We start from the raw sequence: 112,598 nt of genomic DNA on the forward strand, positions 1-112,598 counted from the left end.
AGCATACAATGATCCACACAAGTTTGCCTCGAAATTGCGTGGTTTTCCTTCTACTGTGCGAACTATCACCGTCGGCCATTTATGGGAGTCAAAATTTTGACCCCCATAAATGGCCGACGTGTTAGTCGACGAGGTAAAAGGAAAACCACGCAATTTCGAGGCATGTTTGTGTGGATCATTGTATTCTACTTTTACAAAATCTTTCTACCCATATGCATTTTATAAAAAACGGTTACAAACGTTTTTCAAAGACCAACTCGACCGATCCAAGGCAACGTGTTCCTTTAACTGACGACACAGTACAGAACGTCTCTAAAAAATGTAGTTGCGATAACGTAACCCTCCTCCCGACCTCTTCCCGCGTCGGGGGGAGGAGCTTTGATCGTGGCTTTTTAGTCGTAGCCGCTACAAACAGCGCCCTCTTGTGATTAACCTTTGCAATTTAGCCGAGTATAATGTGGGGGCGTTTTTCGTGGCTGAGTTGCAGAAGAATAACCGCGATCTAAGACTTGATTCAAGTCTATAATAAATAAAAAGAAAATGGTGTAGTTATGCGAACGAAACGAAATGACATTTGACACATCAGGCCTACAACAGTCTGTGACAAGTACACACACTTTATTTGTAGATGAAAAAACAAAACAACAACGACCTTAGTATTAACTAATATTCTAGATGTGAATTTTGACATCTGCTTACTGCACGTCGTACATAAAACTCCTGTTTTGAAACAGCCCCTCTATTGTTCAGATTAAGCAAGTTAGGGGTGGGCGGGGCGGGGCGGTTACTACTGTCTGTAGAGGGGGGCTCCCTTTGGGGCCTTTTTGGTGTTTGGGGTGTGTATGTTAGAGCACCCCAAATTTAGGGGACCAGAGGGGATATCTCATAATTATCAACCCTTCACCAACCACCAGGCATGTAACTTCATTAAGAGAGGACAGGGACATTTTCATTTTGCAACAAAGGGCAATTATGGTAGATATTAGTGTACTCTAAAGGAAATTTTAAACGGGCCCCTAAGCCAAGACATGTGCAACAAATGCCCTGGCCTCTGTGCCCATTTGACTGGGGCTGTGTACAAATTAAGCGGCTTTGGCTGCAAAAATTATTATCTCAAACCATGGAGCAATGCTCCAAGCTCACACAAGCAATTTTTTATTTTTAGGCGCATGAAGGCGCTTTCAACTGTTAATCTTCTTGCATAACAGCTACAGTTATAATTAGCAACTTTGACTAGCCGTATGGTGTGGTTTTTTTTTATCAACGGCCAATATATAATAATGACCAAGTCCCCCCCCCCCCCCCCCAATATAAAAATCCTGGATCCACCTCAAGATTGAGCTAAATAACATTTGCCTAAAATATTGACATGAAAACAGTGTAGCCAGTTCTTCTGCCCCTAACTGCCCCCAGAAGAAAACAGGACTTTTACAAAACAAAATCCAAGCAACATTCTTCTTCTTCTGAGGTCTCAGTTTTAATTGTCTTTCCATGTTCTTATGAAAAGACAATCTTTTGACAAAATTAGTTAATCTTTTCTAAACATTATTGTTGTTTATTGGTTTATTTAAGAAAAGAAAGCTTCGCAGCCTTAAGGAGTCTGAATTGAGTTTTATTTTAACATCAAAAAATGAAACAAAACAAGGGGGAAAGTACATACATTTGATAATCACTTTTAAAATAAATGACAATACAAACTTGTTGGTTTGAAGCCTATATCAACTCCAGTGTAAACTAGACTTGTGTACAAGTCGTTAAAGGTCTGCCGCGGTGAGATAATTTAGTTGTGGCAGTGCTCTTGCGAGATCACTGCTCTCGTGGGAACAGCTGATTGTCGACTTCTACTCCCCATTTAATGGGACAGTAGTCGTGAGAGCAGTTGTCTCGCGGGGCAAGCAGTCTCCCGAGACAACTGAGGAATCGCGAGGAGATTCTGAACAGAGTCGGAACGATATCACCGCGACAGACATTTAATGACTTGTCCACAAGTCTAGTGTGAACTGGCTGGTGGATAGTCAGTTAAAGTGGTCAAGTGACACAAACACATGCTTTCTCCTCCTCGCAGTGGACTGTTTGGCGCCCTCTAAATCTCTTTTTATGGACTCTCTGATGTATATTTATAAATACCTTTTTGAGAAAATGATTTGCCACAAATGTCACGATTTAAAGCTCTTTCCCTTTGATGAGTTTCTAAAGATTTGCAAGGATGTATACGAAAAACTGTTTTACATGCCAACAATGGTTTGTGCCCAGAGTGCACAAGTAAATCAATTCTTTGTTCTTAAAGGTGGACACACTCTGGTCATTTAACGGACAGCTTTTTCAAGAGTTTGCTTTACTGAAATCAACGCAAACTACAGTAGTTTGTGTTCAGTGTGGATGAGTTAATACTGCTGGTGCTGGCACAGTGTTTGCATCAGAGTGATGTCACGAGAACATGTTCTCTCAAGTGAAAACAAGCTGATTTTAAAGGAACACGTTGCCTTGGATCGGACGAGTTGGTCTATAAAAAGCGTTTATAACCGTTTGTTTTAAAATGCATATTAGTTAAAAAGATATAGTTTTTAAAAGTAGAATATAATGATCCACCCAAGTATCGCTCAAAATTGCACGGTTTTCTTTTTACTTTGCGATCCAACACAGTTGGCCATTTATAAATTTGACTCCCATAAATGACTGACCGTGTTAGTCGACGAAGTAAGGAAAACCGTGCAATTTCCAGGCATGTTTGTAAGGATCATTGTATTCTACTTTGATAACATCTTTCTACCCATATGCATTTTTTTTAAACGATACAAACGCTTTTCAAAGACCAACTCGACAGATCCAAGGCAACGTGTTCCTTTAATACTGCTGGCACAGTGTTTGCAATGCATCAGAGTGAAGTTTACTCTAGAAATGTCACGAGAACAAGTTTTCTCAAGTGAAAACAAGCTGATTTTAAAAGTCAGGAGGAAGATTCCTACATCACAACAGAATGTTTTTCTGCAGTGTGTACTGCTGGATGCAGTGTGTTATGATGATGGATCAGTTGGCTTTTGTAGATGAAGACTTTTCCACAAATGTCACAAATCATTGGATTCTTGTCAATGTAAATGTGGACACACCGATGGCGTTTCAGTGTCAGCTTATGCGAGAAAGCTTTCCCACAGATATCACAAACGAACGGTTTCTCTCCAGTGTGGACACGCTGATGGCGAGTCAGGGAAGCTTTATTTCTGTAAGAACTTCCACAAATGTCACAAACAAATGGTGTCTCTCCAGTGTGGACTCTCTGATGGTCAGTTAAACTGTTTTTATGAGAAAACGCTTTTCCACAAACGTCGCAAACAAATGGTTTCTGCCCAGTGTGATTACGCTGATGGATGGTCAAGGAATGTTTTTGTGAGAAGGCTTTCCCACAAATGTCACAAACAAATGGCTTCTCTTTGGTGTGGACACGCTGATGGCGTGTCAGTGAACTGTTTAATGAGAAGGTCAGTCCACAAAGGTCACAAGTAAATGGTTTCTCTCCAGAGTGAATTCTCTGGTGGCGGACAAGGTTGTTTTTTGTTGGAAATGCCTGTCCACAAATGTCACAAACAAATGGTTTCTCTCCACTGTGAACTCTTAAGTGAGCTATTAAGTTGCCTTTATGAGAAAATGCTTGTCCACAAACGCAACAAGCAAATTGTTTCCTCCCAGTGTGGACACGCTGATGGGTGGTCAGGTGAGGAGCTCCCGAGAAGGATGCTCCACAGGTATCCATGGTAACACAGACAAATGGTTTCTCTCCTTGATGCTTTCTCAGTTTGTGTATCTTTTCTTTATTGTGGGAAGGCTTTTTCACAGACGGCAAAAATGCTTTTTCCCCAAAGGTACTTGGTGAAGAAAAGGTCAATTACCAAAAACGTAACAAATGAATGTGTCCTGCTTTTCTTCCAAAAGTTTTTTTCCATCACTCTCCAGTGTGTAGCTTCTTATGGGCTTTTAGAGTACCAGTACGAGCAAATCGTCTCCCACATACGTCACAAACACTTGGCTTCTCTCCTGTGTGAGTACGCTGATGTTGCGTAAGAGTGTGTTTTTTAATGAAGGTTTTTCCACAGGTATAACAAGCAAAACGTCTCTCTCCACTGTGAACTCTTTTATGATTTTTGAGGGAATCAGCACGGGAAAAGCCTTTCTCACAAACGTCACATTGAAATGGTTTCTCTCCGGTGTGAACTCGTTGGTGGTCTGTCAGGGTGGTTCTATGTGAGAAGGCTTTTCCACAAAGGTCACAAACGTATGGTCTCTCTCCAGTGTGGACCCGCAGATGGGAGGTCAGGCTACTTTTAAAAGAGAAAAGTTGCCCACATACATTACACTTGAATGGTGTTTCTCCAGTGTGGACTTTCTGATGACTTATAAGAGTGCTTTTCAGCGGGAAGGCTTTTCCACAAATGTCACAAACGAATGGTTTCTCTCCCGTGTGTGTTCTCTTATGTTGCTTCAAATTGAATTTATCACTGAATGCCTTTCCGCAAGAGTCACACGCAAAAGGTTTTTCGTGTGTGTGAACTCTTTGATGCCGCGATAAATTGCTATTGTTTGTAAAACCTCGACCACAAGTTTCACAGGCGAATGGTTTCTTTCCAGCGTGGATGAGTCGATGGTAGGTCAAGGTGTCCTTGGAAGTAAAGACTTGACCACAAACGCTACAAATAAATTGTTTCTCTACAGTTAGAGTCTGCTGATGTTCTTCCAATGTGACTGTGTCCGCACAGGTTTTTCCACAAGTGTCAGATATTAATGGCTTGCCACTAGGATGAAAACAACTTGAACTCAAACTATTGCTTTCACTAACTTTGTTTTCACTAATTATAATTTCACTAATTTTGTTTTCACTAACTTTGTTTTCACTAATTACGATTTCACTTATTTTGTTTTCACTAATTTTGTTTTCACAAACTTTGTTTTCAATAATTTTGTTTTCACTAACTTTGTTTTCACTAACTTCACTTGAATCAAGTTCTTTTTTATTGTCAGTGACGTGGTGCATCGTACAAAATTGTATTTCACTAAGCAGTAGTTGCTTACTTTAGAAAGTCTCCACTCACAGACCAGCTCAGTGTTCTCAATGTTTGCGGTTATTACATGTAGATAAAATCTCAAATGTGTCAAAGTTACTGGTGGTTGCGGAGGTCAAAGGTCACAGTGTTACACTGGTCTATCTGCAGATAAAGAAGAAAAGAGAAAGTAAGCATCTTCAATAATACTGATAGCCAAAGCATTAACTATTTAAGTACTCAAGACGCTTGAACAACAAGAAACATTTTAGGACAAGTTTTCAACATTTTGAACTATTTTAAGTCTACGACACCAATCTTTGCTTTGCCTCTTAAAATTGAGGTAAGGAGATTAATATGAGTTGACTAGACAAGAACGATGTTGATGTTAACTTAGACTAACCATGGAGGTAGACTAACACTAAGACTAAGTAAGAGACTGAAAGCCAAGGCTAAGAAGAGAGCCAAGGTGGGCCAGCTCAACAGAAATTAAACACGGTCCTGTGAGACAGTATGGTATGGTTACTATGAGGTTCGTTCTGCTACTGATAGTGGAACAAACCTCATCATACACATATAGGTAGACATGGTAGGATGATCACTAGTATCAGTGCGTCTTTGGACTTTGTTGACATCATCATCAGATTTTTACTTTTAGCTGAACATTTCTCCTTTTTATGAACATATCTGAGGATAACTTTCCGTATGGCGCCACCACTTTTTCACTCATTTTTACAAAAAGGGATATCTCATTGAGGTAAATTAGATACTATATTATTTCATATCGAATGAAAAAGTGGTGGCGCCATACGGAAACTTTTGGTTGGTAGATCGTGCCATTTAATATGCTCAGACTAAAAAAGTAAGAGTAAATTAACCTTAAATTTGAGGCTTATCGTTTGAATATGATGTTGGTTCCATGATAAGGATGACTACTTACCGTTTGGTTCCCGGACTTAACTGTGAAGAAAGGATAACGGGGTTTGAAAATTCAGGTTTTTGGCACAGGAACTGTAGCACTACTACTAGTGGTGTATAAGCAGCAGTAAAGCGCCCTCTATATTTTGCTGCACAAAGCGCCCTCTTTGTCCTACTAAACGCCGGATCCTTTTCCCTTTTCGTTGAGAATGCCAGGGGATTTCTTTTCAGTTGCTAATATTATTCAGAAACAGTCTACACAACAGGCGTGTTAAGTCATATTTTACGAGAAAAAAAGATAAAAGAAGAAGAAAAAGAACAGCTCAGAAAGAGGGGATGAACAGCGCACACCCGATCGTCCAATAGAGATGAAATCTTCAAAAACCCTGCATGATCAGCGAGAGTATAAATAAGCACAACAAATAATTGTTATGCTTACCAGATTACCAGCCAAACTACCAAGTCACATGCCAACATTTTGGCACTGGTATCCTGCTCATTTCTGCTTAGCAGAGAATGTGTCGACCAACAAATTTCTGCTTACGCAGCAGCTTTATGAACTTGTCTCTGCTGCTGGCTGGAGATCCTCCCCGAAATGACCATATTTGGTGTGGACCAACTGGCCCGGGAGAGATAGATGTTGTTTCACTAAAATAGTAATGATTTATTGTAAAAGAAGCTGAATTATTATAACCTACAAAAGATCTTCTAACTAAAACTAATTATGGATTACAGCAGAAGCAGAATCATCTTTCAATTAAAAAAAATCACCTATTTTCAGTTACATAGTTTTATCCTCTTTCTTTATGTTCTGTCGTAAATAAATAAATCAATCAAAATATATGAACAGTAGCAGCTAGTGAATTATAGTTAATTAATTATTCACTTATAACGAAGTTGGCTTTAAAACTGAATTATTCATTATCAGAAGACGATTAATTTATTCATAGCGCAGTGAGCTACCGCTGGTAATTAATTATTTATACACAGGCAGGCCTGCAGATGAATATTCATGACAAATGCTCAAGTAATAAGTAAACCAATGAAAATGAAACCGGAATATTTTGTCACGTTGATTAATAACTGCCAAAGTTTAAAACATGTAGACCTATTTTTATTGCCACTGCTAGAACATGCACATGTGTACACCCATACCATTCAGTTTATGTATTATAAGTCATGTATTACGGACATAATACATGTGAGTTTTATACACAAAGTAATGATTTGTACATGCATAGGAGCGTACATGTGCACATCATGTACATTTGCATTAAAGTGCATGTGCATTAAAGTGTGTGTGCATTCGCTGTAGTCATTCATTGTCACATAACGACACCGTATAAACTATCCCACACACACGAACAATAAAAAACCGACGGTAGACAGTTCTTTGATGCCCCATTCATAGGGGTCTTTGTACACCAATAAAGAACCTTTCGCTTGACTGTACAAGCCACGCATATAGCTGTGATTTAAACACCCTGACATCAACAACACAGCGGTGATTTTAACTCTCGACGATCGACACCGTGGAACGAACCTACCGTGCACGTCAAGGAAATTCTACGGGAGAGATCGAAGCGATTTCCCCCCTACCCAGGCTTCATACATCCGCTCTTTTCGGAACCAAGATGTGTTGTTCTTGCGATGCCGGCACTGCAGTGTTTTGCTGTAAATATATACTAGTTGTAACAACGTGCATATGCAATTTGGTAAGTATATTTTATGTGTGAAATATCCAATCCACATCAGTTTTAAGAAATAATGTCATCTGTCCGGAAATAAGATGTGTTTATTTATAAAATTCTGTCTTTTCCTCCTGCATGCGTGACCTCTGTCTGTGTGGGTGATGGATGACGTTTGCCAAAACATTGAATGAGGATGCAAAATATTAAATTTATTTCTCTGTTTAATCACACTGATTCAGCTGTCATATTGTCTTTTAACATGTTTAGAAAGAAACAACAAACATAATTAAAAGCCATTGTCCTGCAACAATTTAACAAATCAATACTTTCCTGTATGATGGAAATTAATTAATACATAATGCAAGGTTCAAGGATAGATTATGCAAAAAGAGTAAAGTGTGGAACGCGTGGGACGGTCGATTTACCGTTGATTTCAAAACAAGAAAAATTAATACCAGAAGGGAATTAAACATTAGGTTTTATTTTGGCATCATCTATGTTCAAATTGTCCATTTTAGTTTAAATTAAACTAGAATTTCTCGATAAATGTTAAAAACGCAACCCAGTCTTGTGAACACATACCCTGTGACCTGTGTCTTGTGTAAACTAAATATATATATATATATTTATTTATTTTTTATTTATTTATTTTTATTTTTTTTATTTTTTTTTTTTTTTGGGGGGGGGGGTAATATCTTTAAAAAGTTTCCCCCGAATCATGCTTCCTGATTGTGTGCATTAACTTTTTTCTACATCGGCTACAAGTTTTATAAAACTTTAAAATAATGTGATTTGGGGTGAAAATTTGAAATAATATTTTTATAAACTCGCCCACACGTGGAATGCATGTTGTTGAAAGAGACTGTGTACATTGGCTTCAACAACTGTGACCTAGACATTATTTACACATCTTGCACCCGCATTATAACAGACTTTATCTGTACAAAGTAAATACACAGAGACGCGTGCATGTGTGTAGACTGCGACAGTTTGGGTAAAAATAAAATATAAATAGTTAACGACCTAACACAGGACTCATTGGAAATGCGTGTGCAGAGTCTAGCCTATAATATTAGCATAAATCGTCGCAGATGACGCTTGAGAGACAATTACACATTCATACAATACAACGTGTGGTTATTATTATTACCCCCCCCCCCCCCAAAAAAAAAAAAGTGACTTTATAACCCCCCCCCCCCCATGTATACACCCAAAACCAATTGATATTGTGTCCACAATCACAACATGGGTTATTTGTATACAAAACGAATGGTAATTCGTGGTGAAAATGAATAATTAATTTAGTGCAAGTATAGTCTGAACCTAAATGTGCCATATACATAGTTGCTATTATTACAAGCTGGCTGAATGCACTCGAGCTTCAAGACTCTATGGGATGAGGTCGTAACACTTGTCGTTGAGTGATTAGTGGTCTTTTGATAATGGAGGTATTTGGCTACAAATAATCTGACATCTCGAACCCGACCATGGTTAAATTTTGTATTTGTTGTTTTTTGTTGTTGTTTTTTTTTTTTTTTTGGGGGGGGGGGGTCGGCACTGTATCGTCTGTGCCCTTTCTCTATGGTTGCATACAAGCCCTGAATGTCGTTCTTGAAGAGGCGTAGCAATTTTCCTCCGGTATAAATGGGCATAATTGAGTATAATTTAAGTTTGCAGAGGGCATCATCACAGCAAAAACATTTAAGGCACCATTGCTGTGGGTGGCGCGGGTATGTGTAAGGCCTGTGTATATATACTATGCAACTGGAGTATGTATACAGTGATGGAACATATGTTGACCAAACATGACATTACGAACAACTGTAGCTCAGTGAATTATGCATAACACTGTAAATGGATTCTTTTTTACGTGGATTATGCCTGTCACGGAATGAATAAGACACCGGGGCCCTCGGCGCTCTGTGACCCATGGCGTCCTGCCGTGCCATTTGTCCCGGACAAGGCCGTTAGTCCGCGCTCTGGCGGCCAATGGGGTTCAGAAGTGTAAATCCACGTCTGAGATTTGATATTGAGATTTTCTATTTTTGTTGTTGCGGTGTGTGAATGTTTATTTTTGTAAGAGTAAATGCCAAAATTGAATGTGGTTTTTCTTAAAGAGCAAATTCCAATCAAATATTGTGTAAGTTTTTATGACTAAGTATTTATGATTGAAATGTTTTTGTTTGCCACATCGAATGTAATAATTCTAAATTTTAAAACAACAATGAATAATGAATAATATTTTCCCCCATTCGAAAAAAATTACGAATCATTTGTTCATAATAAGTTGTTCACCGCAGTTCTTTTCAGAACCAACACTGCTCAAAAAAGATGCACACAATATGATGATACCACAAACCTCACCTAACTAAAAAAAGTAACTAAGTATACTCCCACCCCATGCAAAGTTTCAAATATTACTGATAAGTTTTTACAAACAAGATGATTGTCTAAACTCTTTTCCAACGCGTCCCTTTAAAGATGGCCAAACCGTGGGATAGAACCACTCGGGAAGAAACCCTGTGAACCTGTCCCATGTAATTGTATCAACTACTCCAGTCTTATGACAGGTTTCTTTCTGTGGTGCTGCAATGTTAGCACTAGTTCTTGCAGTTCAATGAAACGTCGTTGGCAGGCTTTGTTTGTGCTGTGATGGGTTTATGGGTCGGCGGTAACAGGTGCGAAAGTTTATGTCGGCCTGTATCTACATGTTGAGTTACAGTACCTCAAAAGGTTCGTTCGTTGTTTGTTTGCTGTTTAGATGATCTTCCCGTCAAGGGAACTCGGCAAACTCCCACACAAGGGAATATTATATGCACCATGCACCAAGCTGGCATCATGCACTCTCTTACATTCTTATTATATGGTTTATTTATGTCCTTACTCTATGGTTTAACGTCTTGCAAATCAAGAAACCGTTAATAAAAAAACTAGACGAGAATATTCATTGTGGTATCAGCGTTTTAACATGGTAGGATTCGAACCTCAAAACTTGTGATTGCAAGTATTGCAGTTAACCACTGGCCCACGGTGACCAATGTAATAATATTGTATATTGACCCATAACGCGCAGTGCACTTTACACGTGCCTATCCTGTTCGCCATTTTTGGAGCCACTCATTTTTGAATGACACAAATGGCGCAAATGACAGACGCGAATCCCAAAACAAATGCGATCAGCAGAATAAGGTAACCAGCCAATATTTCACATGCACCATTTGTGACTGGTATCCTGCTTATGTTTGCTAAGCAGGAAATTGTTTAGCAATATTTCTGCTCAAGCAGCTCAATGAAATAGTGCTTTGCTTAGCAGGAAAATGTTAAGCAATATTTTCTGCTAAGCAAAACAAATTTGCCCTACAGATTGAAGAAAGACGGGATGGCTACGCTGTGAATAAACCTTGCATGCCATGGGTTGTTGGTTACATTCCAATCAACCATAATATAACACTCGAGCTTGAAATCATGAGATGTATTTCAGTGTAGTCTCACTCTCTGCTCGTGTAAATCAATGTCTCGCTTCATTACGATTTTGATGAGCTGTCTGCCTCTTGCATAATCATGCAAAACTTAATGGTCTCACTAGTCTTGACTCAACTCGTTGCTCAATTTAACAATGATTCAGGCTGGGTTGACTAAAGCGTCTTGTGGATGGACGAGAAGACTAGATTGTCACGCGTTTTATCTACGGCAGTTTCCTCCTAACACGCGCGCATCATGGGGGTCAAAATGTGCACAAAGGATCGACTCCAAAAAGGCATAAATGGTATAAGACCTCTGTCTGCTAAGCAGAAATGAGCAGGATACCAGTCACAAATTGTACTTGTGACATGGTATAGTTTAGCGGGTAACCTTATTATGGTAAGCATTGCTTTGTTATGCTGAGCTATACTTGTTATGTTTAAGCAGCTCTTTATATAAATAATTGGGGCTTGTTGCTTTAGAATGTTTTTTAATTCTTAAATTATAGTTCCTTTCGTCGAGACGGCCATGTTGAATTAAAATGTACAAGATTTTGCATCTGCGCGAGATTACTAAAAACAAGTGTGATGATGAAGGACCCCGTGGCCCATTTCCCGTACCCTCCAAGGCATCTTTGAGTTAGAGTAGCGGCTGAGCAGCGTCGTCTTGCAAAGGGTATCATTGTGTTGCAACACGCGGTGTGAAATCTCATCTCATGAAATCAAGAAATTGCAATCACCCAAACATCATTGCCTCCTCCTCCTCCTCCTTTGGCCTGATGGAAAATAAATCAAGACGGTCAATCAACGATGCAATATTTAGCAGTCGTAATATGCGGCAGCATCTTCAAGTAATACTACAAGAGAACGGTCGTTGATCAATCATCTTAACGGGGCTGTGCTGTCAGGATCAAAGCTGCAGGCCTTCAGCTTCACATGGAATTATGAACTGTCGTGCAGTTACTGCACAAACGCGTTAGCGAACGTGCTCTTTGAATAAAGTTAATGTATACGGTATCGGAAATGTTGTAAAATATTATTGCATGCATCGTGAAAAGTTGTGTAGGGCCTTTTTGAAATTTTTGCCATCCTCTTATCTAGTACAAATTTTCTCAGTCCTCTTCTTTAGTCCAAATTTGGAAACTCTATTTAGTATTTTTCAAGTTCAGAAAACACATTTTTGGTTTACGCGGTTTTTTTTTAAACAATTATAAATTCATTGATAAATCCTTGACAAAATAGTTTAAATATCTTTTCCCTTTAATGTTTACTGGTGTAAAATTAAAATTCAGCGTGTGTTTTGTGTCATGGTATAGTGGTATGCTTTGCACACGCTGTATCAATAAACTCGAAACACCATCTGCGTTAAATGTCATCGGCAGTATCGACTCCGTAAACCTGAAGTATAATTAAGCCTAAGAAAGTTCAGATGTTCCGGAGATAAACTCTGGGCATTGTCATGCGGGGTCAAAGGTCAAAGTTGAGAATTCTCTATAGTGGAGAGCTTTTGACATGATGATTCTCATGGAATGGTTAAGCTCTTTGAAGGTATACAACATTTTGTAGCATTTTTAAATCTCCTTGGGTCGATTTCACCAAGAGTAAGGACTAGTCTTAACTCCAAGGACTTCATAGTGAATACTGAGTGAAGAATTATGGAGCCATGGTTTTAATGCTATTGATTCTGACAATGTCTGCTGCAAAAAGATCGGGGATCTTGATTCCTTTGGCCAAAGCTGTACTAACTTCACACTTAATATCAGTTTCTCATTTTTGTTTTACCGTAACAAAACATCAGGTGAGGTTTGTGGTAAGCACCATGTGTAAATCTCTTTTGAGTTGTGATGGTTCTGAATGAGAACCTGTGGTTGACATTAAAAAAAATCAAGCAACACTTTCAAAAGCAACTTTCCCCACAGGCGGGTCTATTGAGTATGGTGTGCCCAACGGGACTAAATCAATTACAACCTTTGATACGAATACTAGCGATATGATCTTGAGACACTCGCCACAACCGAGTGGTAATTTTCAGCTCAGCATGAGAAGTAATTTATTCACGACCTAGGGCTAAGTCTGCGCTGTTGGTTGCCGCAACATTCACCAGACTTTGTTTTGAAAGATCTGTTTAAAGGGAACAGTATTGGAAACATTTTCGCATTATTGGAAACGGTTAGATTTAATTTTTTTCCTCTTAAATAATAAAACAAGTTATACGAATTGTTTTGTTCATGTATAAAATCTAAATCTAGCTCTTTGTATTAGTTCCTATCTCAAGATGCAATTTTTTGTCAGAAAAGTGGTGATTCCTATTTATTTTTGAATAGATGATGAACTTCTTTGAGTAAAACACAAAATAAACAAATCTCAACAATTGTTCTTAAATTTAATCAGTAAATATCTTTATTTAACAAAATGAGACAAAGTCATTACATGACTCAATTTTTTATTGAACACCTATGTATATACAAGCTTACTCAGAACAGGTTGAACTAAACATCAGTATAGTCAAGGCATACATGGCAAAGAAGACAAAATAGCCTCCCCTTCATACTCAACCGACCTGTATGAATACACTCTACCCTAACATCTGAAAGCAACGGTAGGGGACATAAATTGGCGTCCCTTACTCAACCAACCCCAATGTTACACTATACATCAGAAGGCAATGGTAGGGGACATAAATTGGCGTCCCTTACTCAACCAACCCATGTGTTACACTATTCATCAGAAGGCAATGGTAGGGGACATAAATTGGCGTCCCTTACTCAACCAACCCCTATGTTACACTCTACATCAGAAGGCAATGGTAGGGGACATAAATTGGCGTCCCTTACTCAACCAACCTCTATGTTACACTATACATCAGAAGGCAATGGTAGGGGACATAAATTGGCGTCCCTTACTCAACCAACCCCAAAGTTACACTATACATCAGATGGCAATGGTAGGGGACATAAATTGGCGTCCCTTACTCAACAAACCCCAATGTTACACTATACATCAGAAACCAATGGTAGGGGACATAAATTGGCGTCCCTTACTCAACCAACCCGTGTGTTACACTATTCATCAGAAGGCAATGGTAGGGGACATAAATTGGCGTCCCTTACTCAACCAACCCCTATGTTACACTCTACATCAGAAGGCAATGGTAGGGGACATAAATTGGCGTCCCTTACTCAACCAACCCCAATGTTACACTATACATCAGAAACCAATGGTAGGGGACATAAATTGGCGTCCCTTACTCAACCAACCCGTGTGTTACACTATTCATCAGAAGGCAATGGTAGGGGACATAAATTGGCGTCCCTTACTCAACCAACCCCTATGTTACACTCTACATCAGAAGGCAATGGTAGGGGACATAAATTGGCGTCCCTTACTCAACCAACCTCTATGTTACACTATACATCAGAAGGCAATGGTAGGGGACATAAATTGGCGTCCCTTACTCAACCAACCCCAATGTTACACTATACATCAGATGGCAATGGTAGGGGACATAAATTGGCGTCCCTTACTCAACCAACCCCTATGTTACACTATACATCAGATGGCAATGGTAGGGGACATAAATTGGCGTCCCTTACTCAACCAACCCCTATGTTACACTATTCATCAGAAGGCAATGGTAGGGGACATAAATTGGCGTCCCTTACTCAACCAACCCCTATGTTACACTATACATCAGATGGCAATGGTAGGGGACATAAATTGGCGTCCCTTATTCAACCAACCCCTATGTTACACTATACATCAGATGGCAATGGTAGGGGACATAAATTGGCGTCCCTTACTCAACCAACCTCTATGTTACACTATACATCAGAAGGCAATGGTAGGGGACATAAATTGGCGTCCCTTACTCAACCAACCCCTATGTTACACTATACATCAGAAACCAATGGTAGGGGACATAAATTGGCGTCCCTTACTCAACCAACCCGTGTGTTACACTATTCATCAGAAGGCAATGGTAGGGGACATAAATTGGCGTCCCTTACTCAACCAACCCCTATGTTACACTATACATCAGAAGGCAATGGTAGGGGACATAAATTGGCGTCCCTTACTCAACCAACCCCAATGTTACACTATACATCAGAAGGCAATGGTAGGGGACATAAATTGGCGTCCCTTACTCAACCAACCCGTGTTACACTATACATCAGAAGGCAATGGTAGGGGACATAAATTGGCGTCCCTTACTCAACCAACCCCTCTGTTACACTATACATCAGAAGGCAATGGTAGGGGACATAAATTGGCGTCCCTTACTCAACCAACCCCTCTGTTACACTATACATCAGAAGGCAATGGTAGGGGACATAAATTGGCGTCCCTTACTCAACCAACCCCAATGTTACACTATACATCAGAAGGCAATGGTAGGGGACATAAATTGGCGTCCCTTACTCAACCAACCCCTATGTTACACTATACATCAGAAGGCAATGGTAGGGGACATAAATTGGCGTCCATTACTCAACCAACCCCAATGTTACACTATACATCAGAAGGCAATGGTAGGGGACATAAATTGGCGTCCCTTACTCAACCAACCCCTATGTTACACTATACATCAGAAGGCAATGGTAGGGGACATAAATTGGCGTCCCTTACTCAACCAACCCCAATGTTACACTTTACATCAGAGAGGAAAGGTAGGGGACATAAATTGGCGTCCCTTACTCAACCAACCCGTGTGTTACACTATTCATCAGAAGGCAATGGTAGGGGACATAAATTGGCGTCCCTTACTCAACCAACCCCAATGTTACACTATACATCAGAAGGCAATGGTAGGGGACATAAATTGGCGTCCCTTACTCAACCAACCCCAATGTTACACTATACATCAGAAGGCAATGGTAGGGGACATAAATTGGCGTCCCTTACTCAACCAACTCGTGTGCTACACTATACATCAGAGAGGAAAGGTAGGGGACATAATTGGCGTCCCTTACTCAACCAACCCATATTACACTATACATCAGAGAGGAAAGGTAGGGGACATAAATTGGCGTCCCTTACTCAACCAACCCCAATGTTACACTATACATCAGAGAGGAAAGGTAGGGGACATAAATTGGCGTCCCTTACTTAACCAACCCCAATGTTACACTATACATCAGAGAGGAAAGGTAGGGGACATAAATTGGCGTCCCTTACTTAACCAACCCCAATGTTACACTATACATCAGAGAGGAAAGGTAGGGGACATAAATTGGCGTCCCTTACCCAACCAACCCCATGATACACTATACATCAGAAAGCAAAGGTAGGGGACATAAATTGGCATCCCCTAAGGGGCTTGTCTATGCTGCAATTTTCCAAGGTCATCATAAAGGCAAACTGGCATCCCTTACTCAACCTACCTGTATGCTAAACTTTACTTTAAAGCAAAGGTCAACAAAGGTCACAAATTGTATCTCTGTCTGAAAAGGAACTGGAAAAATTACTTGTCTAAAAGTGGTTATTTATATCAAATTTATCTGCGTTTCAGCTCTTAAAGTGCCTGTCCTACTTTTAAAACATAAATCCATTCTATAATTTATCTATATTTTTGGAGTTGAACAGTGAACTGACTACAGTGGGATTCAAACCAACAACCTTCGGATTTATGTGCCAGTGCTCTACCAACTGAGCTATCTTGGCGTTCTCCCAATTTTTTAAGTAGGTTTGTACGGGGTGCCAGTCAAAAGCCATACAACTGTTAACTGCCGTGTAGCTAGGGATCACACAGCCAGGGGATCACCTTATTAAGATGCGACTTTTTGTTTCAGATATCAATAAAAAGCAATCAATATATTTTTCTGTATATGATTTAGCATTCCTGCCAGTACCGGTGTTCCTTGTTCTCCATTCGTAAAGCGATGATCTTTCCTCCAATGCACCTGAACAGTTGATTCATTCTTCTCCATTATAGTGGCAATGTCCGCTCTGCCCTTGCTTTCTTCCAGATGAACTGCAACAAGGTCAATACTGCAATCTTAAGCCTGCTGGTTGCTACTGAGACCTCTTGCTTCCCATGGTCACCAATACATACCTAAATTTAGAAACGCATTAGGAAATAATGTTGAGTTAAAGATTGTGATGCTTTTCAAGTAAATAATTGAGGGAAGCTTTTTGGGTAATAGCAGTGGTTTTTAGGTTAGTGTTTTTCTGTACTTTGTAACTGACTTCATAGTTTCAGATTATGGACGATGATAACCTGGTGTTAATAATTTTTTCCTTTTCTTTTACTTTATTTAATAATTGATTCAGTTTGACTGTTGCTGGCCTTTTTCTGCCATTGTAGATTAGGTATAACAGTTTTACAATTCTTTCACCAAACTTCTCTATAAAAACAATTATACAATACTCACAGGTAGACAATTCACAGCAAAAGCAACTTTATCCTTGATCATTTTGCATTTGGTTGTCTCCTTGGACAAGCTCCACTGCTGTTTCTCTGGAACATGCCAATCCTTTCAGCTGCTGAAGTGGCCAAGAACTAACCTCTTGTGAAACCTTGGTTTTATACAATGAATAAGAAGTAACAATTATCAGACAGTATAGTTAAAAGAAACTTACTCAAGTACACACTTTATATCAAAACTCTATAAGAATTAAAAACTTTTGCCACTGTATGTACTTTGCATCAATACTGTACTTGAGGTAATAGTGAGAAAGCAACTCCATCAGAGACGGTTGTACTCGATGTAACAGTGAATATTTGTAAGCCAATTAGAGACCCTCCCTCCCCCCACTCCGTTGTGATGCTGTTTCATATCTGCTTAGCATGGATGGTCCAAGCATTCAACACTCAGCTCTGCCCTGTGCTGCTGTTGTATAACAGGGCAAACCCATGTCTATAGTCTAAGGACAGCAACCTACACACACATCATCTTAACTGCTAAAAAAACAATTATTGTATGATAGTTTATCAGTTTGAAAAAAAACAGGAAAGGAGATAACTTTGTGCAATTGTACTTGTTTCTTCTTTAGTTTGTGCGAACTTTGACATGGGTATAAGACAGCAAGCTTCAAACCTTTAAGTAGCGCAGTCCCTTGGAGTAGTCTTTAACTGAGTTGGTGACTTTGTGCTTTAGCTGTGGCTCCTGGTAAGGTCACCCACATCCACCTTAGACAACTTAAACCACTGAGGTGGCTGTGGCTTCAAAACTCCCCACAAGTCACTGTGAATAAAAGAAAACCAATTTTGTACTTGAAATGAAGTAAATTTTCCACAGCTTTTGTTTGATTGAATAGGGACTCAGTACAGATTGAATCAGACAGCATGCCATTAATTTATTGTTACTCAAGTGCGCATGCGAGTATTCATGCACATGGTTAGTACGCATGTGACAGTCTACTTGTCATGTGCATTACGATTGCGGAACTAGAGAATATCGTTGGCAGTAAAGATGTCTTCTCCACACAAAAAATTTATATATGTATGAGGTATAGTAAAAAATATATATAACACGGTTTGGGGGTGACCAGTCTTTATTAGCTCCCCTTGGTACTGAAAGTTGACAAAGAGGAATCTGACTGGCATAATACGAAACTTCTGTAAACTTTTAGCAATTAAACTTTAAGCAAACTAGGACTCAAACCAAGCACCTCTGGACTAAACATGGGTAACCAGCATTAACAAGGGGTGAATGACTTTTTAAAAAGTGCATTTTTAGAAGCTCTTTCAGAGTGTATCTTTTTGGTGCTGCTGCATAATACTGTACTCCAAATTAAGTATAAAGTGTCAGGATTGACTGTCGACCCGGTTAGCAGCATTAGTAATATTTAAAGCACAGTCGGTTTAACAGTAACAGCATGATCTAAAAATGGATCTAAACATTATTGTTTACCGCCTCATCCCATCTCACAAGGAATAATTTATTTGAATAAGGAAAACGTTACATTTAAAACCTCTATCTGTGTAACCATGGAGGTAGAAATTAAAAACTAACCTCCTAAGTTGTAACCTCCTCAAAGGTGTCAATCCCGATGAGGAGAGCAAACAAAAGCTAGCAGATGTGTTTTTGTTCTCACAAAAACAATGTAAAGATGGCAGGAGTAGGAAACGCCTTCAAGCTTATCATTGCAGCTGCTGAGGGTGATCAGCAGACAAGTCAATGTTATGTTATGTGTCCAATACATGAAGTCCAATTTCCCTCCTGGCACTGCTGTGCGTCTACTACTAGAACACCTTTATGTATGAAAAGTGAAGATTGAAAAATATTACTTACAGGCTTGTAAATTTAAGTTATGTTTGTAAATAAAACCAAAGACATACCATCACAAATATAACATAAATTGCATTTTTTAATCTACTTGGCATACAGCAGCTTGCCATGCTTAGGCCACATAAAAAAAATTGTTGATCATCCCGCCCGAGCGATCAAAACTCCCCGACCCCAATTTTGTTTTTTTTCACCATAAAAAAACCCAGCCTTTTTTCAAAATGTACAGGTTTCAAAAGATGTTTTACGAAAGTTTTTATTCATGTTGGCAAAGTAAGAACAATTCTTCAAATATTTACTTGGGCTACACAGTGTTTAGTTGTTTGAAAAATATTACAAAAAATGTCATCTAGGAGTTAAATTTGTTTGACAAAACTATTGAAAACATCAAAAACACACAAACCCTGTTTTATAGTGATTGTGATGATTTCTTTATTCTTGATTTCATATTTGGCATGTTAACAAAACTTAATTAGAATTTTTTTCTTCAACCTCCCTTCCTCCCCCTCCCCCATCCTCAAGAAAATAGTGACTACATGTATCAACAATTTTTTTTTTATGTGGCCTTAGGTGAAAAAAAGGAGTGGACACACTCAGCTGGGATGGGATTTAAACCAAAAACCCTGAACCTTTTTCTTCAAGTAGCACTTGGCAAACTGACTAAGGCATGTGGCTGTTTCTAATTTCTAAGTTGTAACACCTGTATTGAGAAGTGTAAATACATGGTACACTTTGATAATTCTTACAGCCACATAACAAAACATGGTGTGCATGTAAAAAGACCCCATAATTATATAATTAGTGAACTCCCTTACCTGTCATCAGGTGGACATGCAATTTTGACAAAATTGCACGAAGCTTTATCACTCTTAGTGAATTAATGTGGGACATCCATTTTTGCCTGATCCATACCATCAAATATGATGACAGACAGGTCCTACTGCTGTCTCCTTGCTCCTGTATGGTACTCCCCCTACGCTCCTTCCTAAAAAAAAATATATATAACATATACCTTTGACTTGCCCAATTTTGCATGTAAAAACCATTCACTTTGTGAAGGAATATTAATGACACTGGACACTAATTAGTATTAATCAAAGACCAGTCTTCTCACTTGGTGTATGTTTTTGAACAGATGCCTAATAAAATAACAAACCTGTGTAAATTTGAGCTCAATTGGTCGCTGAAGTTGCGAGACAATGAAAGAAAAAACACCCTTGTTACACGAAGTTGTGTGTATTCAGAAACTTGATTTCGAGACGTCAAATAATATAAATCTGAGGTCTTGAAATCAAATTCATGGAAGACTACTTCTTTCTCTAAAATTACGTTACTTCAGAGGGAGCCGTTTCTCACAATGTTTTATACTATCAACCTCTCCCCATTACTCGTCACCAAGTGAGGTTTTTCTGCTAATAATTATTTTGAGTAATTACCAACAGAGTCTACTGCCTTTAAATGGGGTCAAAAAACCTATATCATTATCATATTGAGGTTTGTGTTGACTATTAAAGTAAAACATAGTGTCTCTGATAATTTCATCATGGCAGAAGAATTAAAAACAATGTTCTAACTCCACTGCAAGATTGTGATTTCCCATCTCATTAGTTTGTTTGACCTCAACCTCTGTACTTAATTAGTAGTATTGTAGGGTCATTTTTTATCGTCCCTCATCATGTTTTCGAACCCCAGCTTCGATTCTCCTTACATGCCTTAATACCATGTGAGACTGTGAAAGCTCCACTGGTGACAGAAACTTTGCAGTTTACTCACGGGAGTCACCGTCTGTATTTTTTTCAGGCTTAATCATCCTAAGAATAATGTTTCTTGTCATAGGTTTAATTATGCTCAAATAATAAAATGATGAATTTTTGGTATAAATTACTAGTGCATTATTATGCCAACAATCAAATACTAGGTCCTGAATATTCAATATTAAAATAAACTAACTAACTCTCTCAACGTAAAACCAAAACTTTTAAGAATCAACACACAATTAATAGTTGATTTCAAAAAAGATCATTCAGTTTTAGATTGTGAACAATTTTTCTGTTTATCTACTACACTACAGTAGGCCGTCAGGCCATAGTATACAAATATTGACTGCGTTGAGTGGCATAGTAAAACTAGTCACTCGAGGTGATCCCCGGAGCAGCCGATGAGGGAAGATAGGCTGCTCCGGGGATCACCGAGAGCAGTCAAAGCAGACAAAGCAGTAAATAATTGTTTGTTTTATAACACCCCTTGCTTTGATTCTATCTGTATATCTTAATAAAAATTAATTCACACAACACCTTTATTCATGTGATCCACTATCGCCAACGTTGTGTTGCGTACAGAACAGTACTGTTGAACAATTCTTTCTTTGAATCTGCTGAGTCTATAAAATCTCGTAATTCATCTTCAGTAAGTAAAACAAATCACGGACGGGCCTCATTGTCCTCCATTTTCCTGGTAGAATCGTCAAAAAAACTTTACATGCCTCGCGCACAATCAATCGTCAAACAAGAACTGTAAAATCTTACGTTGAAACACCAAGTTTTGACAAAATAAGAGAGTACCAGACTAGTGCTGTTACGTTCGTTCTCTAAATCGTATTTAAAATGCACATTATGTTGTACATTAGGTTGTCAAGCAGCTCGTTTAAATCAATGGTAGTCAAACGTAGTCTGGGTACCAGGGTATCCATGCACTAGTACATCGGTTGCTAGGCTGTCGTTGAATAGTCCATTGAGTAGTTACTTTGGTCGGTGAACATGTACAAGAGTACGTAAAAATACACAACATGATGTGACACGCTCTCGGCCAATCAACAGATAGAATCAAAGGAAGGGGTGTTATAATAATTAATATTACAATTATTATAATTAATTATTAATAAGTAAATAAAGTACGCCTATCTTATAGTTCTACCAAACGAAAAAGTGAAATGCAAGGAACACTGACTCTGCTCTGTCCAACCATGGAGGAATTCCTCCATCCTTGGTCCCACACTAAACACTATTATTAGTATTACAGGCATGACAGGCGGCCTGTACGCTACTACTAGTACTAGTGTACCTACCTCCCACCAGCCACACTGGTCATGCTGGGTCAGGCTGCGCCATGGCGCTGTCGCCGTCAATGTCAGCCTCGAGAGATATCTGCATGCATCGCACTCGCATGTTAATATACAAGATGAGATCCAACTCCTTTGCTAATTAGTCCACCACCGGCACGTGGCGTAGGGCTCGATCACAAACACAAAACCAGCAGGATAGCCCGGGGCAACCAGCAATAAGCTGGTGATTTTTGCGCCGATGATTTCTTCCTCCACCGATTTTAAACTATAACTTTATAAGTATGTCGCATGCATCGCATATAAACGCACAACCGTTAACCACGCACAGCCGTTAACCACGCACTGAACATACATGTACATGATGTACATACTTATACACAGTACATGTTTATTGTACATTATTATGGACCGACTCGAGAAACGCCATCACGTGGTCAAGTGATTTTCATCACGTGGTCAAGTGATTTTCAACTATTGAACCTATAAGTATATAACAATTAACTATAAGCTGCTCCAAACAAAATTAATGTGGCCATTGACATGGTGTTCGATCAATTCTTCTTCAATTTGCCTGTAAATAAACAATTTTTAATAAAATAATAACTATTATGAAAGTTGAATATCATGATAATACCAAAATATAATTATATTAATACACTATAATAATACTATTTAAAATGGTATTCATTACAACTAGTACTAGACTTGTTTCCCTAGCCTATCTTATTTAATTTTTAACTAGTAAATGACAGAGTAGCAGTTGAAACTCGTATGTTTTTTTTCTATTTTCGTTGATACAACAAGGAAATCTGATTTGGATGACTGCGCAGGCAGCTTAAAAAAAACCAAAAAAAACCATAATAAGTACTACATGTACATAACAAATCAACAGTGGTGCTTTTCTATGCATTCTAAAGGAGTCTTGATTCCATGTGAAAAAAAAAAACTGTCCAGAAATCTCATGTTTGAATCTGCCGGCCGCACTCGCGTGCTCATCAACGTTTACCTGTCCCTTAAAACTCAGAAAATAATCGGAAGCATGCAAAACTCATTTCCATTGTTCTGTTATAATTAAATTAAAAACATGTAGGGCCTATTGTTATCGATTGAGGCCTAGGCTACCGTTTTTGTAGTTCCCAATTTTCTCACCGTTTGAGTGGTCATACCTTTTAATATTATTATCAACAGAATTCGGGTAAGATTTCAAAAATTGACGAACAGAACTCGCTAAAGTGCTTATTACAGGAACAATTATCAGTCGGTATGGTCGGACACACCCAATTAAAAATCAGGAAGGTCAGCGCCCCAATTGGAATCTACCTCAATGGTTCGATCATGGAGGTAGAATTCGATGTACTCTACTAGAGCTCTACGTTTCAGGCACAATAAGTTGAGTGCCAACCACACTGTTGCGTCGCTATCGAAGGTAAGCTATCATCCCATTTTCACATCCCAGATGCTCTTTGTTGATAGGTTGCTGGATCATAATTTTGTAAGCACCATAATAGGTTTTGAATTGTATTTATATATACAAAAAATATTGGATTAATAAAGTTTGAATTGGGGGGGGGGGGTCAGTTTTGGGCATTGAAAGTGGTATCTATCTGCGCGTGTGGACTGTCACTTACTACATTTATAATTATAGTAACACTGGTCATTCTTCAGATGTGGATGGCTGGATGTCAGCACCAACCATGGAGCTAAATCTGTAAAACTTCATTGTGAACTGTGTATGTATTAATGGACAAAATTGCCGCGCGTATTTTGTCTAAGAATGTTGTATAACAAGCTGTGTGATAAGCAAAGATCGTAGACGCTGATAAGAGATTTCCAGCATGTGCGCGATGCGTGGCATCATAACGCATGGCAAAATGGCCAATGTGTGTGGGTGTGTGTGTGTGCTACATATAATACATGTCTTGGTGTTTTAATACCCGTGGTTGTTGTTGCATGGAGCTCCTACAGAGCTGGTTGCCCAGCCCGGAGGAGTGGAGAACGCCGGCGTGTGTTTTTGTAGTTGAATACGAAAGTATTGTGGAATGATTTTTAAGTTATCTGAACGCGTGGGCGTTTGGTTAAGCCATTAGCTAATGCAGGTAAACCTTATAATTATTTGTCACTGTTTTATTTAGTGTTGCTGTTTTCGTTCAGGGAGGGATCCTCCGGGAATCAGCAGCGGAAGCCTACAGTAAATCATGTTTATTGTAATGTATGCTTAAATTGCGAAGCTGTCAATATTTTACATTAATTGTACAATGGAGGTAGAAATAGCCTCCATGATTGTATAATTTCTACCTCCATGGTTTAGTCCATCGTGCTGCATGGGCTATTTTACATCATATACGTAGTTATTAGCCGGCCACACTGTCTGCTCATGTGGGCCAGGACTGGAGGCACTTGTAGTTGAACATGTACCCGTCCCATGTACCTGATTATTCTACCTCCATGATTATCCATGCAATTACCAGTGCATAATGTACATACATATTTAAAAAATAATCTTCTTATTCTGAAATAAAACCGAAATCCCAGCATAGTAGCCTTCCGGCATCAGACTTAGTTTTGACATGCATGGTTGAGAAGAACCACTATTTTGTTTGACTATTTTTGAATTACTACTATTTTGTTTACTCTAAAGATTAAAAATTGAAAAGGCCTTTTTTGGTTGGGGGGGGGGATCCACATGAATTTCTGTGTGCATGCAGAAGTTCACTCTCGCGGCTCAGAATATTTACTGGATCAGAATTTTACAAAGCCAGGATAAAAACAAGACAAATAATCCTAACCCAGTTTACGTGCATCTGTTTGTATTTTATTAGAACAAGCACATCAATCTTCTCTTACACAATTTTGTGTAAGAGAAGATTGATTTCAATTATAACCACTTGCCTCGGGCCTGGGTTCCAGTGTAAAATTTTAAGCCTGTTTTAAAACAATCTAAACAAATTAAAAACTATTTTATTTATGTACATTTTTATGTAGGTTACCATCATAAACCTCGGTGAAAAGCCACGGCACGCCTACTATCAACCCGTCAGTTTTTGTGGAACATGAACATCTTTTGCAAGCTGTTCTGACCACAAACTAAGATCACATTCTCCCATTCATGACTTTGAGGAGATATGTACAAGGTTTTCATACAGGTGGTGTTGGTAACAGTTGCATGTATTGTCCACACCAAAGGATGACTTTGACAGTAATGATGCTGATATCAATGATGAGTCACAGACACAATTACCCAGTCAAAGGTAAACTTACATTTTGTTCTCTACATCAAAATGAAATTTCAGAATCTTTGTTTTTTACCCATAATGAAACCTTTGACTGTAATGATCCATTAGGTTTAACAATCATTCGAGAACCCCTCCCCCCAACAACAACAAAGATGTATAATTTAATATAAATAAATAAAAAAGCATAAAACAAAGGTTATTTCAATGTTTGTGAACTTCATTTAAAGGAACACATTGCCTTGGATTGGACGAGTTGGTCGTTGAAAAACATTTGAAACCGTTTGTTATTAATTACACATATGGTTAGATAGATAATTCAAAAGTAGAATATAATGATCCACACAAATTTGCATCGAAATTGCATGTTTCCTTTTTACTTTGCGAAAAAACACGGTCAGCCATTTATGGGAGTCCAAAATTTGACTCCCATAAATGGCCAACCGTGTTTGTCAATAAGGTAAAAGGAAAACCACGCAATTTCGAGGCATGTTTGTGTAGATCATTGTATTATACTTTTACAACATCTTTCTAATCATACATTATATATCGAACGGTTACAAACGCTTTTTATATACCAACTCTTCCGACACAAGGCAACGTGTCCAATGTGTTGGCTGGCTCATGGAAAAAACACTAACAATTAACAAATGAACAAAAACAAACAAGAATTTTTGTTTTTCCCACTAAGGTGTACAAACCCATTTTTCTCAGAGTGATGTCATTGGATGTTTTGGATGTTGAAAAAGGTTATCAAATACAATGGCTATTTACACCATTTTAACGTGAGGTTAAAAAAAAAATTCACAGTCACATGAAGACTCTATGTCTATTGGAAAATGAGGATGAATTTGACATTTTCCTTGGCCTTTAATAAAATCTGCATTCATGAAAAATTTAACATTTTTCATTTAAACATTGAAATTGTTCATTCTTTATGTTTAATTTTCCAGTATCTTGACTGGCCATCCCAAGAAGCATAGGAGAGGAGATATCACACACCCCCCTTGCACTCATAAAAAAGAGACGGACCCCATTACCATAAGCAAAACAGCTCTCAGGCCGAACAGTTCAAGAAAGAGGCACAGAATGCATGAGACTTGAGCAGTTACAGTACAGGTGTTAAAGCTTCTTCCATGTTAAAAACAAAACAAAAAATCTGGTAAGTAACTTTTTGCAATGACAGCAGCATCAAAATTAGCTTAGCTAATCTACACAATCCCTTTAAAAAATTGAAATTGACATTGTTTTTGTTGTAAAGCATTGATTATTACTGATTCTTATAATGAAGTTTGGTATGTATTTAACATCTATTATATCGTTGCGGTACCCACTGCCAAAACATAGGATTCGAACTGCCTCTAGCTACCGGGCAACCTCGGTAGTCTAGTTGGTAAGACACTGCTCTAGAATTGCAAGGGTCGTGGGTTCGAATCCCACCCGAGTAACATGCCTATGATAGTTTTTCACAGGACTCAGGGAAAGTACTGAGTATACAGTGCAAACACACATCGGTGTATGGGTAAAAAAATAATAATAATATTCTTTATCCTCGATGCAAATTTAAAGGAACACGTTGCCTTGGATCGGTCGAGTTGGTCTTTGAAAAGCGTTTGTAACCGTTTTTTATAAAATGCATATGGGTAGAAAGATGTTGTAAAAGTAGAATACAATGATCCACACAAACATGCCTCGAAATTGCGTGGTTTTCCTTTTACCTCGTCGACTAACACGTCGGCCATTTATGGGGGTCAAAATTTTGACTCCCATAAATGGCCGACCATGTTAGTTCGCACAGTAGAAGGAAAACCACGCAATTTCGAGGCAAACTTGTGTGGATCATTGTATTCTACTTTTATAACATCTTTCCAACCATATGCATTTTATAAAAAACGGTTACAAACGCTTTTGTTTTGACCAACTCGTCCGATCCAAGGCAACGTGTTCCTTTAACATCTATTGTATGTATGGTAGTTTCTGTGCATGCATCTAAAGACACTGGACACTATTGGTAATTGTCAAAGACCAGTCTTCTCATTTAGTGTATCTTAACATATGCACCAAATAAAAAACCTGTGAAAATTTAAACTCAATTGGTCGTCAAAATTGCGAGATAATAATGGATGAAAAAACACCCTTGTCGCACAAAGTTGTGTAAAGTGCTTGATTTCGGGACCTCAAAATCTAATTCTGAGGTCTTGATATGAAATTAAAATATTTTAGTGGAAAATTACTTCTTTCTCGAAAACTACATTACTTCAGAGGGAGCCATTTCTTACAATGTGCTATACTACCAACCTCTCAATTGCTTGTTACCAAGTAAGTTTTTATGCTAACAATTATTTTGAGTAATTACCAGTAATTGTGAGAATAAAAGACAAACCAGAACAGAAAATGAATATTTTGATTGTCATACTCAGTTTAGGCCTACTTTTTTTAATCTGCTTGGTAATGCCAATAGTTTGTTCATGTATCGGCTTTAAAACCACCAAGCTTGTAGCTAGGGGGGGGGGGGGCAGGGCGTCAGATCCCCTCTCCAACCAAAAAAAGCAACCAAAATATATTTTTTTAAATCAGCTCAACAATTGACCACATGGCTTGAATATGTGGTCATGGCGGTTTGTACAAACCATGTTAATGTTTCACTAGGAAGAAATTGGATCTCGGCGATCATCACAGCTGGAGAGTGAAATAAGGTTAATTACTCAATATGTTTGTTTACTTGTTTTTCTGCAGAGGAGCCTCTACTCCTTCAGTTTATGTCTGGTGTTGGCCGTGACAAGGACTCAAGGAGGCAAAAGAAAGTCACCTGGGCTCTGAGTGTGACACACGACAACTTCAGCAAAAGGTTTCAGGCTGATGGGGAAGTTGTGGAACAAATGCCCCTTCATATCTACAGGGACTTAAGACATATGCTGAGGCACAGGTACTTTTGTTTGAACAAATCTATGAACTTCAGTTTATGTAATGCCAAGGCGAATTGTTATTGGTAGAATAACAATCACATGATGCTTTACCAAGGTGAATACATGGTTCAGATGAACAAAAGTGCATGCTGTAACCCAAGCACAATTTTTTATTTTATTTTTTTTTTGACTGTAATCTGTTAGACTGTTATCATGGCATAACAAAATGCTGTGATAGTGTCCATGGGTTTTTCACACACTCTGGGACAAATAGCACCATCTGTTTTACCTCAGATTCCTCTCGCTCATTGCGTGTACAAAACCCATGGACACCATCACAGCGAGCAACTAATGAATGGGTCCAAGCCTGGGTTTTTATTTTTTACCAATGTCTTTTCTTCCATCACTATTGTTTAAAGAAAGTGACAAAATAATACTTTGTTTCTTTATTGTAGGAATTAGGCTCATTGCAAGGAGGCACGGAATACTTGTTTTGCCATGGACAGCAATATAGTGATGCTGCAGCACCTGAAGGCAAGATGCCACACTGAGCTGGAAGGGAAGACAGGAGGGATAAGTCACCAAGATGCAAGCTCGATTGACTATTAAGTCACTGACGGTGAGATTGAAGCTTTGTGATTTGAGTCACAGGATCAATCTTTGTGAATTAGATAATTACTTGTGGCCCTTTTTATCCTAGCTAAACCCATTTTCTCAATTTTCTAGTATGTTCTTTAAAAAAGCTTTCAAACAGTATAATATAGTATATTGCAGCATAGACAAGCCCCTGAGGCCCCCCCCCCCCCTGAGGGTACCCCAATTTATGTTCCCTATCTTTGCTCTCTGATGTAAAGTGTAACATGGGGGTTGGTCGAGTAAGGGATGCCAAAATATGTCACCTACCTTTGCTCTCTGATGTAAAGTGTAACATGGGGTTGGTTGGGTAAGGGACGCCAATTCATGTCCCCTACCATTGCCTTCTGATGTATAGTGTAACATGGGGTTGGTTGAGTAAGGGACGCCAATTTATGTCCCCTACCTTTCCTCTCTGATGTATAGTGTAACATAGGGGTTGGTTGAGTAAGGGACGCCAATTTATGTCCCCTACCATTGCTTTCTGATGTATAGTGTAACAGAGGGGTTGGTTGAGTAAGGGACGCCAATTTATGTCCCCTACCATTGCCTTCTGATGTATAGTGTAACATTGGGGTTGGTTGAGTAAGGGACGCCAATTTATGTCCCCTACCATTGCCTTCTGATGTATAGTGTAACATTGGGGTTGGTTGAGTAAGGGACGCCAATTTATGTCCCCTACCATTGCCTTCTGATGTATAGTGTAATATGGGGTTGGTTGAGTAAGGGACGCCAATTTATGTCCCCTACCATTGCCTTCTGATGTATAGTGTAACATAGAGGTTGGTTGAGTAAGGGACGCCAATTTATGTCCCCTACCATTGCCTTCTGATGTAGAGTGTAACATAGGGGTTGGTTGAGTAAGGGACGCCAATTTATGTCCCCTACCATTGCCATCTGATGTATAGTGTAACATAGGGGTTGGTTGAGTAAGGGACGCCAATTTATGTCCCCTACCATTGGTTTCTGATGTATAGTGTAACATTGGGGTTGGTTGAGTAAGGGACGCCAATTTATGTCCCCTACCATTGCCATCTGATGTATAGTGTAACATAGAGGTTGGTTGAGTAAGGGACGCCAATTTATGTCCCCTACCATTGCCTTCTGATGTAGAGTGTAACATAGGGGTTGGTTGAGTAAGGGACGCCAATTTATGTCCCCTACCATTGCCTTCTGATGTATAGTGTAACATAGGGGTTGGTTGAGTAAGGGACGCCAATTTATGTCCCCTACCATTGCCATCTGATGTATAGTGTAACATAGAGGTTGGTTGAGTAAGGGACGCCAATTTATGTCCCCTACCATTGCCTTCTGATGTAGAGTGTAACATAGGGGTTGGTTGAGTAAGGGACGCCAATTTATGTCCCCTACCATTGCCTTCTGATGTATAGTGTAACATAGGGGTTGGTTGAGTAAGGGACGCCAATTTATGTCCCCTACCATTGCCATCTGATGTATAGTGTAACATAGAGGTTGGTTGAGTAAGGGACGCCAATTTATGTCCCCTACCATTGCCTTCTGATGTAGAGTGTAACATAGGGGTTGGTTGAGTAAGGGACGCCAATTTATGTCCCCTACCATTGCCTTCTGATGTATAGTGTAACATAGGGGTTGGTTGAGTAAGGGACGCCAATTTATGTCCCCTACCATTGCCATCTGATGTATAGTGTAACATAGGGGTTGGTTGAGTAAGGGACGCCAATTTATGTCCCCTACCATTGGTTTCTGATGTATAGTGTAACATTGGGGTTGGTTGAGTAAGGGACGCCAATTTATGTCCCCTACCATTGCCATCTGATGTATAGTGTAACATAGAGGTTGGTTGAGTAAGGGACGCCAATTTATGTCCCCTACCATTGCCTTCTGATGTAGAGTGTAACATAGGGGTTGGTTGAGTAAGGGACGCCAATTTATGTCCCCTACCATTGCCTTCTGATGTATAGTGTAACATAGGGGTTGGTTGAGTAAGGGACGCCAATTTATGTCCCCTACCATTGCCATCTGATGTATAGTGTAACATAGAGGTTGGTTGAGTAAGGGACGCCAATTTATGTCCCCTACCATTGCCTTCTGATGTAGAGTGTAACATAGGGGTTGGTTGAGTAAGGGACGCCAATTTATGTCCCCTACCATTGCCTTCTGATGTATAGTGTAACATAGGGGTTGGTTGAGTAAGGGACGCCAATTTATGTCCCCTACCATTGCCATCTGATGTATAGTGTAACATAGAGGTTGGTTGAGTAAGGGACGCCAATTTATGTCCCCTACCATTGCCTTCTGATGTAGAGTGTAACATAGGGGTTGGTTGAGTAAGGGACGCCAATTTATGTCCCCTACCATTGCCTTCTGATGTATAGTGTAACATAGGGGTTGGTTGAGTAAGGGACGCCAATTTATGTCCCCTACCATTGCCATCTGATGTATAGTGTAACATAGAGGTTGGTTGAGTAAGGGACGCCAATTTATGTCCCCTACCATTGCCTTCTGATGTATAGTGTAACATAGGGGTTGGTTGAGTAAGGGACGCCAATTTATGTCCCCTACCATTGCCTTCTGATGTATAGTGTAACATGGGGTTGGTTGAGTAAGGGACGCCAATTTATGTCCCCTACCTTTCCTCTCTGATGTATAGTGTAACATAGGGGTTGGTTGAGTAAGGGACGCCAATTTATGTCCCCTACCTTTCCTCTCTGATGTAAAGTGTAACATTGGGGTTGGTTGAGTAAGGGACGCCAATTTATGTCCCCTACCATTGCTTTCTGATGTATAGTGTAACAGAGGGGTTGGTTGAGTAAGGGACGCCAATTTATGTCCCCTACCATTGCCTTCTGATGTATAGTGTAACAGAGGGGTTGGTTGAGTAAGGGACGCCAATTTATGTCCCCTACCATTGCCTTCTGATGTATAGTGTAACACGGGTTGGTTGAGTAAGGGACGCCAATTTATGTCCCCTACCATTGCCTTCTGATGTATAGTGTAACATTGGGGTTGGTTGAGTAAGGGACGCCAATTTATGTCCCCTACCATTGCCTTCTGATGTATAGTGTAACATAGGGGTTGGTTGAGTAAGGGACGCCAATTTATGTCCCCTACCATTGCCTTCTGATGAATAGTGTAACACACGGGTTGGTTGAGTAAGGGACGCCAATTTATGTCCCCTACCATTGGTTTCTGATGTATAGTGTAACATAGGGGTTGGTTGAGTAAGGGACGCCAATTTATGTCCCCTACCATTGCCTTCTGATGTATAGTGTAACATAGAGGTTGGTTGAGTAAGGGACGCCAATTTATGTCCCCTACCATTGCCATCTGATGTATAGTGTAACATAGGGGTTGGTTGAATAAGGGACGCCAATTTATGTCCCCTACCATTGCCATCTGATGTATAGTGTAACATAGAGGTTGGTTGAGTAAGGGACGCCAATTTATGTCCCCTACCATTGCCTTCTGATGTAGAGTGTAACATAGGGGTTGGTTGAGTAAGGGACGCCAATTTATGTCCCCTACCATTGCCTTCTGATGTATAGTGTAACATAGGGGTTGGTTGAGTAAGGGACGCCAATTTATGTCCCCTACCATTGCCATCTGATGTATAGTGTAACATAGAGGTTGGTTGAGTAAGGGACGCCAATTTATGTCCCCTACCATTGCCTTCTGATGTATAGTGTAACATAGGGGTTGGTTGAGTAAGGGACGCCAATTTATGTCCCCTACCATTGCCTTCTGATGTATAGTGTAACATGGGGTTGGTTGAGTAAGGGACGCCAATTTATGTCCCCTACCTTTCCTCTCTGATGTATAGTGTAACATAGGGGTTGGTTGAGTAAGGGACGCCAATTTATGTCCCCTACCTTTCCTCTCTGATGTAAAGTGTAACATTGGGGTTGGTTGAGTAAGGGACGCCAATTTATGTCCCCTACCATTGCTTTCTGATGTATAGTGTAACAGAGGGGTTGGTTGAGTAAGGGACGCCAATTTATGTCCCCTACCATTGCCTTCTGATGTATAGTGTAACATTGGGGTTGGTTGAGTAAGGGACGCCAATTTATGTCCCCTACCATTGCCTTCTGATGTATAGTGTAACATTGGGGTTGGTTGAGTAAGGGACGCCAATTTATGTCCCCTACCATTGCCTTCTGATGTATAGTGTAATATGGGGTTGGTTGAGTAAGGGACGCCAATTTATGTCCCCTACCATTGGTTTCTGATGTAAAGTGTAACATTGGGGTTGGTTGAGTAAGGGACGCCAATTTATGTCCCCTACCATTGCCTTCTGATGTATAGTGTAACATAGAGGTTGGTTGAGTAAGGGACGCCAATTTATGTCCCCTACCATTGCCTTCTGATGTATAGTGTAACATAGAGGTTGGTTGAGTAAGGGACGCCAATTTATGTCCCCTACCATTGCCATCTGATGTATAGTGTAACATAGGGGTTGGTTGAGTAAGGGACGCCAATTTATGTCCCCTACCATTGCCTTCTGATGAATAGTGTAACACACGGGTTGGTTGAGTTAGGGACGCCAATTTATGTCCCCTACCATTGCCATCTGATGTATAGTGTAACATAAGGGTTGGTTGAGTAAGGGACGCCAATTTATGTCCCCTACCATTGCCATCTGATGTATAGTGTAACATAGAGGTTGGTTGAGTAAGGGACGCCAATTTATGTCCCCTACCATTGCCTTCTGATGTATAGTGTAACATAGGGGTTGGTTGAGTAAGGGACGCCAATTTATGTCCCCTACCATTGCCATCTGATGTATAGTGTAACATAGGGGTTGGTTGAGTAAGGGACGCCAATTTATGTCCCCTACCATTGCCTTCTGATGTATAGTGTAACATAGAGGTTGGTTGAGTAAGGGACGCCAATTTATGTCCCCTACAGCAACAGAGCTGAGTATGGGGTTTTTTTAGGGGAAAAACGCTCCCTTCATACTCCAGGACTGAAGTGATGGATAAATATCACACATTTCAATGTTAAGAGGCCAAGGTGTTTAAAATGGCAACTTTTACCCACAAAAAAAATGATCTTGTGAAAATTGTTCATGTGAATCACAGTAACAAGATTTTATTTGGGTTTGTTGTCATTTTTCTGTTGATTTGCAGTATTGTTGTATTTTATTTGTGGAAAAGGCTTCTATGAAGCATTGTTTGTGTCAACTGGATATTTTTACAGCATATAGTTGTAAGTTAAGAACAAGTTTAATTTGTACATGACAAACGTTTTTATTTATGAAAATAATAAACAATTTGTGTTTACATTTGAAGCAAAATAGTTGTGTGATCAGTATTTTGGACTTGCTGTTTCTTGTATTTGTATGGTCAATTGTGTTATACACAGTTATTTATGAAAAAACAATGCACACTTTTAAAGGAAGTTAACAATTTCTGTTAAACTTTTTGACTGTGAGATATTTGAGTAAAATGCATGGTTTTTAACATGAATAAAACCGAAAATATGAGCATAGTTAAACCGTTTTGAAAAAATTCAAAATTAAAAACTGGAAACACCCATTTCCAATTTTGTTGAAATGTTTCCAATGATGTTAGGGATACGTTTGGTAACCCCTCTTAAAACTAGTTGGAATAAAAACGATACTTGGTGTGGAGAAAATACAGCAGCCTTTTGGAATTATAAATCATTTTGAGAATCATTTTCACTTTGAAGTAATGTGGTTATGGGAAAAGATACCCGAACATTTTGAATTTGAGAAACGTTATTGTCAGAAACTTAGACAATATCTCAAAAACGCTACCACCTTTTGAGATGAAATTTTCACAGGTAATTTTTTTTGTATAAATATTCGTGTTTTTACATTTGTATAGGATTCAGACAATCGAACGGTTCAACAAACCAAATGTATACGTTCCATATAATTAAATATTCTTGCAAAATTAAAGTCATAGCAATGACATATCCTTCTGAATAAACATCAGTTTGGAGACATCAACGGAGAGAAAAAATTCAGAGACACTCTCCTTGGCAAGTCTGTATAAACTTATCCATCTGCCATGCTGGTATTTTAATAAAGGTTTCCATTCCGAAATTGAAGCTACAGTTTCACACCTCACTCGGATACTTGAGACTTAGTGGAGCTAGGAATGAGTCTCACAGACCGACCCAGTATATCAGTTAAGGCCAAGGCACTGGACAATATTGGTAACTACAAAAAAATGAGTGTTGGCATGAACACTTATTTGTTAACGAGCAATGGAGAGCTGTTGATAGTATCAGCACATGACACTATTGGTAATTACTCAAGATAATTGTTAGCAGAGAATCTTACTTAGTAACGAGCGATGGAGAGCTGTTGATTGTACAAAATATCGTGAGAAACGGCTCACTTTGGGAAAGAAGTAGTTTCTCAATAAAATCGGGGTCTGAAGCTATTTTAAGGCATCTGATGGAAGCACACACATGTGTGCAACAAAGGTGTTTATTCTTTCATTATGATTCCCTGCAACTTCGATAACCAACAATGAGTCACAGATTTGTTATGTATGCATAATGTTAGGCTACACCAAGTGAGAATGGTGGTCTTTGACAATTACCAAAGGTGTCACTGGGTGCTTAAAGGTATTCTTTATCCATACTTGTATTGCAACAAAATGATTCACTTTATTTTTGTAGGAGTAAGCATGAACCCGTGGGTAAATATTAATATTTGCTTGTTCTTGTAAAAGCCGGTATACCGGCATAATTCATGGACTTTAAAGCGACTCGTGACGTCAACGCTGAGAAAATGGCGTATAAACTGCATTTATACAGCCAGTTAACTCTTTGATACTTTGCTAACCAAAATGCTGTGAGCAATAAATTTCCAAATATAGTTTGGATTTTGTACTATTGACAACTAGAAGAAAGGGCCCGAATTAACTCTTCCAACAAAATGAAGCGGTGCATGTTACCTTTAGAGAAAAGTATTTTTTTAGAGAGAGAGAGATGTTGCTGAAAATCTGGAGCGGTTATGTCCACACAGGTAGAATAATCACGAATAGGAATGTTTTTTTTTTTTTCTTCAAAATGCTGTAACGAAATCTGCTGCAGGCTTCTGTAGCCAAATGTTTTTTGTTGCCATTTAATTTAAGATTACCAAACTACATTCCCTTTAGCCCACGCTGGTGTTACTGCAATTTAAGATTACCAAACTACATTCCCTTTAACCCACGCTGGTGTTACTGCAATTTAAGATTACCAAACTACATTCCCTTTAACCCACGCTGGTGTTACTGCAGTGATCCTCCATGCCATAAGGCACACGCATTAGTCTCGCAGCGGAATAGAATGCATGGTATGCGACCTCCTTTAACATCTAAAGATACCACAGTTCACCCTCGGTATATTATCAAATTTATGTATGTTTGGTTATGATTTGATTGATTATATGAACTGTCAGACGTTGTGTTTAGTACTAATGCTATTCACTGAGGACTTGAGAATGGTCTAAAAGAGGAAACTAGGATCAGAATATAAAAATTGACTTTGTGGTGATTGAGTAACTGACAAACCGGAAGTAGATTCTGGCTGAGGAAGAAAGGATAACACGGAGCCATGTCGTGCTCTTTCTTGTCATTAGGCCAAATAAATACGGACTATACACAAAGTAATTATCACCCAAAAAGTGATTGTGTTTCACGACTGCTTGGTGCAGAGCAATTTCTTAGAGGAGCAAACACTCATAAACGTCAACACAGGATGGTATGTAGGAAACGAGAAGAACATTGTTCAATTTTAGACGTGGGTTAGGAAACCCTAAAAGGGGGAAACCCCGTAAAGGGGGAAACCCTAAAAGGGGGAAACCCGTGTAATTTGGTGGGATTGAAAACCCAATCTATGGGTGCGTTCGTTTAGCTTCCCTGGGTCGACCCCGGTGTGTGGCGGGTTTTTTTTTCTAGGACGAACGTGAGCAGATAATTACCCACGTTCGTCCTGGGGAAAAAATCCGCCACACACCGGGGTCGACCCAGGGAAGCTAAACGAACGCACCCAATACATGAAAGGGTCTGGTCTGAAACTGGATTCGAACCGGGGTCCACAGAGGTGAAAAGAATGGGAAGAAACCACTGATTCAACCTGTGGGCAAAGGAAACTCACACACTAAAAATGCATTTTCTGTGTGTTTTGTTCTTTTCCCAAACTAAAGTTTACATGTAAGAATGATGAGATAGCTACGTCAGGTCACCTATAGTGCATGTTGCAGTTTTTAGAGATTAATTTAAACCACTGCGTTAAAAAAAAAGAGAAAAAACCTTGTGTTGACCTTAATTATGGCGCAGAGTACCAGGATATCCTCTGTACTATGTATTTTCACTGTCGGTGTTTTGGACACCAGCCAGGTTCCTCATACGTTTATCGCCATTGTTGCATGACTTGATATAAAAAGAACCAACGTTGTTTTGCTACTTGACATTTTGCGTGGTGAGATACAAATTGGCTCACGGCAGGTGAAAACGTGTCAGGTGTGTGGCCTGGGGTCATGACCTCGTGTCGTGACCCTGGGGTCAAAATAGAGGCCTATCATTTTGAATGTGTAACGAATAGTTTGCAGAGGTATTCCTTTAAAAATAGCATCGAGGTTTAGTACTTGTGGGTAAAGTGTACGGGGTAGAATGTCAAACTCGACTGAAAGGATTAAAGTAATGTTGGAATTCAATATCTTCCAAGACAGATGGCGTTCAAGAGATAAACACGTGGGAAAAAAATTCTGGATGATTTTGGAATTTTAGTTGCTTTAAAGAAAAAGACGAAGTGTTAATAGAGCATGGCGTGAAAGTGCACTTTGTCAAGATACTGTTACAGCAGCTGGGGTGAAAAGTCGACTCGGTCGGCATCTCAAAAGTATTAATTACTTGTAGGACGCCCTCTGTGGGTAATATTCGTCCAAGCACGCACACCTTAAACAATTCTTAATATTTGAATGTGATTTTTGTTCCCGTTTTCATACATAAAATCAATTTCCAGGTATCTTAATGTCACATTTGAGCTTTTGTGACATTTTTTTTCTTCCTTTTTTGGTACTTATAAACCATTTTCAGGATTCAAAATCTCACATTTATGAGCGTTTTGTGATCTTTCACTCCTTGCTTCGTGCATTGTTTTTGGCCTCCTTCTCGAGGCCTCCATTTTGAAACATACAACTCATCTTCAGCAAGTCAATTCTAGTCGTATCCACGCAAATATCAAGTCCTTATCAAGAATGGTGTTGCGTTACATATTGACCCTCCCTAGCTCTACTAGAGGGAATCACCTCGGGTTGAAACGAGATGCACGTGCAGCTTATCAGCATTCAAATCCCGGCCGTTAAATAAAGACGTCAGAGAGAGAGAGAGTAACCTTTTTAGCAACTCCAGTCACGTTCCACGTATACTTGGTACATCTTTGCAATGGAAGTTACAATTCCATAAAATGGCGCCATACTATTTTTCCCAAGGTAGCGACATAATTTAAACATACTGTTGATATCCAAATTATTCAGTGCAGTCACCCGATTATTATGCAATCCTGTGTTTCCTCCAGTCCCCCCCCCCGGATAGCTCTAACCATCTAGCGATCATACTTCCACAGTACCCTCCACAACAAGGCTGGTGACTACATAGTCACTAAAGCAAGGGAATAGTCTATGAAAACAAGTCAATTAAACCAAACAATTCAAGTGGACATTATCTCTTTCAACATTAATCATTGATAGTCGAGTAGTAAATTTCACTAGTCGCCCAGGCCGATAAGTTATCTTCGTCTTTGGTATCACAAGGACAACATTATCTAGGCCTACTCTACTACATGGTTATAAGTCGACGAGGATGAATATTTCGAGTGGAATGAGACTGAGGCGTCTTGAAGCCCAGGAGATCTGACCAGTGTCATTTGTTATTCTTTAATATCTCGGTGTTTGGCTGCTTGAACATTCAGAATCCCACGATGGTCCGATAACAGACCGGAGATTCTGGTAAATATTCTAGCCTGGAAAACTCCGCAATAAGTCGGATGTGTGATCGAGGAGATATGTACGAAACACGACGTGCAGTGAAATACTTATCCCTCTCGGAAAAAAAATCACAATGAAACAGCCACAAGGGAGAGCAGAAACAACAAACGACAACGACATTGTTTCAAACATAGGGTGCGGAAAGAAAAACTATAGTTTCAAATTGATCTGAATATTTTTTATTATTGAGGAATGTTGAATGTAAATAGCCTACATATAGCAGGCTGATGACTCGTCTAAGATGCCCACTCCTCCTTAGATTGCTGCTTGATTTATTGTTCATTTTCCGGGACATTTCCGACTGCCCACTCTCGCATAATGACAGCGGTTTATTGCACCCTCGAGGGCACAAAATCTGGCCGGTCATCGAGCACCGATTCACGGCGTGGAACGCGACCCTCGATGCTTTTTTTCATTATGTTCCCTCGGTAAAGTCTTTTTGGGCAAGTTGTTCCCATTGCGACTGTTGAATCGAAGACGTGTATAAACAGCTCGTTGGAGACGCTCTGTGATAAAAGAACGTGGCTGCCAGTGCAAATGACAGGCCCAGGGCATTATATTGACATACATGGACTTTAGAACTGTTCTTGCAGAACCCCGATAATGGGGTAAATATTGGACCTGGTTAGCTATTACTGACCCCTTGTGAACACTTTTTTTTTACCTGGATTTACCTTAGGAGTGAATATTTGACCTGGTTTGCTTACCACTACATAAGACCTAAGTGTATTAAATTTTATTTTACCTGAACTCTGGGCAATAATGGAGGGTTAATATTAGACGTGGCTATAGCTATTACTGACCTCGTGAACTGATATTGGACCTCAATTTGGGGATGCATATTTTGACCTGGTTTTTCTGACCGCAATACATCTGACCTATATGTGTTGACTTAAGGGCAATATATGTAGGGTAAATACTGGACCGGATGAAATCACATTCAGGTCAATATTGGACCAAGCATGCCAACTATGCGTTGTTTAAACACAAATAGTGTTGTGCATGTTAGTATTGCCTAATATCATTACCTGACTCCAACATTATGAGCATATTATATTTAAAACAACAAACGTGCGACAGTTGTATTTCAATTGGTCATCAGAGTTACGCTAATAATACACTTATAATAATTTATGTATAACTCTGAAATGAAAATGTGAGACTTCCACTCAGTGATGATCTATGAAACCGAACGTGATGTTTTTACGAATGCTTTTTATAGAAAATGAAGGCAATAAGGAAATAACTTCCCTTATTGAGAGGAGTTTCCATTGTCAAAATATTTGCAATTAAATTCCAGAGAGGGTGGTCGGTTAGTTAAGTTTTTAGTTGTTTGTGTAAGTTCCTGTTTTAATGTCAATGTACTTCATCTTTGTTTCGTTTTGTGTGTGCCCGATTAAACGGTGAAATAACGCGGGGAAAAAAGTGTGATTTTGCAACCAATGTCTTACTTTCTACAATATAGGGTATCTTAGCTAAAGCAAGCATAGCACACTTATAATCAAGCAGTATACAAGCTAAACTAAAAGCAAGCTAGAAAGCTAAAGCAAGCTTAGAAAGCTAACTAAAACGTGTTTGAAGCACATACGATCAATGAAATTGGGTCTTGTCCCCAGATGCGAAGTCTAATTAGATAAAGTGCCAAGGGGCCAAATCACTTGACAGGCCCCTGTGCCGACATAAGGGTCTCTGATACGGCTTTACTGATGATGATATGTTCGCTTTAGATACAGCTGTAAATCGTAATTGTATAACATTAGTGGACAAAGCTTCTTGATGACAAAGTCTTCATCATTCTGGCGCTTTTATATTCGGTTAATTTTAAAGTCGAGTTATGACGCAGAAATCGACACTACAACCTTTCTGATAACAGTGTTTTCATTGTTGATTTACGTGTGTTTGTATTCGGAGAATTTCAGAGGCGTCAATATCGATTCCATCGTGGATTGATTCGAGTATTAAAAGTCGAATTCAATGGAGAGTCGACTCCGTAATGTTTTATTATTGAGGGGGTAACTACAAGAGTAAGGTTTCTTACTCTTGTTACCGATCGGGATGTAAATGTAATCGACTTAGTTTATTGAGTCGAGTATTTAAAATCGAATAAGATGTAGAGTCGACTCCACAACCTTATGGAGGGCAAATTACACGTGTGTGTATTCGGATACATTTATAATCGACCCCGATATCAAAGTAATCGACTCCAGTCCTCCTCTCAATTGGAGTAACGCTGATTGATGACCGATGACTCAGGCCTGAATTATTCGGAATAAATGCATTCTACGTATTCGAATAAATTGGATGTCGAATAAAATGTTTAATGTAGAGTCGACCCCTAGAGGTCTTATGTACTTTTGATGATTCACTTTGCCGCGCTTTTTGAGAATGAACCTTCTCAGGTATACTGAGGTGTAGCTATAGAGATGATTAATTTCTCCCTTCGTTTGTAAAGGGAATATTCATCACCATATTTGCATTTTTTTGTTGGATTTATCTTAAAGGCAGTGGACACTATTGGTAACTACTCAAAATAATTATTACCATAAAACCTTACTTGATTATGAGTAATGGGGAGAGGTTGATAGTATAACACATTGTGAGAAACAGCTCCCTCTGAAGTGACGTAGTTTTTGAGAAAGAAGTAATTTTCCTCAAATTTGATTTCGGGACATCAAGTTTAGATATTGAGGTCTCACAATCAAGCATCTGAAAGCGCACAACTTCGTGTAACAATTGTGTTTTTTTCTTTCATTATTATCTTGCAACTTCGCAACTCCAATTGCGCTCAAATTTTCACAGGTTTGTTATTTTACGCATATGTTGAGATACAACACTGTGAAGACTAATCTTTGACAATTACCAATAGTGTCCACTGTCTTTAAGAAAGATCCGTAACCATTGTTTGAGATTACTCATTAGTCCTCTATTTCATCATAAATGATCATTAAGTTCGAAATCATACATTGTTCATACCCTCTATAGATTTAAAGAAACAAATATAACAGGAATGGTGTCTCATGATTTTTAAAGAAATATATCATATAGGGATGGTACATCGTTGGTTAATGAGGAAGTACATTATATATCCTCTATTTTTCAAGGCATAATTATAAATATTATCAAGAAATGCCAAACACGTAGTAAAGTTGGGAAAATAAAACAGATGGCAAAATAGCATGGTCCTGTTTTTTTAAAATGAGAATCAGTTCCTTAAAGCCATTATACACTTTCAGTAGAGAAAAATAGGTCACAGATTTACAAATAATTTACAGGGTTTACAGAAGGTACAATGGTGAAAGACTTCTCTTGAAATATTATTCCATGAAATGCTTTACTTTTTGAGAAACATTAAAACAATATCAATTCTCGATAGCGAGAATTACGAATTTATTTTGAACACATGTCATAACACGAGGAAACGTGCGGAAACAAGGGTGGGTTTTCCCGTTATTTTCTCCCGACTCCGATGACCGATTGAGCCTAAATTTTCACAGGTTTGTTATTTTATATAGAAATTGTGATACACGAAGTGTGGGCCTTGGACAATACTGTTTACCGAAAGTGTCCAATGGCTTTAACCATTACCGAACACATGGAGCAAGATCATGGTGACTACACACCTTTAAAACGTGCTGTCCACCAGGCTAATTATTATCCTTCGATATTTCGCCAGTGGGCATGCGCTCTGGCGTCTTAAAGTCTAGCGTTGAATCTAATTACAGATCTTGACTGCTGTTCTATGCACTTAACATTATTAAATTTGAATGGTTTTGCATTATTTTAAACGAGATTGGATTTTATAAATCAGCGTAAGAAAGTGGAAGGGTAAAACAACTCCGATCTGACATAACAACGGATTTAGCATAGAAAGGGGTCATTCACACTGTCAGAAAACGGACTGCTATGTTGTAGAACCATTCATGATTGACTCTACAGAATGTTGGATGTTTCGCTGACTGTGTTTCAAGAGGCAAATTTCAGGTTTTTTTGTGTTTGTTTGTATCACTATCTCACTAATTACAAAAAACAGTAGGTGTTTTTGTACATGAACAACTTGTCTTTAAGATAAGGAGCAATTTTGTGATGTTCTCAAGGCAGTGTGCCACTTTAGTGGTGGAGTTTCTTTGGCTGGCAAATCAAGTGTTTTTTTAACATGGACCGATAGTGCGGTGGCCTTTTTATTTGTTGAGGTTGGCTCAATGAAATGGCTTCGTGATTTTCTTTCGATAGTGTCACTGTAAGGTTCTGCAAATTCGTGATTGCAGATGATTAGACATGCGCCCTCTAGCATCTGCCGAAAATCACCATGCCAACCCTAAGCATTAACTCCCCATCCGATGGAGCTCTCACATATTTTGTCAATAATTTATTGTCAGCGTTTCAGTGATTTACTGCAACTTGCAACGGTGTGACGTCATTTCTGGAGTAATTATTACAGCAAATAGCTGGTCATATGAATTGAGCTTTATTTTAATAAGCTACCACGATTTGAAAATGAAATTTTCACCGGTGATTTTGTATTGTATTGGCTTTGTTACATTTACAGGGTTAGAACAAAATGAACGATCCCAAAGACCAAAACGTAAGCCTAAACTTCACCTTTAATCGTTTGTATTTCCATTGTTTGTATATAATCTGCATACGGTCGACTCTGATGCAAATTCCGTACATTATTATATGCCTTTGAGGACGTCATTGTGTTCCTAAAAAAAACATTGGTCTAAATTTTTGTGTCTGCTTGAAACAATAATTTGACAGATATGGCTGGCCATAGGCGGCGCCCTAGGCACTCTATAACTACCATAAAGTTTGACGTCATGCGGCAGGCTGCCGCCTAAGCTATGTTAATAATGGTACATTGAATGAATTAAACCATTATTTCCAAGTAATTGAGCTGCTTGAATGTGGGGAGAGGAATATTTTGTCAAAATCAAACATAGTTTATTTATCTTTTTTAAGAGATCGGAATTTTAATCTCAAAATGATATGGATTAAAAAAAAAAAAACTGCAGAATGCTGCCAGACACTGTATAAAACATAATTTAGAACATTTTGTTATCATCATTCAACTATTTTTTTTTCTCTTTAGAAATTATTGTTCCCCACAAACTTCCATGAAAAACCGTTACGTAAATGCACGGTAGAGGGCGGTATGACACTGAGCGTTTGCTGGATCTCTTGCGCCTATAAACATGCTTTATCGAAATCAAGTCGAAATCAACTCTCGGTTTCTGATTTTGCACGTCAGAGAGAAAGGACCACACATAGACCCTGCTTGCTATTTCCCCAAATATAGATCTGCATAAATTATGACGCTACAAGCCCAGAACAGTCCCAACACTAATGAAGAGCTTTCTTTCGAAATTACCAAAAAAAGATGGCCGACTCATTCACTGTGTTGACGTCAGATAATATGGGAACTAAGTAGGATATCTAAACAGCGGAAGTCTGATAAAACACTGTTGGGAAAGTACAGCAGGATTCCCCAAACTGTTTTATAACAAATAAAAAGGAACATAATTCAATGCGTCGGGTGAATTAAAAAAATACTTGCGAGGAAAACAAGTGAATAAATAATCACTGAACAGTTGGAGTGTTCATGATGAAGCTTCTTAAAACTTTGCATGGTTTTCGGAATCAAAACTCTTCAAAAAAGGAGATTTTCACATGGTGATACTGATATGTGAAAATCTCTTTTTAAATGGTGCTATAGGCAAACCCTACCTTACTAATGATGCATGCTATAATAAAGTTTTATTTTTTATATTTTCTGAAAAACTTTGACAATATTGTGCGTATGTAATTTTAAACAACACTTTTTTCTGGAAGAACATTATTGTTATTGCAAATTCCCGTTTATTATCTCGGGTTCCAAGTTCAAAAAATGAAAAGCAAGGACCATTCATTGCATCACCGGGAAACACCGAACTGTTTGAATCGAAACTGAAATATACACATTTTGTCGACAACATGCCATTAATTATTTCAACTTGTGCATACAGGGCACTAAATGACCAATGGCGAACAAGGAAGATAAGAAAAACATCGCACAATCTACAAAAGAAAACAAACAGACAAACACCCAAACAAACAAACAAACAAACAAACGACACCCTATTAAACAAGTGCAAATATTTACTCTGGAGTTTAACATTGTTCCATCTCCGTGGTAACAATCACCACCAGGAAACTCAACATTGTTTTATTAAAATTCAAGCAACCAAATCCTGCATTGTGTTTATTTTTAGACGGTCACTAAAAACAATAAAGCCAATCATAGCGGGACGTCCTATGCTCTTTTATCAGCAGACCGCAAAATTGCGCACGCTCGTATAGAAATGGCGCATTTGTAGCCGTACAAAGCGGCTTATATCGCCGTTTGTGTGGTTAATGTTTATTGGGGTTTGTTTTTGTGTTTCATTGTTTATGCGCCCATTTGGGCTTCACGTGATAAACATAATTGAAATTCACCCTATGTTGGATATCAATAATTCATTAGTTGCCGAGACGTTCTGGAGAGTGGGTGTTCTTTTTGCGGCTTGCTGGCGCAGTGGTCTTTTTATTTCTCTCTGGATTTTATTGAAAAGAAAACTTGTTTCCGAAATGGCTGTGTCGGGTTTTGTGGCATGTGTCAAGTATTTGATGTTTGCATTCAACTTTTTGTTTTGGGTAAGTTGTTAAAAATTGTAAAAAACATTTTGTGAATAGAGCTTGTGGAGTTAGGGTTCTTTGGTCGCAGTTCAACTTCAGTTATTTTTATTCTTCGGTTCTTCTAGGCTTTTTGGTTCAGAATTTTGATGGACCCAGGAAAGTGTGTTTGTGGTTTAGTAGGTCTAATCGCAATTTAGTTTTATGGTTGACTCTTGTTTCTGTGTTTCCCTGCGATATGTAAATGTATAACCTCTACGAAAAGCTATATAAATTTAAGAAGTTGTTAAAAAAGTTTCATCGTTGCAGGAGTTTTGAGTTGATTGAGTCCTCGGGAGGATGGAGGGTTACAATAATATAATCGCACCGCATACTTTTCATGAGATTTGTACCTTATTTTAGTGTTTATAAGTAGTACAAAGTATGTCGGCATACTCTTTTTAGGCCCGTTCCTTAAGTTTTTTCGCAGAACCGAAAATATCACTTTTATGATTTCCTGATCTAACAATTTTTCTATTTTGAACAGTTATGTCATAGTCACAGTTCAATGCACAACTAATTTATTTGGTAACTTGATTCATTGGTAAAACTTGAGTTATTGGTAAAACTTTATTCATTGGGAAAACTTGAGTTATTGGTAAAACTTGATTCATTGGGAAAACTCGAGTTATTGGTAACTTGAGTTTTCATTACTGGGAATGAAACACTGTGTCTGTGGTTTATGTGAATTCTGTACACCATTGCAGACAGGAACTATGAGAAATGTAAGACTAAACATTAATTCAGACTTAGGTGTGAGAAAACAACAGCTGACATTTTCTCAAGATTATAAAGAAATCCAGTCCTGCTTTTTGATCTAGATTACTGAGGATAATGATCAAGTTCCAGCTGGAGGTTATTGAAATTGACATTTCCACCTTTTATAATAAATTCTGATAACAGCTTGGCCATCTTTCTTTTATCCCATTCAACTAAACTAATGTGTTCAAATTGAGGCTAGAAGGAGAAGTAGTCTGGCCCCTTTTTGTATTAAGAACTATAATTGCCACAGTGTGTTCAGGGTACTTGACTAAGATGCTATGGTCTACTGAGCCCTGATAAACAGAGCGGAACGATGAAACTGATGACATTTTGAAATCCTCGCCGCTGGAGCGAATCATCCATTCAAATGAATCCATGAATGACATTTTTCTCTCTGCGCTTTCTTTACAGAAAAAGGATTTTGAACCGTTTGTTTGATTGTTTTAATCCGCTAAAAATATAGATACCAATTATTATTGAATAAAACTACACTGCTAGTTTAAATTATTTTAAAAGGTGATCGGGTTTTTGAGATATCACCGACAGTCCGGAACGATTATGTCTACGCATAGAATAATCCGAATCGCTGTCTTTATTTCACACAAAGCTCATTTGATTAAATTATACCGACAACAAAACATTGAGAAAATTTCACCAGGAATGTTTTTTTTTAGTCATGTGAAAAGGGCTACAGTCTTAGACTGAGATCTCAGTGGAGACCTAAGACACTGCTAAATGTCATGAATGTGACTTTGGCACTTAGCCAAATAATATATTTATCATATCAGACTTCTTCTCCAGTAATTCAATCCCCGCCCCCGCCTTCTTCCTTACTGCAGATGTCTTAAAGAAGTTATTTGTAATCCTGTAAATTAAATCTCAGACATGTCAGCCACATTTTACAAGAAGGGCAGTCTCAAACATTTCTTCCACACAAATGATCAAAGTTAAAGACAATGTGTTTCTCTGGTTTTTGGACCGTTCGGTTGGTTTAATCCTATATAAATGTATAGTCACTTTTTTGAGATATTGCTGAAAATCCGGAGCGAATTTGTCTGAAAGCCATGTACAACCCCTAAAAGGAATACACAATCGCAGTAACGCTTCTCAGATTCAAATTGTGGGGTAGAAGAACTTATGATTTACATAACTACACTACCTCGAATTGAAATTTTTCTCAAAATGTTTTATACTATCGAAAGCTGCTGTACTTCTATTCCAACAAGTAGTTTTTACTGTCATTAATTTAAGAGTGATTGTCAAACTTATACCTTCCCTTTATTAACTAACTGTCATCATGTACAGAATGGTTAAACTTATCACATTCTTTGTCTGCAATGTAAGAAGGAAAGTGAAATCGAAATCAGAAAATGAAACTCTATCAAGGTTCGTTTCCTCTTAAAGGTAATCAATTGTAAGTTGTTGAACAATTGCAACAACCATTTCCTTGTATCAAATGTTGTAACTTGTATCACAACTTATATATAAAATAACAAACCTGTGGAAATTTAGGCTCAATCGGTCATTGGAGTCGTGAGAAAATTACGGGAAAACCCACCCTTTGTTTCCGCACATTTCGCCGTGTCATGACATGTGTTTAATATAAATCCGTAATTCTCGTTATCGAGAATTGATATTGTTTAAATGTTTTCTCAAAAAGTAAAGCATTTCATGGAATAATATTTCAAGAGAAGTCTTTCACCATTACCTTCTGTAAACCCTGTAAGTTATTTGTAAATCTGTGAACTTTAAAAAAAAATTCTTTACCGAAAGTGTCCAATGGCTTTAAATAAAGTCAATTATGCACAGAAGAAAATTGCAGTACTCTGCTTTTACACACAATCTGTGCTTTGTTTTTGTTTTAAATATGTAACATTCCTAGTATTCAAAATGAAGAACAAAAATATGTTTTGCTTTTTAAAAACAAGAGTTTGTTTATGTCTCTTTTGAATTCACACAACAGTATTCAATGTGTCCAGTCCACTAAAAAAAATATATTTAAAAACACAAGTATTTTGGCAGTTTTTGTCAACCTCCAACCTACTTTCCCCTTTGATTGTTACGTTAGTCCTGAACATGGAGCTATAAAGTCCTGAGTTATTGAACACCATGTCTGAAACTCAAGGACAAATTGTTGCAAGTTCAGCCCCTGGGGAAGCAGTCTTGCAACTTTAGAAGTAGCGCTGAGAGGGGAGTCAATGGAAACCATATAGCTAGGTCCTAGCTCTATGGGGAAACTAATAAAGTGGTGTATGCCGTATGCCAGTGAAAATTCAGTCATATTCCGTGGAACGTTTTGTCTGGTTAACTGATTTGTAACTTGGGGACATGAAGGGATGGTGTTGCGATTGCTTATTGTGTTTTGAGATCAAGTGAAAATAGTGTGGGAACAGTGTTTAAAAACGCTCGCTGTTGTAGTTCACATTGGTAGCAGTTTCCCTTAACTAAATAAACAAGTTTGACAAGTGAACCTGTGTCGATTGTGTGTGTAAAAACACAGTGGACTAATCCATTTCTAGGAGAACAGACGACTGAAGAAGTTGGTCATCAAAGTTGCAAGAGAAAAATGAAAGAGCAAACACCCTTTTTGTACAAACTTATGTGTGTCAGATGCCTGAAGTCTTTTTACATTTGAGTAATAAAATAACTCTATGTTACTTCAGATGGAGCCATTTCTCACAATGTTTTATACTGTAAATAGCTCCCCATTGCTTGTTTTACCATGGTTTTACCAAGTACATTTGTAAGTTTTTATGCTAACTATTTTGGGTAATTACAAATAGTGTCCAAACAGACTAGGCACCATGTTACCTTGGCCTCTTACTAGTTGTTCCTGTTTGATAGCAGTAACTTGTTAAAGAACAATCCACTCAGCCTTGCTCAAAAATGATTTGTTTGTGGTGTGTTTTATATCTTTATCAGATGATTAATATTATAAACGGATCATTTATCAACTTGCTCTATTGGTTGACTTGAAAGTGTGTGAATGTTTTCCTGAGTTCAAAACAGGTGTCTTGCTGTTTCGGGGTGCACAGTGTGCACTTGTTTACGTTAATGGACTAAACACAACTTTGTTGAGACTCAGAGGGTTCAAGTACAGAATGTGGTACTGACCTTTGAACTTTGACCTTGCATTGGCTGATCATGGCTGATCTCACTCAGTAAGGATTTGCTTGAGTGTGTTGAATCATGGTGGTAGAGAAATAGAAATTTAGAGACCCTGTTTAATTTATGGCCGTATTTTTTATACAGGTACTGAAGACTGTGGGTTTTTTTTGGGGGGGGGCACAAAGGGTCTCTGGTGCCTGGAGTAGCACAGTGACCTTTCAACTACCTCCTTGCTCGTACTGACAAGTCGAGACACACCCATCTTGCATGATTTACAGCGGAGTAACTTTCAATTGATGTAGGAAATTATTCCTAAACAAGTCAATTTTGTTTATGACTCCCTGAATCAAACCAGACATGTACTGCTTGCTGTTACATAGATTCTGAAGTTTCCTCAACTCATGTTGGGTGGTATTCACAAAAAGTCTTGTAGGACTAGCCTTAAGTTTTTAAAAAATAACTCTAGGACTAGACCCAATTCTTAGGACCATCTTTTTGAAATCGACATCATGATCACTGAGTTCAAGCAAAGCTGTATCACACCAAGAGGCAGTTTACAGTCAACCCGTTCCAGGCAAACTACACGAAGGCAAAATATTCTCATGCCAATTTTCTTTTAGTTATCTTGGGGATAGTTTGTAATGTAAGACACTGTTTGAAAAAGTGTAGCTAGCTAGGCAGTTGGTCGACAGTTGCAAGCTGTGACAAGGCCCTAATGGTAAGAGATGGATCTAATTGGTGGTTTAGTTTAACTGTCTCTAACTTGTTGGAACAAATAAAATTACGTCAAAATTCGTACTTGTATTGAGGAAGTTGGAGAGGGCAAGCCAATGGCCCTGGTGAACTTTATTTGTACAACGTTGTAGATGGTCTGCCTCATGGTTCTGATTTGATTATTTTACTGGGTGTTGTTTTTATCTGAAACCTCCGCTCTAGAACAGGAAATCCTGAGCCCACATTGAAAATCCTGTCTAGAAAATAGCCTTGGGGCTTGTGAGTTTGTACTTTTGTTTTTACGATCAGTAGACTTGACTTGAAACTTTGGTTTGTAAGTCTCTTTTTTGAGAGAGAGATGTTCAACTAAAACTATTATGTAAAAGAGGGAAATACTGTGAGGAATATTTGTTTTTTGTTTGATATGGTGTTATTTTAGGCTAGACTTTCTATGTTGGAGCTAAAAAAGCACTTGGACCATACTTGTGGATATTAACCGGGGGGGGGGGGGGGGGAGTTATCAGGGGACTTGTACAAGTTTATTTGACCTCTGTGCTCAACTATGTGGTTGTTTGGTTTGGAGTTTGGGCAGTTGGTGCTTGTTCCTCCACATCATGTTGGCCTATGGGTTTTTGTACACCCAGCCCCTCATTATTACCCCTTGGTTTGCCACAGACCCTGCCATCTAAGAATGTTGGTTGCCATGGGTGACTTGGCTTGGCTCAAGGTAGCCATTAATGGTATTCAGGGACTGGCTTGGAATCAGACAAAAAATCTAATCTGGAAGTCTGGAAACAATCAGGAATAGTTTATTAGTGGCTTTATGTTTAGAGTCTTTGAGGTAATATGTTGCTAGGGTCGAAACGTCAGATCACTTACTATTTTGTTCGGTCTGTTCTATAGGTCCTTTTGGTTGGTAAGCAGTCTACAACAGCTTTTAAAGCTATTTTTAATTTAACAACTTTGAGAAATCGTGGAGGAAAGAAATATACCAACATTTGAAGGGAACATTTGGGGGAAAGTTTTGTTTAGAAGGGTGTATTTTGGCAAGAATATACCTATATAATGAAGAGTCTTCATACTGATGTAAGGTTTCATAAGTTTGTCAACAAGTTTATCCTTTATGACTGTTCCCTTTGTTTCCAACTTCTTGAGGTCCTTTCCTCCAACCATGGAGGTCCAACCCCCTGATCTCCATACTCATTGTTTACCCCTTGTTTTTTCTGTGGGCTTCTCACTCTCTCTCTCTCTCTCTCTCTCTCTCTCTCTCTCTCTCTCTCTCTCTCTCTCTCTCTCTCTCTCTCTCTCTCTCTCTCTCTCTCTATTCATGTATTTCCACTTCAATGTTCTAGGGTCAAAATGTCAGGCCATCAAACAAAAAATTGCAACTCTACTAACTTGAAATGAAAACATGTTTTTTAGAAGTTGATGAAAGTGACACATGTGCTGTTCATAAATTCTGAGTTCACTTCTCATGTTAATTAGTAAAGAAATAGAATAAACACAGGGTTGGGTCAAGTTACACTCATTGCAATGTGTGTACCATAATGAGTTCAGCATGTGGGTAGCTATTAGCTTAATGTACAGGGAAAGAGAATAAGTGCTTTTCTATATTCACAGGCTGGGCACATTTGAGTGAACTATTCTTTGACAACAAATTCCTTTCTTACTCACGAAGGAGTAACTTAGCTAATTGTCCAGCTTAAAATGAAAGGTTCTGGTAGTTGATTAGGGATGCTTTTCAATACTTAACTAGCCAGCAGAACTATTGGGAGAGAATTCTAGCTAATTTTATAGGTGTTTAAGATCCTCAGTGCAATTTGAATGGATTCTGTAGTCAAACTGATTACACATTTTTGAGCTCGGTAATTGTAAAATGAAATGGAGTTTATTGATCAAGAGCTGTCTTCAAAGTATTTGTTTAGCAAAAAGAAACATTTCCTTTCCAAGTAAAATGCTCATTATTTGGTTTTAAACTTCAGATTTTTGTTTTGTCTTTACAGTTATGTGGATGCGCACTTCTTGGCGTTGGTCTATGGCTCTGTTTCGAACCCAACGTCCAGCAATATGCCTCAGCATCGGGTGATCTGCAAGAATACAACATTGCCGTTTATGTCATCATCGGGATTGGGGGTTTGATGATGCTTGTTGGATTCCTAGGATGCTGTGGGGCTTGTATGGAGAATACAGTTCTCCTTGGCATGGTATGTAGTAAGTCCGTCAATATTTGACCCAAAAATCGATGTAACACTCAATTCAAAACTCAAAATAAGACTGAACTCAAAACTTGATGCAATTGACCATCACCTTGGAGACTCTGCAAGGGTTGACTTGACTATTTTTTGCTTTTATACCATAGGTCCTTTTGTTTGTTAAGCAGCTTGCGACAGCTTATTCTACTCGCTCAACTTTTTAAACCTTCTCTCCTGTAATATTAGTTCTTCACTTTCTTGCTGCTGATCTGTGTTGCTGAAGTAGGGGGCGGAGTTTGGTGCTACCTGAATAGGGAAAAACTGCAAGGAATTGTTGAATCAGGTAGGTCTTGTAGATTATCCAAAGTTTCAACACTTTTAAGCATCAGTTAATCTCTAACGAGGTAGTACTCAGCAATAGAGTCATGGGTTCTCCTGAAGACGATCAAACCATACTGATAGGAACACGAGTTGTCAACCAGTGGTTCTTTGCAGAACCAACACTACTTAAAAAAGGGGATTTTTACATGGTGTAACCACAAGCTTCACCTAATGTTGCAATTAAACTGGTTTTGGCCCGTCTACAAATTTGAACAATTTTGGGGGAGAAGTTCCTTTATTGGGTTTGACACAAAGGGAAATGGGACATTTTAAAAGCATTCTTGTTCCTTAAACGTCTTCCTGTTCAGGAATGCAAGAAACAATGACACTGTCTTATATGACGGGTAATACGATTGTGACGACAGCTGTTGATCGACTGCAACGAGATGTAAGTACTGAAAGTAACAATATTTGTCTTAAAAAAAAAAATCATTCAAGGCAGATAAAAAAGTATATTTTGATGTTCTCAAATATTCTAGAGATTACACTTGCAAAGTCTGTTTTGATGTTCTCAAAATGGTCTAGAGGTTAGACTTGCATAGTCTGTTTTGAGACTCAAAAGGGTACAAACTGTTAAATTTGTTTGAAGCTCTCAAAAGGGTACCAATGGTTAGACTTGCGTAGTCAGTTTGGAGGTTCTCGAAAGGGTACCAAATGGTAAACTTGCATAGTCTGTTTTGAGACTCAAAAGGGTACAAACTGTTAAATTTGTTTGAAGCTCTCGAAAGGGTACCAATGGTTGGACTTGCGTAGTCAGTTTGGAGGTTCTCGAAAGGGTACCAAATGGTAAACTTGCATAGTCTGTTTAGGTGATCTCAAACGGTTACCAGATGTGAGACAGTCTATTTCAACATATATTTTCTGTATTTTCTGTATTTTTATTGGTTTTAATTGTACAGCGCTTTGTTGTGATGTCTGTGACATGGAAGGTGTTTTTTCAAATAATAAATATTATTATTATTATTATTACTATATACTTATTGTTCTGTAGCTCAAGTGTTGTGGTGCAGTAGGACCGAACGATTGGATAAAGACTCCTGTTTCACCTGGTGAGACTTTGACATCCGTGCCGGACTCTTGCTGTGTGACAGAGAGCACAGATTGTGGAAAGGCTGGCGGTATCTTTGCAGCTCTCGGACTGACCATTCACAGCAAGGTATTTATCTAGGATTTGAGGCATTGCATGGTGAGGTATCAAGGTTTGCGGTAACACCATGTGTGTATCTACTTGCCAGGTAGAGTTTGTTCTTAGAGAACTGCCTTGCTTTATTCTACTACAGCGGAGTAGATTTATCTGATGTTCAAGAGACTTCTAAGTTCTGAAAAGAACGTATCATCTGAACCTTTGTATAATCGGCAAAGCATCCTAATGGAAACATCACACTAACTTGTTGTAGAGAAGACAATGAAGAAATTGCAGTTTTAGATGAACCAGGGAAACCCCATATAGGGAAAACCCACACAGTCAGGTAAGGACTGAAAACCCAATCCACATGCAAGGCTCCGGCTGGGCCCGATTTCATAGAGCTGCTAAGCACGAAAATTTGCTTAGCATGAAATTTCTTCCTTGATAACAACAGGATTACCAACCAAATTTCCATGTGATTTTCAGGATAAGCAAACAACAGCTGATTACTAGTAACAAGCAATATGCAACAAATAGAACATTTGTTGGTAATCCTGTTTTTATCAAGAAAGAATTTGCATGCTAAGCAAATTTTTGTGCTTAGCAGCTCTATCAAATTGGGCCCAGAGCTCAAACCAGGGTCAACAGAGGTCAAAGGCAGGAACAGAAACCACTGCATCAACCTGACTGCTCATGTCATATTCCCTATCTTCAGCAGCAATAAAGCATACTGATTAGCATTATGCTGCAAAGGTGTCAGTCTAAGCAATGGTTTACCTTCATTTGAATGCGAGTGAACCATTTTGTTGTGAAGACTATTACAGCATTTTGACACCTTGCATGCTCAGTAGTGGTTTCAGGGGTGGATTTACGGATGGGTACAGTGCAGTACCATCTTAAAGGCGGCAAACTCCTAAATGAAAAAAATGTATTTATTTCCTTTGGTAGGGTTGTGCGGTGGCTCTGTTTGAGAGGCTGGAAGACAATACAGTCTTGGTGGCCGGGCTCGCTATCGGAATCGGCGGCGTACAGGTTAGTAATATCTCTTGCTAAGCAGAATAAGCAGTGAAGCAGTCTCATGATTTTGGGTCTGATTTGACAACTCTGCTTTTTATTGGCCATCAATTTCCATGTTTTTTTGATATAAAATCACTATTGCAGTTATTTTGTATGGACTAGAAATAAGGTACAAAGCATTGTGCATAACATGGTCTTTTTGGCTGTTGACCTCGAAAGATTTGTTTATACTTTGCCTATTTGAATTAAGTCTGAGAATTTAAATTTTTCAGGATTCTGAAGTCCTTTACAAATAAAGTCACACAACATAAAATGTGGATGAATTCAACATTCTAGTGAAAATACTGCGACAGTTTTTGCTGAAACCTTTAACTTTGTGATTTTCATTTTTTTGTTTTTTTCCTTCATTTTCAGCTCCTTGGTATGCTGTTCTCACTGTGTCTGTGTTGCGCAATCAGAAGAGCCGACAGAGAAAAATCCTACGCAATCTAGGCTCATCTACCTGCCATTCTTATACCAGGGGGGTTAAAGGTACATTTTGCTGTTAAATTGCCAGGGAGTCATCATAAGAAAACAGGTTTTCAGTCAAATTTGCTATTCTTATTCCTGGGGGATGAGGTACATTCTGCTGTTGAGATGCCAGGGCGTTTATGGTTTAGGTAATTTGGTCAGGCTACGGCTACAGCTGGATCACCATTTGATATTAGCACACCCTAGCTGTAGCCATCAACTCATGGCTGCTCCCTCCTGTGGATAAGTCGCAGCTAATAGTTTTGTAAAAGCTTTGTGGCTAAAATCAACACTGAATATTTGAAGTAACCTGTCCATTTTACCTACTCTTTTTATCATTTTCTGAAATGTTATTGCCAAAATCTAGATACATTTAACAACTTCATAAAAAGAAGATTCTGAGGAAGAAAATGTTTTCATTTCTTCACATCGGGTTTAATACTAAGATCAGATTACGTTCTGTTTTAAAAGAAAAAAATTTACTGGAGGGATAGATTTATTCCTATAAAGAAACTTAGGACAATTTTAACAGACAAATGTTTTAGATAATGAAATATCATATTTCGGTTGTACAGTACAAATATTTCACCATTTTTTGAGTATAAATTATTGCTATTCAGCCTTCATTTTTTTTTTGATACAACTCTGACTAAGATATTTAAACTCAGACTTCGCTTATTTTAAATGCCCAGTTTTAGTTTTTTATAGCCCCCTCAATTTGCTACTGGTAGATTGAATTCCGCTTTTTTAATATTTTTTTTGGTAGTATCCAAAGCCGTTGCTTAGAGAGCGCCCTCTACAGGCTAAACACAGAATGAAGTGCGCAAATTTGTACCACTTAAAATGCACAAAATTATAGTCGCAGCATATTTAAAAAGCGCCCTCACATGGTTCATTCAAAGTGGATACTCCACAGCTCTCTTTTAAAAACACACAGGCCCACGATCATAAAGCTGTTTAGCAGAAAATTAAGGAATTTGCTAAGCAAGAATTGAATGGGGTGTAAAAAACTTTTATATAGCTCTATGGGTACAAGTCATAGCAATGGCGGTAAACGTCCGGTATTTTGGCTGGTAACATATTTTGGCTCAGCAAGAGTTTTCTGCTCAGCATGTTTGTTGTGCTTATACATGCTTTATGAAACTGGGACCTTGCATAAAGAGCGCCCTCAAGTGGTTGCGCACTGAACAGATACTAAATTGAAGGCAAGATATTGCTTACATTCATTGTTGTATAATGTACATGTGTTTAGATAGCATTGTAGTAAGAAGTACTGTAAAATACAACAACTAATTGGGACGCTATTTTAGAACTTTAAAGTACTGGTCTATGAAGAGACTATCATGAACTCAAAATATATATTTTTTAATGTAACATAAATGTAACCCACACTGTTCGTTTTAAATTATATAAAAAAATGCTTTTACGTGTTGTAGCGACAATGTAATGACTTACCCGCTATAGGGGCGGAGCCATGGTGATAAAAAGAGGGAAGGCGTTACAACTGAGAATGCGCTAGAGTTTATTAGCAGAAAATGGGTTACCAACCAGAATTCTATGTTCTGGGTAACAGTTGTAATTGGTTCCCTAGTCGCCGTTCCCTATATTTTGAAATTTGTCACAAATGTGAATTTTTGGCAATTGAGGGACATTATCGTAATATTTCTACCAATCAGCCAATGGTACTTTTCATTTGGTTATTTTCACTTCTTACAATTTATTTATAGTTGATTATTAGTACTTTGTTAAGAGAAAAACCCTCAAACTGTTCCTGAACTTTTCCCGAGAAATTGTTTCAGGAGATTTTTTAAAAGGTGTAAAGTATGTCAAAACGTTCTGTCCATTACCAACTACAAATGAAACATTTGCAATATAAAAATCCCTAAATTTTATATCATATTTTTCCGTCTTTCAAAAACTCCCTAAATAGGTCACTGAACTTTGATTGTTTAATTAAGGAATTTATCGACCAATGATATGTGACTTTCATGTGACTCCTTTTAAAAATTTGAAAATGTTCCCGAAAAGACCATAAAAAACGGAAGTATTTTCTTAAAAAATTGTCTTTTAAAATATTCTCGTAACCAAGAAAGATATTTATACCTATATGCAGTAAAATGCTATAAAAACAATACCTGCATTGTATTTATATACTCCATTAAAATGTTAACACTTGTCCAAGTTATCTATTTGACTTATTCAGTATTTGTTGTGTATTTATGTAAGTGTATTTTTGTAACAAAATTTTTTGTACGCTGTAGCTATAGAAACTAATGCTTTAGACAGATTGATTCCTCCAATTACAAGGCAAAGACGTGGCGGTCAACCGACAAAATAAGACAGTCGTCTGCCAGTGGTAGGTTCGGTAGAGTCTTCATCCGTTCAAGAAACAGTTTTAAAATTGTTCTGTCATCTTGAAAATTTTCATAACAATTTGATAACACTAAACATTTAAGTGGTTATGCTAGTGTAACACTTAGTAAACACTGTTAATGATAGTGAAACACTTTGTGAACACCCAACTTTTAAGTGTTTATGCTGGTGTATCGCTTTGTAAACACCCAACTTTTAAGTGTTAACACTAGTGCAACACTATGTTGACACTTAAAGGAACACGTTGCCTTGGATCGGTCGAGTTGGTCTTTGAAAAGCGTTTGTAACCGTTTTTTATAAAATGCATATGGGTAGAAAGATGTTGTAAAAGTAGAATACAATGATCCACACAAACATGCCTCGAAATTGGGTGGTTTTCCTTTTACCTCGTCGACTAACACGTCGGCCATTTATGGGGGTCAAAATTTTGACCCCCATAAATGGCCGACCATGTTAGTTCGCACAGTAGAAGGAAAACCACGCAATTTCGAGGCAAACTTGTGTGGATCATTGTATTCTACTTTTATAACATCTTTCCAACCATATGCATTTTATAAAAAACGGTTACAAACGCTTTTGTTTTGACCAACTCGTCCGATCCAAGGCAACGTGTTCCTTTAACTTCTTTGTGTTTATGCTAGTGTACGACTTTTATCATTCGTATCATGCACATGTACATTTTTCATTTGTTTAATTTCTTTGTTGTGGAAATATACTTCGAGAAAAAATAAAAACAACCTTGTAAATTTAAGGGAAAATTTGAGTGCAGTTCATTTAATTAATGGTTTGTGGTTTTTGAAAAATCGCAAGAAAAATAAGCTAATATAATTCAGCATTTTTAAATTTTCTTTTCAATTTAAACACAAATCTTGTAAGATAAAAACAGAATTCAAGAGAACAATTTTTTTTAAAGAAATGACAGAATAATCTCGTCTCGGCCGTCAAATTTCAAGTCCTAAAAATCATCAGCAGCACAAAATTACAAGACAACATTTTTAATTTTTTATTTCTTTTTTCAATAAAGAATTTACAAAATTCTTTCTGAAAAGACACACTTAACAACACAAAATGTTTTTTACATCTCTACATAAGAAATTTACTTGGTCAGTTGAAAGTTTCTAAAACCTTAACAAATTTTCGGTCCTGAAATTAAACAAAAACCACCAACTGCTAGGATTTCTTTTTAAAAAAGATTAAGAGAACACAGCCAGCCCATGCTATAAATAACACTGTTTGGCCCGGCAAGATGCTTTGTTAAAAGTTTGTTGAAATTACCCTTCATAAATGGTAAATCCAAAAGCTTGTCCGCAGAGGTATGTCCACATAATGTAGGAACTTAAAACACTATGTGGACTTACACACGTCCACACAGTGTCTGTTTTTAAGTACTAAAGAATAGGATCTTCATCAAGTGAACAACGAACTTGAAATAATAGGAAATATCTAACATCATGGGATTAAACAGTTTTTGGTCCTATCATTAAAAAGAAATATTTGGATAGCTTCAAGGAAGTACATGAAAGTTTTTTTTAGGAATAAAATGTTATTCTTGTAAGGAGGATGGTTTGGCCAGAGTTGGGAGTCTTTGGGTAGGGGGGCTATGGAAGGGTTGAGGGATATACAATAATTTAATCTTAAGTTTTGGTCATAAAAATTAATAAAAATATGAAATGGCCTACTTTTCAGGCTCAGAGTCTCTGCATAACAAAATATCAAGATTTTGTTCAATCAAAAACAAAAGGTAGAAATCTTACCAGGCAAGATTATACTTATAAAGATTAAATACTACATAAATATTTAAAAGAGAAATGGGCGACTCATAATTATGATTATATGGAGGAGGGAAAAAACACAATTGACTGTCTTGATAGCATCTCGAACTCAGTTCTTCTAAAACTGACACTTCTGCCCCTAAAAACACATTTTCACCAGGGCCCATTTTCATTGCGCTGCTTAGCGGCCGATTTTGTGCTTACTTTGCAATTTCTATTTCATAGCGCTGCTAACCATAAGCACACGAAAAGGCATGCTAACCTTCCGGTGCTTACCGCACGAAAATAAGTGACGTCACAATGCAAATTCGCGGTAAACACGCAATATGGCCGCCCAATTTTTCTGCTAACCTGTGAAATATGCTAAGGCTTAAGCAAATTTTTCTGCTACAGTAAGCACGCAAATTTGCTTAACGTTAAGCAGCGCTATGAAATTGGGCCCAGAAGATTAGGCATGATATTTGGCCCCTGGAAACAAAGTAGGACAATTTTATTATTTGAGTACAAGAGTTGACCCACTTGTACATATCCTAGACCTAGGAGAGTCTTTCTTGAAAGCTTCAAGAAAGTCTCTGGGTCAAAAATTTGCTTAGCATGAAATTTCTTCCCTGGTTAAAAACTGGATTACCAACCAAATTTTCATTTGTTGCATATTGCTTGATACTGGTATTCAGCTGTTGTTTGCTTATCCTGAAAATCACCTGGCAATTTGTTGGTAGTCCTGTTTTTATCAAGGAAGAAATTTCATGCTAAGCAAATTTTTGTGCTTACAGGCTTTATGAAATTGGGCCCTGGTTTTTTTTTTTTGCATTTATACCATTAGGTCATTTTGGTTGGTACAGCAGGTTGCAACGAAACAATTTTCTCACTAATTAGTTTATCACTGAATTAACAATGAATACAATATACAATGGCAAGTAGTAAATGTTAAAAGAAGTTCCAGAAGAGAAATATTGATAAACTTGTTAAAATCAAAACAATCTCTAGGAAGATATAGTTCTGTTTGTTTGCTTTTCATTTCATTTATCTGAGTTTGATACAACATAAATAAAAAATGCAGGAAGTAACGCCTTTACATAAATTCCAAGTTGAGCTTGGATATCCGTCTGTGATAAAAAAGCATAAAAACATCGACTCAGAAAAAATTGGATTGACTCAGACTCTTAAAAAAAATGGGTGAAAATATTTTGAATGTAAATATTTTCTTGGCAATGTATTTGTTTGTTTCATGGCAGCTTAACAAATATTCTCTAGGAAGGGTTAAAAAAAACCTTTTAATAAATACTTCATAAAATTGGACATGTTTTTGTACAAAATATTTGACTATACTTTCCCCATATAAACCTGTACACATCAATTGGCAAGCTACTTCATACATCTGGTGGTTAGTTTATTGTATTGTATTATATTATTTTGGTGAATATTACAAAACTCGACTCTGCTTAATATTCAGAGGGGAGAGTCATTTCTGACCAAAAGGTCTGAAACTTGGAACAAAAATATAGGAAGTACAGAATATTGAAAGAGTGGCATTTCCACCTTTTGGTAATCCCTGGAGTTCTAGATTTAAGGAGCTTTTCGGAGCAAAATTCTCAGCACTAGAGAACTAGATTAAAGAGCAGGATTTCTTGGTATCTGAAGAAAATAACTGCTATTTTTCTACCAAGCAGACATAAAACAAGTCTGATCTCAGATAAAACTCTGTAATTTCCCATCCTTGAATATTTCTCAAAAGTAGGATATTTTGAGCTTCTGCTTTCAGTCGGTAGAGAGGGATTTCAAGACAATTTCTAAAACATGAAACCTTTTAACCATCATAATCTACACTTTCTACACTAACACAAATACAGAAGTCAAAAAATGTGCTTTATACACTGTTTTAAAACAATTAATTAGCCCCAAAACACATACAAGTCTCTTTTTCCCTGTCCATATAAACATTGGCAATGACAGAGATACTTTTTAACCTACACATTAAAGTTTTGTACAAATTTGTATTTTTTGTTTAGCTAGTCATAAAAATTTCCGTTACTTACATACAACACAAAAATAGTCACACTGAATATGCTATTGCTATTAAAGAGAACAGTGCCACAGCTGAAATCAAAGCTTGAAAAAGCTCACCGTTTCTTTCCCCTGTAAATAGCGCCCTCTTTGTCACAATGAATCATCTAAGATGAGAAACAGTCGCAGCATACTGATGCAAATTACAAAAAGCAAACGGAAGTAAAATTTCGAGTGAAACTTCTTTCATCCGTAAATTTGATTTCCATGTGACCACCGATCTGTAAGGGATTTGTGAAGGTTCTGGGTTATTTACTCCAACTAAGGGGTCTCATCACAGAAGGAAAAAAAATAAACAACAACTGCCTGTTCACTATTTTGTTTAAAAATCTTTATACAACAATCAAGCTGAAAACTTAGGGAATGTGCAATTTCAAACTTGTAGTTTGTGCAGAATTTCATCCAATGAAACCTATCTACTTTGGATGCTTTTTATTTCTGACGCCAACTACTGTATTGGTAGTTTTAAGCCAAGGGAGAAGGCTTTTGAGCAAAAATGGTACAAATAACTTTTGTTTTCTAGATTTCAAGCTCACTCATACAATATAGAGCCTCAAGTTTGGCACAGTTTAGTTTTGAGTCATAAATATTAATGACAACTCATTAATATTCATGACTTAGCATTATCATTCGTGACTTCTCATTACTAACAATGAGTCACCCGAACACTTTTGTTTACCTAATAGCAACCCAGTGAATGTAACTGCAATTAAGTCAACTGGTTCTACCAAACCACACAACAGCATAATTACAGTCCAAACTAGCCAATGGGAAACGAGGTGTTAACAAATTCTAATAAAAACGTCCAATCGATGATCAGGACTTAAATCTAAAACAAACGTCAACTCCACAAATTGGTCATCTGAATTGTTGGACGCAACTTTTTTTTCGCACCACCGTTTTTTCTTCTTCTTTGTTGACGATTTGTTTGTACACGCTCACTGATACACAATATACACATCTTTTTATTGCAGCAGGTATTCTTGTTATAATGCACAGTACACAAAGGTACCTTGTCACTCAGTTGTCAAACTTTCTGTTGTTTTAGGTTTTATCTGGAAGAAAAAAAAATGGGGAAAAAAATTAATACCACTTGTACCATTTTTTTTTTTGCAAATAAAAGTCGTAAAACGATAAATGTTTAAAAAATCAATCTTTATCGATGACAGCAACATGACCTGACTGAAGGGGTCACCAGAAATGTGACCTTTTCTACAACTGAGTTATGACCTTGTTGCAATGACCTTGTTGGAGATGGAGAGGTCATTGCAAAGGGTTGAGAAACGACCTTTTCTGCAACCAAGTTATGACATTGTTGCAGATACCATAAAAATAATGAGTAATAATTCATATCCACTTCAACAACCTACACTCGGCCACATTTTCCATTGGGTTGACTAACCCGTTGAAACCAGTCAACTTGACAGGTTTTGTAGGGCGGCATAACTGTTCACACTGTTCACAAAACTAGGTGTGTATGGTGTGGATACTTTTGAGACGCTAGCGTCAACAAACATAACGATCTTTTTTAGACTCTGAGCATGCGCGCGCATTCTAAGTACTGCTCGCGTAGGTCTGAGCTTGGCAATACTGCCGAGATCTTTATTATTGCAGAATGGCACAATGCATCCACTCTAGTCCATACAACACAAATATTGAATTTATTAACTTTTAATCTTTTTTAATCTTTAATTAATTTACCTTTTTATCTTTTTCTAATCTTATATCAATTTACCTTTTAAATCTTTTTGTAATCTGCGTTCAAATTGTGCTTTAGTCGTAGTCATCAGTGAGGTTTCTTAACAAGAAAACGGTGACTATCAATATAAGAACCTGTCAACAGAAAGGAAAACAGAAGAAAATTAAATTATTGCATTAAAATTGTTAATGGCCTCACGTTTCGACACTATTTTAATATCGTTTTAAGAAAGGGTTACCATAGTTACTGACCTGTAATACTGCAATCCCGATACAGATTCCTCCTAATAACCAGATGTACTCAAAAAAAGTCCCATACAGGGCGTCATAGCAACCCTATAAAGAAGAAACAAACAATAGGTTAACAATTGACCCAATTTAGCTGAACAAAGAGAACGCGTTCTGTTGGTTGAATTGCTCCATGCAGAATACGCACACGCTCATTCAACCAATAGAATGCGTTCTCTTGGCATCGTTATCGTTATCGTTCTCGTTATCGCTGCAGTGGGACTGGGCCTTAACTCTCATCCCCACTCACTGGAATGAAGATGTATGTAATTTAATTTACCTGAAGAAGTTTTAGCTTCATTCATCTTTAAGTTTTTTGAGACAAAAGTGAAAATCATAGAACAATGTTTTCAGAAGAGTCACATTTAAGTCTGTTGTACATACTAAAATATTTGTTGGGTATTACTTATTTCTCAAAACGTACAACACCTTAGAAAGAAAATTTCAAGGGTAGCTTTCTACTATCATTTTAGGTAAACCATATAAGTAAAATGAAAAACTGTAGATGCTTGTCTTTTGTGTCATACAAAAAGTACCCAAACCCTTTAAAGGAAGCAGTTTCAGAACACTAAGCTCTAGTTTGGTTTCCTTCTTGTTCTTACCTGTTGGAATCTGTATTCAGATGGATCAGAACCTTGGCATTTTTGCCGGTCCTTAATAGTGTACTCTCCATCATCTGCGAGGTCTCGTACGCAGCAAGAATCTGGGACTGTGTTGTTATAGCCTCGGTTCTCAGCATTTTTCACTTCGTTGTACCATTGACTATGTTGCCAGTCAAGATGGTTAGAGTTTCCGCAACACATTAACTACAAGTAGAAAACAAAGCATCAACTACAAGTACATGTAGAAAACATAGCATCAACTACAAGAAGAAAATAAGTTTTAGTTTAGTTTATTACAGCAAAAAAAGTTGTCTACAAGTTTCCAGTTCTTTGTTTCTATTTCAATTTAGTTTCAATTAAATTCACTTTCACAATAATCATACTTAAAGCTTAAAGGATGTTAAAATAAGGAAAGCAAGTTTGGTTTTTATTCCATAGTAGATTTTAATGGGCTTCTTGTGACATCAAAGAATAGCGCCCTCATTGTTAAGTATTAACACACACACCCCAAAACTGACCAATCATAAGCTGTAACTGTTTAACCCAATACCTGAGGAAGATTTAACACCTTCTATCAAACCTCTTACCTGAGCTTGCATACCATCCACTGCTTTGACAAAACCATTTCGAGTAGTGCTATAGTCTTGTATAAGTGAGCTATACATTTGCCCCTTCACAAAATCTTTCACCTTAGAAAAGAAAAGAAAAATAATGGCAATTTATAGAGCGCCCTATAATGAAACATGCTCCGGTGCGCTTTACAATTGAAAAAAAAAACACATTAAAATCCATACAGTTATTAAATAAAACCTAAGAGAAAACACAGGTTCAAATTGTTTCTGAATAAAAATCATGGTTATACTTTTTTTTTCAAGTCCATTTTATGAACAACAATTTGAAAACCATTGATGTAGCACTTTTCTCAATGTTATTTATAATCACTTACCAATCGCTGCGTCAATGGGGAATAAAAAGTTATTGAGTTTGTCGAATTCCAGATCTTCAGAGAGTTACTTAATATTTATCTGTTGTATGTTTGTTGTCTTTGTAACAGAAAATGTACCCATGATTAAAGGCTGTGCACCTCTTTATTATCTGACACTAGGGGGCAGCAGACAGTCACACCAAGAAAACCACTAAGTTTGCCAATCTTACAGTTGAATAATTTTTGTTCTGAATTCTCTTTGCACAATGTGAATGCAAAGTAAACAAAAGGGTCGCAGCAGGGACTGGAGTTCCTGCAGGCACAATCTTAACGCACCGCCACAGAAGGAAACATTCAATCATACATAGGGGTACACCATTATCAATTTGGAATGTTCGTGACCCAGTCCTAATATCATAAAGCATGTATACATACACAAAAATTGCTTAGCATGAAAAACGCTTTGGCTAATCAAAAATACAAAACCAGCTTTTCTCCAGACAACAGAAAAATGACACAGATAATAAATAATGCATATAAATAAAGTGTGCCAGGCAAAGATAGAATTATAGTTCACCACATCAAGGCTATGAAACAGAATCAACCCCAGAATTCAAAAGGTTTTTCTTTGTTTTTGCAAGGCTGATAAAAGCTAATTTTAGACGGGAAAAATATTGGAGACAAGAGAGCATGAAAATAGACCGGATACTTAACGATGTTTCTATGGCAGCACATTAAATTTTTTCCCATAAACTCAAGGGCAGGATCATTAAGTTTCAGTGTTGAATCCTTGAGGACTATTATCATAAAATCGGTAAAATATATGGAGAGAGAAAAAAATAAATATAAAAAAGTGTATTGAAGGGGAGATTTCTGATGCACAGTACAGTAAAACAAACAGGAATTCTTTTGGATTGAACACTATTGGTAATTGTCAGTGACCAGTCTTCTCCCTTGGTGTATCTCAACGTATGCATAAAATAACACACCTGTGAAAGTTTCAGCTCAATTTGTCGTCAAAGTTTTTACACGAAGTTGTGTGCTTTCAGTGCTTGATTTCGAGACCTCAAAATCTAATTCTGAAGTCTCGAAATCAAGTTCGTGGAAAATTACTTCTTTCTGGAAATCTATGTTACTTCAGAGGGAGCCGTTTCTCACAATGTTTTATACCATCAACCTCTCCCCATTACTAGTTACCAAGTAAGGTTTTTATGCTAATAATTATTTTGAGAAATTACAAATAGTGTCCATTCCACTGCCTTTAAAGGAAAAGGTCTTATAGTTCAAGACAAAGCTCCACATACCTTGCAGGAAAAAATACTGAGCGCTTTGAGAGGCCCCCCCCCCCCCTTTAGGGGTGTGAAATTATATAAAAACCGAATATTATTATTATTTTATTATAATTTTATTTTTTATTTTTTATACATACTTACCTCTTGGGTATAAGAGAAGGTTAAAGCTATGCAGACTATTTCAGCCAGGATCAGGAACAAAACGCAGACAAAATACTGTCATAAAGAAAAGGAAGTTATCAGTAATTATAATTTTAGTATTTCCCTCCCCACCTCCTTCGGTGCGAAGCCACATCCTACGGAGGTGAACAGTTCAAATAAACAATGCTTTAAAATGTTATGAATACTTGAAATACTAGGCCTAAAAATACAGAAAACAGACATGTGTAAGAGTGCTTAACTCTAAAGGGTTTTCCCTTCTTGAAATGGAAAGGGTCTTTGATTACAAAATAAGAAAATCTATGGGAACATTTCGAAATAGATAAACAGAAAACAGACACATAAATAATAAAATTTACAAAAAATGTTTTTCCTAACATGTGATATGAAAATAGCATTCTATTAAAAAATAATAAAATCTGTGGGAATATTTATAACAGGCATGATCTTTGGTCATTGGATAAAAGAACATGTTCAGGAGATGAAGGCTTTGTTAAACATAAAATCTGATTTTTGCCAAAGACAAAACAAAAACCCTGACCTGAGCTAACACTGTCAGTTTTTCACATTTCTTCAGACAGGAACAAACTGTTTGAGATATAATATCCCTTTGTTATTTCAGACTTCCTTTGTTTTGATGCCAAGTAAACAATTTCTGTATTCTGCAAACACTTTCAAAGCAAACGTTTTTGAAGTAAATTCCTGATTTCAGATCAGTACTTCAAATTAAATTTCAAATACTTCCCAACTGGAAGTTAAATTCTGGAATACGCAGCAAAACCATCACGATGTTGCGCTGGTTTTTGTTTTTCTAAGCCCACCAAAAAAAGGAAGTATTATTGAGTAATTTGGTTCATGAAGAAAAGGTCTTGGTTTTTCTAAATATAAAGTAGGCCTACAAACAATGGGTTAAATTTATTTATAAACAAGGAAACACAAGTGAAACAAGTCATAGAATAGTAACAAACTAGTTTCAATATTACAAAATCACAAATAATATACAAAATAATACAAACAAAATCATACTGATAAAAAATTCAGCATTATAAATGTTTTTCAATTCTAAGACTGTGATGACAAATGGAAGAAATGTTAGGCAGACAAGATTGATAAAATAAACTGATGCAAAATACAAAGGATGAAGACAATCTTACCATATAGTATATCAAATCAAGATACAGTAAATTATGCAAAATACATGTAAATATATGCAAAATCATCATAAATATGCAGTACAAAAGAATGGAAATATTGAGGTATGCAAAACAATGTAAATTTATGCAAAGTTAACACACACATTATGCAATGATATGAACATTTGAATTTATAAGTTATGCAAAATACATGTAAATAATTATAAGCAAAATCAACATAAATTATATGCACAATAATGTAAAACAAAGTTATTGAGTTACGTAAAATCAGGACAAGATGCAAGTTTGAGAAAATCATGAGAAAATACATTTCTGAAGAGAAGGGAGAGGTTTGAGGGGCGGGGCTTGAGGGTGAGGTTTGAGGGATAAGGGGGGTCGTAAAGGGTAGCGGGGTTACAAATGTCATACTTACAGTCCACAGCATACATTTTGACTCATGACAAGCCCCGAAGCATCCTATAAACCCAAGTATCGTGACGAAGAATCCGATACCAATCATAGCAAAGCCCAAGTTGCGTAAGATGGGAAAGTCAAACAATCTAAGAAAGTCCAATGTGTTCCGGTCGATGCTGACCCAAATTCCAAGTCCTAGTACTGCGATGCCGCTCAGCTGCGGAGAAAAAACAACAAGAACATTAATCAAAACAACGGGAATATAAAAGTACAACAGAGGTTAACTTGGATCAATACTAGCTCTCCCATCAGTGCAAATGGGTTACGGAAAAATGTAGCGCTTTTGCATCCCCTATCCAACAAGACGACGAAAGGAATACAGAAAAAAAATCCTTCTGCATCCTCTATCCAATTTGATCGTGTGTAAAAACAAATTTATATTTAAGCAAACTTGACGCACAGATTTACGCAAAACGCGGTGTAAGAACAGTTTTACATTTTAGCTTAAAACAGCGCAATTCCTTTTTTAATAAAAAACAAATTACACACAAAATTATCAAACATTCAACATCAGCAAATTATAATTTTTAATAATATACTCACCCAAAAAACAAAGTTGACTATGAAAAGTACTATCTTTGAACATGTACCACATGTTGTAGTTGCCATGGTGAAGTTGTGACCCTGTTACTGTTGCTATGGAAATAGTTACTAAGGGAGGAACGAGTCTTCCCCAAGGTGTGATATTGCACTCTTGTCGCTTCAAGTCTCTGTAGAAAAAAAGAACAGAAAGAAACAAACATTATGGTTAAACCTTGCTTGTAAGATGGAAAAACTTCAAAAACATAAACCTGCTAGATTTATAATAAAGTTTTCTTTGGAGCAAAAAGACCAGTGGAGAGCCGTTGTCAGAAATGTCCGCAGTTGCTTGATTTGATGATGATGATTGTAACAGTTATTTCTTCAACATTTGACATGCTATATGTTCCCAGGCCTCGATTACTTTTGCTGGGGTGCCCTTTGCAAAGTTCCAATAGAAATTAAATTTGTCCTCACTGAAGTGCCCTTTACCAGAGGAAAAGAGCTGTATCTCTTCAAGAGCAAACTTCAAGTCCTAGGTATGTACCCCATCTTCTTGGAAGAAGATGCCTTTAGCAAAATTTCATAAACCTGCTTAAAGCAAAACATATTGCTTGACAAGTTTCTGCTAAGCAGAAATGAATGGGTGATCAGTCACAAATTGTACATGCGAGATGGTAGTTTGGCTGGTAACCACAATTTTGTTGCGCTTAGCTATACATGTACTTCCTCTGCTCAAGCAGCTCTATGAACCTGGGTCTGATGAACGTTTACCATCCATAAAAAGAGACATGTGTTACATAGTGACTGGTGATAACCAGTGTACAATACAGGACAGGTGCGCCCAGGGATAGAGGAACACAGCCTAAGTGTTTTAATTTGTCAAACCCTCACACCTCGACAACAACTAGCCCCCGGAAATTTCTCATTTCAACTAAACTGCATCACTCTTGAGACAAACAAGGTTCTGCGAGAGAGTTCACAAGAACTTTGAACTTTTTCTTTTATTTGCAGCGGAGTTTAGAAGCCTGCTAGAGGGAAAGGTTTCTCAAGTTCAAATACAGACTGAATGTACAAGCAACAAACAACACAGGAAATGTTTATTGTTCTTGTAAAGTGAAAGAATCAAATATTTGTCAGAAGAGAGTCAATAGTGCAAAAATAGAGCTGGAATACCTCGGCTTAAAGGGAAGGTACACGTTTGGTAATTACTCAAAACAAATATTAACTTAAAAACCGACTTGGTAACGAGCATTGGAGAGCTGTTGATAGTATCAAACATTGTGAGAAACGGCTCCCTCTGAAGTAGCATAGATTTTGAAATAGAGGTCATTTCTCACGAGCCTTTTATTCCTATCTGAAAGCACACAAATTCGTCCAACAAGGGTGTTTTTTCTTTCATCATTTTCTCCCAGCTTCGATGACCAATTGAGCTCAAACTTTCACAGGTTTGTTATTTTACGCATATGTTGAGATACACCAAGTGAGAGGGCTGGTCTTAGACAATTACCAAAAGTATACCCTCCCTTTAATTTCACAAAACACTAAGATTCATCTTAAGATGAGTTTGTCAGTATCGCCATAGTGATTTGTATTGTGACATCACACTTCCCTTAGGGATGAGGATTGATACACAATTAAGATCAATCTCAGCTCTTTAAGAAATCCAACCCAGCTGTGTGATCCCAACAACACATTTACGGATGTTCTACTATTAGGGTACCACGAACATTTGGGAATTACTCCAAAAATTAGTGCGCTTAAAAACCTAAGTTTTTGTTGGAAGCACTGAAGCTTTATAACATTTTCAGAAACAATTGCCGTGAAAGGAATGTGATTTTAGAGAGAAGGATTCAAAAACCATTCCAATCTGAGAAATATTTCCTGTTTCTCAGATTGTGTATCCCAATTATGGATTTTTCTTCCTGCATGGACAAAACCTCTCCAGATTTTCAGCAATATCTCAAAAACGCTACCACATTTTGAAATGAGATTTTCATATCAATCTAAAGTCTTATTGAAACAATCATAAGATTCAAAAAACCAAAGGTATACTTTGCATTTTATTAGCCATGTCAATGTTAATGGCTGTGGCTGATATTGGTATAGCCAGCCTATGCTTCAACAAATGTAACCATGGTGATCAAGCCACAGCCGCAGTCACATCCACTAATTTGAAAACAACCTCAGTCTGCTGCCCCTTTAAAGTATTGCAGACTTGTTCTCAGACAGTCCTGCCAGGGACCCCATGCAGTGTTAAGTACCCTTGAGAATGCATTTTCAAGAGTCATCGAGAACAAGGTTGACGGTAATGGCTGGTTCCCTACACAGCTGGAACTCATATGGAGTGTTATATTGCATGAAATTGGAGTCCATTTGTATCATTTCAGTTTCGATAAAAAAAGGGAAAAAATTGATTTCACAGCCTTAGGGGAAGGTTAAATTGTTATCTTGGGCGAGGAAGGTTACTGTGCGACAAGATGTTTAAAGGCAGTGGACACTATTGGTAATTGTCAAAGATTGTACCTCAACATATGCATAAAATAACTAACCTGTGAAAATTTGAGCTCAATCGGTTATCAAACTTGCGAGATAATAATGAAAGAAAAAACGCCCTTGTCACACGAAGTTGTGTGCGTTTAGATGGTTGATTTCGAGGCCTCAAGTTCTAAATCTGACGTCTCGAAATCAAATTCGTGGAAAAATAACTTCTTTCTCGAAAACTATGGCACTTCAGAGGGAGCTGTTTCTCACAATGTTTTATACAATCAACCTCTCCCCATTACTCGTCACCAAGTAAGGTTTTATGCTAACAATTATTTTGAGTAATTACCAATAGTGTCCACTGCCTTTAAACCAATCCAACCACAAATGCACAAGGGATAGTTTGATAACAGATGTGGATCTAAGATTTGTGGTCAAATCCTTGAAGGCAGTGGACACTATTGGTAATTACTCAAAATAATTGTTAGCATAAAAACTTACTTGGTAACAAGTAATGGGGAGCTGCTGATAGTATATATTGTGAGAAATGGCTGATTCTGAAGTAACATAGTTTTTGAGACAGAGGTAATTTCTCACTCAAATAATAAATGGCTTCAAATTTCAGGCCTGAAGCCTATTGTTAGGCATCTGAATGCACACAAAGTTGTGTAACAACGGTGTTTTTTCTTTCATTATTCTCTTTCAACTTCAATGACCAATTGAGTCCAAATTTTCACAGATTTGTTATTTTATGCATATGTTGAGACACACCAAGTGAGAAGACTGGTCTTTGACAATAAACCAATAGTGTTCAGTGTCTTTAATCTACTGTTTTTAAATCCACTGAGGATTGTTGGTATGTTAAATACCTTGTAGTTTACAACCACAAATGTCAGAGGTCACAAAAGAGATGCAGAATTTCTGGTCTCAAAGGACGACTTAAATTTATTGCCCGTTTCATTCTAGCAGTGACTCTTAAAACCAATTCCAGTCGCTGGCAAATGGCCAGAATCCATCTTTGGGAATAATTCTCAAAAATGTTGAGGGGTAATTTAATAAAGCCTGTTAGCATATGTTTTTCTGCTTGAAGAACAGCGCTAAGCAGGTTTCTATTTCATACCAGGTTCCAATTTCATAGAGCCTCAGAGCTGAAGAAGTACTTCATCACAAAAAAAAAGTATACTTACCAGAATAAGGAAACCAGCCAAAAAACAATGTCAAATGCACCGTCTACTCTTTGACAGGCATCCTATGAAAGTGAGCCAAGGGACAACATTTAAGCTTAATTGCTCAATTGGTAGAGTGACAGCTTGTTAATCTGGAGGTTCGGTTCAAGTCCCACTCTAGTTAATTTTTGTTTGCTCAACACAAAGTTATGAAAATATAGCATTCCAAATTTAGGGATCTGCTTTGGAAGAGTTCATTGACCCCAGGGACCTCATGAAATAAGTAGTTGCATTCTGGAGGATTTTTTCTTTTTAAAACCTCTTAAATAAGGAACATCCTGGTCATTGAAGCCAATTAATTAACAGGAATTGTGTTAGGTGTGGCAAGATGGATGAAGGGTGGATGATGATCAGCAGACTCACCCCCGAGGGAGCAACCTGGGTGGGTTTACAAAGCTGTGAGTAGTGTTTCTGAGGTAAGACAAGATTATTTGGGATCACTGGTTGAGTTATGACTGTTAATCTGAGTAATAATCTTGATATAATATTTGGAAGGGGTAAGGGGTTGGGTATTTGTTCTCCCAAGGATTTGTCAAAGCTTTGGGGCATTAAATACTAACAAATTTAAAAATTGTAAAAAAGGGGGAGGGGACTATATGTATTGGCCCAATAACCTAGCTTCTAAACCTGGAAAACCCTGATGATTTTGATGTTTCTACCGAGTAGGAAATGAAACAACAATGGCAATAACTGAATAAACTAAATCGGTAAAAAGGGAGCAGTGCTGGTAGACCTGATGGCAGCAAACAAGAAGGCTGTGAGATGTGCCTAATCCTAGCCAAACATTTCAAGAGTAGCTAGATGATGGACTGGTAAGAAGAAGAAGTTGAACGGCTTCAAAGTTCTCAATAAAACACAAGACAACATACTGAAACTTTCACTTATCATTTCTGTGTGACACCTTGTGTTACTCATACATTTATTACAGCATGAACAAGCTATCAGATCGCTGACAAGAAAACAGAAAGGTCTTTAAAATAAAATAAATATCGTGAAGAATTACCCTTTCTGATGATTTACTGTCCGACCAACGTCAAGGATTTCCGCTTTGCCCAAACACCAGAACCAGCCAGTAATCAACAACTGGTTGTTAGTGTTACTAAAAGGACAGTTTACCCCCAAGTGGTTTGACCTCTAAAGCACTGGGGTCATGTGCAGAGGAGCACTGCCTGGGCCAAATGAAGAGGGTGTGTAAACATACAACCTGTTAAAACACTTACTAAGACCAGTCACCAGCATGTGACAACTGGTACTACTAAACCCCTCCCACCTGCACCCCCCCCCCCCCCCCTCTTTCAAAGAAAAAAAAAATAATGACAAATCCAGACCTGGACTATCATTTCGGAGAGGGCATAGAGCAAGAACTTTTTTATGGAGAGGGCAAGGCATTTTTCAGTTTGAAAAGGGCGCTTCCATTTCGAAAATCTTAAAGTCTGTTTGATAATTTTGATGAGGGAACCAGGATCAAGACCAGGGCAACCAAGGAGTAATTCCAGACATGTTGGGTAACCTTTCTCTCAAATGAAACTTACGATCCCAGCTAAAAATCAAATTTTTTCCTAAATAAAGGTTTGCAACGACATTTGCACCCCTTTTTTGGTATAACAACCACAAATTTCACTGAGGTCCATACTTTTTCAGCTCGTTCAAAATACTTTCCTCCATGTTCAAAGTAAACCAAAGTTACATTGCTGGCTTTCACCTTGAAGTCAAGAAGTTTCTTTCTTAAAGAAATCCATCAAAGTTTGGCTTGAGGTTGCAGGTCAAGTGGCTTACAGCAGATCATAATAAATTTTGCCCTAAATGTTTTCCCAGATAGTTTGAAGTGAAGGGGAAACAATTCTAAGAATCTCAATCTCATGAGGCTTTTCAAAAAAAAAAAAAACACACAAACATAACATTTTAAAACTACAACTAAAGGTAAAATCTATTTTTTGTGAAAATCTTTTGAAGGGGTACCAAGGCAAAGACCAGCAGCAATAGAGGCCATGGCTGATGTAACCCCAGGCCTGATGGTAAAATAAGGGTACAAAAAATCAATTCCATTTTTATAAATCTGTTCTACTTTTAGAAATATTTAAAAATGTTTTTTTTATCACTAGACCTTGAGCAGGTCTATTCTTAGATCATAGGTGATTATTTATAAGTATACAAATCAATTAAATACTTGCTGGAAATACTTTCGCGATTTGCCAGGAATAAGTTTCTAATTTCCATGAGAGAGTGCACTGACCATTTGATGGGTCGACAAACTTTTTTCTTTTACCCATGACAAAAGTTCACATACTGAGTCCAAAATGACAACATTAAATGAGACGGCAGAACTTTATCTGAATTACAACTCGGCTTTCGGAGAATGTCAACGGGTGTTTTGGGCATTAGGAACGGCACTGGTAGAAAGAGGGAGAGAGTGAGAGGAATTCAATTGGATCAAAAGCTTTGGAGAATGAAGGAGTCAAGAGTACAAACATGTGACGTCATATCACCGTGGCAATGTGTGGCGACTAAGTATTTCATAGAGCTGCTTCGCACAAAAATTTGCTTAGCATGAAATTTCTTCCTTGATAATAACAGGATTATCAACCAAATATCTATTTGTTGCATATTGCTTGTTACTGGTATTCAGCTGAAAATCACGTGGAAATTTGGTTGGTAACCCTTTTTTTATCAAGGCAAGAATTTAATGCTAAGCAAATTTGTTTGCTTAGCAGCTCTATGAAATTGGGCCCATGACTACATGGGTTTCCCTGGAATATTTATCTTAGGTTTTCCCTGACATCTAAGACTTGACTTCCATTTTTTTTTTTCCCCTCTTCACAGGTTTCTCCAGGAAAAAATACTTGAAAATCTTGATACCTAGGTACCAATCTGAACACTATACAAGGAATTGGTTGTCATTTCTAATATAGGAAACGATTTGCAATACCAACAAACGATAACACGTAGAGTTAAAATAACTTGACAAATTGCTCTACAGCGAGTGTAATGTAATCATAAACATTTACATACGTACGTTGTACGTCACATACATATGTCTGCCGTGTCTATTTTTATACTTTCTTGTTGACGTAGTTTCCCCCGTAGTGGGCAAAGTGAAGATCACGGCGATTTATGTCTGATGTTTGGACGTGGCACACATACCAATTTACCATCTTAAAGGGATGGTACAAATTTCTGAAGAGAGGATTGTTTCCAATCTTCTTTGCTTGGATTGCCCTTTAAGTAACTCACATATTTTAAATGAGTGATTTTTTTTTATTTCTTTGAAAATTTGTTTTGCGGCGAAAGATTGTACCAAAAAGAAAGAGTTTGATTTCTTGCCGTTTTTGTGAATGTTTCTTTTGAAATTTTTCCTGGAAGCTCATCCCCATGCCAATCCTACCAGCGACCATACCCACATAATGTGGATGACTCGCCACCTTAAACACTGCCTACCAGGACCCTACCAGCCTTTGGCCTCAGTAGCATCTGTCCAAATTCTCTGACTTCTCCCTATCCTTCCAAAAAACATCCAGTGCATTTCATTTCAGCAGCCTTCATAGAAACAACCTACTACCAGGACCATACCAGGCTACCCTACCAGGACCATACCAGGCTACCTACCCACATAACGTCCATGATTTGCCCCATAAACACTGCCTACCAGTACCAGATTTCGGTATCATTAGCCTGAGTCACAAACTCTCTCACTGCTCCCTACCCAACCCAAAAAAAACATTCATTAAATTTCATTTCAGCAACGCCCATTCTGTTGCCAGGACCCTACTTATTTAGCCTACCTCCCCTCATACATGTACTAGCCATGACTCCTCCCCATAAAACTTGATACATTGTACTTCAGATCCCTAATGACCATCGTACTCATTAGTGATTCTAGAAATCACTGGGGCGTGACTAACCCAATCAAGTGCTAGTTATCAACATTGCGTGTCAATAAACATGTAGCAGTGCTGGTACATATCAAGGCTAGATATTATTAGTCATTTTGATTGATCATCTTGGGTAGAGTTCAGTGACTCTCTTATTGGACCACCTGGGTGGGGTTTTATAAGGAGTTATTAAAATGTCCTCAACCTTTCTTGTATCCTTCTGCTTCCAAAGGTGTCATGAATTGCCTCCACAAATTGGCCGACCATGTTACTTCGCAAAATAAAAGGAAAACCATTCAATTTCCAGGCATATTTGTTTGGATCATTATATTCTACTTCAAAAATATCTATCTATAATCTAACCATATGCATTTCATAACAAACGGTTTCGAACACTTTTCATTGACCAACTCGCCCGATCCATGCCCTATCCATGGCAACGTGTCCCTTTAATTGCGCTTTTACACCGTTTCAAACGCTGTACAGTAAAAATACATTATAATACAGAATCAAAACACGAGCAGAAACAGCAATTTGATAACAGTTAAAAAAAGAAGCAAATGGAGTAAAAATTGCATTACAAACACAATTCCTCCATTCCAAGACTATGTATCAGTCTACCTTAAAAGTCAGAATGGATTTCCAGTCACACTATATTACTCAAGTAAACGTCTATGTTGGCACAGCAGAAGAATCTTCCCCCATGTAAATTTATCCCGTGGCGGCAATGTACTTAAATCAAAGTAAATTGCAGCAAATCATCAAGTGCTGACAGACTGGTAATGTATGAATTACTGCAAAGTAGAACAGTTAGATACTGTTCTTGTTTCCTTCTGAGCAAGATGGCCTAATTACATGGCACATTACTGAAGTTAACTGACCTGGAACAAATCAAAGAGTCCGATTTAGGGGTTCCTTAAACAAATCTGAGAGGCACATTATTTTTGGGGTTCCTTAAACAAATCTGAGAGGCACATTTTGGGATTTCTTACTTGGGGTTCCTTAAACAAATCTGAGAGGCAGATTTGGGGGTTCCTTAAACAAATCTGAGAGGCAGATTTGGGGGTTCCTTAAACAAATCTGAGAGGCAGATTTGGGGGTTCCTAAAACAAATCTGAGAGGCAGATTTGGGGGTTCCTTAAACAAATTTGAGAGGCAGATTTGAGGGGTTTCTTAGAAATCTGAAAGACAGATTTGAGGGGTTTCTTAGAAATCTGAGAGGCAGATTTAGGGGTTCATGAAGCCTTTTATTCAATTGCAAAACACTGGTCTTGTCCAGTCACAAGTTCACCGTCTAACACTAAAACTATAAGCCTTGTGGCCTGTCCTCCAGTATACAATTTGAGCCTTGACGAGTATCCTAAACAAAACCTTCTTTAACCATGAAGAAAATTAATTCAAGATCTAATTTCCTACCTCCATGGTCAAACGTTGAGAGCTGTCTCCACAAAAATGACATCACCCAATTACGCTTACACCCAATAAACCCATCATATAAAAAGCTACCATGAGCTAATTAAGAAAAAGGCAACAGAAAAGCCTTGGTCTCAGACTCTTACTCTTAGTCATCAAGACATTTCAATGGTCTAAGAACCTCTAGAGTAGCCGCTCTCAAATGAATCTACCAAATGAACTTTCCCAAGAAACAAACCAATCAAACACAACAAAAACAATACAGAGGCAACTAGCTTTAAGACAACAACACAATTAGTACAGGTCTACATGTATTGGACAATGAAAAGAAATTTTAATTAGCTAAGAACATTTAGAAATGAACACGCTAAAAAAAAACCTATAAAATGAATTCTCCCATTAAATAAACACTCACCAAACTACCAAAAAACACAACAGAAGTCAACTAGCTTAGAGGCAACAGCACAATCATTAGTCTGTCTGAGATGCTCACCAAGAAATTTGAATGAGCTAAGAAAAAATATCACTTTCAAACGAAATCTTTCAATTCAACTGAACTCTCTCATCAAAAGGTAACACAGAAGGAAACAGTGTTGGTCTCTTTCTGAGAGGCTCATCAAGAAATTTCAATGATCTAAGCAGATCTCCGCTGACCCCTCAGACGACCGCTGACCCCTCAGATGACCACTCCAACTTAAAACCAATACAAATTGGCCACAGTGTCCACTTACACCTTTCACCAGACACTCCAGACCAGCTTCCCTCTTCACTGAATGGAATTCCATCTCTTCATAATAATCTTAGCATCTGATCATTTCTCTCTATTAGCCTCCAACAGCCCTAACCTTTCAGGCAGATTATCTGTTTAGCAAGGGGTGGACCTCCAGGCTGTGTAAGAAGCAGGATCCACTCCAAGAGGATAGGGTGTGATTAAAGGGACAGTGCAGATGTGGTTCAGTCAAGACGTGGTCCCGTCAAAACGCGGCATTAAAGGGAAAGTATATAGCTTTCTCCTGAAGAGGAGCAGAGTATACTGTGCAAGAGGGATCCACTCGGAGAGGATAGGGTGTGTTTAAAGGGACAGTGCAGACCGTGGTTCAATAAAACACAGCATTAAAGGGAAAGTATACAGCTTTCTTCTTAAAAGGAGCAGAGTATACTGTTTGAAACGTCAAGACCACACCGGCTCTTTTCAGAGCCAACACTCCCACAAAAGAGTTTACCCATGGTTGTACTTGCAAGTTTACTACGATGGAAAGTATACGTTTGTTTTGGGGAACTGTTTGATTGTTTTAATCCTATATAAATAATATATAGACACTCCAGACTCCTGAAAGGGCACAGTAATTTCCCTCTGATAAGGGGCACTTCTGTTGGGGGCAAAATGTCAATTTGCATTGAAACCTTGCAGAGGACAGCAAAAGCACAGGGCACACTGGCACTTGCTGTGGGTGCATTGGGTCATGGGTTATTAAGAGACCTTATAATACAATAAAACTAACCTGTGAAACTTTCATTTCAAAAGGTGGTTTCGTTTTTCATAAACCAACGCAAATACACACAAAGGCCATAGACAAGGGCATGGAGGCAAGTAAGCCTGATGACAGCCAGACACAAGACAAAGCCGGGACAAAGTCTCTTTAACGCCAAGTCAAGATTTTTAAAATCCTGACCTTCCTTCTACCACTCCTTTAAGACGGTTCTGAATTTAGCTGCCTACCATTTTCACCTCCCGTGGTTTCATGTGTGTATTTCTGAACACCAAACAATTGGGACTAGTCGTTGACCTATAATTTCCTAAAGGATTCAAGTCCGAAGGTGAAATTGTATGATTTTAGAAACGCTAGGCTTCTCTGTTTGAGCCTTCTCGGAACCAGGGCATCATATTCAGTTTCTAAACAGCCTGTGGAAATTTGTGGCATGAGAGTTTGAGCATAGTTTAAAGGACCCTGACATGTTTGGTAAAAGTCAAAGACCAGTCTACCCACCTTGTGTATCTCAACATATGCATAAAATAACAACCTGTGAAAATGTGGGCTCAATTGGTCATTAAAGTTGCAAGAAAATAATGACAGAAAAAACCACCCTTGTTTCACAAATTTGTGTGCTTTCAGACGCCTGTGAAACAGCTTCAGGCATGATGATGAAGTCTTTCTCACAGGTTCAAATATTTTAGTGAGAAATTTCCTCTCTCTCAAAAACTTTATTACTTCAGAGAGAGTTGTTTCTCACAATGTTTTATACTGCCAACAGCTCTCTGTTGCTCGCTACCAAGTACCAGTAAGTTTTTTATGGTAATATATATTTTGATTAATTACCAATAGTGTCCAGTACCTTTAAGAGGAGCTACCAGCTTTGCTACTCCACTGGGAGATGTCATATACACTAAAACAATGTCTTGGAAGTGATATTTGATAAGTTAATCCTTCAAAATATCCCTGGTGTAATTCTAGACAAGATCTCGACCCATATCTCCCATTCAACCTTCCTTAGTGAGACAGTTTTGACTAAGTACCCCAAAAAAGTCGGAAAAGGTTCAAAATAACAAAGGTCGTTGGATTGAATCCCACCGGAGTAATATGCCAATTTGATTTGTTCGCAGAAGAACTCCGGTAAGTACTGAGTATACAGTGCTTACACACATCGGTGTATATGGGTAAAAACCAAAATGAATAACAAAGACATAGTGTATTTCTTTCTTACTCATTTTGGTTTTTACCCTAGACAAAGTTAACGAAAACAAATTGATAAAGGCCTGACATCAAAACAGAAGGTCATTACCGATTTGTGCATTACGGTTATGATCATGTGAATAATTTTGGTAAGTAATTCAACAGCTATTTTTTTTTTTCAAAAGATGACTTACCTGACAAAAATTGTAGTACTCTAAATAAACATTCCTTGAGAAGAAAAGACGACTTTCAGTTCCTCATGGAGACGACGATCTCCCCTCAGCAACGGCTTCACATCCACAGTGTACCCTGAAAGATTTCAGAAGTATTTTCTTATCAAATGGTGGATTAAAAATTGCATATTTACGAACATAAAATGTACATAAGACCAGGGCTCAACTTCATAGAACTGCTTAAGCACAAAAAGTAGCCAAGCACAACAAGATTATGCTTATCAGAATAAGGTTACCAGCCAAACTACTATTTCACATGTATAATTTGTGACTGGTATCCTGCTCTACTCTGCTTAGCAGACAGCATTGTTAAGCATAGAGCAGCTGTATATGAAACTAGGCCCTGGCATCTGATGCCTTGTTGTTGCCCTTGTTGCCCTGGTCTTGGCCTTTATTGCCTCATGTGTTGATTTTTATTGCCCTTGGAAAAAACACTGGGCCTTTTAATACTGAGTACAACAGCAAGGGCTGACATATATGTCTGTAAAGTACATTACACCAGCATCTATAGACTTTTCACGGAAATTTAACAACAACTTTGCTGTTATATCATGTTACACAACCCTGACCTTCTATCTATCCACCCCTGAAAAAATAAATGGTTGGGTAGTGTCGTGGCCGAATTCAAACTCTGGTGTTTCTGATCAGCAGAGTGTGGGTTTGAATCCCCAGCCATGACACTTATTGCTTCGTCCTTCGGATGGGACGTAAAGCCGTTAGTCCAATGTGTTAAGTAAGCCTAACGCATGTAGAAGAACCCAGTGCACTTATCGAAAAGAGAGGGGGTTCGTGGCTGTGGCTGCTGTATGCGCGGTAGCACCTTGTAAACTCTTATAAGGTGTTAAATATTGGGTCTCAGAATTCATCACTGCAATCTCTCTGAAAGTTTGTATATACTCAGCGCCTTGAGTACCTTGTTTGGTAGATACGTGCGCTTAATAAAACTTTGATATTATTATTAGTAGTAGTATTATTGGTATCACACGACAACTTTTCATATTTTCATCTCCACAAAAAGGAAAAACAATATATTGAGACTAAATAAATGTACGCATTCCTTTCATAAAAATAATAATAATTCTGAAAATGATCCCTGTGCCTCACAAACAAACAAAAACAACATCAGCAATTTGATCACATTAGGAATAAATAGGTTTTGAACTTGCGCTTGAAAGCATCCACTGTTGGTGAGGATCTTATGGTCTGTGGTAACTCCAGAGAGTTGGCCCTTTAAATATCATCCGAGATATAAGAAAGCAATAACTACGACTGATCATCGCGGTGCTTCTGCGATGACCAAATCTAACGACCGTTCCTTTGGTGAGTCATTGTGAAACGGCCCGAGGATCATTTTGTAATCTTCAAGAACGCTCCATTATTTAATTGTCATTTTCTGACTCAGTTTTTATCTTAATGCATGAACAAATTGCCGCCGTGTCGTCGAGTGGAGGGGTGGATTGTGCAATTTAGTTTTTCTCAGAAGTGTTTTCATTTGAAGTAATCCCTTTGACTGTTTTTTTTTGTATCATTTTGTTTCGGGGCTGCATAAATTCAGTGAGAATTCTCATAGTTCTTTGTCAGTGTACATAAAGAGCTACACGTACATGAAAAAGAAGACAATATTTTTCGTCTTCGTAACTTGAATCAATCTTTAAAAATGAAAACCATCTCCTTAAAGTTGAGGCGACCTTAACTAAAAGTATCACTGTTAATCGCATTTTTGGGTTTCCTGTCAAATTTTAAGACAAATCTTCAGCTACACAAAATCTTCAGCTACACATGTACAAGCCTGACAGTATTTCTTTTTTTAAATGAAGCGCTTCTCGGACAAATTAAAATTACATACATCTTTCTGAATGTCAAAGCACTTACAATTTTACACCTATAACTTTCACAAGTGCACATGTAATAATTCCAGGGAAACTTGGCCGACAGCGACCAATTAGAATTCAGCAGTATCCCAAATTATTAGTTCCGTCACAGGGAGTTTGAAAAGCTGAGTAAACATGCAATACGAGGTTGGGCTGGAAGTTATAGCGTTTACATTTGTACGGTCCGACTGCAATAACATCAATTTAAACAGATAGGTAGGTGTCATATTTCTTTTTTCTTTTTTAGTTTGTGTTTTCTCTTCCAAACTTCCTCTCATAGAAACGAGCTGCTAACATTTTGTCTTGCAATCAGGGAAATATTTAGATATCTAGTAATAAACCACAAGGGAAACTGACTGGGAAACATTTAGAATTACATTCAATATAATATGAATAAAGGTTCCACAGTCAGGGAGATTTTCAATTTTGTCCATCAGAACATGGAACGGTTGATTATTTTATGGACAATTTCCTGCAGTATCAAGGAGAGTTGTGTTACTGGAAATTACGTCCAAGGCATGTTTTTATTGTGTAGGGGGCCCTACTTAATTAAGATTCTCTTCTAAGGATTTCGTTTTGATCCTGCGGGGATCCAGACATCTGAGTTTACTTAGAGCAAGACGTCTTCAGAGACTTTGAGGTACAGTTTACTTGTAATCGTTCTTAAAATTAATAATAAATAATAAAACACTGGTAAGAAACATACAGCAGCTTTTGAAAGTATAAAGCATTTTGAGAAATATTTCAACTCAAAATAATGTGGTTATGTAAGAAAATATGCCAATTTTTATAGAGTTTTACCTTTTCTGTTGAGAGAAAATTTTAGTAGGTTTCTCCCGTCTCCTTCCACAGCTCCACAGAATTCTGTCAAAAACGACCAACTCTGTTTTGACAGCGTCTAAGATGGCTGTGGAACATCAGAATCTAAGAGAGAAAAATAAACAGAAGAAAAGAAGAAAATGAAAAATCGATGCTCATCATACATATTTACTTCTCTTTCATACATTTATTTCTCTCTTGGGGCTTTGTGCCAACTTTTTTAACACAACGGGGAAACCAACTTGGTCCTCCCATGGCAAAACAGCCCAGCTCGAAAAATTACATTTTGAAAACGCAAGTTCAGAGATAAACTGTTTGGCCAGACAAATGGGACAGAAATGCATAAAGAGGCTGAGATGACATGTTTATATTCACATCCATACACAGCATGCCGTTGAAACTTTGAAATGGAAACTCGTCTAGATCCAATCGATTTAACAAGAAGTGTTTCTCTGAAGAGTCTCTTACTGCCTTCCAGTAAAAAAAAAATGTTAGAGTTCTTGCTTCTCTAAGACTGCCGTAAACTTTTCGCCTCGCTGTGTGACACAGTCTTTAAAGTCAAGACTCTCAAATGTTGTACTGTTTCTATTCTTCATGGTTAACAAATCAATTCAAATCAATTATTGTTGTTTTTACCAGTGCACACGGAAGAGCATTCAGTTAAACTCTCACATTTCCCAAAAGAAACGTCATAATTATTCATTTGACATGATGTCATCGGCGATGTCACTCATGATGTCTAATTGCCTTTAAACATCAATACCGGATTTCTCCACCAGCATCCAACGTCAAGATGTCGGATTTCCCGAGAAACCTCGCTCAATAGTCGGGCAGCTGCTAGACACAAAAGCATCGGCAAAACGAGATGCGTACCGATAAGTCATCTAGGTATACAATATTGTACGTCCTTGGCTCAATAAACCTCATTAATCATTGGGACACCAATGAAAGCAAAGTACCAACAGACATTGTCACAACACACACTATGATTCACCGTATCTTGTTTGCTGATCGCAATTTGGAGCAAGAGGATAAATGGGTTTTTATTTATAAATGTTAACCTAAATTAGATAAATTGTATAATTGGTTGAATTTAAAATCTTCCTGATGATCAGAATTAAGAATTAAATATCTAGAAGAATTTGCATCATGCCTGTACGCTTTGTTTTTGAAAGGACAAGGGCAACACGGCTTCTTCTCCTTGGAGGGCACCCTATAAGGAATTAGTAATTTCTACTGTAGCATTTTCAAGGGCACCAAGGCAATGACCAGGGGGCATGGAGGCAATCACCTCTGATACTTTTGGAAGTATCAGGCCTGAATCTGAATCATTTCTATTTTAAGGAGTGGGTGGTTAGTTGGATTATGTCTAGCCCTTGTTTGAAGATGGTTGTGTAGACAAGGTGGTGTGCGAGACTGTTCTGTTTGAAACAGCTGAACATTAGAGTAAATCTACAACTCTCAGATTACTCACTTTATATACATGTAGGTAACCGTATACATGTTTAAACTCATTCCTGTTCACCCAAAATCTGTATTTACCTGGTTTATTGTCTTTCTAGAGCCTATAGTCGAACAGTTTATGACAAAGAGACGTCAAAGCTCCTCCATCCACTCAATGGGATTATGAAATTAACGATAATTTCCTAATATAAAATTAACAGGAAATGTTAATCTGTCGAGCTAAATCCATTGATATCCATTCCTTAAGATGACAAATTGACTCCTTATCCCCTGCCCTCCCCTCCCTTCCTCAACTCAATTCATCATGACAGGAAATTAATCGTTCATAGAGTCCTCCTTTACCAGTGAAAGCGGGGGACCAATCAAACGACGGTCGTGGAGGTGAATACGTAAATTGGGTTTGGTTTACTCAATAGAAGACAAACATATGTTTTGGGATCGTGCACTCACAATCACTGATAGTCAAAAAGACATTATGTAGTGTTTAGTTTGCTATTAAGGTTGCATATTCTACGGGAATATTTAAGCAAAAATTACAGGCTAAAAATGTGTTGTTTGCATGGATGTGATAGGCTGTGAAAGCATGCGAATGAAAGCATGCGAGCTCAAAAACGTGAGCATGAAGCCCAATATTAACATTTATCTTTGGTTTCTTAAAGTCCTACTCTATATCTGGGGCGTTATTATATGGTTATATATCCATTGCTTTTAAAGTTTGTTCTTAAAAAAAAAACATGAAAAAAACCCAGAATTTTCTTCTTCTTTTTTGAGGCAAAAACAAAACTGAATTTCGTTTAAAAACAGAGAAATTACATCCCTGTGTTCGAACGACTGGAATGTCTTCTATTGCTGATGATGATCTAAACATATATGCAAATATTCTAGAACATAAGTTGTGCAATAGGTTTTTTAAATATGCAGGTCTGGTTTTGCTATATAAATCATTCACATCTATGTAATTAACTGCCACAGAAAAAGATACAATAACAAATTAATACCCAGGACAATTAATTTGATGACATATTGGCATTCTTCTCTAGTTATTGTCTGACCCATCAACATCATCCATCATTGTTTTGACAGACAGGTGTAAGTGTGTGAATGCATTATATGCCAGCCTGCATTTAGCCTTTTTGAAAAATGGTAATTGCATTGCACTGTCTGGTTTGGGTGGATGTGATCAGATTCACCCAAACCTGCTAGTGTTTTAGTATCGTGTTGTCTGCCATTAAAAATGGCTTGTGTGCTTATATGGTGTGGTGAAGCACACAGTCAACCCTCCTACTGTCTGACCATTCAATTATCCACAGTGGTTTTGAATGTTAGCCTGTAAAGTAATATCATGTGGTAAATGCAGCTACATAGTTCACTATCAACCCTCCTACTGTGTGACCATCCAATATCATCCACAGAGCAGGCCTGGGCCCAATTTCATGGCTCTGCTTACCGGCAAATTCTGCGCTTACAAATCTTTCACGGAGGCAACGAAGGTGATTGCCACCATGCCCCCTGGGGTGGATTTCACAAAGAGTTAGGACTAGTCTTATCTCGAGTTAGGACCGGTTACTCGTCCTAACTTAGGACTATCCATGCAAATTGTATATCTCCTAGGACTAGTCCTAAGTTAGGACTAGTCCTAACTTTTTGTGAAATCGACCCCTGGTCATTGCCTTGGTGCCCTTGAAATGCTCCAGTAGAAAATTACAATTTCCTCCTAGGGGAAGCATACAGGCCTGACAGGGGTTTGGGATGCACTTGATGACAGCCTACAATCAATCGCGTCTGATTCTGGGCCCACTACTAGAAGCACCTTACAAGTAATACACCCCAACCCAGGAACACCTGGAAGATTTTGAAAAGTGGCCGCCTCAGATATAAAGTAGCTTCAGAGAAGACTAGTAGATTGTTCAGCATTTTAGTCACGAATCACTAAATACCGAGAATCGAGTCGGACTCAAAACCCAGACTCGAGTCAACAACAACACTACCTTTAAAAAGCGTCCACCTGGTCACAAAAACAACAACCTCTATCCCAACCTGCCCTTTAAATCAACCACTTGGTCGTATACAGCAAGTATCTTCGGGCGCAACGCAGACAGTACCCTAATGGTTTAAGTGCCGCAGTTAGAATTCGCCATGGATCTCAGCAAACGCCGGGGTTGCATGAATTTTTATCGGCTTAAAAATACACGCCGCCGATCGCTGAGCAAAACTCTCCCCTGCTGGGGGAATCTTGTATTTTTATGCCAATAGGAGCTTAAAGGGCAGGTGTGGCACTGATAAAGTTACTGAAGTGTACCCTGGGGTTTAATGTTGAGTGGACTTTAAAGGGCAAGTGTTATCGAGGAAATTATGTGTTGAAATCTGAGTGATGGAAAATTATTAATGACGGAGGAAGCTGTTTGTGTGATAACATAAACTATTTAAAGGGACTGTACACGCTTGCTTAGTGGAACCCACTAATTGTTTAAATCCTATAGTTGTACATTGTAGATGTAGGGCCTGCATGTTCAACATAAAACTGACCTGTGAAAATTTCATTTCAAAAGGTGGTTGCGCTTTTGACATAGAGTCAAGATTCCAGAGCAAATATGTCCATGCAGGAAGTATAATCTGTAATTGGAATACTCAATCCGAGAAGCGTTACATTCCTTTTTAAGTTCCCCTCAACATTTTATTGGACATAAAAATTTATATTTTTTTACATAACCACATTATTTCAAGGTGAAATGTGTCTTAAATGTTTTATGCTATCGAACGCTGACGTTCGCTTCCAACCAAAAGTTTTTATTGCCAGTAATTATAAGAGTGACTACGAAACATACATTGTGTACCTTCCCTTCAAGAAAATAGTCTGAAAATAAAATTTGAAGAAAAAAAAGGACCAATTCATAAACCAGCCCTTGAGCCAATCATAAAAAGTGTATATTTATGTGTAAAAATGCATAGAACACGACATAAACCCTCTAATTACAAAAATTCTTACACAACCAATGCAACGAAAAATCTGTGCGTTTATAAACTAACCCCAGTCCTAAATTCCCGTACAGTTTTTAAAAATTCATGGGTGAGGTGGGAAGGTTCGTCGTCGATGTATTCTTGTTTGTACAAGATATTATTATGAATAATATAAAACGCAGACAGATGTATTTCAGATCACAGCCAGTGCCTGGGGACATTCAATGTGCGATGAAGCGTAACGTCTAACCATAGATTGATGCTCCCTGTCCAACGAAAAAAGAGAATTAATTTCCCCAGGAACATACTAGCATCATTCGCCCCCACTGTGAGACCAATGTTTGTTTTCTTTAGCGAAAGGATTCATTGTGTTTTTATGGATGCAGTTCGAATCTGAAATTAATAAATTAAAGTTTATTGCTAGGAAGAAAAAAACAAAGGTCGATGGAGACTGATTAAATTAATTTGAAATTGTACAGAATGTTTTTTTTTTTTCACAAAATGTTTAGAGATAACTGTTTGGTGATAAAATTGTCATAAACCAAATTATGCAATACCATTTCTGAAGTGGGTGGTAGAAAACCATTGCAAAATAAAACGTTTACACTTGAGGATTGAATAGACATTTACCAGAATACATATTTAAAATGTGTTATGTCTGTTGACTGGGGAACTACAATGACATTTAGGAAAGACCGGCTGTTGTAGGGACAGTACCACTACCGGCAATTCAAGCCCAGTATAAGTTGAGGAGAGGGACAGGAAGCCTAAGAGAAACAGAAACCCCAAACTATCAAATATTTTCCTAATAATAGGAGACTTTTGAACACTAGGTGGCAGCAGACTTACCAGGTAAATTTCCATTGTTCACGTATTTCGGAGCATGCGCATATTACCATGAACAATGGATTTTACCTGGTAAGTCTGCTGCCACCAAGCGTCCTGAAAGTCCCCTATTGATAAGACATTCTTTTGGCACATGATCGGACCTTGAAACTTAGAAAGGGCATGGCCATTTTCATTTTGCAAAGGGCACTTCCTTTGCACAATCTTAAAGTTAACGGGAAACTTTTGAAGGGGCAAAAAGGCAAAGACCAGGGGCAACGGAGGTCAACTGTATGGTCCGCATGAAATTCCAGGCCTCCATAGTACAGGATGAGATTACCCCTCCCCACATCCCCACACTTTAAATAAAAGCGATCTGTCGCTGCTGCCATGCACCCTTGTAGCAAGGTTTTAGCAAAGATTTGGTGAAAGGAAATCAAACTTTGCTAGAAATTTAAAAACTGGGTGTCCTTGTTCACTTAAGAACCAGTACATTTAAATGACTGGGTGTCCACATTACAACCGGGTGTCAAAAAACCACCCAGACAACACTACATTCAAACCAAGCCTTTTTCTCTGCAGGGTTCGTTGCTCCAGGGTTTTGCCAATACCCTTTTCTGACAGCTACAGTAAACTCTTCGCTGAAACACGAAATGTCGATATCAATGTCAAGTCTATTGATCCCATCCTCTGGATTTTTTTTCTTCAGACGTCTTGATTTAATTTTTGCGCCCCAACAGTTTCGTCCTTGAACCCTAAATATGGGAATGTGTTCTATCAGTCAGGGGTAGCAGAGTCAATAAGGAGAAAGTACACGAGTTGGTGAGTGGTTTTCTCGGCACGAATAATTTGCATTTTGTATATTCTAGTTGTGGCACCAAGGACTCTCAGAAAAGTGAACTTGTTCTTAAAATTTTTGAAGTCAGTCCAATATATTAATTCAAAATACATTGAATAATACAAAATGTAGCAGACAAAACTCAACTGCTCCTTTTACCCTCCTTTTCTCAGACTACTATAGTCAGGACAAGAAATTAATTCAAAACAATGAATAATACTAATATTTGTAGCAGACACAAAATCAACTGCTCTTTTCACCCCCTTATTCCTAGACAACTAAAACTAAAGACAAGAAATTAATTCAAAACATTAAACAAAAAAATGTGTAGCTGACAGTACTCCACTGCTCTTTCCACCATCTTATTCTTAGACAACTCAAACTAAGGGCAAGAAATGAATTCAAAACATCTGCTTTCCTATAAATAGACAAGAGTCATTACGGTCTTTTCTCATGCACACATTCAGCGTCCACCAACGCAAGCCACCACGACCAGAGCCAGCCAGGGCGGTGGGAGCAGAAAACCCTTACAAGACCAGAGCAGACGATGATGGAGACAAAACCTCAGAGAGATTGAGGAAGGAAAAAAATCCAGTCCATGTGTGAGTTGACGGACATTTTAGTAATCTATATAAGAGCATTGCTTCGGAAAAGTCCATTTGTTGTGGAGGTGATAATTTAATTACACCAGCCTTAGCGTTCTTCGTTTGAGAAGAAGAAGGGGGTGGGCTGAGAGGGGTTTCATGGACTAGCGCTTACAGCCACACGGAAAAATAAATTTATTCCAAATGTACGCTAGGTGTCGGGATGTGTCAGAAATCTGGAGAAATGTAAGACGTATTTATTTTCTCCTCCGGTCGGATCGAGAGTGTATATTGTTGACTGAGTGAATAAATTTGTTGGTCAGGAGGTAATATTTGCGGGAGTAAGGGTACGGTAAACAAATTCTCAAATTTCAATCGCTCGGATTACTGGGTTTTGCGTCGGAATTGCTAATTAACTGCGTCTGGTTTCTTTGTAGCATTCTTTTGAGGTTTACGTTTCAAATATACAATCCTTACGTCAGGATTTATCAAACATAATTTGATGAAGATCAAAATCTCAAGTTAATTATTATGAAATTGGAATCCTAGTGGAAAGTGTCACATAGGTGATAATATTTATTTATTATTTATTGACTACTTTAGACATCTTTATACGTGATAAAAAGATAAAGATCAGCAGAAGATATTTTACACCAGTGTCCCTGTAGCCAAAACAAATATATCACGTTAAAACAAAATTTAAAATACAAAATTAAGAAACAAATTCTTGTTTGTATACATTTAAAAAATCTTTTTCAAAATTCATTATTTTTTATAGCAGCAGTGTTTCAGAAACCAAACTATACATGTATTTTCTCTTGTATAGGGATGTACCACATATAATGGTATGCGTATAGGCATCCTTTTTCACTGATGACATCATTATTGGTTGCTAGGCAACCAATTTGGCTGAAGGGTGTAGTCTCAATGCGCATACACACCAATCTTGGAGCAATGCAAAAAAGTGAATTGGTTTCTTTTGAGGGAGTGAGATGTCAAGAAAGTGAATAAAGGTTGTGTCCAAAATCAGCTTCATTGGCTGTCTTTAACTACGGCTCCATGACTTGCTATCTTTCATGCCACACCAACTGCCAAAGCCATTAATTAAGACATGGTCTTTAGCTATAACACTTGGTTGACTTCCATACTTGTTTATCGACTGGCTGAATGCACTTTTCAAAAGTTTGTTTGCAGTAAATTGCAACAGACAACACCCATTCAAAGTTATTTAATTTTACAATCTTTTGCTACAAGTTACTGGTTAGTCTGTTACTTTCTGGATGTTAAATTATTGGTTTAGCATTTTTTAAACCTACTTGAAGCAATCCTTTAAAGGTTGCTTTAGGGCTGTGGAATTACACAGTGCCTTGGTGCTCCTTCAAAAGTTTCCCACAGACTTTCAGACTTTCAGAGAGTCATGCAAAGTGAATAAATCAAAACACTCGGAAGACAAAAAAATGTTAAGACACAAAATCCTGCCTTTCCCCCCGGGGCAACCTATAGGAGATTAAGTGTTTAACCTTCAGAATATTCATTCCTCAACTGAAATGCACCTGTTATGCATCAATTATTTCTGAGAAAATATTCACAATTTTAAATACAATTGAATTTTTATTTTATTTGGTCTGGAATGAAATCTTTGACGAGACAAGGTCATTTTCAATTTACGAAGAGTAATTTTCCTTGCTGATTTATGTTAATTTTTCCCATCATGGTAAACAACACTGGCAAACATGCTCGTTAATGGGAAGGTAGCCCTTTACATTGGGTAATCACTCTTAAAACCAATGGCAATAAAAAACCTGTGGTTGGAAGCCTACATCATCATGTACAGTAGGGTTTGACAGTATTTAAAGGCAGTGGACGCTATTGGTAATTACTCAAAATAATTATTAGCATAAAACCTTTCTTGGTGACGAGTAATGGGGAGAGGTTGATGGTATGAAACATTGAGAGAAACGGCTCCCTCTGAAGTGACGTAGTTTTCGAGAAAGAGGTAATTTTCCATGAATTTGATTTCGAGACCTCAAGTTTAGATACACTGAGTGAGAAGACTGGTCTTTTACAATAAACAATAGTGTCCAGAGTCTTTAAATGATTTTAAAGACACATTCTTTGGAGACCGCAGTGAAAAAGAAAGTTATCATGCCTGTATGTGAAAAAAAGAAAAAACTTCAATGTGTAGCATCAAATTTATATTGCCAGCACTTTTTTCAACCCCCCCCCCCCCAAATCTCATCATGTCCAGTTGTCAAGGAAACACCATGTTATTGTTTGCTCCTGGTAATGTTTTGGCAGTGAGAGCAATTGAAATAATTTTTACCTTCCCCAAATGATGCGCCTTGGTGTTTGTGGCGCTGTAAACACGACAAGCCAACAGCTTGGAGGTGTGAATTTATTTACACAGCTTTTTCCTAGTGCTCTCTAGCTATACATGATATTTGTATCATTGGGAATTGTTGTCTTTAGCTTTGGGACTTAAAGCAATTGGACACTTTCGGAACAGAATTTGTTTTTAAAGTTCACAGATTTACAAATAACTTACAGGGTTTACAGAAGGTTATGGTGAAAGACTTCTCTTAAAATATTATTTCATGAAATGCTTTACTTTTTGAGAAAACATTAAAACAATATCAATTCTCGATATCAAGAGTTACAGATTTATTTTAAACACATGATATGTCACGGTGAAACGTGCGGAAACAAGGGTGGGTTTTCCCGTTATTTTCTCCCGACTCCGATGACCGATTGAGCCTAAATTTTCACAGGTTTGTTATTTGATATAGAAGTTGTGACACACGAAGTGTGGGCCTTGGACAATACCGTTTACCGAAAGTGTCCAATTGCTTTAAAGTAAGGGGAATATACCTTTGTTATTTACTCAACAAATAATGCAGCTGATGCTATGGTATAACATTTTTAAGAAACAATTCCCTTCAAATGATGTGGTTTTAGAGAAAGGGATTTAAAAACATTTCAAGAAAAGAGGAACATTATATACTAAGCACATTTCAGATAACTTAAATAGTACAATACAGGCCTACACTTTCTTCAAACTTGTACTTAAAAATCTTTTTTTTTTTCTGGAATTTATTTTACAAGGTTTTATCTTAATTTGTCTGCTACCATTTTATACAAATTTGCTCAGTGCTTTTTCAAGTACTTCAATGTTTAGATTGTAAATTCCAACATACTACAGCCAGTGTTTGCGTTCTGATAAAGCCCAGCCTCTACAAATATGAGTTTCTCTTATCAGCAGCCTAGTCTATAATCTTGTTCACAAGCTTATACCTGTCTACATTATTAAAAACAAAACTTATGAAAAGCTGGGAAGAGATTGGAAGGGATATTGGAAGATAGGGGAAAGCTGTTCATTGGGGGGAGGGGGGGGGGTGACTGCTTCACACCCTGGAGGAATAAATTTATGGCCAAGAGGCTCCAAAAGGATGCATGTGGCTCACATTGTATTTATTTGTAAAAGTGGCTGATACGTGTGTGGGGGCAGTTTGGCCAATGACAATATGACTGAGTCTGTGAGGTAAAATGATAAAAGTTATTGTGAACAGTTGAACAAAACAGTTAAATTAACCGTGTGCTGATTTTCATCACACCTTGTTTTAATCAAGTCTCTTTGTTATTGCTCAAGAGTTTTGTTTTTTTTCGCAGACTGAACCTTTTGGTTACAGAAAAATTGGCATTTTCCTCCTCAGTCTAGCCTTCTTCATTTATATCTAGTATTTTGCATCTCTTTGGTGTGTAATTTTATTGAATTTGCACAGGGAAATAAAATGGTAATAATAAATACATTTTTGCCCAGACAGAGTCACCAAGGATCTAATTAATTTCCTAAAAGGAACTCTAGGACAAGTCTTCTTTCCTTTCGATGTATGTTTATAAAAAAGTCCCCAATTGGAGAATGAGTAAAGAAATTTTTGAACAGCGGCTTTGGTGTCATCTAATCGTTGGGATTGTAAAAAGCAGGCTGCACAGCTGTAACAAAGTGAGGACAGACAGGGTACCAGACACTGACTCAGTGGCGACGTGAGGATTGGGAACGAGTCTGTAATTGGGCTAAGGATTCTCAGGGAAGAAGATGAGAAACATCTTCAAGGTGTAAGGAAGGGTCAAGCTCTGAGTGGCAGTTTGCTGACAGCTACCAATCTCTTATGAGGCTTTCAACAGTATCTCACGTCGACGGCGCCTTGTAAAGCGCATAATTTTATGAGACGTACATTGTAAGCGCGGAATTCTGCATGCATGGGCCCTGCAGTGGATTTCACAAAGAGTTAGAACTAGTCTTATCTCGAGTTAGGACAAGTTACTTGTCCTAAATTAGGACTAGCCATGAGTTTTTCATGTCTCCAAGTCCTAACTCTTTGTGAAATCGACCCCTGGTCTTTTTGGTACTCCCAAAATGTTATTTTGTCTTAAAAGAGGCTGTGCCGTAAGACGTCTCTGGACGAGCATTGATTAAAGTACAGGATGTCGTAAGTGACACCCTAAGCAATAAGGCATCTAGGCGCCATGAGAGGGCAAGGCCATTCTTTTTTTACCAAGGTCACTTAGCCTATTAGGCTATTGCAATATTCTTGAAGTGAATGGGGAAAGCATTTAAATGGGCATCAAGGCCAAGACCACGGGCAACAGAGGCCAGGCCTCCATGTACTTTGATGATTGCAGCCATTATCAGGGAAAAGTTGCATAAGTTCCTAAAAAGATTACAAGCAAAAAATTGAAGATCTCCGTTGAATGAAATGGTATACTCAAGCTTAGGTATACTGCACCCTCATACTCCGTCTTGTCATGTCACAGGGTTCCACCCACAAACCACTTGTATTGTGTTCCACTTCAGAAAGACAATCAATCAACACAAAGTCCCTCTCAATGAGACACAATGAAACAAAACCCTGCACCCCTATTGTCAAGGTGGAACAACCCCACTACATCAATGTCAGGTCAAGGGTCAAATCAATTAGGCAACAATTTACAACCTGTGGTCAAAATGTCACTGGTAGATAATATGTTTAAAGCAAGGTGTTACTGCAATTGTTATTTTGCTGCAATGTGATCTAGAAATCCAAAAAGTTGAATGAGATGATTCAGCAGGTATCCTGTTGATGGATTTTGTTAAATGGGTTTTTTATCACACATTGTCCATAACATTATCTCTCAGAGAAGCACTTTTCACACAACAGCAATTTTAGCAACGGTCCTTTGTTTAATTTTAACAAGGTTGTGAACTTTTACAAAATGTTACTTCATGTGAAAGGTCAACACTGCAAATTTACTGTCTAGGTTCTCAATGAAACCTTCTCAAACATTGCCCAATTTTGTAGCAAGACACTTTTTCTTCTTGAGAAAATAGAATAAAAACTGATGCAAACTGCTTACCTACCAACAAAATAACCCATGGTATATGCAAAAATAATTAAACAGCAAGATGTTTTCACCATACCAGTATCTTTCTCGAAGGCTACTTTTTCTTGCTAAAAAGACTTAAAGCCAAACCAGAGGTGAAACAGTCTTTGAAAACAAACTTACAAATTACAAGTTTACACAGTTAGTCCCTAAGTGTCCTACACCCAGGAATTGGGTGCTACCCAAGGTCCAGGCCAGTCTGGCAACTGTACCCTTTTCCTAAGTAATAAAGGCTTCATTTTCCCAATCTGATTATTTCACCAGATGTTACTCCTCTCCCAGTGGAAAATGACTCCAGGCTAGTAATAGGTGTGTCTCCAAACCAAGAGTTACTCCATGCCAAAATCCATACCAACCAGGATTGTATATCCTTCCTTAGTGATAACAACTTCCAAATGTGATATTTTAGCAAGACGACTAGGTCATATGACTTCACTACAAAAAAGGCCAGAAACTGGGGTCCAAGTATTAAGGAATGGTGACAATGTGACATTTGAATGATGACCTTGTGAAATATAGATTCCAATGAGTTTCTGGGAATGTAATATTCTCAGAGCTAGAGTTCATAGGTCAAAGGGCAGAAATTCTTCATTTATGAACGAACAAACAGACAGTCAAGCAAACTAAAAAGGTCTAAACAAATAACAGTCTGAAATTTATAATCTCTACAAACTGGGGTTTCTTAGAAAAATGCACAATCCAACATACAGCTTCCCAGAAACCAAATCAGATAAAACCTGCATCAATGCACTTCGAAAACATCTACCACTGTACCGGGGAGGATGGTCCTCCAATCTCAATATATTTCAGGAATGTTTCCACTAGGCAATTGCTGGACAGCTGTTGAACTGCCACAAAACCTACCCAGGCGTGAGAAAAGTCACCATTGCATGATTGCATTGTATCTGGATTCAATTTATTGTCTCTGCTTTGCTTACCATAAGCAAAGAATCGGCGCTTAGGGTTAGCAGGGCCCTACATGTATAGCACTATTAGCAGAGAATGGTGATTGTTAGCTTGCACAGAACTTGGCAGTAAAGCAGAGCATAAAATCAGGCCCCCGTGGTAAAGTTGCGAGATAATAATGAAAGAAAAAACACCCTTGTCACACGAGGTTGTGTGCGTTTAGATGGTTGATTTCGAGACCTCAAGTTCTAAATCTGAGGTCTCGAAATAAAAATTCGTGGAAAATTACTTCTTTCTCGAAAACTATTTCACTTCAGAGGGAGCCGTTTGTCACAATGTTTTATACCATCAACCTCTCCCAATTACTCGTCACCAAGAAAGGTTTTATGCTAATAATTATTTTGAGTAATTACCAAGTGTCCACTGCCTTTAAACAGCTCTACGAATTTGGGCACTGGCCAGAAAACTAACAACCAGACAAGTCCAGTAAATAAGGAGAGACCAACTTTTTAATACTATAAGTGAACCCATGGATGAACTCAAGAATTGTTTTTTAACCCTAGCTTGACACACGTGCTTGTGGGAAAGTACTCATTTTGCATCACAGGTTTTAAAGTCAATCTTTTAAGTTTCAGAAGCTATTTTGATCCTCGCAAGAAACAGCTGAGGATTTGACAAAAATACAGTGAGTCAAATAAAGACAACGACACTGCCCAAACTTCACCGTTGGTATGCTGTGCAATCTAACTGCCTCCGTAGTACGTCTTATTGTGGAAGTAATCTCAAGGTGATGGCTAATGAACGGCAGACGTGAAAGTGTGGTGAGGTCAGAGGTGATTCAGCCCTGAAATTGCCCCAGATCTGTTGCCCCCTTTGCTTTAAGAAAAATCTCAACGTGATGTCCTCATCGCTAAAGCATAACACTAGTAGGCAGGTCTTGAATTTTATTTCAGTGTTGGGCCAGTAAGCTCAAGACAGGGCAAGTTCAGTGGTCTTGTTTTGGGTGTTTTTTTATTTTTTATTTAACATCTCTGTCTCAAAAGGAATGATGTTTTAATGTTGAGTTTGAGTCTCACAATTACCTTTCAATCCTGCTGAGTTTCGCTTTAAACAGAAGAGAAAAATCTTTTCTTACTATGTTTAAATGGAACAATATTGAATGGTGATAAGACTTAGTTGCAATAACATAACCCTCCTCCCGACGGCGGAGCCGGGTTCGCCGTCGGCAGGAAGGTACCGTTAAATCTTAACTAGATAAAACTGTGTTCGCATTTTGACTCTAATCATTTTTTATTTTCATTTTGATTCTAGTCTTATAAATCACATCCCGGTCCAGTAAATATTCTGAGCTACGAGTCAGGCTACGGTCCTTTTCATTTCCCCCCAACTTTGAGCAATGGCACGTAGGCCATTTCTACCTCCATGGTAATTTGGTAGGTCTAATTACTCCTTCCTGTACAGTAGGAATTTGCGGCTCATCTACTCTTGGTTTAGTCAATAAATAAAATAATGAATAAACACCCCTCACTGCACCAGTGACCTTAATTTGAACCTTTTGGGTTGTTAAGTTTGAATCCTTTAATCAATGATGTAAAAACAAAAAGGAAAACTGCTGGTAAATTGTAAATAATTTGTGCTGAACAAAGACAAAATTTCTTGAGCAGGTTTTTACATTTACTTGGGGTTGAATGAAGAAATATTACTTGAGCGGACTGAACATGCGACCTCCTCACTTTGCACGTGCTATAGTTTGATCCTTTTCAGATCCATTTATTGGAGATATTAAACAACACACAAATCCAACTAATTCTAAGATTAGTCCATTCACGTCTTTTGGCTTTATGAGCTATTGTGGTCAAGGTTTCAGTGGGTGTCCAAATATAGTCACGCGTACAATAATGACGATAAAAACAGGGTGTCCATATTTAAAGGCAGTGGACACTATTGGTAATTTTCAAAGACCAGTCTTCTCACTTGGTGTATCTCAACTAATGCATAAAATAACACACCTGTAAAAATTTGAGCTCAATTGGTCATCGAAGTTGCGAGATAATAATGAAAGAAAAAACAACTTGTGACACGAAGTTGTGTGCTTTCAGATGCTTGATTTCGAGACCTCAAATTCTCAATCTGAGGTCTCAAAATCAAATTCGCGGAAAATTACTTCTTTCTCGAAAACTATGTCACTTCAGAAGGAGCCGATTCTCACAATGGTTTATACTACTATCAACCTCTCCCCATTACTCGTTACAAAGTAAGGTTTTGTGCTTATAATTATTTTGAGTAATGACCAATAGTGTCCTCTGCCTTTACAATTAGGGTACCCTCTGGTCCTTTCTCTATGCTCTAACCATGGAGAAAGGGAATTTTCTTCCTCAATGCTCTAACCAAATTTCCTTTCTCCATCTGTGGTCCTTTATCCATGCTCTGACTAACACTATGCTTGTGGTTAAGGGAATAAACAACAAACTAATTACACACTTAATGTTTCCATGGAGCTATATAAACAGGAAATCCGTGGGTAGGGCCTATTAAATGTATTATCATATGCAGACATGAAAAATAGGTGTTGTGTCATTAGAAAAATCATGACTGAGACTGAGAGCACGTTGAAGAAGGAGTAAATAGGGCTTGCACCATTATTGTTCCAAAGCACCAAGTGAAATTGTTCGCCAGGTGCTGTTAAATTTAAAGAATTTTTGTTTCATTTTGAAGGGATGACCGACATTATTTGAACATGCTCATACACCCTGATTTCAAATTATTCGTTTACAAAATGTAAAATTTATCAATTAAATTTTGTAAAAAATTGAAACCCTTGTAGTTTGCAGCGTAAACTCAAATAGGTGGTAATGGTAGGTTACTGGAGGATGGAATGGTAGGTGTGGTCAATTTGCTTATCACTTGGTCAGACATTCCATTCTTATCTTAGAAACTTGTCCAAACAACTTGGTGTGGGGTGTGGTGACACACAGACCATCACAAACCAGGAGGATAGTGGATGAATCAATGATTGAGGCCACACGCTAGCCAAACTGCCAAGTCCAGCCAGGAGTTTTTTTTTATTGTTTGTTTGTTTGTTTTTTGTTTGTTTCTATGTTTGTTTGTTTGTTTGTTTGTTTGTTTGTTTGTTTGTTTGTTTGTTTGTTTGTTTGTTTGTTTGTTTGTTTGTTTATTTGTTTGTTTATTTGTTGGTGTAGGTGGGGAGGGGGAGTGGGATAGCACAGTACAGTATATTCAGGGAAGAAAATAAGGAGTCACAATGAAGCTATTAACCCAAAGGTTCTATCCATGTTATTTTCTTCAAACAAGCTTTTCAACTTTCACTCCTGAGAGGTAAATTTCTAAAAGTACAGCAAAATTTAACAATTCCTTCGATTACAACTTCATCGTCAACCTAACACCAAAATGTGAAAAAGTGGCAGTCAGATACTTCTATAAACTAATTTTTCATAAGGCTTTCCCACTACTGAACAGTTTTATGATAAATAAGTCATAATTCTTTGTCCAATTTCAGATTTCCCATGCTCCAATATGAAAAACAAATTTCGATAGTCACAGTGTTACATCTTCTTCTTGTAGCTGCCATTGTTAAAAATGCATTTGCCCGGACACAAATCATAATTTTTAAAAGCAGTGTTATTGAGAAGGTTAAATAAATAATGGTATGCATCAGTCTTCTCCCAAGCCATTATACCATTAACAAGACCTCCAACTGTCTCGACACAACCTCCATGCACATGTTCAATTTACCGTGATTGTCTAAGTCAGTCAACCGTACCAACACGGCCTGCGAATTCACTAATCTCCGCTCAGCGGAGGAAATTTTCCCGGACACCGACTCGTCATATAAAATCTTACAAATTTTGCTCTCACTTCCACCGCAGATTCAGAGAAAGAAGTCTATCAAAAAACCCACATGCATGTATAAATTCATTGGGTGTTCACAAATAGGATTCCCACAAATAAGTATATAGGTTGCTTACCAGGTTCGGTTAATTATTTTCCAGCCAGAATGAAGTGGGTTGCCTTTGTAGTGACAGACGATCTCACATTATTGTGGTGTATATTTTTCGTGCTTGAGAGTGTGCGATCTTCCAGCGCCGCGAAAAATATCCATTTGAACGCATAAAAGAAGAAAATAATTAATTGGACGATACTATTTATTAGTAGGGGTGTCTCAATTTGCGGGCAATCACTTTCACCCACGAGAGGGCGCTATAGCATTTTGATGTTTTGTCACAGAAAGATAAATACAAGGTTTTATCATATTGATAAATAATATCTATAATAATAAATGAATAATAACAAAATAATAACAAACACATAAGTGACCAATAAATTGTGTACTGTGTTTATTGAAAATAAAGTATTGCTTTATACAGTTTATGGTTTTATAACATCATATTAATATAACATCATATTGTAATACAAAATTACATTGTGTAGTGAATGATTTCTTCTTAAAATAGTTTTTAATTTAAAAATTTAAAATAATTGGATGAAAGCACTGATCTACTGTCAAGTGTGTAAGTACATGAACAACTTTACCTAAACTTGAAAATACAGGTGTATATATTATTTGTGTTTTACAGTACTCAGTAATGCCCAAAGATAAGAAATAAATGACAGATAAAACATATTTACAAACTTTCAAGAAACTTTCAAAACTACTCATGATGACATAAAATTTAAATATTTCTACTTAATACTGAATACGTGTAAAATAAGCAGTGCGTGTATCAGTCCCTGTGGATAAATATAAAAAGGTAATACTTTTTTTTTTACTTGTACACTGTGATCGAGATACAAGTGTCTACCTTTAAAAAAAAAAAATTAAAACTAAATATTTATCCTAATATTAAGAAGGCACTGAGGTACTTACTGTTTGACACTTTTCAAAAATATTTAAGTTATAAACCGTTACATTTCAAGAATAAAGAATTTCCAGAATTGATAAAAAAATTTCAAGAGCAAACTAAACGTTACCTAGGACTGCAAGGAAACTCTGGTGAAGCAAGTCACATGCAGCGACTTTGCCACACTAACGTTTTGGTTGGCAAAATGAGGGAACATTGCGCGTCTGCTCAGTGCACAACTCTATGGCGTTTGCCAACCAACAGGGTCTGTACGCATGCGTGAATGTAATTAGCATATTCCATGGGAAGGGTCCATCGCCCCCAGGCCAGGAAACACTCAGAGGACAGAAAATGCCATGATCTCTATTGCCACTTGTCTTGAACTTGTTGCCCCTTTAATGGTCTCCTATATAGTAAAAGATTTTCAAATGGAAGTGCCCTTTGCAAAAATAACGAAAATGGCCTTGCTGCCCTCTTAGAGATGAGACCTCAGGCCTGGAACAAGATGCCTGGTATAAACAAATCTCAATAATTAGGCAAACTTCTACTCTCTGGTTGAAAAAAAAATTATACATTTTTTACAGTGTTTTGTTTTATCCACATTTGTGGCCAATTAACTCACTTAATATCTCAGAAGCAGCTTGAATAAAAACATATTTTAAAAAAGGCTCTGGAATATTCATTTAAAAGGACAGCATAATTAAGAGACAGATATTCATTTCAAGAATCTTATCTACTAGATAAGCAGTTTCTAAATTTCTTGGAGTCAAATTTCTTATAGCAATTTTGTTTTCAGTAGAATTCAAGGCCCAATTTCATAGAGCTGCTAAGCACAAAAATTTGCTAAGCATGAAATTTCTTCCTTGATAAAAACAGGATTACCCGCCAAATTTCCAAGTGATTTTCAGGATAAGCAAACAACAGCTGAATACCAGTAACAAGCAATTTAAGCAACAAATGGAAATTCGGTTGGTAATCCTGTTTTTATCAAAGAAGAAATTTCATGCTAAGCAAATTTTGGTGCTTAGCAGCTCTATGAAATTGGGCCCTGGTGCCTTCACAACAGGCATGATGTTTAGCATGATGAAAATAATAATGAGTGCAGTGGCTGACCTATATATGGTAGCTTTGATATAATGCTTTTCACTTTCAAGCAATTGAAATAACAAATTTGCAGATTTTTCTGGGATAAAACAAAAAAGGAAATCCTTTCTCATTTCTGCTTCTCAAACACTGATAAACATCAAGTCATCACCTCCGTACAAGTTTTGGCACTTTCACAAATAACAAGAAACTGATGTTGGAACCAGAGTTGTTTGGTTCTTACCATACTTGCATCTAGCCGAAACAATTTGTTTCTTAACACATCCACATCCAGCAGGTATTGTTCGGTTCTTGACATATCCACATTCAAGCAGGTATTGTTCGGTTCTTAAAGGAACACGTTGCCTTGGATCGGACGAGTCGGTCAAAACAAAAGCGTTTGTAACCGTTTTTTATAAAATGTATATGGTTGGAAAAATGTTGTAAAAGTAGAATACAATGATCCACACAAGTTTGCCTTGAAATTGCGTGGTTTTCCTTCTACTGTGCGAACTAACATGGTCGGCCATTTATGGGAGTCAAAATTTTGACCCCCATAAATGGCCGACGTGTTAGTCGACAAGGTAAAAGGAAAACCACGCAATTTCGAGGCATGTTTGTGTGGATCATTATATTCTACTTTTACAACATCTTTCTACCCATATGCATTTTATAAAAAACGGTTACAAACGCTTTTCAAAGACCAACTCGACCGATCCAAGGCAACGTGTTCCTTTAACGTATCCACATCCAGCAGAAAAAATTTTGTTTCTTCAACATATCCACATCCAGCAGCCTGTATTGCTTGGTTCTTAACGTATCCACATCTACATGTAGAAGGTATTGTTTGGTTCTTAACATACTCAAATCCAGCAGGAATTGTTTGGTTCTTCACATATCCAAATCCAGCAGGTATTGTTTGGTTCTTAACATATTCAAATCCAGCAGGAATTGTTTGGTTCTTCACATATCCAAATCCAGCAGGTATTGTTTGGACATATCCACATCTAGCACTAGCAGGTACTGTTTAATTATTAACACATCCAAATCTTGCAGGCATTGTTCGGTTTTTAATAACATAACCGCATCCGGCAGTAATAGTTTGTTTCTCCAGCAGGTGTTGTTCGGTTCTGAAGCTAGTCCTATAGTTTCTGTAGGTAAAGATAGATGATTTCACCGCCTCCTCTTGTGTCTTTTCTCCCAGTCAGGATTCCCTTGTAATCGGTTCATCAATTTCTTCTCTTCATAATGGACGGGTCCAAGACGTCGAAAGAGCACAGCTAAAGCCACGACTGTCATCAACTGCAGAGAGATTTTCAAAATTCACAATTATTATAAATAATTAGTCTCGTTCGCGATACAGGTGTTTGAATCTGAGCTAGAATTTTCCCGTAACAGTTGTCCGCCTGTACAACGCTAGCTAAAACACCTAAAGGCCTAAGGTACCCCGCAAAAGAGGTATCAAGGCAAAAAGCAATCGATCGTCTCTCATCTCATTGATCCTGTGACATGTCTAACTGTCATCACGTCAAAATGCTTGCATGCTGACACACACAAAGCGCCTTAAAAGCATCATTCAAGCACTCAAAGGCATGTGTGCAAAGTAGTCACCCTTAGGAGTCAATCGGCAATAGACCGATCCATTAGGCTCCGCCCACGACGCATGTGTGAGCAAGAACACGTGAGCCTCTCCAATGCCTTTCTGTACGAATCTGCTGCCCGCGCCAAGCATACGCACACACATGTCGGACTTTATTTTTTGGACCTTTGTTGCGTTGTGATTGGTCAATACGCAATGGGGCAGAGCTTACATTGTAAGGGATCTGTCTTTTGATTTGACTGGCACATCCCTACCAGGGGTTACGCAAGGTATTGATACAGCCTGCTGCCAAGGGTGGGTTAAGGGCAGAGGAAGGAAGTGAAATGGAGAACGGAAGCTACTGAACTTACCTCCGCTAAAAACAGCGCAGCACAAGCAATAGCAAGTATTAATGTGAAGAGTTCCAACCACTTGTATAACAACTCGCTGCAGTTCTGTAAAATAGGACGGTAATAAGCATTTTTTATATTTAAAGGCAGTGGACACTATTGGTAATTACTCAAAATATTTATTAGCATAAAACCTCACTTGGTAACGAGTAATGGGGAGAGGTTGGTAGTATAAAACATTGTGAGAAACGGCTCCCTCTGAAGTGCCATAGTTTTTGAGAAAGAAGTAATTTTCCATGAATTTGATTTCGAGACCTCAGATTTAGAACTTGAGGTCTCAAAATCAACCATCTAAACGCACAAAAGTTTGTGTGACAAGGGTGTTTTTTCTTTCATATTATCTCGCAAGTTCGAAGACCGATTGAGCTCAAATTTTCACAGGCTTGTTATTTTATGCATATGTTGAGATACACCAACTGTGAAGGCTAGTCTTTGACAATTACCAATAGTGTCCACTGCCTTTAAATAAACACAACTTGCTACAGCGGAAACAAATATCTGAAGGCTTGACTCGTATAAAGTATAGTTTTAGGATAACAAAAACATATTTTATACAAGGTCAGACTTGAACTGATGCCACAATCCCCTGAAGTTAAAAGTCAAGGCAGGGCCACCGACAGGGCACACTTTCACAGGGCTGCTTAAGCACAAAAACTAGCTAAGCATAAAACATTTTTGCTTACTAGAGTAAGGTTACCAGGCCAAATACCGCACCACATGTACAGTATGTGACTGGTTTCCTGCAAAATATTGCTTAGCAGAAAATTATTCAACACATGTTTCTATTTAAGCAGCTCTATGAACTTGGGTCATGGGCCCAACTTCATAGCTGTTTAAGCATAAAAAGTAGCAACAACAAAAAGTATGCTTACAAGTATAAAGTTATAAAGTTACCAGCCAAACTATCATTCCATGTGTACAATCTGTTACTGGTATCCTGCTCATTTCTGAATAGCAATAAGCAATTTTTTCTGCTTAAACAGCTCTAATATATCAGGGGTTGATTTCACAAAGAGTTAGTCCTAACTTAGGACTAGTCCTAGGAGATATACAAATTGCATGGATAGTCCTAAGTTAGGACGAGTGAATGGTCCTAACTCGAGATAAAGACTAGTCCTAACTCTTTGTGAAATCCATCCCAGGACTCGGTTGGTTTATTTACCTGACTATGCATGTACTCATTGGGATAGGTCAAATCACGGTGCGAGCAAAGACTTAAGTTCATTGGCATCGGCGCGTTCATGTTATCGGACGTCATCGTACAGCAGGACGGTGGAATGGTCGGGACGTCCCTGTCCCTAAAATGTGACAATCCTTCAATACGATGCCACTCGCTTGTTATCCACTCTGTGTATGACGTGCTTCCACAACACTCAAACTAAAAAACAAATTATCAAATGGTTAAAGTGAAGGTTTACGTTTTGTAATCACTCATTAATGGAAATAAGAACTTTCGGTAAGAAGACTACAGCAGCTTTCGATACTATAAAGCATTTTGAGAAACATCTCACTTTGAAGTAATGTGGTTATGGAAAAAGATATAAATTTTCATGCCCCAAATTTTGAATCTGAGAATTGTTACTGTCAGTAACATTTCTCTAAATTTGTGTTCCCATTAGGGATTATGCTTCCTGCGTGGTGATATTTGCTCCAATGTTTTGGGGCGATATCTTAAAAACACGACCATCTTTTGAAAGGAAAAACATTCCACCATAATCAAAGTCCAACAGTTTGTGTGTTGAGTTTGTGAATAGTGCTGGGTTTTGTTTGAGTGAGGAAGGTTAAAGGCAGTGGACACTATTGGTAATTACTCAAAATAATTATTAGCATAAAACCTTTCTTGGTAACGAGTAATGGGGAGAGGTTGATAGTATAAAATATTGTGAGAAACAGCTCCCTCTGAAATGATGTAGTTTTTGAGAAAGAAGTAATTTTCCACGCATTTGATTTCGAGCCCTCAGATTTAGAATATGAGGTCTCGAAATCAAGCATCTGAAAGCACACAACTTCGTGTGACAAGGGTGTTTTTTTCTTTCATTATTATCTCGCAACTTCGACAACCGATTGAGCTGGTTTTTGTATGCATATGTTGGGATACACCAACTGTGAAGGCTAGTCTTTGACAATTACCAATAGTGTCCACTGTCTTTAAAAAGTACCTGAATCTGAACGGAATTGATGCTTTGGGTCAGTTCTTCAAACCCGTACAGTCCATACTCCTCCTTAACATTCGTCAGAAGACTACTGGCAATATTTCCCTGCAGCTGCATCAAGATTGGAAAACAACAAAAAATACAACAAAATATTAAGTCAAAGTCTCAACACTCAGGGGTGACAGGTCTTTTTCTTCAGCTGCGCCACGCATCTGCAAAAATCTACAACTTAATCTTAGATCTCTTCTCAAAACTTATCTTATGTTATAGGTTTTCAAGGAGTAATTTTGTTGTGTCTGTTTTTTTTGTTGTTTTTTTTTGCTTTTTTGTTCTACTGCGCCTTGAACACCCATCAGGGTGGATATGTGCGGATTACAGGTCTATTTAATAATTACTATTATTATTATTAGTTGGCCTAGACTATTGATTTAAATAGTGTGACTTGTTCTTACCTGAAAATAAAATATGAAATTGAAAATACCGCCTCCAATTGTGAGAACGAACGCCACGATGATGAGACTGAAATACTGAAAATACCAAAGAAAAATAGAAAAAATCAAACAAACCAGTAAGTATAAAGTTTTTTTGAGGCATAAATCTGGACTTTTTGGATTACAAATCACCAGAGTAAAGTGGTTCTATCCCTCATCCATTGGGAATGCAGTCCAGGGGAAGCCCTGGGAGTTGTATATCCCCCAGTAAAGCCCGGTTCAAACTTCATGCTAAAGCGAAGTGAATTTGATGTCAGAACTCTTCTTTCGCAGCGATATTCGCAAGTGAGTTGCCCAGAGGTGAACTGCTGCGAATTATTCGTTGCAAATTTGTGACGTCAACATTCGCTTCGCATTCGCATTCGCAGAAAGTATGAGCTGGGCTTAACCCCCACGCACTTTTAAACTGTCCCCGCCTACAATAGGTCCCTATTCCATGATGGGTTCCGGCTGCACATACCCCAGAGTTTTACCGCTTACCAGAGCAAGGGTGGCTATTCCTGGGGGTAGCCCATTTGCCAGGGCAGACTTGGGGGATGGAAGAGACCATAGTGTCAAAAAGGCCGGCCATTATTCTCCCAGAGGAGGGGGGGGGGGCAACCTGGGGGAAGTGTGAAAAGGGTTAGGGTTAGGGTTAGGGTTAGGGTTAGGGTTAGGGTTAGGGTTAGGGTTAGGGTTAGGGTTAGGGTTAGGGTTAGGGTTAGGGTTAGGGTTAGGGTTAGGGTTAGGGTTAGGGTTAGGGTTAGGGTTAGGGTTAGGGTTAGGGTTAGGGTTAGGGTTAGGGTTAGGGTTAGGGTTAGGGTTAGGGTTAGGGTTAGGGTTAGGGTTAGGGTTAGGGTTAGGGTTAGGGTTAGGGTTAGGGTTAGGGTTAGGGTTAGGGTTAGGGTTAGGGTTAGGGTTAGGGTTAGGGTTAGGGTTAGGGTTAGGGTTAGGGTTAGGGTTAGGGTTAGGGTTAGGGTTAGGGTTAGGGTTAGGGTTAGGGTTAGGGTTAGGGTTAGGGTTAGGGTCAACTCACCCACAGTAGGGTGCATCTGTGCATGGAACACAGTCCACACACGCCAATAAAACCAATCAACAGTACGATGATGCCCACTCCTGCTGGCACAATGTTACACACGTAGTAATAAATGCCGACAATGTGAAGAGCGCCCTCTCTGGCTGGGTGTTGCCAGATTGTGATGAAGATCCAGACGCTGACCCCGATAGCAGCTGAAGCAATGATCTGAAATGTTCAATTCAATTCAATCAATTAATCTTTATTAAATCCCAAAAAGAGTTTAATGTGTTTTGACTTTACAGCGCTTTGAAACAGCACTTTATAAATGCAATTAAGTTAAGTTAATTTAAGTTAATTCAAATGCTCACATACAGTTAAAATGTTTACACATGTGGAAAGAGTATAGTGAGGGGAAAACAACTAGAGTTACAAAGGAGTAATAATATAACTAGGTTCTTATAGCACTTTATCACACCCCTAGGGACAGACCAAAACACTCAATATGTTTTCCTGCAAGATGTGGAGCAACTTTTTTCAATTACAAGAACTTACATATCGACCGTTAACATGGTCTAGTGGTTAGACTGCAGGACTTGTATAATGTTGTAGGTTCAAATCCCCCAAGCTAACCGCTGATTTCACAATGACTAAAAAAAAGTATGTCATCTAGTGATTTGCCCAATTTGTTTAAAAACCAATGTTTTGGGGGGACAGATTGGCTGTTGCCAACTTTGTGTTCATATTACCTTGTGTGAGTTTGCCTAGTTCCCTTGAGGGGAAGATCATCTAAACAAACAAACAAACAAACAAACAGACAGACAGACAAACAAACAAACAAACAAACCTACCATGAGAAACAGGTTGAAGAAATGGGCGCAGCACTTTGCACGAGTGACGCCTTTATATCGCTTATCGATCCCGGATGCCATAGCTGTTGATGACTAAAGAGTTTATCTCGCTTGAAACTGTAGATGAAAATGGAATAAATGTAACATTAATATGGTGTACATTAAAGACAAGACTGGTCTGAGCAAATAGCTCATCAGGACAGTGTTTATTACTGATTTCAATGAGTTAGAATAAATATTGAGTTTCTGGGAACTATTTGCAAGCCTTAAATACATTTTTATTTTGTCTAAAGCAATTATATTTTGATTTATTTAATTTCATTTTGTTGTAAAAGGGGAGTCCCAACAGATGTCCAGGCCTCGAAAATAAAACCAAGGCAGCCACAGCAATTGGCGTGGTGCCCTTTGCTCTTGCTGTGGTTCCATTTGCAAAGTTCCAATACAAATTTACATTTTCCTCACAGCAGCCCCTCACTAGAGGAAAATTGCCTGCTTTGTTTTTGAAAGATCAAGGGCACCAAGGCATTTACTTTTGGTAAAGGTCACCTCTATGGAAAATTGTAAAATTCTATTGTAGCTCTATAAAAGGGGCACTAAGGCAATATACAGGGCAAATGGAGGCAACTGTTTCCATTGCTTTTATAAAGTACCAAGCCAGTTGGTTTTTTGTTCAACACCAGCCTATATAAGCTACAAAAACAAAACTTACTTTACAAGTAAATTAATCAAGTCATTTTCCATATAATTTTATGCATGAACACAAGATGTAAACAGGACAAATTTACACATTTGTATAATGAACAGACAAAATTATAAATTTCTGGCCCATTGACAATTACTAGTAATCAAATTCAATTCATAATATTGATTTGTGTAGAATGCATAATATTGATTTGCCCAGACCAGATTGCAACAGATGTGGAGACAATTAATCTGAATGAATAGGCCAGTTGTTTTGACAAAGCTTCAAACCAAAACAACCTGTTTTTGAACATGCGAGAGATGCTGTGCTAATAAAAAGGAGCTCATGAACACCTAGAATCAACATTCAACAAGCTTTTGCGAATTAATTAATAACTGTGTGTTTCTTAAAGTAATTTGTGTTTTTATGTATAGATTTTGCCTGTTTATTGTTAATTAAATTTTTCTGAAATCTGTAAAAACTTTGTACATTTTCGACCTTTTTGTAGTTTTTTATTCAGATTAAAACAAACCATTGGTAACTAACTATCATTAAACTAATTAATGAGCTCTGAACAGCTCAGTCTTCAACAGGTTTTTTAATTTCCTCATTGAGTCTGACTGGCGGACTTCTGGAGGGAGTTTGTTCAATAAGTGGGGACCGCTATAACCAAAGGCACCCTGACCAACCAGTTTTGTACTTGATGAAAGGAAAGTTCAATGAGCAAATATTTATGGCATTAAGTCACCTGGAATGCAATGCTTCACACCATGGACCAATGCTGTCACTAAAATTAAATTCCACTTAAACGTGGGTTTGCAAAAAAACTCCATGACTTTAAAGAAAGCTTTGCCCACAAGCGTTCTTTTGTCATGGTACAATAGAACTGGCCACAAAGATTGTAGTACAATGTGTAGTCAAGGTTGTGAATTACACTTGTCATGCTATTTTGCACGGGACATTGACACCAACAAAAGACACTAAGTGAGAATACAGTACATAAACTGGAATAGAATCTGACCATACTTATCAATTTAGTGGGGATAATCAAATTTCTTGAACTACAATTGGGTTCTTTATTTTAGTTGTTTTCTCTTAATTTATCTAGCGAAACTGTATATTATTGTATTTTATTTCTCATTGTGTTGTTGTTATTATGTATTGTAATTCCAAGACACTTTTTGCAACTAATTAATGCGTGCGGTGCGCATGCTCAATGGACACTATTTGGAAGCGTACTCTTTTTGACTTGACACCAGCCATCTCATCCTTAATATTAATTGTAATGATAATCAATCATAAACATTCTTAATTTTGTATACCACGGTTGCTATTGGCATTGCTAGTAAACAATAAATTAACAATTAATTATCCGTTAAATACAAATTTGTCCATTAAATATATTTTTAGGCCACTCTACTAAATCTAATGGGTTTCATGCCTGTACAGCCCATTGGGGTATTGTCATAGACGGAATGCGCTTTTTAATACAATACAATTGAATAATAATTTGTTATTATTTTATTAAAACTGTGTGTTTTATTATTTTATTAAAACTGTGTTTCGATCCTACCACAACTTTTTCACTCATTTCTACCAAAAGGAATATCTCATTGGAGTAAATTATACACTATTTAACTTTTTTATTTTAAACGAATGAAAATGTTCCCTAAATAATCATGGATGATAACTTTAAACTATAAATTTAATTTCAACAATATATTAGCCTATGTTTTTGTTTTAAAAAAACTTTAAAAAAACAGAGTCAGTTTTCGACAAACTTGTGTGACAATGGACCCACCTTTTGCTGATTGTTGTCAAGCTGTTGAGTTCGACGGGTGTGTAGCATTACAACTCCACTGACGGACTTTCAAGTTTCATTCCACATTGTTGAAATCCATCATTTGTTCATGGTCGTGGATAGAACTTCCATACGACGAAGGGCGAGAGAGAGTTATTGCCCCCCAACTACCAAAACTTCTTTGTTTGTGTACCGTAGATTCCAGGTAGATTCCAACAGATAATATAGATTTTACAGTAAGTAGTGCAGCTACACAAGCATTAGCCTTTCTCCATGTTTTGCTTTTTAAAAGGAGGAGTTAAAATCATAGAAAGGAGAACTTTGCTTTTTGACCGTGACGAAAATAAAGTGCGGTTACGTTTTTTGGAAACACCCATGCAAACAATACAATAGGTACCAGCCCAACGTACACATTTTATTGTGTACAATACGTCACAATTTATGCAATATGCCCTGACTCATCATTTACAGCACACGTACATGTACACACCTGCACTATAAGGTATTGAGTGGAGAAAAACAAACAAAAATACTTTTGCTTTTCCAGTTTTATTAACATTTTAAACAATAAACGCTCTCAAAATTTATAGCTAAAATATCAATGAATAATGGCAAATAATATGAGTAAGGTTTTTTCTGTTGTTTGTTCAACATTTTTATAAAAATGAAGCTTACAAACCAAAGAGGGGAAGCGTGTGCACCCAACCGTATCAAAAACCGCGGGTGGACAGCGCCCTCTTGTGTCAGTAGTGGGGGATTTTGGATGGGGGGGGGGTTGCTAATAAGGGTTTTGCGTAAAAACGGTATGTGGGACTAGTCACTTTGCTATATATAGTCGACTACAGCAAAGTGTCATGAGTGAAGTGTCCGAGTGAATAGTTCTTAATGGTAAAAATGGCACACTGGACACAAGAATTCCCACTTAGTGTATCTCAACATTATTATGTATAAAATAACACCTGTGAAAATTTGGACTCAATTATTGGTTGTTGCGAGAGAATAGTGGTAGAAAAACAAACACTTGTCACCAAGTTGTGTGCTTTCAGATGCACAGTACAGATCGGCACATATCACGGGCTCCGAAGTAATGTGGCTAAGTAAAAAGATATCAGTTTTAGGCCCCTATATTTGAAGACAAAATATTATTTAGTGGTGGTCAGACCCTAGCAGAGT

General features: G+C 37.9%; 5 protein-coding genes and 1 long non-coding RNA gene across 7 annotated transcripts; 2 read left to right on the forward strand and 4 right to left on the reverse strand.

The window, feature by feature from the left end:
• Window positions 1-1,311: 1,311 nt before the first annotated feature.
• Window positions 1,312-3,757, reverse strand: LOC139953614 (uncharacterized). Its single transcript, XM_071953090.1, has one exon. The coding sequence runs from the start codon at window positions 3,746-3,748 to the stop codon at window positions 2,963-2,965; it is 786 nt and encodes a 261-aa protein (XP_071809191.1). The 5' UTR covers window positions 3,749-3,757; the 3' UTR covers window positions 1,312-2,962.
• Window positions 3,758-3,937: 180 nt separating this feature from the next.
• On the reverse strand, window positions 3,938-6,507 carry LOC139953613 (uncharacterized). Its single transcript, XM_071953089.1, has 2 exons — window positions 5,971-6,507; window positions 3,938-5,195 (listed from the first exon to the last, which is right to left on the reverse strand). Exon 2 carries the CDS (start codon window positions 5,021-5,023, stop codon window positions 3,938-3,940), a length of 1,086 nt encoding a protein of 361 aa, XP_071809190.1. The 5' UTR covers window positions 5,024-5,195; window positions 5,971-6,507.
• A 760-nt stretch (window positions 6,508-7,267) lies between these two features.
• On the forward strand, window positions 7,268-58,349 carry LOC139953842 (CD9 antigen-like). 2 transcript variants are annotated; one of them, XM_071953417.1, is made up of 7 exons: window positions 7,268-7,663; window positions 52,421-52,621; window positions 52,856-52,952; window positions 53,299-53,378; window positions 53,982-54,146; window positions 55,065-55,148; window positions 55,548-58,349. In XM_071953417.1, exons 1-7 carry the CDS (start codon window positions 7,583-7,585, stop codon window positions 55,623-55,625), a joined length of 786 nt encoding a protein of 261 aa, XP_071809518.1. In that variant the 5' UTR covers window positions 7,268-7,582; the 3' UTR covers window positions 55,626-58,349. The 2 variants fall into 2 exon arrangements, with proteins under 2 accessions (XP_071809518.1, XP_071809519.1); XM_071953418.1 differs by lacking the exon at window positions 7,268-7,663 and adding an exon at window positions 45,657-45,815.
• Window positions 24,320-29,325, forward strand: LOC139953836 (uncharacterized). The gene is made up of 5 exons (XR_011788016.1): window positions 24,320-24,485; window positions 25,372-25,637; window positions 26,573-26,781; window positions 28,356-28,545; window positions 28,981-29,325. It is a non-coding gene; the product is annotated as an uncharacterized lncRNA (long non-coding RNA).
• Window positions 58,350-58,580: 231 nt separating the features above from the next.
• LOC139953884 (CD151 antigen-like) lies at window positions 58,581-100,635 on the reverse strand. The gene is made up of 11 exons (XM_071953476.1): window positions 100,509-100,635; window positions 83,512-83,634; window positions 80,801-80,915; window positions 68,967-69,133; window positions 68,383-68,580; window positions 66,799-66,873; window positions 65,028-65,129; window positions 64,441-64,644; window positions 63,803-63,886; window positions 63,588-63,685; window positions 58,581-62,907 (listed from the first exon to the last, which is right to left on the reverse strand). Exons 4-10 carry the CDS (start codon window positions 69,030-69,032, stop codon window positions 63,626-63,628), a joined length of 789 nt encoding a protein of 262 aa, XP_071809577.1. The 5' UTR covers window positions 69,033-69,133; window positions 80,801-80,915; window positions 83,512-83,634; window positions 100,509-100,635; the 3' UTR covers window positions 58,581-62,907; window positions 63,588-63,625.
• A 2,493-nt stretch (window positions 100,636-103,128) lies between these two features.
• Window positions 103,129-111,918, reverse strand: LOC139953620 (tetraspanin-18-like). Its single transcript, XM_071953099.1, has 8 exons — window positions 111,426-111,918; window positions 108,943-109,059; window positions 108,113-108,319; window positions 107,059-107,133; window positions 106,613-106,717; window positions 105,616-105,831; window positions 104,415-104,498; window positions 103,129-103,766 (listed from the first exon to the last, which is right to left on the reverse strand). The coding sequence occupies exons 2-8, from the start codon at window positions 109,021-109,023 to the stop codon at window positions 103,638-103,640; spliced, it is 897 nt and encodes a 298-aa protein (XP_071809200.1). The 5' UTR covers window positions 109,024-109,059; window positions 111,426-111,918; the 3' UTR covers window positions 103,129-103,637.
• Window positions 111,919-112,598: the final 680 nt, after the last annotated feature.

The sequence above is a fragment of the Asterias amurensis genome, chromosome 22 (genome assembly GCF_032118995.1).
Source record: "Asterias amurensis chromosome 22, ASM3211899v1".
NCBI lineage: Eukaryota > Metazoa > Echinodermata > Asteroidea > Forcipulatida > Asteriidae > Asterias > Asterias amurensis.

Coding starts and splice junctions, on each gene's coding strand:
- LOC139953614 (XM_071953090.1), bottom strand. CDS start 3,748: ATGGATACCTGTGGAGCATCCTTCTCGGGAGCTCCTCACCTGACCACC.
- LOC139953613 (XM_071953089.1), bottom strand. CDS start 5,023: ATGCACCACGTCACTGACAATAAAAAAGAACTTGATTCAAGTGAAGTT.
- LOC139953842 (XM_071953417.1), top strand. CDS start 7,583: ATGTGTTGTTCTTGCGATGCCGGCACTGCAGTGTTTTGCTGTAAATAT. Junction 52,622..52,855: donor ATACAGTTCTCCTTGGCATG/GTATGTAGTAAG, acceptor CTGTAATATTAG/TTCTTCACTTTCTTGCTGCT. Junction 53,379..53,981: donor TTGATCGACTGCAACGAGAT/GTAAGTACTGAA, acceptor ATTGTTCTGTAG/CTCAAGTGTTGTGGTGCAGT.
- LOC139953884 (XM_071953476.1), bottom strand. CDS start 69,032: ATGGCAACTACAACATGTGGTACATGTTCAAAGATAGTACTTTTCATA. Junction 63,887..64,440: donor CTGAATACAGATTCCAACAG/GTAAGAACAAGA, acceptor TCTTCTTTATAG/GGTTGCTATGACGCCCTGTA. Junction 63,686..63,802: donor TCGGGATTGCAGTATTACAG/GTCAGTAACTAT, acceptor TTCTGTTGACAG/GTTCTTATATTGATAGTCAC.
- LOC139953620 (XM_071953099.1), bottom strand. CDS start 109,023: ATGGCATCCGGGATCGATAAGCGATATAAAGGCGTCACTCGTGCAAAG. Junction 108,320..108,942: donor TCTTCAACCTGTTTCTCATG/GTAGGTTTGTTT, acceptor TGAACATTTCAG/ATCATTGCTTCAGCTGCTAT. Junction 105,832..106,612: donor TCAATTCCGTTCAGATTCAG/GTACTTTTTAAA, acceptor TTTGTTTTTTAG/TTTGAGTGTTGTGGAAGCAC.